Here is a 125,124-nt window from a genome sequence, read left to right as displayed (position 1 = left end):
AGAATCTCTACACATTGGGAAATGTCTTCATAGTCCAGTCTGGACCATTTATTTCCTGAAATATCAGCACTACTAAAAGTGGAGATAAACAAGAATACGAGTTAATGTAACTTTGCTCTTGCTGTCTTGCTATCTCTGTTTCTATACGTGCTTCTACCACAAACAAATCTGCTATGCAGCACACTGGTTAACCCCCCATCAGGCTGACATCTGGAGCAGGCCAGGGAGGAGCTATGGCAAGTGAGTCACAGTGGGTAGATGAAGGGGTGGAAAAGCAAGCAGAGAGCAATAATAGAGGTGGGACATGAAGACAACCATGGCAAATGATTATAAGGAAAGGAAGGTGGTGATCTCTCTTTAATAACAGCATGAGAAACAAAGGAGTACCAAAAAAACAGAATCCATACAATGCAGTTTACTGCCTGTAGACATAAATGCCACATCATATTTATGGTCAATTTCCATCACATCTACAGGCAAGCTGCTCCTGTAGCTTTCCTTCAGAGTGGCTGTGTGTAGCACACATCTCCTCACAACTGGATTCAGCTTAGAAGCTTTCAGCAAATGTAGGGGAAAATGAGCAAGAGCAACATGGGCTTTGCAAAAAGCTCTCCATTGTACCTACTGAGGGTACTGCTACTTGAAGAAGTGTGGCCCAGAGATCCCAACACAGAACAGGAGCATTTTCAGTTTCACTTTGGGTTATCATTTTCTGAGTTACTAAAGCTCCTTTCCTTGGATAAAGCGTTGGCCAGGTTTCAGAAGTCAGCTTCACTTCCAGCTTTGCCAAAGCTAAGCCAGTTCCTGCTGCTGCAAAGGAGTGCTATGGAGCAGCTCCTGTTGGTTGTGTCAGATATAAGCATTGAACTGGGCCCATTCAATGCTACTTGCCAAGGCAAGCAATCATGTAAGGCTGCTTGTAAACATTTGGATATGTCAGTATATATTTCCTGGAGAAACTGGCTGCCCTTGGCTTAGGTGGGTATATTGTTTGCTTGTTAAAAAACTGGCTAGATGGCCAGGCCAAAAGCGTTGTTATGAATGGAGTTAAATCTAGTTGGCAGCCATTCACGAGTGTTGTTATCCGTGGCTTAGTATTGGGGCCTATTCTATCTATTATTTTTTTTTATCAGTTATCTTGATAAGGGAATTGAGTGTACCCCCAGGAAGTTAGCAGATGACGCCAAGTTGGGCAGGAGTGCTGTTCTGCTTGAGGGTAAGAAGGCTTTGCAGAGGGATTTGGCTAGGCTGGATTGATGGCCTTCATCCAATTGTATGGCATTCCCTAAGGCTAAATGCTGGTTCCTGCACTTGGGTCATAACAACCTAATGCAGCAATATAGCTTTGGGGAAGAGTGGCTGGAAAGTTGACCGATAGAAAAGGACCTGCAGTGTGTTGTCAATAGCCACCTGAATATGAACCAGCAGTGTGCCCAGGTGGCCAAGAAGGCCAATTACATTCCGGCCTGCATCAGAAATGGTGTGGCAAGCGGGACTAGGGAAGTAATTGTCCCCCTGTATGTGGCACTGGTGAGACCACACTTCATGCACTGTGTTCAGTTTTGGGTACCTACCTACAAGAAAGATATTGAGTTGCTGGAATGGGTTCAGAGAAGAGCAACAGAACTGGTGAAGGGACTAGGAAACAAGACACATAAGGAGCAGCTGAGGGAACTGGTGCTGTTTAGTCTGGAGAAAAGTAGGGTGAAAGGAAACCTCATTGCTCTCTGCAGCTACCTGAAGGGAGGGAGGAGTGTGTCAATCTCTTTTCTCAGGTAACTAGTGATAGGACATGAGGAAATGGCCTCAAGTTGCACCAGGGGAGGTTTAGATTGGATTTCAGGAATAATTTCTTCGTGGAAGGGATGGTTCAGCATTGGAAAAGGCTGCCCAGGGAAGTGGTGGAGTCCCCATCCTGAGAAGTATTTAAGAGACGTGTGGATGTGACACTTCAGGACAGGGTTTATTGATGGGACTTTGTAGTGTTAGGTTAATGGTTGGACTTGATGATCTTGAGGGTCCTTTCCAACCTAAATGATCCCATGCTTCTATAGGAGAAGGCACACATAGAAGGGACAAGATGGTCCTAATATTGGACAATGCAGTATGGCACAGCATCTAGATGGTCATCAAAGAGGGGATGATTAGGAACACCTGTAGATGAACCTGAACATGTATTCACTCAAGGTGTAGTTACTGCTTTCCCAAGAGGACTTGTTAGTATTAGCAAGATGTAAAATACTACGGAATTCTTCATAAAGGCATGCTGTGCCTAGCTGCAAGGCACTTCCAGGCAGATGAACATTTAGCGCCTCGAATATATAAATACCCTTGTTATATAACAAGGTTTGAGTTATGTTTTTTACAGCCTTGGTGAAAATCGATCACAGCTCAGTCTCTCAGCGAATATCATTGCAGAAGTGAAATGACTCTCTCAAACGGCTGCCAAATCTTCCCATGCATAAGAGTTAGCATTCACTCTTTTTGTCCTCAGTCCTTGCATTCAGCAAGGAGGGCTTATCCAACAGAAATTTCAAGCCTTAACTTTTGCTCTGAAGAGCCCAGGAGCACTGCTGGAATCCAACAGTCCTTTCCTAAGCACAAACCCTTTACTACGCTCCGTCTTAAACAGGCAATATTAACACTTCTCCATGTAGTTGTTCAGAAAGGAATGTGGCTTTTTTGTTGCTGTTGTCTTGTTTTTTTCACATTGACATATAGCTCCCACAACTAATCCTAAAATGCTTGCTAAAACCATAAACTATACACGTTACAGAGATTAGAGCTGAACAAATATTTCACTATAAATCATTTATTCAATAAGTTTCATATGTTTATTTTTTTTCTTCTATTTATGAACTGTCTGCAAACTGAAAGCCAAATTCCCAGATTCATTCATTAGCCAAAATTGCCCATGAATTTCTCCTGCAGATAGTTTTTTGCCCTGCAGGCCATTCATGGACAGTTTGTTATGAATAGCCTCAATTCAATGCTTGGTTGGTTTAGCTGCAGCAGTCATGTGGACATGCCTCTGTTCTGAATGAAAATTCACTTTCAAATATAAACTGATATTCACAGTGAATTTCTCCCTCTGCTCTCTCATTCCTGGGAGGAATCAGCCCATACAATCCAACTGGGTGAATTAAGCTGCCCACACCAGCACAATGGGCTAGAAAGAGAAGAAAGCAATGCCCAGCTGAAACTCTTCTATATTAAGGCAGGATGGGAATACTCCACTGGGTGGATGTCAAGTGTCAGTGCTTATGTCCTCACTCTTCTCTAAAGGGTGGCCACTGGACATAAACGGGAAGGTGGACACAGCTACAGTGCTGCATCTCTTCGTATAGCACAAGGATATCTGTTCTGCTGTTACTGAAAAAAGATGGATACCTTCTCCTTGCTCATTATTCTCATAGCTAAGTAACATGGGTGAGTTCTGATTCACAGCCAGACCTAGCTCTCTCTCATCAACCTGCTTTCCAGAGGGTTAATCCATGCAGCATGTTGCCAGGGTGTATATAAGCATCCCTCCCCTCTCTAGAGAGGAAAGTAGATGAAGTAGAATATAATGCATTGTAAACACTAGTTAAAAGTTTGAGTTACCGTTGAACACGCCTGCAGGCTTCTCTCGTCCTGTTATCTGTCTTCAGCAGATGTTCCTCACATCAGATCACTGTGTTGCAGTCCCTGCTGCTGCCAGTACTGCCAAATCCAGCTGCTACTCACACAGTGGCTCTGAACAGCCGCTGAGTTGCACCTGCTGGTCCCTGCCCATTCCAGCTTCCCCATCAGCAGAAAGCCAGGCCCAAAACACCCTGAAAATCTCATGCAAGTAACAACAGGGGCTCTGTGTAACTTCCAGCACCATTCCTGTGCCCTTAGGATGAGATTTCGCAGACTTAAGTGACATTACTAAATGTAATGGCTTGTTTTCTTCTTTCAGGGCTTTTAATTGCTCCATATAGTCATTTCATGACAGAGATGTAAATCCTATGTCCTTCTCAGTTGAGACTTGAGATAAATTCATCAGAAGAGAATAATAAATTTCCCCAGTTGGAGAAATGTTGACTTTATATTTAGAGACTCAAAGCCAAAAGAAACCAAGAAAAGTGATGGGGAGAAGGAGGAAAAAGAAAAATATACCCAAATGCAGTAAACAACTGCCAAACCTGAAAGCTTTTCATTTTGTAATGAAAAAATATTTCTATTCATTCCCATGAAGAGAAGACATCTGCTCTGCAAATATTTCACAGAAATTTCATATGAACTTTTTACCAACTGTATTTTTTTGACAATTTTGAAGGAGGTATAGTACAAGGTGAATAATAGTTATACATGTCTCCAAACTGCCATTTGAAAGAACTTTGTAGCCCTATCACAAGAAAATCAAAGCCCCCAGAATGTATGCACGATAACAAAAACCTTCCTTAGACCTATATTACCTTGAGCTTTCACCATAAAACATGTTAGGCTTCAGTCTATTCAAAGCACTGCTGTCATTATGCTCTCCAACATCTTCTGCTCAAAACATCTTCAAGCCCTTTCTTCACCATTTCTCTGCTATCTGTGGGCTATTTGAAGTGTTTTGCCCTCATCTTGACAACTCATCTTTCACCCACTTCTCTGCACCTGTTTCTTCACTCAGCTTTTGAGTAGCACCTTTGCTGAAGCTTCCTGCATGGTCACTCTTTACTTCTTCCAAAAGGGTCCTGTGGCCAAAGCTGCACCTGTGAACCCTTCTCTAAAGCTGTGTTTTATGTTCACCAAGTCTCTCTCTTCACAAGATGTGGTTTCTAAGGGTCTTCTCTCAGAAGTCTGCAAGCATTCCTCTGCTCCTCCAAACACACATGCACCACTGAATATGAAACTATAAAGGCACACATGAAATATGCCTGCTCATTCATCTTACTGTCAGTTTTCTTCAGGAGAGTAGGCTCTAAACTCCTTGGAACAACCACCATGGCCTTTTTCTATCTTTAAGAGTCCCTACCACTTTTATCATGATAAGAAACAAACACACACACACACACAAATAAAAAAACAGCCAAGAGAAAAACTAAGCAGTATTTCACATAGGATGGAGATGAAACCCCCTTTTGGTTTGCAGCAGCAGCTGTTCAACAGTGAACAGCAAAGCTGCATCACAGCAGGGAAGAATGAGAGGGAAAATCCTGTAGCTGGTTAAAACTACTTCTGTAGGAATTTGTAGAATTTATAGTAATTTACCTTCCTAGCTGTAGAATTTAATCAAATTTCTGTTTTGTTTTGTTTTGTTTTGTTTTTTTTTTCACTCGCTGGGACACCTTGGGGGGGGCAGGGGGCATAGCTGTAATTCTTACCAAAGCCAAATTAAAATAACATGCAAACAAAAGATGGTGTTTTTAATAACTTGGAATAAGTTGTGCATTCACTCAAAATCACAGTGCTTCTCTTCTCATATTGCCTGCTGCCACGCAAGCCTTGTAGCAGCTCAGCACAGCCCCTCACCCAGGCAGGCTGTTCTTCCTGAAAAAGGAACTGCATCTGCCACTCAGTCTCCTTCACTCTTCCCAGGAAACCCAAAGGGTTTTTCTTCTCTGAATATTGGCTGTCAAAGACAAAAAGGTTGTACCCAAGGTTATATGAATGAAGGGTGCAGGTCCTTCATACATAGCAAAGGAATGAGGGAAGGGAAGGGAAGGGAAGGGAAGGGAAGGGAAGGGAAGGGAAGGGAAGGGAAGGGAAGGGAAGGGAAGGGAAGGGAAGGGAAGGGAAGGGAAGGGAAGGGAAGGGAAGGGAAGGGAAGGGAAGGGAAGGGAAGGGAAGGGAAGGGAAGGGAAGGGAAGGGAAGGGAAGGGAAGGGAAGGGAGTGCCTTGCTTGCAACTCTCTTACTTGATTTTATATTTTTCCTTCTCACCCTTTCCTTTGGAGCTACGTAAAACTCTAAGAGCAGGGAGAGATTTAGCTTAAATTAGGTTTACAAATAGCCCAGTGAATAGGGAAATGAGCTGCATATGCTGCATGTTAAAGTGTCAGAGCCACGCAGTCCGATGCGACTGGGATTTGGAAAGACGCCGGGTCCTGAAGATGAGGTGCAAAACGCTGTCAGTCAGGAGGAGGATGCTGGAAGGTTTCTTCCCAAGCGCTTGCTGCTGCTGCCCCCCGACGGTCCCTCCTAGCAAGCTGCCTGCCCGCAGCCGGGCCACCCGTGCCCCAAGCCGGGCTGGGAGGTGCTGAGGGGCTGCGGGGTGCCCCAGGGACCTGCAGCCGGGATAGGGGAAACGGGGGTGCGCAGAGGTGACCCTGAAAGAAAGCAGCGTTTTTAAAGGCTTTACGTGCAGTTATGGTCTGGAGGAAAAAAAAAAAAATCTATTAAAAATGACGACTCCGTGCTTTCTATTTATTCCCTGTCACTGAGATTTATTTTCTGTCCAAATAAGGTTTTGTTGGTGGTGGTATTTTTTTTCCCCCAAACCACGGCTGCTGCAGGCTCCATCTGGCAACTGAACATCAAGCCCTCGTTTTGATACCTTGCAATAAGGGTGTTGACAGTTGAAGCTGCTGCCTTTGCAGACCCAGAGCCTGAAGTCCTCCATTCACAGCACGTGCACGGTATCGCGGCTAGCTTCTCCCAAAAACTGGCTCTTACCAGTTCACCTCACACTCTTAGTCTAGGAGCAACCCTCTGCACAAACCCATAAGGGCAGCCAGTCTTTGTGGCCCACCTGACCTCCTTGCTAAGCAAAGAAGGGCTGGCTGTTTTCATTACTCCTGTCTTTGCTATCCTTGAAGAATGACATACAACTCGAAGGCTGTTTATCTCTCCATTTACACCTCTCTAGAGGAGGGGTGGGGAGATCTGGATGTATATTCTCATGATTTGGGATATCAGGGGGTTGTTTTTTCATGCAGAAGCTCTGCACCTTGGAGGCAGGGCAAAAACACAGAGACAGGTTGCTGCCTATTACATGAGGCACCATTTTCCCATAGAACTTGCTGCCATAACCATGGATTTATAAGTGAGCGGACAAGACCAAGGCAAAACGGAGAGGGAAACAAGAGAAAAAAAAAAAAAAAAAAAAAAAAGACCCCTCCAAAGCAAATACCAAGGGCAGGAGTAGCTTGTGGAGGAGATGTGGGTGGAGGAGGGGAAGAGATGGAGTAAGCCAGAGGGACCTAGGTCTGAGAACAGGAGGCTGAGGGAGTAGGACACCGTGCCTTTGGGCTTGTCTTGAAAAGACAGCCACCTTGGGGATGAGGCATATGAGGAGGGACAGCACAGAGGAAGGTGCAGCTGCCTCTGACTGTGCAGTGGCTGTCACTCTGCAAAGGAACTATATTCAACATGAAGGCTCCCAGCAACTTCTCGACAAACAGCTGTTTTCACCAGCTCGCCTCCAAACACCCTCCTTGATCACAAGTAAGCAGCCCGCTGGGAAGCTGGAAATGCTGCAGATGTCCTGACAGGAGAGGCCCAGACAACAGGCCTGGTGCTTCTGCCTGGTATCCCAAAAGAAAGCTGAGCCACCACACAGCAAGGACAGGGTAATGACACCAGTTTACAGAGAAGAGTGGCTTTCATGCCAGCCCACAGAGCCGCAGTGCTCCTTCAGTCAGCAGGGCAAGTCTTAATTTTTTTTTTTTTTTTTTTCCAATTAACAAAAATGTTTGTCTTTCCATCCAGGTCTGAGGAGAGCTCTGGGAGTTAACTGGGAGCCCTCAGCTCTCAGCCATATCTGGGAGTGGGGAGACTGCTAGCCAGGTGTACACAAACCATGGCTCTGCCTATGGAAATAATACACAGCTCTCCTGTGCTTAGGAAACAACCTCAGGGATGGAGTTTGCTTGATGCTGGATGAAACCAGTCCCTGATAGCTTTCCTGTCCACAGGAGGAAGCCAACATTGTTTGCCAAAGGTGACTGGAAGTGAATTAAATCCCTCCTTGTATCTCTTAAGAGCTAATTTTAGTGTGACTGGTCACCTGCTTCAAAGAGTTGCAACTCCAACAGAGAAAATCCTAGACTCTAGTTACAAGTAAATAGATAAGAAAGACAGAGACCAGTATATTCTCTGCAGCATGTGGCAGAGTTAACTCCCAGGGCTGGCAAGGTGCATACTAAGAATGATGTAGATCTTCCTTCAGAAATAAAACTCTTATAGGCACTCAGTCAGAAACAATATTGGAAGCATTCCTTATCTCCATGCCTAGCTGGACTGTGGACTCTAGGAGCAGAGGACTTTAAGAGCAGGTTAACTGTCTTTCAGCAAGGGATTAAATACAGCTGAATTTCTTAGGTCAGTGTGTGTGTGTGTAGATTAGATCATTTTTTGAAGCCCATCTCAAGCTTGTTCTTTATGATCATATCAATTTTCCAGGAGGGGAAAAAAAAAAAAGTTTCAGAGACACCAAGAAAATGTTTTCATTCTCACATGCCTACGTTCAGATTAACCAACAGGTCTGTCCTTGACATGCACTCCAAGCACACAGCTGTGGACCCCAAGTTTGTTGGGCCATGCAGCAAGCTGAGAGTGAAGCCCAGCTCTGACTAGTACCATAGCAGCACATTTGCTGGATCACAAGCGCCCAGTGTATTTATCTTCATTTAATGTGCTTTTTTTTCTATCCTCTTGAGTAATTTCCTTCCCTTAACAGATATAAATCACATACCTACAGAGTAAAGAATTATTTAAAGAACATTTATATTTAAACTCAAAAAGGAGCTTGAACTTAACTCCGTAGTGGCTGAGAAGTGATTGGCTGGTGAATATAACTTGGCTGAAGACTCCTCCACCATATGAAGATGCTTTATGGTTTTAACACCAGCTGGCCTACAAACCAGCGTTCAGCACAGCAGGGTTCTACTGTGGATGAATACTTGCTGCAATTTAATTTAATGCTGCCTTCTTCCATTCCAGCTGAATTGAACTACACTGCTCTCAACCCCAAATACACACGTGCACACATCAGGCTCTGCCCCAAGTTAACTCAATCTGTTTAACAACTCCATTTCATTGAATTCCATCCTCAGGTGGACACAAGGTAGCAGCAGTTTTTCAGTAGTTCTCTAAGCCACCTGAGGATTTAATTTTGTTCCTGCTCCTACTGCTGCTGAAGATGGATGGAGGGAGGGAAGGGCATGGACATGCAGGAGGGAAGCCATTCCAGTGAGTTCCATGGACTCAAACAGCTACAGGTGTTAAAGGTAATCTGTTAGTAGGAAAAGGGACACTCTTCCTGCTTAGTAAGTACAGCTTAAAAGAAGAAACACCACCAGGAGCTTTTTTTAAATGAACAATAAAAAGGTACTAAAAGACAGGAATACATTGAGAGGAATCATAGTGACCATTTTCTAAACAACCTAGTAGCTGTTCTCTCCAAACTTGTATAATAGTAGCATTTGTGTAAGAGCTGTTCTCTCTGTGTTTCACTCTAACAAGCAGTGGGCTCGCAACAGCTCTGAGTAAAGCAGGTCTAATGCTGAGACTGAAATTTATGGTAGCTAAAATATGATGCAAAGATGCATGGCCGTTACATCTACAAGTAAGACAGTCACTGATAACTTCCAAATCCCTTTGTAATATAAAACAAAACTCCCCAGCCTAAAAATCTTCCGAGGCCAACAAAAATAATTTAAAACTAACAGAGACGGATGTGATCAATTTCAATGCAAACCTTGAACTCCCTGCTCAGAAATATGACAGAGCTGTCAGGCACTGCAGCTCCCTCCCAGCCAGTGTCCAGGAAACTTCGTGTCAGTTGAAAGAAAGGTTAAACCTACTGTATATCTGGTGTGTGCTGGGGACAGATGGGAGCACAATGTTTATAGCAAAGCTCAGTTGATAAGCTACCAGAGGATCCTCATGGGCTGTATGCTCTTGACTTGACCGACAAGAACAGAAATGAGGGCATGACCCCAAAATCCTGATTATAAGCTGCATCTCAAAGGCAAACAACATTTGTTGAGAAGCTGGTTTTAGAACTGTAGTTGGGTCCACTTCATGGACCAGCTTTTGGTAAATGCAGATGTGGAGCCAAGCTGTGATTTCTGATATTCCAGGAGCCCATCAGCAGAGTCTGGAGATGACTCTGTGTAATGTGAAATGCTTTGGAATCTCGGACACATCCAAAATCTCTTTGTCTTGTTTAGTCTTCCTTATCTTCCTATCCATACATATAATCACCTTGCCTTCTGAACAAAAGCCTCACCAGACTTGCCTGAGGAAGTACTTGCTCTCAAATCATTCCCCACACGTTTGAGTAGCAGACCATCATAGCAAGAGGAGCTGGGAAGCTAAAGGCAGGGCATGGTGAAAACCATTTACTTCTGGAACACAGAGAAATCACTGAAGCATCCTCACCATTGTATAATAGACACAATGGTATGGAGGGCAGATGCTAAGTAACACTCACTGGGAAGAAAAAAAGATGAGGTTTTCATGCTTCACTCATAGAGTGAAGCAGGTTCTTTGCAGGACCACAAGGAAAAGAAACCAAGCTACAAGTTAATAAGGAGATCAACTTTGGTGCAGACAAGCTGGAAAGTGTGCAACAGGAGCCCATGTAGTTCTTCATCCCTCCAGAGGATGTCATCGTAGAGCCACCAAAAAAAAAAAGGCTAGCGTCGTGACCCAAATCTACAGAGGGAGTAAATGCCTCGTGTTCAGCTGCTCCCGGACAATAACCCCAAACCTCCCTATTTACTTTCCCAGAAGGAACCAGCTTTCCTTAGGCCAAACTGTGCCTTGTGAAGGCCAGGAAGAGCAGTGAAGCCCATTGCTATTTGAGAGATGTGCAACAGGTTAGCCTGGAAAACAAGTGGGATGCTTGCTCTGGATGGCCAGGCTGAACTCACATCTGAAGTGTTCACACACTTTAAGGATGTACCTGTGTTCAGCCTCGTTTGTTGTCCTTGAGCATGAATGGGTGTGTGGAGAATGCATCCACAAACAAGGAAGACAAGCAAGGAAACTCATGAACACTGAGACTGTGTTCAGAGACAGCAGGAACAAACTATTTTGCAGCCATTGAGCAAGCACAGACAGGAAAGAACTGGTGGGGGTCTGTGTGTTCACCCTGCTCACCCATGTCTATGCTTTATGTCACAAAAAGGCAGCCTTTGGTTTGTGTATATTTGTCCCAGCAGCAAATCACAGTCAAAAGGAAGAAGTACTGATGATGTTCATGGCACATTTCTGTAATACTTTCTATCCCTAATGATGCATCTTAACTTTGAGAGTTTAACGCAACACTGGCTTCTCTACAGAGCTAATTCAAGCCTCTGCTCCCTTTGGTCCTTCTTGTGGGACACAGGGACACGCAAACCTTCTCCACAAGCCTCAGTCTAAGATGACAGGAGAGGATCAGGAGTGGAAATGCTGTGCCAGTGGTGCAGAGCACTAAAAAGTCTCCAGGCTACTGAGCAATCTTAGAAACCGCCACAGCTTCAAGTCCTGCTGCTGCAACCCAATCACGCTCCCTTTCCCATGTCTCAAATGCCCACATGACCTAGTGATTGCTACACTTGGCTTGCTGAAGGGCTTTGAGACCCTAAGAGAAAAATAACTACTGAGAGAAATCCTGCAGTTATTGATAGTACCCAGGAAGCTGGAAGCCAGGCTGTGCAGCTTAGCCCCTCTGCCAAACACAGCGGGTTTAAATATAGGTGAGCGAAACGGCAGAGCTTCTGGGCTTTACTGTATCAAGCCCTTCAGCCAGTGTTTCTCTGCGTGTACCATGCCAGTTTTGCCATTAGAGTGTATCAACAGGAAGCAAGTCATTATCCCCTTCCCAAATATGATTTAGTAAGTCCAAATCCAAGAGCTGACCCAGACCACATCCAGTGCTTAAGAATTGCTTGCCAGCCATCCATGCAAGCTGTATCTTAATCTCCTCTCTTCTTTGCTGCTATTTGTTTCTTTTTTTTTTCTTTTATTTTCTTTCTTTAACATGGATAGATTAAATTTCCTGCCAACCCACTTTCTCATTCAAATATGTTACAGAGGAAGTCGGAGGAAGGAGGAAATCATGAACAAACGACTAGCAGAAAATGGCATTAGGAAACTTAGTAAGCGTCTGGTCCTTATCCATGGACGCCGTCCCATTCCTGTACATAAGCAGTGCTCTCTAAAGCAAGGGAGCCTCTACCGCAGGGAAATGAAAAGTGCTTTATTAGCAGTTGCTGTCACAGAAACTCATCAAAGAAAATTTGCAAGAGTCCTTGATTTGAGAAAACACAAGGCTACCAAGTTTCTGCTCCCCAAAGAATAGTATTCCCCCCTCCATGCTCAAAGCTCTTGGCAGTTATTATCTCTCACTCCTCCCTCCATGGCTGAGCAAGTGACCTGATGAAACCTTTCTCTGTGCTGCCCGCCAGCCAGCAACAAGAGCTCTGGGCTAGTGCCAGGCTCAGGAAACATCCTGCATGCACTTCTCTTGCTGAGGAGGTCACAGAGCTGGTAATTCTCAGAAACATCCTCCCGGCGCTTGCAATGCATAGAGACAAGCATGAAGAAAGCAGTCTGAAATAAAGAGTGATAGCCTTTCACTCCCCTTGCTTTCAAAGCTTTCTTTGTCCCTGATGTTCACCCTCTCCCATCTGAGGAGAGGCACAGCTCAGTGACCCTTTCACAGCACTCCTGCAACATTCCTGCTTCTCATCAGCACGTCTTGCCTTACTCACAAGAGCAGAGTCATTAATGAGGGCAAAACAAGGGAACCTCCTACTCTGCTAGCATCAGGAGAACAAGCTGCAGGACGACCAACGGTACTTAAAAAAAGCCCAGAGAGAAGGGCAAGGCATCAGTCATCAAGGCATATCACAACAGCTCTGCTCGAGACCTCAATTTAATAGAATCCATACAAGTTAATAGGAGTACCTACTGGGTTTGCTCTGAAGTCAACAGGTACAAGGGATCCGCTTTCCCAGTTTTCCCTGCTCTCTGTCTTAGAAATGCTCAAAACCTTTTTAGCAGAATCTGCTGAACCATTTTGGGTGTACTTGGGTGTTGGAACATATATGCACACCTTTCCACCTGTTCATGAACTAGCAATACTGGGAAAATTCCTGTCAGAGGGAAGACAGAATGGTTCTTGAACTAGAGGAAGATGGGATACAAAATGTTAACTCCCAGGAGAAATCTACTCATTTCCAAAAATTTAACTCTGTGTTGGATGAAGTCTAGAATTTACCATGAAAATTTCCCCAGTATCTTTTATTTTTTTGAGGGGGTGGAAGAGGATCAAAACATTTCAGTTTGATTTCCTTTGCCCAGTACCAAATGAAGCACCTAATTACCTCAGTCCTGGCTGTCATCTGAGGCTACCCTGATGTGAGGTGTTCTTCATGAGGACCTAAACTGGGATATAAGGAGGCTTGATCTCCTGAGCATCCAAGGTCCTCACAGGGTAGCCACGCAATCTTGGAGTGGACACCATCTGGCAGACTGTCTTCTACTGGAAACCTGTAGAAGTGAGTGTTTTGGAAAGAGTTTGCTGAAGTGCATACATCTGGGCAATTTATTTATTTATTTTTTAGTTCAGAGGAATCAGCAGATCCAAGTCCAAAAACTGTGCAAGTTAAAAAATAAAAATAAAAAATACAAAATCCTGTTTGTCTCCAGACAAGGTTTCCCAGATTTTTGAAACTGAATTCTCATCCCCACCAACTTCTAAAAATGTGTCTACTGCTGAAGCGTAAGACATACTCTTGTGGCTATACTCTGCCTCACCAATCAGAAGTATAGCTGTTCCTTTTTCTAAAACACATTTCCTACTAATAGTCTTTGATGGTAAGTGATCTGACTGATGGGTATTGACATTCAAGGTAACATCTGTTGCACCCACTGTGGGGGACAATCCCCACCACACAGCTGTAATTGAAGGCAGCCAGAAAACTCAGTTTTGAATTCCACTTATAACTATAATAAGCCTTTTTTTTTTTTTTTTTAATGATAAATAATCACTCACTATCAAGACCTCTAACTGGTATTATTTTTAGCTAGATATTTGTCCTACAGCAATGCATCACTAGATACAATTTACAGGCTAAAACACCAGCACACTAGGTGCTGCACAAACATAGTAAACTATCCTGTGTCTTGGGAAATTCTGCTCTAGATCAAGAGGCAGAGATGTGCAGGAGAATGATGTAAAGGGCAAGTCAGTGGCAAGGAATGGGTAGTATAGCAGAATACTGACAGGACTATCATGGGAATAAAATGCAAAGATACTATTAATGTCACATCAAGGCTGCGCAATCAAAAGATGAAAAATGTAAAGATTAAGATTCCTCCAGCAACTTTCCCAAAATGGCAATGCAGTCATCTCATCTACCATAAAGCCTATAGATGAAAATGCATTCACAAGCATATTTTAACTAGTCGAAAAATACCTTGGAATGAGAACACAGTATGTGTGCAGCAGTGCTGAATTAGCATCGCTGCTGGATCTGTAGTTTTTTGTTTTTAATAATCATTCTCAGAATACCTGGAGGTTGGAGGGTTGGGGGGGAGGGGGGGGATAGAGAAGAAGCAGGTAAAATGAAACAGAGAAAAAAATGCAAAAACTTTGGACAGACATTAGGCAGGTCTAACTAATAAAAACCTTCTGCTAGCTGCTGTTGATAGGGAGAGGTGTGTTCTTCCCAGTGCCCTGAAGTGTGTATGTTCAGGCACTGAAATTTCCTATGCTCTGTCTAGGGTGCTCAGAACTTTAGTTAAATTACTGACAGTTTCCCCCATCAAATATATTTAGACACCCAAGAAAGTAACTGAGGGCTTTCCCAGTGACTGCTTTAGATTTTGTATCAGGGTTGAACATGGCATGTTTCAGACCAGAAAACAAACACATGAGGAAATTCAGGCATTTTTAAACAAAATATTTCCCCACATCACTCAAAGCAGCATGAAGGATTCCCACCCACCCCCAAATGACAAAAAATAAAAATAAAACTCACCTTTGCCTAGAGAAGCAGAGATCCTGCAAGCTTGGGAAACTGTACCTTCAAGGGCAATGTGTCAGAGTATTATGAATGAGCAAAACAAGCCTATAGTACCCGGGTGCACTACCAAAACGGCTGGCCTAATAAGATTCAGGTCTTGGTTGCATGGTCGCTGCTTACTGACAGCCATATCAAGGCTGAGTATTAACAGCCAAATTCATTGTAGTTACAGAATTAATAGGAAAAAAAATGCAGCAGCAGGCATTAAAAAGTCCTTTTTTATATGAATAAAGTTTTATTGAATTTTAGACAATTAGAAAGAACAAAGAAAGAGGAGCAAACAGTCTTATGGAGGGTAGGAACCAGAAGAGCTTTCTCACTGGAGGAGGGGGCCTGCTGAGGGCAGTGTTCCTGTAAATGCCACGCAGGGGTTGTTTCAAAAGCGGAAAGAGTGTGTCTGGGCTTTTCTTTGATTGCATTGTGTGTTTTTTTTTCCTCCCACACTGGGGTTTCAAAAGCCACTCTTCTCCCCCACTATCAATCCAACCACCCAGCAGCAAAGAGAGCAGACAGACAGGAATGAGGACTGCTCTGGTGAACCATGTGTATGTGCACACAACCACCTGTCTGCACCACTGCACTCATTCTGGACAGAGTTGTGCAGGAGGGGGGAAGAAAGGGAGGCTGTATATTTTCTTTTTTTTTTTTTTTTTCCTTTTTTATTTTTGTTTTAAGCAAAGAAGGCACAAAATCTCAGCCAAGCTTCAAACCAAGTGCTGCCCAAGAACCCCCAACCTCCTCAAAGGAACTGCGTCTATGTGGGAGACAAAAATCTCACCTCTTCCCCTCCTTCCACAGAGGCTGTGCTTGCTTTTGAACAGTACAGGCAAAAGGCCCTGCCCAAGGTATATGCACTGCTAGGGAAAGTGAAGCTGAGCCGGGATAGGGAAAGGGGGACAAGGAAGTCTCTTGGCTTAAACAGACCCTTTCCCAGTGTGAGCTACAGAAAGTTGCCTGTAATTGCCCACATTGCTTTTCCAAGAGCAGTTCTTGGAAGGTCTCTGGTACTTTTGGAGGTGACCACTGCCTTTACATGTGCAAGGCTTGGTGTTATATAGGAGGGCAAGTACTCTGAGCCAGGGCTCTCTCACAGGAGAGAGTCCAAACCCTTGGTCCAGTCCTCCAATAGCACCAGGTCCCTTGAGCGGTTTCGACCCTTGGCTTTGATTAAGGCTATTTAGTTGCAATAGAAAAAGTAAAAGGACAGGTGCCAGCCCCAGCCACCTCCTTGACTGTGAGGAGATGGGAGAGCCACCAGCAGGTGCCACAAGTACCAGTGCGGGAAGTAAGTGAGGCAGAGAGACAGCATGGGGGCTTCCACAGGGTAACTCCCTCCCTTGAGCCCCTGCTTTTGCTCTATCTAAGGAAAGGGATTTAGAAACAAATCCTGCCAACCTCAGCATCTGGGAAGTTTGTGTGTGTGTGCGCAAGAGGGAATGAAAACCGTAGTGCGAGGTTGTGTGAGGGCCCCAAACACAACAGGTGCCCTGTCATGCACAGCCTGATAAGGAAAACCCACCATGCAAACACCTCAGCTGTGGGGTTTGAATCCCCTTGCCCTCAGCCTGAGCAGCCCAGGTGCAGGAGACTCCTCTCAGGGCCTGTCTGCTGCTCTGCCATGCTCAAAAATAACAATAATAAAAATAATTAAGAAAAAATAATTTAAAAAAGCCACAAGCCAGCAGCAATGCGCCCTTTCTCTCCACAGAGCTTTTCAGAAGCAGACACCCAGATGGCAACACTCTCTGCATCCATGAAGAGGGCTCTGGTGGTGACTGAAAAACGCTCGGTCGTTTGTGTGTGTGTGTCAGAGGTGAGGGGAAAAATAGCAAAAATAAAATAAATAAAGAGAAATGCTCTCTGGCCTGCGCCCTTGCCCAGCCTTCCCCTTGGCCTGGCTGGCAGCTGTGCCTCCACCTCAGCCAGTGCATCCTCACGTCCATCCCTGTCCCACCACCTTCCTCGTCCAGCAGTAGGGCTGGCAAAGCAGGGAGGGAGCCATAGCCTCCACGACAAGGCATACCCTGCCTGCGCACCCCTCCCTGCCCCACACAGGCTGTTGTCCTCTTGGAAATAAAACAGCAACAACAACAGAAAAAAAAATATATATATAATCTCCCCAAACCTCCCTGAAAGACCCAAATGAACAGAAATGCCCCCCCAACAAAACAAACTGGAAACAAAAGCAAAATCCCCCCCTCCCAAGGCTGGGCTGGGAGGGGGTCCTGGCTGGGGCCCAGCAGCCAGGGAGGGTCCCCTGGTGCCCCCACGGCCTTGGCACATCTGTGGCGTCCATGGTGGAGCCCCGAGAGCTGGGGGGCATCGCAGCACGGCCGGGGCTGTCCCACCGGCTGGCAGCGGCCTCAGGAGGCCCACCCCGGCTGCCTCGCTGCCTTTCAGGAAGGAGTAGGGTCTCTCGGCCATGTCTCTGTCTCTCTGGTACACAAGGCCCTTGCTCAGCTCATGGGTGCCGGCATGCCCCTACACAAGGGAGCCAGCCCGGCTCTGGGCAGGCACCATGACAGGAACGGCCCCGATCCGCTCCAGCGTGGCCTGGCTGACGGCGTAGGAGCGGGTCTGCGGAAGCCGAGGCTTCCTGCTGACGGAGCCATTGCTCCGGGCCACCTCCTGTGGGGACGGCGCTGTGCTGGCCGTCACCACCAGCGTCTTAGGGGCAGCCGGGGAGGGGTGGCCGCCGTTGGCGTAGACAGGGCGAGCACTCGTGCTCCCTGAGCGGGAGAAGGGGGGCTGGCGGGCGTCGTTGCTGTTGCTGAAGCGGGTGAAGGAGTCTGTGGCATGGTTGGCCTTGGGGTCATTCCAGTAGCGGCTGTTGTAGGTGTTGGAGGAGGTGAGGGTGTCGTTCTCCGATGAGGATGCGTCAGCATGGAATGTCTTGGCAGCGGAGGAGCATTTGGGTGGCAGGTCATCCTCCCTGGGAAGAAGAGGGCATGAGGGTCCATGTAGAATGATGCTCTGTTTCCCCTATGTCCCCCCCCAACCGTCTCCACTGGGGGCAATGCCATCAATTCAAGGTGAAAGACAGCACCAACATGAACTGGCATCACTCTTCAGCCTGTTCACTCATCCCTCTTTGCAGGACCCACCTCTGTGCACATTAACTGCTCTGTGTGCCCACCACTGAGGGTAACAACCCACATTTATGTTTGTGGGGGGCAAAGCCAGTAGTTGTCAGAACCACTGGTGCTACACAGCCAGTCAGCATGAATGCACTTGTACAATCAACAAAGTTGATCCTCAGGGGAGCTTCGAGATGCTGCCAGAGGGAAACACTGTGGCTATAACACCAGAGAACATCACAGCTGTACCTACAGAGTTCTTCAGCTATCACTATCTGATACTGTGGGTTAGGATGCCCACCACATACACAGTCACTCTCCTATGGTGCTAACAGTGCCAAGGTGAAGTTTCCAATAACGGTAATTTGGAAAGCAAAATCTGTAGTTACCATTCTACATTTGCTCCCTACATTTTCTGAGCAGATACAAAGACCTTCCCGTGGCCCAGGTGAACACACCTAGGATTAGTAAAAGCAGGATTTCTGCTTGCCTTCCTGCCAGCTGCTGCTTTTGCTGGGTGATCAGAGATTCCCTGCCACCGGTTTTCCCTGGCCCCTACCTTATCTCATTGGGAATCTCTTCTTCTTCTTCCTCTTTGTGTTTATTTTTCCAGTAAAACAGTGCTATGGCCACCAACACAATGCAGACAACAAGCACGACAGCACCTGTGGCCACTGCTCCAGCAATCAGGCCGATGCTCCAGGGGTGGGCTGTGGGGAGAAGTGAACAGAGAATGGAGAATAAATCAGGGCTGGGCTGTGGCCATCTGCGAATATTTGAAGCTATGTGGCTTGGAAGGGGGAAAGGCAATGTCCCCATTCCAGAGTAAAATGATCTTCTGATAGAGAGGCACACGGTGGCTCACAGCAAACATGGTTACACGCATTACTGTCACAAGACAGAAGCAGCTGACCAAGCCTCCTTTGGCAAAATACTTACGTGCAATGACTTGTAGGTCCAGAAGGCAAGTGCTGGTTCCAATGGCATTTGAAGCCACACATTGGTAAAGACCTGAGGACACAGTGCTGATATTTCGGAGAGTGACAGTGCCCTGGACTTGGTCTAGTTAGAGAGAAAAGAAGGATTTAAATCCCCCCGCCCCGGGCTTGAGGAAAACCATGAAAAGGCAAATCCAGCAAATAGAGAATTGATGTGTGAGACTCTTAAGAGATAAATAAATTAGGAAATAACCTTGAGAAGGAAGCATTGTGCACACACGCACAAGATTAGGTCTTAAGGAGCTTACACTAGATGTTTCTTTTTCTTCTTACAGATGAATTTCTGCAAATGAAAGCTTGGGTCTCATATCATTTTGTGAGAGAAGGGAGAAAAGAAGAGATGTGCAATTACCTATACCCAGATCTACCTTCTAAATTCAGTCCTGCCTCTCAGCAACTCTGCTTTCCCATCCGTGGGCTTCCTAACCCCTGCCCTTGCATTTTTTCTCATTCTGGAACTACCTGAAACTAAAATTTTTGTGTATTCTTAAAATACAGCAAGACAAAAGGCAAAAGTACTGCTAACTATTTGGTCAGGACACAGGCTAAGAAACCCCATGGATAGGACTTGTGGCTGGGCAATACCCAGTCTGGTCAGGGCCTTCCTTTTACACACACCTAAAAGGCGGCTCCAGCCTAACATATCAGAGCACAGTGATCTCAGTGTGACAAGATGGCAGGATTTTCAGGGGATAATTCTGCCTCTCTTCTCCCAGTTTTCCATCTATGAGCCTTGCATTTGGTTTAAAACTTAGGTGAATTGGCAGATGAAATCTCCAGCCACATGCAAACGTCTGGCAACCTTATTCTCTGTCTCTTGTTTGACCAGACCCTTGTTCCTTAATGGTACAGAACTAATGTTCCTCAAAGTAAGACGAAAATTTAAATGGCCACTGATGGATACCTAGTCCAAAACACTCCAAGCACTCCAGGAATCTTCGTTCCAAACAAGTGACCATGCAAGTGATGGCAGCCACTCAAAGAGCTGTGTCATCTTGGGCAGCTCAGACAAAGGAAAGCCCAGGCTGCCACCTTGGAAATAAGAGGATAATCAACAGAATGAGCACCTTGTGTGGCAGTTGGGGGCAACTTGGGAACATTGTCCAGTTTCTCCCAGAGGTATGTTGGCCGGGGGATGCCTTCTTCCGAGCTGCAGGTCAGTGTGATATCGCTGCCCACGTCCAGGGACCCCTGGATTCTGCAAAGCGGGGCAGAAGGAGGAACTACAAGAGAAGAGGGGAAAGTGACAGAAGATCAGGAAACATGACCAAACAGTGGAGTACAGGCTCTTTCTGGACACGCACTGCAGGGAAAAGCAAGGATATTGGCATGAGCTGATAGGGGACAAGAATCAGACAAAGCCCAGAAAGGAGGTAGCAGACAGGAACCCTTTAAGGTTTGAGGGGTGACAATTCACAAAGATTCCTGACTAGCCAGTCCATCAAGGTACCAGACAACTGCTTTCCCAGGACCCACTACTTGTAGAGCCCTACCTAGAGGAAAAAAAAAGGACGAACATTTCTGTGTTTGAGACAGCAAAGGTAGCAACAACTAACAGGGCTGCATAAAGAATATACTGTGGTTGGATTTTGTTTTCATAGCCTTATAATGGCACAAGCTCTGTAGTATTTAACATCATAGGGAGCATCCAGTACTAATTCCTTTCTTGAAAAGGAAGCAAAGATCTAAAAGTCCGTTCTCTTCTCTTGTCACTATGCACAAAACTCTTACAGTCCCCTTAGCTCTCAAAGACACGCACATGCTTTATTCATGCTTCTTTGCAACTCCGCATCACAAGCCTGCCACAAAAGCTTTTTCTCTACCATATTTTAAAACTCTCTTATACACATCTGCATTTGAGGGTATGTGTCCTACAAACTCCCACAGTCCTCAGAACCCAACCCATCCCTCACTACAGTGTGTCCATGGGCTCCAATGCACACACCACCATATTTTTATGCTATAAGAACCATCACACACAGAGGATTCCTGTGCCCCAATTTTTCCCCTTTCCCCTGTAATCCCAATACACACACCCAAGACGGTCAGTCCAATGACTCCAATATTCCTGCTGCCTCGGTCAGGAAGATTGTTGACCAAACACTGGTACGTGCCAGTGTCTGATAGCTGTGTGTTGTTGATGAAGATGGAGGCACTGGTGGTTGGCATTGTCACAGCAAACCCCACTCGCCCATAGAACTGGGGTGCACCACCAAAGATCTGACCCCCTTGGTAAAGAATAACCTGGAAAAGAAAGGAAGAATCAAATAACACTCTGCAGAGGCTGAACAAGGAGGGAGAACAGCGAGTAAAACATGGACTCTGAAAGCTGCAAGGACCATTTCCTAAAGGATCTCTGAATAAGCAAACATCAATATACAACAGTAGACCCAGAAAGACTGATCCTAGGAGAAGTGTTTTCTCTAAAGGAAGAACACAGTCAGTGGCCTGTTTTATGTCATCAAAAATGTTTACAAAAGCAAATGGACCAGATAATACCCAAGTCTTCTGGCATAGCTGGATGGGTAGTACCACTCCGTTTCATGTAACAGTCATTACCCATCCAGACAGGATTGATGTAGAGAGGCAGAGACTCTGCAGGTCAGTAAGTACTTTGCTGGAAGGCATGCGCCTGGTGGACAGTATCATTTTGGGTGTCAGCCAGTAATGCCCTGCCATGATTTGAAACTGCTCACTGGTGATCACTAGGATACACTGAATAACAGGCAATGCAACTCAAGTCTGTGCAGCCTCTACCAATCCAACAGCTTTTATAGCAGTCTGTACTCAGACCAAGTCCCTGAGGAGCAAGTTCTCTCCAGTGCAGGATACTGAATCACACAACTGAACAGCAAATGTGACAGTGACAGCGTGACCCAAGATAGGCTCATTTCAGAGCAATGAGTTTCTTCTCCTCTTAGTATATGGACAAACCCAGGCCAGCAGCTCACAGGTTATGATTCTTGTGCCCAACATAATAGGTTTGCTATTGTTTGTAAGAATGGCCTTGCAAAAACAACAGGCAATGAAAAAGAGGGAAAATGAGTCTATGGGATTTTGTTACAGAGATTTCACAGGTTTAAGCCTGCAGCTGCTTCCAGATCCTTCATATCCCAAAGCCAGTGCACCAAAACCTGGATTATCTTGCCTGTGCCCTTTTGAACACACATACCACCAGAAGTACAAGGCAGCCATACTGTAACACATACATCTGACCTGATTGCGCATCCAGCCAAGGACACAACGAACACAAACAATTTCCAAAGCTTTGAATAAATCAGATTCATCTAAGATCTGCAGATCATGTTCAGCAATGAAGAGAGTGCTCTGGGGCAACCAGAGTCTCAGCATTGTAAATAAACTACATTCAGATCAGTGTCAAGAGGGTAAGGAAAGCTCCAAAGAAATACGTGCTCCAGTGAGAAAGGACTTACCTGTTCAGGCTGGTTGGCATTAGAAAGAGGAGTGACCATCCAGATGACATTAAGGTTAGTGAGAGCAGCATTAGTGGTGAAGGTGCAGGGCAATACTGCTGTCTGGCCTCGGGCAACCTGGATACTCCCTGAACTGACTGACACCTCCAGAGGACACACCATACCTAGAAAGAAAAGAACACCCAGTTTAAGTATTTCACAAGAAGGACTCCCAGTTTGAACATTTCAGGTGGCACCCTGCACAGGCAGGTCATGACAGCAGTGTCCAGTAGTTACACAGCAATCCCTTACCAATTATGTGAAGCTAAAGAATTATATTTGTCCCTCAACAGATCAGGCTGCTCTCATGCAGACCTCTTCCAGAAGCAAATGCAGATAGGCCATCCTTTCAAGCGAGAACACTCTCATTTCAGAGCCTCTGAAAACATCAGGCTTCGTTTTGGCAACAGGGAAAGAGTTGTAAAAGCAGCCAAGCTGTGTTTAAGAGATAATGAAATATGTATTCAATCCCATCAATCTTAATGATACCTGACATCACTGAAACTGAAGAGGAAACTGCAGTCTAAAAGGCTTCACCAAGGGGTAAGAAGAGAGAACACATTATTTAAAAGTAGAAACACAAATCTCCCCCTACTTATCCTCCTTGTGAAGTCCAGAATGAACAGAAACGCTTTAGTGCTATTTTTAATTGAAAGGGTTAAAAATCTAAGTCTTTTCCAGGCCGGGTATTTCTTCCTAGCTGGTGAAAAATGGCTACTCAGAAAAAAAAAAAAAAAAAAAAAAAAAAAAAAAAAAAAAAAAAAGAAAAAGAAGATCTGATCCAATCTTATATATTTCCCAACATTTCCACCATTCACTTCTTTGCATTCCATACAAGCTGGATAGGGCACAAAGTCTGACAAGTCCCAGCTTCCCAGTGCAGCAGCTCAAAGCTGCAGTGTTTAGACTGCAAGTCACACAGGGAAATATCTCCTTTCCTACTGCCAAAATCTTGTCAAATAAAACTAACCAAGGAGTCACCAGCACTGTTTTGAGTAGCACTAAAATTCTTTAAAACACTTTCTTGCACAAAATCAAAACGTTGACTCTAGACATCTCCCTACATGCCAGCTCACTATCTTCCTTCTCAATGCATGTAGGAGGCTGCTGGAGGAGATGCTAAGAAGTTTTCAAGCCCCAAGGCAATATCAGAATATTGCTAACACCGGGATGTAGTCTGAGGGCTACCCTATTCTCTTGCTGACTTCAGGAAGAGCTGCTGGCAAAGTTTTCATTTCACCTTTGCTAAAGGTGAAATGCTCCTTGAAAAAGAATATGGTTCCAGCTGAAATCTGAAGAAATCGAACAGGCTAGTTTCTGAGAAAAAGCTAAGTGTTCACTCACATGTGTGTCTGTTGGGATCCTTCTCAGCCTGCCTAGTGGAGAAATGGGGCACTCAGAGCCTAGAAGCACTGAGCTTCAGATTCTGTAAATCCAAAGTTAGCAGCACCTGAACAGGCTGCGATGAGTTCCTGACTTTGGACTGAGTGCTCTGGAGACGCAATACACAGGGATCTTGCAAATCCTCAGCAACCTCCTCTAGACTTCCCAACTCCCTTCCTTCCTCCCTGACTGCTACCCCTAAAGCTTCAGGTAGTTCTGGGAGAAATGCCTCAAAATAGAACCAGACAAAATGACAACTTAACTCTCTCAGAGTGAAATTCATGAATTTCTTACTTGGCAGAAAACAAAACAAAAGTCTGACTTTCTTCACAGGCTTGGAACATGTTTAAAAATGTGGAACATTTTGGAAAATCCTAGGGAAATGGTTTGGCTCTGGTTTTAAAATCTGAAAGAATTAGGTGCTTGGGACACAGAACAGCTGGTGAAAGCTTAATCCATCAATCTCCTATGAAAGGCTGTCAGCAGCAAGTGGAAGTAAATAATTTGAAGGGCCAGTAATAAGCATGACCTTTATTACAAGGCATCTGCCTTCCAGTTGCTTCTGTGGTCAACAGTTTGGACTACTCCTGAGCTCCTTATGGCAAGCCAGGCAGTTGCAATAGCCCAAAGACCAGAAACGAGGTATCTCTTACTGAACACAACTTTGACAAGAGATCTTCTTCTCTTCAAGCCTACCTTGGCATGACTACTCTTCAAGACCTATCACCATCCACGTGCTAAACAGTGTGCAGGGAGACACAGTAATTTGGACATTTATTGGATTATACTCCCTAACATGGAGCTGAAAACTCTTCTGCCATCTTCAGTGTAGTTTTTATGAGATGCTCCCCATGACAGGAAAACCTGCCCCCAGCTTATCATCTGATTTGGAATAGCAAAGTATGTTCTTCAGCCCTATTCCTCCATTTTCCTCTCCAAGAAATACCTATATGTTCAAGTTCTTGTAATTCAGGAAAATTAGTACTTAAGCGTGAGTATTCACTAATTTTCTGGAAAAGTTTGTTTTTGCAAATTTGGCTTGGTTTCATCAATCATTCAATCACCAAGATGATGTGATTTTCATACCTAATCACCCTCCCACCACGCCAAATATTTGCTATTAGTTGATTGTAAACATCCTGCAGAATAATAAAAATAATTAAATAGAGCATGCATAATTTCCTCGCTGTAAAAATAATTCAAGAATTTGAGAATATCCCAATTTGTTTATGAAGCATTTCAAAACAGAAAGCAAGCATGTATTATCCCCTTTTCTCTTCCAGTGATCCACTGTCACCCTGTAGCAGCCTTCAGAACCCATAATCTTCCTCCCTGCTCCCCCTTTTCAAAGCACTGCAGCATTCAGATTAAACTGAATGACACGGAGTTGTTTCTGTGAGGGGGAAAACTAAGGAATAGATGCGGTTTCTGTCCATTTCTCTTGCCAAGGGAACTGCTCTGAACCTGTGCTTGCAAGACAAGCAACCTCCTGACACCACACTGTCCTGTCTCTGCCTTGTTGAAGCACTTGGGCAAGGCAGCTCCTTAGGCTTGCCTGTGCCTCATGCATCCCAGGGCCTGTCAGCTGCTCTTTGGCCCAGGATGCACAGGAGGCAGGCAGCACTTCAAGACAAGGACTCACTTTGTTAAGCTAAGTGGCACCTGCAGGGCTACAGCTGGGGAAAACACATACGATCACTTCTGACAAGTAAGCTTAACCAAGGTGACAGGGGAGGCAGGAGACCAAACGCAGGCAAAGTCCTCCTCCACCAGCATAAACAGGGAGGTGTGCTAACACAGCACTGGGGCCAGGGAGAGGCATTATTACAGTGCAGCTCCTCTCCCAGGGAGCCAGCTGAAAGAGAAAGGATCAAACCCTCTTCAGGGGCTTCAATGTCTGTCTTAGACTACTAGGAAATGTAATGTGGTTACACATGCACTTGTCTGTCTACGACATCCTTCCACGCCAGTACTCATGGCCCAAAGCACAGGTGGCTGCACACAAAGACACACACACATCAGCCACTGTGCCCAGGAAGACACCTAGGAGGAAAACTGAACCAAACATTACTTATTTAAACATTTCGTACTTAGGAGTTGCAAAAAATGTGGCTTTGCATTAATGTAAAACGAAGGAGCCAGGGGAGAGAGGGAGGAAGAGATTTCAAATTTAGCATAAGTATTGGGATAAGGGTTTTTCAATGCAGCCTAAGGAATGAAAGCCTAAATTCCCTTGTGCAGATGTAAATGCAAATATAGATATATGCACAAACATACAGCCCAGCCCAGTAAGTCAAATTACACATAAGAGGTGAGAAAAATCAAGCAAAAAAAATGTTGTAAAAGGTCTCCTTTTGACAAGGTACATAATCCTGATCTTTTCTAAGCATTCAGAGAAGTTTAATAACTTATAAGAGGCAGCAAGAATCAATCACCACCAAATCTTTTTTCTACTAGAGCTGAATTATGATGGCCATTACACCTTCTCCTGTATGTGCAATCTCTTCCTTACTTGGTAATTAAGCATCCCCATAAGCCACATGCCTGGAGGTAGAGGAGGGTACATACACCACTGTCAGCAGGAGGAGTGGGCCCTTCCTGTACATAGGACACTTTGATCTTAGCTTGATTCTGCACACAGCTTTCTCCTTTGATCCCGATGCTCCGAGCTCCCATCACTAATTAGAACAGATGCTCCATTTTTGTGTCCCCTATCTATCAGGGAACCAGCCAGCAGAACAATGTTTTGGCTGCAGAGCCTCTTTTAGAGTGTCTCCATTTTCCCATGACCAAATAATTACTCTGGCAACAGATCACTTCAATTTCATTTTTGATGGGGTACTATTGCTTTTCCGAGAAGCACACTTCACTACCTCCCCAGCACGTAATTCGTGTTGGTAGTTCATGCAGCATGACAAGCCCGTAGGGCCCACAACCAGCATTTTCCTCCCTGCTGGGTATGAGGAGGAGACAGATGCCACCACATTTGCTACCTCCCCTTGAAGGTTTGCAGCCAGAGAGGCTGCAGAATATACCAGACACAGCAAAGATCAAAGACATGGGCACGTCTCAGCACTTTGACTCATACTAAGAGGAATGAAAATGTTCCCAGCTCCCAGTCATTGCCACACCTCCCTGCCAGAGATCACCAGCAGGACCAGCAAATCAACTCAGCTGACAGCCCAGTGAGCAAAAGGAGAACTTCCATCATCACCACTTCACATCGAGAGGCCAGTCTGTAACATCAACAGCTGATGCACCACCACCAGTCAATATCACCTTGATGGTAGGTGGTCACAGACCATGGGGGCCTCAGAGGCTGTCCCTACCAAAAGCACCATGGTTATGCTGTTGAAGCTGTCACCTTCCCCTTTACTTCGTGATCATCCCCAGTATTTATTTTAAGACTTTTGACTTCCCAGGACCACAGGGAAAAAAGAAAAAATAACAATAATAATAAAAAAAAAAGGTTTCTTTGGAAGGTTATTAATTCCATGAAATCAAGCTCTTGCCCTGCCTTGCCTTCTGGAGGACTCTTTCTGCTTTGAAAGTGTCCTCAAGAACTGTTGGCAAGTCAGCAGCATTTGGCACCTGCTAGCAGTGACCTCCTGAGAGTCAGCAGCAGAAGAGGCTGGGCTAGCATGACTTTGCAAACACAGAGGCCAGGGTACAGGTTCACTCCACAGTGCTGGCAAGCCAGGGAAGCAAATGGCCAGGGAAGAAAGAAGTGAGGGAGGTGTGAAAGGGATGAAAAAAACCCAAACCCTCAGCTTCATGCGTTCAGCATCTCCATATCTCCAGGGAAAATATGCAGAAATATGTGTGGCTGGGGAGGGAATGAGAATAGAGCTTCAAGCTGTATCAGCTTGCATCCAAAAAATGCAGGGAAAGGCTCCCCCTGTCCCAGCGCAATTAGCGATCCTGTTGCCATGTGCTGGGGAAGATGCCTTTGGCAGTATGACATTTTGGGTCCCTCGTTAGAGAGGCAAAGATGAGGTCACTCAAAAGTTTCAAGAGCAGGGTAGGAGCAGTGTTCGGTCTGGCGACTGCAGGCAACAGAAGGAGAAACTGCAGAGCAGTCTCTTTCCTGAGATGAAAGGAAAACACAAGTCACCGTGCCTTTGGCCTGCCTCACGTCTCTGAGTTTGGGACCAAAGTTGCCCTCTGTGCTGAAGAAACATCTCCCACCCCAGATGAGCTGAGGTACATTGCTGACTCAACTCACAGAGCAATGCAGCAAAACCCCAGCCCAGGAAGGTGTGACGCACTGCTGGAGAAGTCGGTAACAGATGCTGGGAGAACTTCTGTCGTAGGACCTTGTGCAGCAACCATTCCAAAGCCCCTGAAGGGGTCTGACTCACAGTTTCAAGTGCTAATGACATTGAAGGGCAACAAAGAAACTAAAGAGACATTTCCCCTGCTGACAATCCCTTCTATCCTGTGAGGGAGCAATTACATTGCTTGGAATTGATCTCTGGAAAGGAAGTGGTGATCCTTCCCAAGCTGAAAATGTTGTTTCAGCTCCAGAAGACTCACCAGGACTGGAAAAGGGCACTGAAGTGCTAGCCTAGAGCATCAGCGATAATACAAAGGGAAGAAGATGGATGCTTACGGTGAGCCCAGAACATTCACAGCATCCAAATGGGCTTCTCAACAACAACACTGATTGTGCCCATTCTCACTAGGGGCAGAGCATACCCCTGTCATTCCACATGTGACACACTTGCTAGCTCAGAGTCCATCTAACCAAAAGCAGTATTTACCCAGGCTGGTGTCTGGAGACAGCTTGCAATAGACCAGATGAAGGACATCATAGTACAGCTCCTCCTCAAGACGTGATCAATACCCCCTAAGCCACTCTCAATGGTAGTTTGTCAAATTTATTCTTTAAAGACCCAGATGCTGTAATGTACAGCATGGTTTAGTAGTCAAGTCCAGCACTCTGCAGCCCCCGCGGTCTTGTAACAACCAGGTCTCTCACCAGTGGTGCTTCTGGGTCCTGTCCTTCCATCACTGCAACACAGCCATGCAATACACACGGCCAGCCTTGTCCTTCCCTCTCCCTGTCTAGCTCTTTCCCCATATTCTTTACTATCCCCATCGTGGTGATGGACAAATATATAGCTCAGAGCTAAAAGGCGAAGTTGTAGTCAGCCAAGGTTTGGCCATACTGTTCTCTGAAACAGCTGCATCAGACTTGGAATATCTCAGCCACTGGACTAAGAATTTATTGGAACTAAAAAAAAAAAAAAAAAAAGGAAAACTCACATTGTTAGAGCAAAACCTCTGTAACACAGGTGTTAAATCTATACAAACACTAACATTTACTCAGGTCTATACAGTGTTACTCTCTCTGCTAAATGGAGGTCAAAAGCCAAGTAAACCTCTAAGCACTTTTATCCCTGAAGAAATCAGACACAACTGGTGGTATCTAACATCCTCTCTCCAGCACAAAACCTTCCAAGTAAACAGACACATTTTACGCCAGTAAGAGTAATCTTGGGCTTGCTGCTCAGCTGGTAGGATATGTGGGCTAGCAGACACTAATCCAGGGAGAAATCACAGTGTCAGGGTCTTGAACTGGAGCCCTGCAGTGCTTCTCGCTGAGCACTCTGCCAGCTGATTGCAGACATTGGCTACCTGTAAATCTGTGCTGATACGCTGACCCTGCTCCCTTATCATTTATAATCTCATCCGTACTAGACAAAAAGATAGCAGTGAGACTTGCTGCTGACCCACTCTGCTCTGGTCTCAGCTGTTGGCCTTGCAAATGGCCATCCCTACCACCACTGCCATCTCCCTTTTCAAAACAGGTCTTTCTCTGAAGGCCAGCTGGAAGGGGGATTTCAAACAGCTGTCTGATTGAGATAACATGGAGTACATCTCCCTGTCTCTGACCTCGCCAACCTGCAGCCATAGGGAAGATGAAAGTTGGACAAAAAAAGGGCAGGAAAGCTTTCAGCTATGCATACTTCAAGAATGGTGTCATTTCACTCCCATGTCCTTGTCAGAGGAGCTGGACTAGCTTTTAAGGGGGAGAAAAGGATCTCTCTTAACACATGCAACTGAAAATCACTGAGGAATTTGACTCCTTCCTTATTTCTGCCACAGACTCCCTGGGTCTTGGCGAGCAAGTCACTGCTCCAGGTGTCTTCAGAGAGCCTCTTTTAGCATGAGATCCTCATTTGTACAGGTTTAGACCTCCAGGAATGGATTTGCTGAACTGCTAAGCATTCAAACCTGCTAGGGAAATCAAAAACCTTTGTGTTCTCCATGTAGCAGGGACTGCATTATGCTTAGCTCTGTGTAACCTCAGTGATGCTCTTCCAACAGTTCTTAGTCCTTGTGCTTAATTAGTCACAGACTTGAAATGCAAAAGTGGCTTTCAAATTGTGAGAAGAGCACGGTGCTAGAGCAGCTTGCTAACAAATAAGGTGAAAACAGGAACAAATTTGTTTTAGAGGTGCCCAGGTGATAGCCAAGTCAGGAGCCAAAGTGGTCCTTTCCAATTCTGGGCTCCAGCTATGCTCCCAGCACTGCCTTTCCTTCTGCATCTCCATCCAGCCTGTCTGGAGCTGCTGGGAGAGGCATCTTCTGCTAGCTGGGATGGTCGTCCTGCATTTCTGCTGCAAGGGTTGCAGTACACATGCAAGTTATCCATGAAAACAAACAAACAAAAACAATAACAACAAAAATAACCACCACCAAAAAAGCTCTGCATTATATTATAGCAAGATTATAAAAATCGGAAGAGACATTGATAGGAACAAAAATAACATCTACAATGACATTAGCTAGGATAAAACTAATCAATTGCTGTGCTCTGGGGCATGCGTTAATCCCTTCTCTGTGGTATAGTGTTGCACAATTAGGTACATTATGGAAGGTTTAACACCTCCCTCCAATGCATGCGGCATTGGCCGAAAACAGACTGCTGCGATCTGAGCTGGCAGTCCTTGAATTCACAGCGTTTGCAGAAGACTCAAGGAGCAGCTGTGCTACTGAGGTTAGGGAATTTTTTGTGTTAGCAGATGAACAAGACCAGAGAGGACCCAGAGAGGATAAGAAACTTGGTCAAGTGATCATTCATTGCTCCCCTGACGAGAGGGGAGGGGCAGGAAAGCCTAATTCAGCCCAGTCTGTGGGACATTTGGTGCCAATTTCGCCCATCCCTGGCTGTGCCCAGCACTGAAGACATCTATGATTCTTCTCCAAACCCACGACTAACAAACACGGTCCCTCCTCCTTCACCCCTAGACCTGTGATGGATCAGCTCTGGGGAATCCTGTTGCATTAATTTAGGACGTTACCATCCCCTGCTGTTTGCCTTGCCACTCAGAACAAGGTTATTGCCCAAAAAGCAGTGAAAGCAGAAAGGAAGTTGTGCTCCCATCTCATAGCCAAGCATTAATTAGCATAATCTGCTGAGGAAGGTGTAAGGACGGGACAGCTTGCGTTGCTGTGAGAGGAAAAAGCTGCGTTGCAGATGCACTCTCCTGTGCTGCTGACTGCTACAATGGAGGCAGCATCCAATGGTATAGGATGTCTAGGGATAGGAACATTTTAAATGAGCATTTTAAATGGCCACGGCCAGTTACTCAATGAACTGTCTAGCTGCAGTGACTTAGGAAAAAAAATGTCAAAAGTCCATGTAAGCACATCTGAGGTGGCAAACCCTGGTTGAGTTCACAGAGAACCTGCAACAGCAGCTGTGCGCTGCAGTCCTTCCCATTCAGCTAGCTCAGATGCCAACATAAGCCTTCCACGTCCCTCATCTTCACTATCTCACTGCTTGTCACAGCACCTGGGAAAGAGAATTTTACAGTAAAGGCTTGCATCTATGCTTCCTAAAATGGAGAAAAGGCACCGAGATGACTGAGAGCACTGAAGACATAACCAGGCTTCATCTGGAAGCTGGTTGCAAAACCTCACAGGAGCCAGCACTTAACATTTGGGAAGCACTGCCACGGCCAGTCACCATACCGAAATCGCCCCCTAAGCATCCCTGTGGATATCGGCACAACACCTGCGGCCAGCTGAGCCCACAGCATGCAAAGCACAGGGTGAGCGAGGCTGCATGGGATGAGACAAGAACTGTACGAAACTTGCTTACCCCAGAGCACGAGTCTAATTACAGCTCTTCCCTAAAAGCAAAAATAGCCTTGAGTCCCCCCCTCCCCATCCCTTTTCCCTGCTAATATTCTCCCAGCGCAGCCCAGTCAGCAGAGATGTGTCGCGCTGTGGATCGGTGCCAAGTGCTGGCAACAGCACGTGACATTGCTGACACAGCAAAGTGGCCTCCTTCGGGAGAAGGTATCCACCGGTGCCTCTGCAAGAGAAATGTATCTGCTTTGGAGGCAGGGGAACAGAGAGTCAGGGCTAGGAAGCTGAAATTAAAACAGGTCGGAGAAGCGCCGCTAAGACACTCGCTCCTATTTTCTGTTTGCCGAGCCATAAAATATACATTAACGGCCCAGCAGCTTTGTAAATGATTTATGGTCAAAAGAATAAATTTCTTCCCCTTCTCCCAGTTAAGAAAAAAAAAAAAAAAAAAGGCAGCACAATGATGAACTGCTTAATAAGGGAAAACAACTTGAGGTTTGAATATGCTCAATGGTATGCCGAGTGGTAAGGACAGAGCCCATAATGAAAGAGATTAAGGCCCAGTGAGGGGAGCTGGCCCAGGGAAAGACAGGATGGATGGGTGGGCAGGCTGGAAAACGTGACTTGTGTGCGGTGGGGAAAGGCAGGAGCGCAGGGTGCAGCTGCATAGGAAAAGAGGTGGGGAAGGGAGGGATGGAGAACTGGCTCATCAGTGACTTTTAACACTGCTCATAAATACCTCCTATAATACATAGAGCTTTTCTATCTTCTCCCCTCCACCTCCTGCCACAGTAACAGGGGAAATGCCATGGAAATACAGACTGCAAATTCTGAGCAACTTTTTCACCTACCCTGACACAACCACCATTAGGTCTAACTCCAGTGCAGGTACTCCCAAGCTACAGTTCAACTGCTTTTACCAAAGCACCAAGAGCTGTGTCCATCCTCCCCCAAAAGGAGGAAGAACTGATAAAATGATAAAGCAGCAAGGTAACAGGAACACGCTGCATCCACCCACCCAAATGTTGATGTGCTCCACCAAAGACAGGAGCCTACCAAGCACACAGGAGTATTCATATGATGCAAAGCCACTGAGACCATGGCAGGGCTTGGGTCAGCAACGAGGGCTCCAAGGAGATAGAGCTTCTAAGTGAGAGAGCTTTCCTGCAGCCCAAGGAGGAAAGTGAAAGCTGAGGTGGATCATTTGGAGAGGCACAAGGGCAGCCCCAGAAGGGAGATGTTGAGAGAGAGGGAAGCAGGACTGTATTGGGAACATGGGAGCTGGCATTGCGGTTAAGCAAGTGCAGAAGACAATGAATGGTGAGGTCTGGGGGTAGGAAACAAATCCCCAAGAAATGTCTCCACATCTCAGAGCCAAATACATGGGGCCTCTCATCCTGTTGAGTACACAAGTTTTGCAAGTGACAGGACACCCAGCAGACATGCTTTGGTGTTCACTGTGCCTATGAGCTCCCCTAAATTTTTTCCTGCTCCATGACTTTGTTGCGAGTCCTTCTTCAATTGTCCTGATGTTCGCGTAGCCAGCACAGTACCAACACAGAGCTGGGGCTGCTCAGGCAGACACTGACACCCAGGCTGGTTGGTATGTCATAGCAATTCCACTAAAGGCAGTTGAGTCACTGGAAATACACTTAATGCTTAAAAATCAAGCACATGTTTAAGTATCTTGTCAAATCAGGGCTTAAAGGTCTAGTCACATTTGCATCCATTTTGATAACAAAACTCCTGTGGCCCACTGGTAGGAGAGAGAGCCTTTAAGTGACAACACACACAGTCACAGTACAACTTCTGTCTCATACCTGATTCTAAAAATGAGCCTGATATAGGCAGGAAAGCAACATTTTCAGTCTCCAAAAGCAGTTAGACTGAAACCAGCTTTCATGAGAATGGTCAAAGACGTAAAACTTCCATATCTTAAACTTTATTAATCCCAAACTACTTTGGAAATAAAATTATTAAAAACAAACAAATAGAAAATAAAAAAAAAAAGGCATTTTTCATTTAAATTGAAAAGAAAATAAAAAACAAATTTGTCTTCTGATCTGGCAAATGTCAGGTCAGTAATTGAATGTTTCAGATTATGAGATGAGCTGTCTGAAAGAGGTTGTAAAAGGACAATCTTCCACTGGGAAAAGAGTTTTCATTAAAATCAAAATAGGTTGTAAGAATATCAACTTTGATGACATTTTCAGTGAGTGAAGACAAAATGAATTGCTTCGACTTTCCCATTTAATTACGGCAATATTGGCACGCTTCGATTCAATAAGGTAAAAACACTTTATTTCAATCCACTTAAACTTTTTCCACATATTTAGATATAATATAAATTCTCACTTCATATTATTTTATTCACTGTACAGTACAGTACACACACAGTACACAGTACAGTGTTATGCACACATATGCAGTAACTATGGCTTTCCATGTGAACTGAATCTCTCACCAGTGCAGATGTCCCCTGATTTCTGTTCCATCCATTAAAACCATGTGCTCTCACTCTGATGCGAGACAAAACAGGGAGGACAAACTGGGATATCCCTGGAATAGATGACTTTTTTTTTTTTTTTTTTTACCAGCTTTAGCTACAAACAGCTATTTCTCTGTCTTCACAAAGGAACACCAGGAGCTGTGGATGCTTCTATGTGAAGTCTGGTGCCAATGTTGCTTAAGTGCCAGTGGATATTGGAAACAGGACCAATAGATAAAAGTGTGCATGGCCTTATTAAAAAACAAATCTACTGTCTTTCTTTTCCAGTGCAGCAAGTTTCAGTGGTCACTCTAATGTACGCTAGCAGGTAAGGCACTGGGGCAATTCAGAGAGCCTCCATTTTGCAGTGAGGACAACCGAGATGGAGAGAGGTTGTAACTCACCTCAACCCCACGCTGCAGGTCAATGGAGAGACACGAATAGGACTTTGTTGCCTGATTCATGGGTCTTGCTCTGCCTATTAACCATGCTCTCCAGCGCCGTGCCAAGTATTAGTATTGATTTCAAATTAACACCCACATTTCTTATCACGGAGGGAAAAAATAGCCAGGAAGGTTCACTACGTTCAGCTCTGCTGGAGTCCTACAGGATGGTAAGAGCAAACAAGGGGGCTTTGCTGCAAAGAAGTCCAGGCTGGGCTCACACTCAGCACCACTCTCAAAGGAGTGCCAGATGCTCACAGAATGCCTCAAACCTCTTACAGAGGTTATCAAAAAACGCAGAGCACTATCATAATGTGATTGAAACTCAGAAAAGCGGTTTTCACTGAATGCAGGTGCTGCAGTTACCATACATGACCACATGCCTTCCCCCTTACCACCTTCTTTTCTGTTGCCAGGTGTTGAGAGTCAAACCTGGGTGACCAAACCCCACAGTGCAGTCTGATTTAATGCTTGTCCAATCTTCTTCCCCTTACCTTGATGTCCTAAATTCTCCTTTACAGGAGCTGCTAACTTTTGCAAACATAAAGCTGCTACAGGCTTCCCTTGTCTTTTAGAGTTACAGTCTCAGGAAAACACTTTGCACATTTCCCCTCCATAACAGATGCAAGGAGCTGCTTATGCCCAAGCAGCAAAGTACACAACTGCTCTGAACTAAGAAAGATTTTTTTTTCCTGCACAGCTGGCTCAGTTTTTCAGACAGATGTTGTCACTCCTGCCGCATCTAAGAGCGCACAACGCAACATTAATATGAAAAAGCCCAATTGGACACTGTTTTAACAATGAGTTGAAGATTCCCCAAGCACAGCCTGGATGCTGGGTTTTCCCTTTTCTTTGCTTCTTTTTGCTTTATTGCACCCCAAGGGGGAGGGTGGGGGAGCAAAATAAAGCAAAATCCTAAGAAGCCACTGAAGCAAGTCTTAGCCTTTTGGGGGTAAATTCCCTTTTTGAAATTCAAAACACACATGTTAATCTTTAATGTTAAACCCCGGATTAAAAATTCATTCACAAATCTCATCGTTTGGAACACTTACAAGTCCATTGCATTATTAAAAGCTCAGATCAGTGGTACTCCGCATAACGAAGTCTCTCCGAATGCTTTCCTTTCTCTGGCAGCCAGGAACAGGTACTCACTGCTGTCCCCGCTTATCCTTTCAGCTAAAAGAAGCCTTTTTGTGGTTCCCAAGAGCTGGAAAAGACTCATGCTGGGCACCTCCATGTCCAGTTTCAAGGTATGCCGTTCACCCTGTGGTCCTGGGAAGCAAATCCTGTGCTGATGAGACACTTCAAAATGGTGTTCACCTGTTTCACAGAGGTTAGCAGTGATGCTAGGGCACAGCTTGACTCCACCTGCCCAGCAGTGCTTTTTTGAAACCAGGCACCCACAGGCATCAAAAATGTTGCTCCCTCAACCTTCCTCCAAGCATCTTGGCAACACCTGGGAAGGACCAGCACCAAATCCTGCAGGTCAGCCCTGATGCTGAGTTTGCTGGTGCTTGCAAACACCCCCAGTTTTAAACCAGCAATGTGGGGTGCACAGCCATCACCATCATCTCCAAGGAAAGAAGCATCTGTGCAAGACACAGCTTGGGCTGCCACAGCTCACTGGTGCTTCTCTGCCTTTTCCAAAAGGACTCACCAAACTATTTTGCATCGTGGAAGGAAGAATCATTCCCAAACTGTGGCATGCCTCTTGCTACAGAGGTTCTCACCTAGAAACACATAGCACTAGGCAAAGAACTCAATTACCTTTTTGTACTCCCTTCTTGTTTGCCTTACGGCAAGAGAGAGGGCACTAAGGGCTTAGGCTACCTGTATAGAGGTCCTGGGGTTTTATAAGTTGTTTCTCTGATTGATTGTTTTGCAGTCCCTTTCTCTGTTATGAGCTGCAGGCTTAAAATGCTGCAGGAGGCTGAGAAGTAGGTTTCTATCTCTAGACTATGTGGTACCATGTCATTTACTTCAAGGGGTAAAATTATCTGTTTAAGAAACATTTTTGTGATGTGAAAAGGTACCGTATGAGACTGGATGAGCTGTATCACGTCATGCAATGGACAACCCCAATGTCATCAGACTATGCAGAAGCGATGCAATCTTTTTACCTAGTTTGCCAACAGGGAGGAAAAAGAAAAAACAACACACAGAGAAGAGATTAAACTTGTACAAATCACACTTATCTCTCCCTTGTTTATCATAACTTTTCCTACCATATTTGCTAATGGCAATAATAATAATCTCTGCAGAAGAATTATGCTTGGGCTTCTTGCCCAGATTCCCTTCTTGTTCACCAGGCAGGGAAGTCATTTTATTACTTGGTGACACCAAAACTTTGCAGGAGGGACCCCATTAAGATAAGTTTTGACAGCTTGCTATGGAAGATGCTGGTAGCAAAAAGAAGAGGGATGGAGGAGAGCCTTTAACTTGGGAGAGACAAAAAGCAGTAAATCCCCATTATATTTGCCAAGAGGGGAAAGCAAAGAAAGCAGCAATTATGAATGAACACGCAATGCAGCAGTCCTGCTCACAACATGGGTGTGTTTTCCCAGGAAAGGCAAGGAGCAATAAGGCCAGGTGACAAGGAGTCTCCCCAGGTGACTTGCTCATGCTTGTGCAGAGGTGGAAGCGAACCCTCACTCTCCAGAGCCCTGCTCTGTAGGTCACGTTCCAGCTCATCCCCTCCCTCTATAAATTCAGTCTTCTACTTTTAAACTCATGTGCCCATCAAGTCAGATTACAATTAAGACTCTGCAAATATGGCAAAATATATTCATGAACATCTGTTTGAATAATGAGCCTGAATTTGCTTCGACAGTGTTTGCCCGACCTGGTTTCCTTGCCTTCTGTGAGCGCTCAGACCAGCATCCCCTGCTCGAAGACACAACTGCATGAGGGAAAGGCTGCTGCAAAACACTCGTGGAAGCACGGAGATTACTTCAGCTGCTGGCAGACTCCATAAAAAGCAGCTAAAAAAGTCAGAAAGCAAAACATCCACTGCACCAAAGCCTGGTCTACCAATGAAGGCTCTAGATGTGGGTTTGAATGTTGGGCCTGTGGGGAGGAGATCTGCTGGTGTCCTTGCTTTTCCACATGGCACATCCAGCTGCAGAGCTCCCTCACCTCACTCGTGTTTCTGTGCTACTTGGGCACCCAGTGGTGCTAACTCCTAAAAGAGAAGCTCAGAAGATGTATTTTGAGGCTGCCACAGGCATGTCATTTATGTTCGCAATAAACACAGACCACAGGGAGGGGATTCAGCTCTCACAACAAGGAGGTGTTGCAGGAGGCTGTACTCTACTGAAGTTGGCACAAAGCACTGCCCATCTAGAGGTTATCTTCAGCAAAGGAACAGCTTTTTGTAACTGCTTGCCCAACTGTCATTACTGTAGGACCTACTAATATGCATCTCTGCGCTCATGTCACAAAATATTAAAGTCTCTTCCAAACTCTAGGAAGCAGAAGATGCAGCAGGGGAGGAGGCACTTCTGCTAGGCTGGAAGACAGCATCACTTCAGACAGCACATGCAGCAATAATGCATAAGCACAAAGGACAGACGAAAAGAACACAGCCGCTTCCAGGTAATGGAAGTCTAACAAATGAAAACAAGCTTCCATTAGTCTGTTGGCATGAACATCACTGGCTGGGAGTAATTAAATGGGCTTGGTACATACTTTTTGATCAAGAAGAAGGGTGTTGTTGTTTCCATACCCACACTGAACCTGAAACAAGGACTAGCAGTTCAGGACTTCCCTAGCAGAGAGAGAAGAGCCTTGGGCATCCAGTTACCTATCCCCTTTCCTTCAGCCCTCTCACTGACCCTCAAAAATCTCTCCAGTGCTGATGCTGCCAGCAAGACCCAAGAAGAGGTGTTTTTCTGGGGCATGGTTGTGCCCAGCACCATGACAGTGCAGCTAACCAGGGCTGTAAGAAGTGCAAGAGGCTGAGGAGGGGAAAATCATATCCCCAGGTTGAAGGGCATCACATACATCTTCATTCCCAGGGTCCCGCATTCACTTTGTGGGACATACCTCCAGCCCTGCACTGTGGAAGTGTGTGGAGGAGGGTGGCAGCACAAAGGCTCTCTGCCATGAGAGCACCTTCCTCCCCCACGCAATGGAGTTGGGGTGCTCACTGGAGCTGACAAGGCCATGCAGAACCCATTCAGTGTTTTGCATCCTCCGAGAAGTGAAAAACAGGAGGTGGCAGTGTGGTTTTTCCCCCCTGCTTTCTGGATGCTTGGGTTTCTGACAGGTTTCTCTGCGAGGGGCTACCCAAAAGCTCCACAGAGCTAGAGTGTCAAATGCTAACACTCAGTGCTTAATTTGTGGTGCAAATCCTGTCAAACTCAATTGCGTCTCTTTGCCCCTCCAAGGCATCCCAGGCCCCCTCCACTTCTGCAGGGGGGGGCGAGGCTTTGAGGAACGGCTGAGTGTGAAAGGCAGGATGCACAGCGTATGCTCCAGCACCAGTCATGCCCCTCTCCTCCCTCCTCCCATCCACTGTCTGCACGCAGAGCGGCCAGCAGGGAACACACGTTCATTAATTAAGATTTCTGGAGTATTTGAACACTCCACACATCATCATGCCAGGAGAAGAGTGATGGCATGAGCATCCGAGCAAGAACTGTTTGGGTTAAGGGACAAGGGAGATGGGGACAGAGGTGCTGCTGGCTGGCTGGGAAGCATCCCAAAAGCACAGAACCCTCCATAGGGATTTACTATACTCATTTGTACCAAACACAAAGGTACCAAAGGAGAAGGAGCCTTATAACAGTTGGGATCAGGCAGGGTTGAGTGGGAGCCCATAAAACACATCCCCCTGTGATAGGAGAAAGTCATCATGGTGGAAAAAGGAAAGTAGAGAACGAGATAGAAATAATTCAAAGGAAAAGAAGCAGAAGAATACAGAAAGCAAAATTCCAAAATATAACTACAGCATGCGTTTAATTTACATGTTAAAAACATTTCTCTTTATCCCACCAATTCTTTTTTTTTAGCCCAAAAAAAAAAAAAAAAATCACTGCAGGATCTCAGACTACTTTTCTAGCTACAACAGCAGCAAAGCTCTGAAAGACACTGCTCAGGGGAGTGCATCTACCTGAGGCACTGCCTTTTCCTGCAAGGCTCCTTTTCTACCTTCCATGCAAATACCAGCACTTATGGCTATTTATGTTCTCAGGAAAGCAGCAGCCTGGGAGGAGGCAAACTATAAGAGAGGAACACAAAAAAATATAGGGATGAAGAGGAAAATGAGCAGAAAAGCAGATAGCAGTTTTTCCAGCACTAAATTTAGATGAAAAAGCAATAGAAATGGTTTCCTTTCTTTACCTTCCCTGCATTTTTCCCCATCCTTTTTCTTATAGTGAAAACTGAAACCAACGTCAAAAGAAATTAAAAATCACCTGTCCCACTTCTTTCTGCTACCCTGGCCATTTTCCATGGGAAGAAGGAAGTGAAAAAAAGAACATAATGAGCACTTCTGTGAAAAAGATTTTTGGACTAAAAAAAAGCCATTTTTCATCAACACATACAGCTGAAAGAAAAACTCAGACCAGCTCTGCACAACATACTGGAGACATAGGCTAACCCCAAACGCACAATTGTTTGTTTGTCCTCAGCAAAAGGAAAATCCAGCCCCAGCATGAGTGCATGTGTCTATACCAGGATTAATCAGGCTAGCATGGCTAAAACCAGCAGGGACACCATGCTGGAAAGGACACTGCATACTTTCCTGACAGCAGCTCACAGCAAGACCTGTGCTACCATGTCCTCCCTCTGCCCCTTACTCTTGCTGAAAAGAGTGGAAGCAGCAATGCCATCACACCCTCCTTTGCCCGGGCAAACAAATCCCCAAAATGCAGAGATTCAATGCTACAAGCTCATCCAGCAGGTAGCACAGCCCCTGCTCCTGGCCAGGAGCAATAGAGCAGCTGACGTACACAGGGCTGCTGTCAAAGGCACACATCTCTGTGAGGTTTATTGGCTCTCTACCTCCTGTTTTCTGGGAGGCAGCCAAGATGCAGGAATTTGTGAGCTTGCTAGCTCAGCATTTCTGCCTTGCTGGCATGACGTCTGCCTTCTGAGAAGTCTTGTGTCCACTTGTTGGTTGCAGGGCCGATGTCCAACCCCAGGTCTTGTGAAGCTATTGTATCATGGCTTACCTTACGGTATGGATCACGGGATCAGAACCCCAAATTTGTTAGGGAAAGAAGCCCGTACATGAAAAGGATCTACACATTCTCAAATAGCTGAGTGCATCTGTTTCTGCTATACATTTAGCATGTAGATGCATACAGAAGATGCATAAAGCATGTACAGGGAAATGGCACTGTTTCCTCTGGATCTTCATAGTAGATCAAGGGGAACAGAGGCTGGTTCTCAGTCTTCCTAAAGCATGGTGGTCCAGCAAGAGGGAGCAGAGGAGATGTGGCACAAGGACACATCTTCACGTGGAAGAGAAGATTTCATGGAGGAACCTCTGGCCAAATTGCTTTTCAATTCCCATTTGGGGCAAGTACTGCTGCACCTCCAGGCAGCAGCACTGCATTTCCCTCATGCCACCTACTAACCTCCTTCCCACCCAACTCCCCCAAATATTTTTGCATTAAAAACTCTTACACACCCCAATTTTTCTCCTAGCCAGCCTTTACTTCACCCATGAAAGCACAAAAAGAAACTGAGCTCTGATATCTTCCTCTTTATCCCCATCCTTTTCTCAGCACAAGATGAAGAGTAATGACCTGAACCAACCCCAGCTTAAGACAATGGGTGTCTGGGTATTGACTTCAATGGAATTTGGATTAATATGGGATTGCAAAATCTCCAAAATGAATGCAACTGTAATGCTGTTAAAACAATGGCTCAAAGGTCAGATGTTCCTGAAGTTAAAGGTTTCCCTTGAAATTAAGTAAGCCGTGTTGCACATCCTGCATTGACTCTGATTATACCTTTGTAACAGAAAATGAAAGAGAATGCTGCATATCTGAGGACAAAACCCAGGAATATATAACATCACGTGTGCAAAGCAAATGTTATGAGTATAAAGATGAAGCTATTCACCTCTTTCGTTTTTCCCCAGCTGGTACCGATATCTTGTACACTGCAATGCTTTTTGTTCTTGTGCTTTTCTTGAAAAATTAATAAAGAAAAAATGTTAGAAGAAGACAGCACATGTAGAACAAATACTCCTCTGACAACAGTTATTCTACAACAACATAACTCAGAGAGCAGCAAACCTGGCCTCAACCTCAGCTCCATGCACTTTTCAGCCTCCTTTTAAATTCACCAAAGGCCAGGCAGGAAAATAGCAAGGTGTTGAGGAATATGCCATTAACAGCATTATTAGTGACCCCTTCTCTCAGAGCTCTCTCCCCATACAGGTAATGTCTTTGTGCATATGATTATCCCAACTGCACAAAAAAAAAAAAAAAAAAGACTGAACCTGTCTCCAGTTCTAATCAGCACACCCACTAAATTGAGATTTCTGACAATGATTACAGTTGCCCATTTTTAGATTAGAAATGTTATCCAGAAACCAAGTACCCCACTTCATACTGAAGGCAGTGAGGGGTGGTAGCTTGGAGTAGTTCTTTCTCCAGCTCTGGTGATGATGCCATGATAATGCCACCTCTCAGCCTGGTACCACAGCTTGTTCTGCAGCCTCTTGTGGTCTTGGGGGGAGATGCATAAAGTCTTGAGAGGAAGCAGGCAGCCACTGTTTCCACTACTTGCCCATGTTTTAGGAACTGCACATTTTTCCCAGCACTTTCCAGGGAAATCCTGGCTACATTCAGTTTGGCTTAGGCACAAGGCTATATTTAGGGATGCAAATAAACAGCTGAAGGTCCATTTTTAATTTTCATTTAGATCTAGGATTTATATTTTGTTTGTTAATTTTGCTTTAATCTCCTTGTGCTTCATTACTCCCTGACTTTCACAGCAGGGGAGAAGAGGGACACATGGAGGAGGGCGAGGAATAGGACCCAATGGGAGCAGCGATGAGTAAGGTACTGAAAGAGGGAAGAGAGTGAGGGGGAAAGAGTATTGTTGACAGCATCTGATCCTCCGATTAATGTATTTCTAAGCAGATTAACCGAATCCCAACTGCTCTGTGCCAGGTTTCTTCCTAAGCTCCTCTCTCCCCCATGTAAACAAAGAGACATTTCCTCTGAGCAAACATCCAGCATGCTGACCAGAGCTCTGGCAGTACCCCTGCCAGGCAACACGGGGCACAAGAGAAGAAAGGGGGGAGTTGTGGGTCGATGGAGACCCATGGAAGCTCTTCATTTTGAAGCACAGTTTGTGCTTTCTTCCACCTCCTCAGGGATTAGCTTGACTCCTGACTTGTCCATCTTCAGGAAGCGTGGAAGGATGGGGGTGATGTAGGATGATGAAGAGGCAATGGTGCTATTCTGGTCCAAAAGGCATATGGGAACTTGTAACCCTGTTACACTTTGCTTATCCACAGCTACTCTCCATGGCACCCACACAGAGAGGAGGGAGAAGAAACCTGGGGATGCTCTCACCCACAAGAGGTGGTGTGAACCACTGAACACAACTGACCTCCTCCTGCCCTGCTCCACCAACACCTTTACACCGACTCCATACGAGAAAGAAACATTGCTGTTTCAACCCAGGTTGTTGGAGTATTTCACAGTCACTAACTGGCCAAACTCCCACAACCCTACATCACTGTCCCTGTTTTATAGAAACTTTTAAAGTAACTGAGCAGAAAATAGACTTTCCCAAGATCACAGGGCAGGTCGGTGGGAGAGCCACTTTCTAGATTACATCTTTGTAGGTCACAAGATTTAAGCATCTTTCTAGGTCATGAGATCAGCCTTGGCTGAATAGGTCTTCTCTAATGAGACTCCAAATTTAGCCTCCAAGTTTATGACTCTAGACCTTGTGAAGAAAACCCTCTGTTGGTCCATCTCCAGCTTTGCTCCCTGGGGGTGTGTGCACCATCCCTGCAAGCAACAGCCGTAGTGGTCACAGGACACTCCTGCCTGTCTGCCACACCACTGAAGCCTTGAAGCACAGCATCATTGACAACCCATCTTTGAGGAGAGCTTGGAAGGCTGGGAAGACCTCCTGTCCCCTCTCCCCCATTACAGCTCCTTATTTTGTCAGTGCAGATTTCTTTTTGGCACCCTGCCTTCATCTGAGCAAGAAGTGGCTGAAACACTCACAGACACGCACCCCCACACACCTCCTTTGACAGAGATGAACTACCCAGAAAATGGGCAGATTTTCTTCGTCTCCTACCAGGGAAGGAAAGGAGCTCTCATAATGAACATCCAACACAGCACAGCGGATGAAACCGCTCAGAAAGAACAGGATTTGCCATTTGCTCAGCTGCCCATCCCGCCCTGCTCAAGTCACAGTGAGAGCTTTAAAAATTAAGTCAGAGACCCACTAGAACTAAAATGCTGGCTTTGCCACACAGTGACTATTCCTAATATAAATTCTCCCTGAGAAGGCCCCACCACACGCAACTTTTAAATGAAACACTTCAGATCTTATTGTACTGTACAGCACGGTGTTTTCCTACTGATGCCTTTTCATTAAGAAAACCATAAGAAAAGTTCTGTGCTGCAAATGGAAGGGGAGATTGTGACTAAACAAGAATATACAGAGTCAATTAAGGCTGTAGGGAAAAGATAAGGGCAAGGGGAAAAAAAGCAAATGAATTTATGTTGCCCAAGGCACTGAAGGGAATAAGAAGGGATTTACAAATTCATCAGGAGGAAAAGAAGCACCAGAAAGAAGGTAGGTTCATTAATAAATGAGGATGAGGATGAAATTAACAGTTAAGCAATGGCTGAGCAGCTTTTTTAAATCTGTCCTTAGACAGAAGAATAAAGAAAGGAAGTTTTGTCTAGAAAAGGGGGGAGGAGGAAGGAGAAGGGGAGCAGAAACAAGAAGAACTTGAAGAACGACATGTCTACAAACCAAATAAAGCTAGCAACACCATCAAACTTAATCCAGAAGAGACAGAGACATTTTTGAGAAGTCTTTTTCACTTCAGCAGAACTATTACAGGGTTGAATGTTAAGCAATCTATATATATAAGCACATGCATAAATGTATGCAAGATCAGGAGCCTAATTTGTTACGGCAAACCATTGACAAACGTATTATCCCAGTGACAAATAATCTGACAATTTACATTGAGCTGAGGAGGTTCCACAAAACCAACCAAAAAGCAAACATAATAAAGATTTTCAATAAGGAATAGAGTTGGCAATGTTTAATTCGAAGTCGATATCTATCCCTAGTGAAATAATGAAACAAATAGGGAGTCATTAAGAATCTAAAGAATATAACCACTTGCAATACACAAACAAAAATCTTTTGCTTTTTAATACACATGCATAACTAGCACCCAGAGGGGAGGCAGTAAGAGCAGCACCTTCAGGATTTAAATGAGTTGATATTACCTCACTGCATCAGTTCAGCCAGAACAAACAATCCACAGATCCAAAAAATGGCCAGAGGTACCAAAAGAAAATGCACTTATTTGGACTGGTCTTATTAAACCAGTGTCAAAGGAAGCCAACACTTATTGTCCATTATGTTTGCAGCTGATGCCCTACATAGAAATTGCAGATGTAACAAAAGAAAAAGAAACAGGCCCTTGCCAAACAAGTCCCTTAAAATTAAGCATGTGTGGGCAATAGTCTGAAAGTTAAAGCAGGGAGTAGCATGAGTGAGAAAGGGGATGATTTAATCTAGACCCAACCAAAACAGAAAAATGCAGGTAATGATCCTAGAGAGCAATGGTCCAAAAGATGCATATTCAGCAGGAAGGAGAAAGCCCAGAAGCTGTATTGTACTCTGAGATTAGAGAAAATAGCAAATAAAAAATCTTGATGTGTTTTATCAGCAAAACAGACTTCTGCAGTTTTGGGTAGTGAAGAGAGGGGTATCTTGCAACAACAGAGGGAAGAAGGAAGGAGCTTTAGCACCATTTCATTACAACTATCCCAAGGTTTCAATTTTGTTCAAGCCATCAGGTTTTCCTCAGCAGAGATAAGAGAAAAGAAGAGATTGAGGAGAGGAGAAGACTAAGAATTAGATCTGGAAGAATTTGGGAGGAAGACCAAGAAGGGTTAAATGTGCACAGCTGACTAAGAAACAATCCCAAGGAAGTAAAGTATAAAACAAACTTGATCCATATGAGTACCGCAGAGTGGGAGGAGGTAATAACGAGTGAGGAGTTAAAATATTAAACTGGAAAAAAAATATTAAAAAATTGACTTCATACCAGGAAATAAATTGACCATTCTAATTTGCACTGATGTAAAATAAGAAGTAACCCAAAGGAAAGAAGGGGCACAGGTGCTGTGAGTGCACCCAGCAAGAGCATTTTGGAGATCCTTTCCCTCTCTCCCAATCTTTAAACTGCCTGAGATTCCAGGTCCCAAGGCATTCTTGGTTGCACTGGCTCATCCCTTCCTTTTAGGAAAAGCAGAGGTTTTGCCCAGTATATGAGTGTTGGGCAGAATTCAAGCCCCTGCTGAGGCAAAGAGCCTTGCTGGGTATTCCAGCAGCTTTGGCTCACCTCACGCCTGTTGGCAACATACATAGTTATGTAAAAGAGATACTAAGGCTCTAAAACCAGTAGTCATTACGGTTATTAATACAGTGACACACAAATCCATAATAAAGACCTTGTGTCCCTAGGGAGGTCATGTTCCCAGATGCCTGCTGACCACATGGAGAGCTAGGAGAGGGGCACAGCTTCCAAATTCCTCTAAGCGCTACTACGCTGCATAAACAGACCTGACCTCTTCTCCTGGATGATGATGAAAACAAGCTTCAGGTAGTCCCCCCAGAGCTTTAAATCCATGGAGAGATATCCTCAGGGTCCTATATATTTTTTCAGAGACAAATCAAACCCCAGAGGACCTTCACTTAAGCTGCTGCAAAATGCCTGTGTTACTGCAGGCAGGGGGAAGGACAGAGATGAGTACTCGAAAGCACCACAGCTTGGTGGTAACTCATTTGACAAATTTGGCTGCTCGTTAGTCAGGATGAAGGACTGCTGTGTTACAGGCTTTCTCCGTCTTTGTCCACTTACTGAAATAAATAGGTATAACCTGTCCAAGAGGTGTCTGCTGGAGGTTAGCGCACTTAATATCCTTATTATACTCATTCCTCATTTTCTGATGGCTAAATCCTGGCTTGCCCTGCCTTCATACGCTGTAGACCCCAGCACATGGGATGCATATGTGCATTCCTCTCCATGTAATTCGGGCAGGGCCAGAAGCAGCGCAGCGTTAATTGCTCCTGGGTCACCCAGTGGCTGCAATACTCAGCTGCACCCCACAGCCCCGGAGAAGCAAGCTCAGCTGTTGGTGGGCTAGGACTGAAGGAAGACCTGCCTTCCTCTCAGTGCCTGGCAGAAGCACTTCAAGCACTGCAATGCTTTTATCCAGCAAGCACAGAAATGCCTATACAGCTCGCTTGCCCCACCCAGAGGCATTTTGCTCGCTGCTGTGCAAATACCAAAGTTTTGCAGCCCCCAAGTGCTGCAGGAGACAGGGGCAGATAACAGCCAGGTCACTGAATTAAACCCAAGAAGCGGCAATGACAGCAGCGAGGGAATCCTACAGACCTTGACAATTATCAGGTTCAGGCCCTCTGGTGCCTTTCTTCGGTCGCTCGGAGTTGTGGAATTGATCTGGAAACCACTTTATTAATGTTCTTTCTCTTCCTCCCCTTCTCCCCAAGCAGTATCATCATTTATTAATTTATGATTAAATGAATTATTGATTCTTGCTGCACCTGCAGTATTCGCCGTTGTCCTTCTCCCCCTGAGACAGCTTTGACTGATGTGAGAATGGCAAGATGGCAGGGAGACAGCAAAAGAGAGAGGAGAGGCTCACTGCAGAGTAGGGCCTCAGACACGTGTGCTCCCACCAAAGTGCTGGGCTGCAAGGGAAGGATGCAACGCACCAGGGCACAGCCATGGGACCACCTTCTCAGAGGGCCGTGGAGGTAAAAGAAAGTGCAAAGCCAAATTGCTCCCGATAAGGATGGAATGAGTAGCAGAACTATTCATAGGCATTCAGCATGTGGGAAGGTATTAAAAAAAGAAGGAAAAAAAAAAATCTGACCCAGAGAAGAAGCTTTAGTTTTTATTCAGAAAAGTCAGGCTGCAGTTCTTTGAATACTTCACTGAAAAAAAAACCTTCCAGGCTTTTGGCTTTTGCCTTGCAATTACAATCAACAGATAGTGATTATTTCACAGGCTGGGGCATCTGGTCAGCTCCTAGCCAAACATAAATAAAAGACCTTTGCATGATTTTATCGGGTATGCTGGTCCAGAGACAAAAATGAGCTTGGGAGTAAAAGAAAAAAAAAGGTAAAAGACATTTAAAGTTCCCTGTTTTGGATGATGTTCCCTGTTTTCTCTTTTGAAGAGAAAAGGATGGAAGGTGGGGGGAGAGAGGGTATGACTGAAGGGAATACAAGCAGGATCTTTACAGAAATGTGCCCCTTGCATAGATGATCACTGCTCAGCACTCAAAAAAGCGATGGCAATTTCTGAGCCAGAATCTCCCTGTCATGAATTAAACCCATCAATTAAATCCAAACCTGACTCTTATCTGGGCCGCAAAGCCCAGGAAAACCCTCGCTATTCCTTATAGCATCTTTCCCCCAAGCATCGTCATGTGCTTCTACCTAAAAACCAAGGCAAGTTTTACTACATTCAAGACAGAAATGCATCAAGATACTGTTCCTGCTTTGCATCAATCGTGAAAAAGGAGAACAAGGCCACTACTGGGAAACATTCTCTCCTGAGAGCCTCCCTGGCCCGAAGAGCTGCAATACTCACCTTGAACTGACTGCATAGAAAATGCAGTCCTGATTTTGGTCCTTCCTGCAGTCTTCATAACCCCATAAATCACTGTCCACCCCTACACCAAGCAGTATATGCTGGCTTTGTATGCATGACCACTGCCCATCAAGAGGATGAACCCACAACACTCAGGGAAGATCTAAAGGCAGCAAAGTCCTCCTTTAGGGAAGTGCCTTGGATGATGTGCACAGAAGTTTCAGAGTCCTCATCATTACTTTGCACAATGGGATGATGGCTGAAAATCAGCAAGGCACTCAGCCAAGGAGCAATTTTGTAAGGAAAACACAGCAAACTCTTTCTGCTCCTGCCTTACACATGCCTCTGGGTTACTGAGCCATCATCCACTAAATTAAGAGCCTGTCCTGTCCCAAAGTCACAGCCAATTGTGACTCTATAAGCCAGCACCATGGGGTGTGCCCGGGCTGTCTTGACCTCTCCAGCAGCTTGCGCAGTGTCCTAATCCACCACTTGCCAAGGCATGAGCTCTGCTTTCAGGAGCAGCACGAGGAGATAGATGAGGATCTCCTCCAGGTCTCCCACTATCACAGCTCACGTCGTGACATGCCGCTGAATGGTTTCCGACTCCCTCCTGGGGAGAACTGCCGGAATTTGGCCATTTCATTACATGCTCGGCAGGACTCCACGAGAGAGTGGAATTAGCTGCCCGATCACTAGCTGAGGAGGGAGAGGGACACCCTCCAGCACAATTTATATCAAAAGGCAATGGCAAAACAGGGCCCGAGGTGGGGAAGGGGTATGGACATATGATGTAGGAGTGAATTCTATGCAAAGGACACACATAAGCTGTGGGATGAAGGAAGGGAATTACATTACACTCCACACAGAGAGGGAACAAGCTTGGCTCAGAAATAAAAGAGCAGCACGCTACCCCACTGCCTCCTATTAAACTGATGAACTACATGGCTGTGCCCAGAGCTTCTCACGATAAAAAGGTTCATTTCCTTAGAGAAGAAGGCTTTGACCTTCTCGACCTTACTGGGCCTGCGTGCGCTTACCCATTTTAATTTCAGATTAGCATCTCACATTTTTGGTACCCAAGGGATTACTCTTTTCGCCTGTGCAGCAACTGCAGTTCATAAAAGTATCGGTTACCCTCCCCCTTGTTCGCAAAATCAAGGCAGATCTGACCAGATGGCACATGCTCCTGCGCTCTGTGTCAGGCTGCATTAATTCAGGGGAAATGAACTCTCCTCCAAAACTATATTTATTTCAGACACCGCCTTGCCCAGTTGCTGGGCTGTCCTCAGAAAGACCTAGAGCCAGCTTTTGTGTTTTTTTTTTTTTTTTCTTCTGTGTGCTTAGCAGGGAAATAAAGGATGGCAAAGGCCTTGTTGGAGGTCTCAGCCAAAGCTTGGTGCCTGGATGTGGGGTCCTCTGAGGTGAGCTGAAGCATGCACCCTCCTAGACAGAACTGATAGACAGCTAGGTTGTGGTATCCCATAGCAGACTCATGCCTGTCCACAGTGATCGATGTCCAATTTTTGAAGAAGGCTGCATTATGCTGCTGTGGTAGGATCAGAAATGGGCTTCCTGAATGCAACAAAGAAAGGCAAAAGCTGCTCTGAACTGGTAGAGGGTGCACAATTTAAATTCTTATCTAGATCCAGCTCTTTGTCAGGCCATATTTTGTGGGGTTTGGGCAAAGCATTTCACTTACTGATAGCTTTGGTCATGCTGCCTATTGATGGCCCATTTCCTCCTTAACCTTCTGCTGAATAATTGCTGGAGTCAGGATAATGTGCTGGAAAGAGAGTCTGATGGGGTAAGAAAATGCCTTTTTTCCTCCCTGTAAAATGTTATTTACCACCTTATATAGCACATGTAACAACACCTAAGTGCTATACTATAATTAGTAAAATCATGCAGAGAAACTGTTCATGTGGATAATGATACTTTGCGTCCTCCCATGTGGGTAGTTTAAGGTTGAATTAATTCATGTTTGCCCAGCTTTGTGAGATCTGTGGAAGAAAGGCTATTGTTATGCAAATAATTATTAATAATGACTCCTCCTGTGCTGTTCCCCATTAAATGTGATCAATGTATAAGTAAAAGGGTATTTTTCTCCTTGCTGTGAGACAAACCATGTTCCACAAACAGACGCCTTCGTGTCCATGTAGTGGCAAAACAGGAGAACTGTGCAGTGAGGGTGTTTTTCTGAGACAGAGGGCTCAGTTTCTGGATCCTCCTTTCTGTGCTACAAGCAACATTTCTGACCCTGGAAGTCACTTGGACAAGCAGTCACACTGCCTACTCAAGGCAGCAAATTCAGACACAGCTCACAAGATCTCTACACGGAGGCAAGCCCATGCAGAGGGAAATTCAGACTGCCAAAAAACATGTAATTTGACCACAGGTGAACAATTTTCTTCATTTTACAGGCTGAAGCACAAATACCTATGACAATAAAGCAGATCCTAGAGGTATGAGTATACAAAAAAAAAAAAAAAAAAATAAAATCCTACAGTTAATAAGGACAAATATCTAACAAAGACACTTTTTAAGGACACCAGGGTCACAGTACAATTCAGACACGAAGGGTTCGGTATCACAACCTCAGTCCTTTGGAGCAGATATGCAAAACTGCTTCACAGCTGAAAGCTGTCAGAGTCCCTGAGATGTCTCCCACTGTGGATGAAGGCAGAACCATGCAGAGTAGGTAGGTAAGGAAATTTGTGTGAAATAAGGCTTCTCCCAAGGTTCAGGGTTTATCATGAGCCACACAGGGGTCATGACAATACTTGCAGGACTGTTGCATGACTGGGTGCCTCTGAACAAGTTCTAGGAATGCAGAGGAAGAGAAAACTAGCCGTTACCATAGCCTTTTTTTAGAACTTCATTAGCCCTGTGGTTCATAAAAAAAATAATTTTGTCCCTATGCTGTACAAGGCTGCTTGCAGCTAGGACACATCAGCATTACGGTGCTATTTCCACTTGGGAAACAGCTATCTGTGCAGCAGCTCTGATGCAGCCTAAGCCCTCCTGCACACTTGCTTCAGCAAGGAATTTCTAAAGCAGAAACACAGAGAAACAAGAATTAAATTACACCTTTGGCTCCAAAGGCAGTAGCTTACATGCACAGGGCTCCTGAATGGGGCAGGCTCTGATAGAGGTTAATGGTGTCCCTTCAGGCAGCCACCTTCCATCACCAAACATCATTTCTGCAGGGCTCCCACTGCACCAAAGCTCACAGAGGCCTTAGGCAAGACACAAGGTAGTAAGGCTGGAGATGGGCATCTTCAGCAGCTACAGATGCTAAAGAGTCTGCAGCCAGAACCTAGCTCTGGGGTGGGGGGGTTGAGGGCCACAAGAGACAGAGATGGTGCCTGCTTATCTCCTTGTAGTTCTGCAGATGCAGTCCAGGTAAGCATCAAGGAAAATGGATTTGTGCCATGTAAGTGAGCAGGTCTGAGGTGATGGCACTGCTGGAACTGATGTGGCAAAAAGAAAGTCCTTCTTCTCCAACATATTTCTCTGCTACCCTGCTTGCACAGTGGCTGTGATTAATAGACGCCAACCGTGCCACAGACGGCCCAGTGTTCAGATGTGTGCCCTTCCCCGAGGCCCCTGGAAGAATGCACATGTGTGTGTTTGCATGAGAAATACGGCTAGTCCCGCTGCTTGCGTAGGCCTGCAGATCATCAGTCACCAGTCCAGGGCACAAACACATGCAGACGTCCACCCACAATTGTCCCAAACCTTCAGGAAACTGACCAAGGTATTGTAGAGGAAGGATGCTGGGGTAGCTCCCAGGAAGAAATGCGTGTGTCCTAAGCCCTGTAGAGCAGGGAGCCGATGTCTGAGGACTCCCTAATGATCTCAGCAAGCTGTTAATAAATGTGCTAGAACAAGACTTTTCAAAATGTGGCAATTTAACCTAAGAAAGCTCTTACTTTCTGTGTCTATTCTAGCTGAGGGAAAGTCAGATCCCTGGGTAAGGTTTCCAGCCACTGGGAATGATGGCTTCATGTTCTGATACACAGGAACTCCTTCAGTGTTAACCCCACTTTCAGCTTCCCAAGGCAAATAAACAGCATTAAATAGGGTGGGCAGTAAAGACGTGTATTACCAACATTTCAGGAAGGTGTTTCAGCTGTTCATTTACACATGGATTTTTATTTCTTTCTGAACAGTTTCCTTTACTCTGTTTCCCCAAAAAGTTTGTGTCACTGGGGTATGCTGCAGTAGATCACAGCATAAAACATCTCTGATTACTGAGGACTTCTCCAAACAGGCTTCTCTAAAGTTTGGGGTCAGTCTTCAGAACTTCACATTCTCCTGTAGGAAGTGGAGATCACAGGGCACTTGTGTCAAGGATGAAATTACACACTTCACTCATAAGAGAGAGGCAGCAATATTTTTATTGATATAATGTAGAGATCTAACAAAGTTTAATAATAAATAACACAGCAACTTAACAAAATTCGAGATGGCAAGGAACCCTTGATTATTTACTGCACAGAGGACAGGGTAGGTCAGACACATCAGGGAGACGCCCCTGTTGGGTCACGAGGTTCAGAGTGGACCCCCTTGCTTTCTAAACTCCTTGAACTGAAGAGGTAAGGAGCCCAGGCATGTCTGAATCCACTCCTAGTTCCAGACAGTGAAATGGGAGGCTGGCATGGGAAAGAACACAAGGATGATAAGTCCAGGCAGGTGACAAAAATTGGAGTTTCACCTTTTTTTTTTTTTTTTTTTTTTCTCTTGGACCCACTTGCCTAGAGCAGCAGAGAGTATATTTTCTTCATTGGCAATTAATGTTTGATTTTTTCAAATGGCAGCAAAGAAGTCATAACTGGGATGCAGCCAGCCTACAGATAAATCTCAAGGTTTTCAGTTTATCATCCCAGGCAAAGATGCCATTAATGATCATGCATCACGCTGGTAAATCACAGAAATGATGCAATTGCCAGGGTCACAACAGGACAGCTGCTTTCTCAGTATTCTGGCTAAACTTCTTTCAAAGAGAAATAAAACATTTCCTAAGCAACAGTACATCTGAAGCCTGATTCCCTATAATTTCTCAGGTGCCCAGACACCCAGCTGAACTCCACCCTGCAGTCATTACAGAACCTCAAAGCTCTTTTCCACCCCATCTCCAACTGCCATGAGTTCCCTGCCTTTCTGTAACAAATTGCTCATGAATGACCAATCCCTGGTGATTTTTTTGTCTGTTCTTGCTCTTCTTGTAAGAAGGGTCTCTTCTACAGAGGCCTGTTTTGCCACTGGAGTGCCTGTGCTACATGGAGCCTCCCAGGCTGCTGCTGCTGGTTTTGGTGGTAGGGAAGAGGTGTGCATATGCTGCTTCCATCAGGGCACAGCCCAAACAGAAAGACTCGAGAAGCAGAGCAGCAGGCTCTTTCTTGGATGTGGTTAGCTGTCTGATTGCTCTCTTGTAAGACTGGCCCTCGGGGACAGCCGTGACATATGACAATGGATCAAACATTGCAAGTGGTCCCTAAGCAGGGACTTCCTTAGGATCTAGTACAACTTTCGTGTTGTAGGTAACATAGCAGCAGCAGCAGGAGAAGAAACACTAATTACATGACTTATGAGCCCTGAAAAGAACAGGCAAGAGGTGAAACAAAATCCCCCCTTGCAGACCTGGGTTGCCTCCCTCCACATTGGCAGTGCTGCTCGGAGACCACTCACTGAGGGGAGAACTGGGATCAGCTCAGAAATTTCCCAAGCCATGTCTTGCTGTGCTGCCAAGCCATAAGAAATGCTGATATATTGTGCTGTAGCAGTGGCACAGCCAAGAGAAGGAAACACGTTCACAGATTTCACATTCCCTAGACCTGGTGAGGAAAAACACCTCTGCTTTCTGCAAGTTTTGATGGAAAGGGGGAAAAACTAAAACATCCCCTGCTAGCCCAACCATGGAGAAGATTACACTGCAGCCCAGTTACAGTGCACGCCAGAAATGCAGGACTTATCTGTCTGGCGAGATGCTTTTCCAAGTGAGGAATGTGCAATTTCTCTTATTTACAGCAAGGCTCCGCAATCCCTCCCTGCTCTACCAGCTGCAAGACGCACGGCCAGCACAAGAAAGCCATTTCAGGATCGCCCCTTTCACAGAAAAGATGCTGCAGGTAAATCATACACTCATGAGCAACCCCAACCAGCAGGACACCACGGTATGATTAACCCACCCGTTTCATAGGCTGTTAAACTGAGAGGCAAAGCCTTGACCTGGCCTGCCATGCAGCCCCACAGACAACAAATGACCCAGGTGGGAGTAGCAGCTCTCCCTACCCTCTCAAAAGGCACACGGATGGGCAGGAATAAAGAAATCTCATCTGCTTTCTTGCTGCTCTGCAAGATATCTGCAAGCCTGCAAGATATCTGCAGGCTTGTGATGTGCTCTTGGCACTCGTGCCAGCCCGCCACGTACACCATTGATCATGGACTGGGCTTCACGGGATGCCTCCTGCTTGTTTGCTAATGATTATTATTTTTTTAAAAACAGTAAGAGATGGGGGGGGAAGGAAGGGCAAGGGAGCCCGGAGTGAAGGCTGCCTCTGTGCTCAGTCTCTATGGAAATAATCCACAATGCTAATACGTCCTAAAATGGTAATAAAGCCTGTGTTCTCTTATGTAATCCCATAGTAAGAAAGAGCTCTGTCGGCTTGCCTGACAAATGATATCTCTGTAACCTTGGAGGGGATTATTACTAAAAAACAGGGTGGAAAAACAAAGCGACGTAGACACACACACACAAATCTGACGGATGCAGCAAAAGGACAAACAGCTCCAGGAGGGCTCCCAGGTACTGGCCCTGTACTGTTATGTCTCTGCCACCTACCAGGGAGAGGATCTCCTGGCAAAGCAGCAGCCCTGTCCCGGCTCCTCCTCTGCTCACATTCCCCTCCGCACCAGGAGCAGGGAGGAGGCAGGTTTTTCCCTCTTCCCTCCCTCCTTCCCCCAAAATGAGCATTCAAAGCCCCAGCAGGCAGCTGGCCAAATCCAGTTTGCCTGCGTCACTGATGCACGTGGATCCACATCTGTCCTGCCCAGTGGTGATGGAGCCAGGGTTACGTGCATCCCCGGGGAGGATTCATGCCCCCAAATGCATCGAGCTGTGTGGCAGCAAGGCAGGGATCACACTTTTTTTGGGCTGAATGGCACGCTGAGGTTGCACAGTTTGTCTCAGAGGTACAGGGAGACAGGCTGAGGGAGCAGGGGGGTTGGATACTGGGGTACACCAATTTTGGAGCTGTCTGGCCACGTTTGGTTGGCGAGCCATAAACCAAAGGCAGGCAGCCCTTTGCTCTTGTGGCACCGCCAGATGAAAGGCATGCTTCAAAAGGTAAACTACAGCATATATCCATGCAGGTAGTCCATTCACCACCTCCTTGTAGCTCTCTTTTCCCCCCTAGACCGTGCCCCTCAGTGGGAATGGAGAGGGATCCACCAGATCACTCTGGAAACCCATCACAAAACAAAAATTGCTTGAATAAATGTTCCCGTCCTCCTATAGACGGGCCAGCCCTGAGCACCCTCCTCCAGGACGTGGCAACTGGATGGTGAGGAGGCTGACCCAGGAAGCAACTCGTGATAATGTCAGTGCCGAGCTCTTATCTCGGTGCCAGCAAAGCACGGTGACTGCTCCAGCATCTCTTTCCCACAGATGAAAGCATGGGAACGTTTAACGAAGCATCAGAAAACTTTCTTGGGAACGAGAGATGACATCAGACGGGTTTCTATGCCTGATTGAACATTCACCCTTTCATGATGGGCTGCGCTCAAGAGGCTTTTAATGTTTTCTCAGACAGCAGGAGATGAATGAATAGGGAATGTCAAGTCAGAGAATATTCCTGAAGGCAGGAGAATGCCAAGTCTGAAGAAAAATTAGCCCGAAAACACTTAAGAAGATGTTATCATGACACTTAAAAGAAATGCTGAAGGGGGAACAGCCTCTACCAGTCAGGGCAGACAGCTGTAGTCCGTGCTGAACTCATGCAATGTGACTGCCTGGAGAATGAAGGGTTACAATCATTATTCACACCAGTCACATTTTTTTTAATTAATAACCTCGTAATTGGTATTGACTTAAACCAACTGATGACAGTCTTATGATAAGCCATTTCCAGCCAAGCTTTCTACCCAATTGCCCTCAGGTCAGGAAAACAGTGAACTCCATTATCGGGCACCAGCTTTCTGCCCCACACCAGTCTCCTTCGTGTGCCACGGAGAGAGGTCGCCCTACCGAGGGATGCAGCAGCCACCCACCTCCACGGCTGCCTGCTGCCACCAGGGCTGTGCTGGGGGCTGGCATCAGGGAGAGCAGCACTTTCTGATGCGGTGATCTCCCCCTGGGGAGATAAAACCAAAAAGGGGAGCCCGCTGTCAGGGCCACCAGAGCCCTTGTGCACCTCCCCGTGCGACCGCGGTGAAGGAAGCAGAGGTTAATTCACCTGCAGGCTGCAGAACAAGCAGATCTCGCTCCTCTCCTCAGACACAGGCTCAAGCAAAGGAGTTCTCCCCCTCCCCTCCCGATCTGCAGGCCGTGGTAATTCTGGACATCTCTGACATAACTGCAGCACGCAACTTGAGCATGCCTCTCCGAAGCACGGGGGAAGGAAAAAGGGCAGCGCTGACAAAGGGCAGCGCTGCCTCCACCGCAGCTCACGCCAGGCCTCCCCTCAGAGAGGCTGCAGCTGAAAAGAAGGACCCGGGGCAACATTCCTGGCCTAAAACAAGGCAAATTTCAGGAGGGGGTTACCTCCGGAAAGAAAAACACAACATGGGTACAGAAGCCATCCAGCTGCCCCTGCATAAGGCTCTCCTCAGCAGTGCACGAATACACCAAAGGGATGGAGAGGTGAAACTATGGGGCCTGGGGTCTGGACATCCCACCTCCCATCAATGCTCTGGGCCCCCAAAAAGCCCCCCAAAGCCTCTACCTGGCGCCCAGGGGGGCTTCAGGGCCGGCAGCCTCCAGTACCAGCGCGCAGCATTAGAGGGCAGTGCGCTGCCTTGCAAACCAGCAGCCTGCGCCCCCCCGGGGCATCCCCTGCCCAAGCCCCCCTCCGGGGCCGCTGCGGTGAGCCCTGACCCCCCTCCTTTCCCTCGCAGGACGGCAGCCGGGAAATTCTGCAGGGGCTGCGTTTTAATTAGAAAATGCCCGGTTTTAATTAAATAAATGCAAAGCTGAGTGATGCAATCAGGAGAATTGCCCGCGCTCTTTTCTTTTGCAATTCAATTTATTTTCTGCTGTCCCCACGCTTTTGGTTTTCATATGCCAAAGAGTTTTGCATTGATCACTCGGAGCTGCAATGCAGAATTTGCCAGGGACAGGGCTGGAAGCTCTGGCTGGTGACTAAAGGGCAGCTGGAACTTGCTCACAGCTGGGGACGCATCAGAGGCAGCCTGCGTCTGCAGCAGAGGAACTGATTTTTCAGATATTTGAGCATCGAAGTTGCCCCTGACCTTAAGCAGAGTTCAGCAATGCTCCTGAAAATCAGGTGCAAAGGAAGAGAAGCAGAAAATACACTGTCCCATCTCAAACTAGGGTAAGCAAGCGAGTAACCATGCACACGTGTACACGCAAGTGCACACAAACTGACAGGGCAACTTCATTCTGCAGCCCTGCAAACACTTCATTGATTTCCCGAGCACACAAATGTTAATTTTAAGGTTCCAGAAACCAAAATTACAAAACAAAAACAAGATTTTTGCTTTCAAAAGCCAGTTCTGGTTGCTAAGTGACTATAATATATTTCTCTATCACATCATTTTAAAAACCCACGCACTAAGAGCAAGGAAATTGCTGGGTTAGGACATCAGGAATGTGCCCCAGCAAAATGATGAATTTTGCATATGTATTTGTACTACAGTAGCACTCAAAAACCCCAGAGAGCCATTGTCTTTGGTAATGTTAAGAGTAAAAGACAGTTCAGTGGAGGTATTAGACACTCTGAAATGGGGCACAACAAGTTGGTGTAAGAAGCTGTAGCAGAGACCTGGAAAAAAAAATAACAGAAGGCAAGGAAGCAGTTCTAACAAAACTGAAAAGAAAACCCAACATTAACAGAAGAAACTGTAAAGGATGATAACTATGGCCAGAGCAGGTGATTTAAGCTGTGATAAACTATGTTTGAATGGAGAAATTGTGTGCGCGTGCACGGTGAACAGCATGAAAGGTAAAAGCATGAATCAGGGGCTGCAGCAAGAAAGTTTTAAAACTAAGGACAGAAATTTGAGAGAACAGGAGGACACCAGACAAGCATCCTGCAGAAAAAGAGCACAGTGAGGGTACAGACATACAGTCATAGATGCAAATCCGAAGGAAAATAATCTGCAACTTGGATAGACTGCAGGGAAGATACAGCGAGAGCTGAACCTATTGGTTAAAGCAGCACAATCAGCAATAGCTGCAAGACAGCAGACACCAGCTCTGATTATTGTAGCAATATATGCAAAAATGCTCCAGCTGAGAGGATATGATTCCTCTCTGCTTTATCAAGCATCACATAATAAAAAGTATGAAATTACTTTACTTGCTTTCCCTAATAACTCTGAAATTCTTTAAAAGGACTACTGATTTTATATCCGAAATACTATTTTACCCAAATGCTTGTCCATAAGACTTATCATCAGTGAATAAATTCATTAGCTGACTATGATTGTGAATAGTCTTTCTGCTTGCTGAGTCTCAGGAATGCTGGCAGCACTGTCTGGCATAAAGTCTGCATACAGCTATAACAAACCCCGTTGTTTTGTAAATACCCTTTTATTCATGAAATGGTGCTATGTTTTCCTGTTTCCCCTACATCCCTCGCAAACAGGAATTTCACATGCCGTGCCAAGCAGGGAACAAAGACAAGCAGGCACAGATATTGTGCCATGGACTGCAGAGTATCCACATGCAGGGTATACGCCTGGGAAAAAGACTTGGGCTGGGCCATCAGGACTCTCTAGCTATGTACAGATGTGGTGCCTGGGGTCTTCTCCAAGCCAGAGGACCACAGCAGTGCTGGGACCCAGGACTCTGAACCAAGAACAATTACCCACTAAATATCCACAACATTATCTTTTCACAGATAATGCAAAAGGCAAAATGACAAAACTTGATTGATAATGAAATTAGAGAGGTGGACTTGCTTCTGTGCCAAAAAGAGATGATTACTGTCTATATATACGACACTTACATCACTCATAGTGAGCACATTCTGAGTTTGTGTGGGTGTGCATCTCAGTAGTTTGTCACCCACGCAGCTCCTGAATGTGCTGGTCAGAAAATTTAACAGAGAGGAGATACCTCCAAGGTTTAGGCTTCTGTAAGTTTTGTGACATTGAGGGGATGATGAAATCTGTGTTATGACAAACTGCTGTAGCAGCTCACCGGAGAGCTGCCCGGTTTCTCCTGCCAGTCAATCATCTCACACAGATCCCAGACACCTTTTCACCTGGTCAAAGCAAATAAGAAGCAGAGGAGAAAATGAAAGGTATTTCCAAAGGTCACGTGAGACATACATGTAGGTTGAGTGGTATGGGCTGAGGGGGACACAGAAGGCTTGGCAAGGCATGGGGCCCCTGAACATTGTTGGGACTCTACAGATGCTGTGGTACTCAATTTTAGGGATGTCAGAGGAAGACAGTAGCACTGCAGGAGTGCTGGCAGTGTAGGACAGGAACCCACAGGCAGCCAAGTTCCCAAATGATCTTTTCTTTGTCTGTCAGAGAGTGAAAATACCATTTTCTTTAAGGCCTATAAAAGAGGGGGATGCCATCATCACACACAAGCACTTTTCAGGTGTACCTGCACAACTCACACTGAAGTTAGCTACACAAACAGGTGCAGCAGTGTCTTCATTCACCCAATAAGCACAGAGAAATCAGGGCAAACCCAAGCTGGCTGCATGTGCTTTTCACATCCCTGCTTCTTGCCCTGTCTGTGAGGTCACAAAGTCTCTTGCCTCTGTTTCCAAAATGAGCTTCTGTACACCAGGGGCTTATAAAGTGTGCTAAAGAGCACTTTGCGTATGAATGATGCCTGGTCATTATCTGTAGAGATATTCATAACAACCGAATGTCTACAAGCAGCCTCTCTAACATGCATTACAGCCTAGCAGATAAGCCAGGCCATCTGTGACTGAGGCTTTGCTCATCCCAAACTTCCCATATCCTCAGACAAGACACTTCTCCATGGTTATCCATGCAAAAAAAAAAAACAAAAAACAACACAACAGATCTGTAACCACTTCCTCGCCACCAAGGAGGCACAGCAGTGGGGAATTCAGAAGGAGGAGTAGTTTAAGGTTAATAGATGAACCTCTCTATGCTCTTTCAGTGCTACTACTTCCAATCTTGAATGGCCACGTATTATCTCTGTAAAATAATGACTCATGTAGCCCCGCAGGTCCCTTCACCATCCTTTCCTGCTCCCATCTTGCAGCTCCTTCCAGCAATTGGTCCCCCCTGGTACCATGCAGCTCCCTGCCAGCAATTTCCAAGCGTCTCTGGCATGCCGTGGGCTCAGAGCAGTAACCAAACACGGCTCCTCAGAATAGACATGCTCCCCCCGCTGCTCCAACCCCCTGCGTCTTCGGTAACCCTACCCCAATAGAGCAGGGGCTGGGGGTCAGTAAAACAGGAGAGGCTCAAGACTCCAGGGATTAACTCTAGCCACCAGGCACAACTGCTGCCCGGGTCCGTCTTCCCGCCCCATCCCCAAATCTTCCTAACAGGTGGAAAAGGAGGGGGTGGCCAGTGGCCCCACAAGAATCTCTGCAGGCATGCCTAAGGGCTGGATATAGCCAGGTACGGCCAGAGGACCCTCACAGAGGGGCGAAGATGGCAAGCCAAATAAAGGCATGGAATTCAGCACCCAAGGGGAGATAAAAATACACGGCCCCCTCCCCTGCCCTGAGCAGAAGGAAGGTCTGAGAAAGCTCGCTGTCCAATGCAGCCAACTTCACTCTGCCCTTCCCAAAAGGTTCCAAAAGATACAGGAAGGAAAGACACAAATGTGTAATCATGTCAAGATCTCCAGGAGCTCTTTAGCGGTGTGGGCATTGCTCTGGATGAACATGAGCAAGCCTGGTAGATGGAAAGGTTTCTCAGACAGACATAGCTGGAAAAGGAGCCACTGTCCCCAAATATCCTGCCTCAGACACTGGGCAAATCCCTTGACCAAGCAGTGGGTGAGCAGGGAGGGAAGATATGGGAGAAACACAGGAAAAAAAGGCAGCAACTCCTGGTTGTGCAAGGTTTGGAGTGGGAGGAGTTGGGAGGCTGGGGGGGAACACAAGGGAGGGATAGGTCTCAGACAAAACAAAAAAGAAGCAACAGCCACTAGACAGAAAACAGACTCCATTTTTCTGCACTGCTGAACTGAGGCATTTAGTCTTTTATGAGGCCAATGATGTACTGGGGAAAAAAAAAAAAAAAAAAAAAAAAAAAAAAATGAAACGCACCCTCTGCCTGAGCAGACGAGGCTTTTCTAGTGCAGACCACAGGAGAACGAATTGCAGGGCTGCCTACGTACGTCTCTGACAGCATGGCGCATCGCTGTGATGAGCAAGGCTTGCAGCATGGGCAGGATGGTAGCACAGAAGGCAAGGCAGTGGGGCTACAGGGGTGATGAGACTGGTGGAAGGAGCGGTCTGGTGGGCTGCAGCCCTCAATCCAGGAGCCTCGGGGTGCTCAAACTCAGATTTTGGCTTTGGTGCTTCCCTAGGTATGCCCTCACACCACAGCCCTGATCAGCATCCAGGGTTTCATCTCCTCTGTGAGAGGCAGCGCTTACTTGTGCTTGCAGCTTTCTTGACCCAGCTGCTCTGCATTACTGTGGGATGGACCATTGATGCAGAAACCTGATGAGATCATGAAAAGCAAGCAGGCAAACAAAAACAACACAATAGCAAAAAAAAAAAAAAAAAAAAAAAAGGAACCCAAAACAAACAAATAAATAATAAAAAGCTTTAAAGTTACAAGGAGGTAACTCTAGATATAATGTTTGCAACGTACCAGGCTAAGCAGAGCAAGGGAGCTGCTCCACAATTCAGCGGCCAGTACAGGTCTAATATCACGGAAAGCTCTTTCATATGTGTAATAGAGTCATCAAGAAATACAGGTTAACAGCAGAAGAATAAAGTGCACAAATGTAGTGGGGAAAAAAAAAAAAAAAAAGCCTGCAGAAAGCTGAAGCAGCACAATCAAGGTGTCACCAGAGCAGTGACACATGAGACACATAGGAAGAGATATGCATGGTTCTCTAGAATAAGGTATACCTTTAGGTAGGGCTATTCAGGATAAATAAATAAATAAAAAGTCTTTGCTAATGTGGCAATAAATGCAATCAATAAAGATTGCTAGCGCAATCAAGCTGTCTAGAGAAACCGATACTTACAGATACTTGCAGGATTCATTAAATACCTGGAGAACAAGAAATTTTAGGGCCTGGACGGAGCTTGGGACTGCCTTGGTTTGGAAAAAGACTCCCCTTTTCACAGACAGCTTTACTGGAAGTGGGATTATGCCTCTATTTCACCAGTTACTCTTCATAAGCAGCATTTCTCCCTCTCCCCAGACCACTTGAAGCTTCACTTTTTACAAAGCCCAGGCACTAGTGGGATCCAGACACTGACATGCTGATAGGGGCCAGCAGTCCTGTCCCTTGTATGCAAGTTTTTAGCAAATTAAATGCAACGTGAATCACACGCTCAGGGCTGTGGTGTCTGTATTAGCTGCTTTTACATAAAACCCACTTTAATTCAGCTCTGTCCTGAGCTCCCCTCTCCCTGTAATGACTTTACAAGGTGTCTCTGAAGCAGAGGAGCTGCCAGGAAGCTGCAGCAGCTAAGCATGAGACAACAGGGCTCTTCAACAGGCCATGTCCTGTAAAAAGGTCTGCAGAAATGCAGGATTTCAGGCCAGGAAAAATTCAAAGCCCTCAAGCTATGTATCAGGAAGCTGAAAGACTGCATTCTTCATCCTCAGCAGTTACAAAAACGTGTAGGAGACTCGGCAGCAATCTCCAGCTAAGATGCTGACTGATGACCTGGAATGGGGACAAAGCCACCTGAGAAATCACCCAGAGCACGATCCCCAACGTGCAGCCATCCCTCAGCTGCTGTTGTCTCGGGAAACCCATCATTTGGGATGAATATGCTTTGCTCCCTGTACTGTGGGAAATCTCCACAGCAGGTATTGATTTATGCAAGGTTTTGCTGAAGCTTTCTGCAGTGAAATCCTGCTCGGCAAGAGCTGTACAGGTGCCGTCCTCGGGTGATTGCTGTGAAGGCTGCCCATTCATCTGATTTCCGAGTTATGTAATCTCGGGAGGGAAATAGGGCTGGTTGGTCTGATTGTTTGTTTTTGCTTTAATAGAAGCCATGTAATCACTTTAGGTTTAAGCTCCGGTTCAAATCGGACTATTTTTACATTTCAGGCTTGATCTCTCTGGAAAGAGGATGAGTCCTTTTGCCCGGCTTACAAAGAGCGAGCTGTGATAAAGCAGTGACTGCTGGAGAACGACGCAGGGAGCAGCCTGTCCCCCCTAATCTGGACCTTTGGAGCTCGCTCACAGGTTGCTCACCCCAGAGCTCCCAGCTGGAGATCCCTGGGAGCTACTGGTGCAGCCTGAACCATGTGCCCTGGACAAACCTTGAATTTTATTTCCCAGTTTTAGCTGTCTTGCACCTGTGCATCCCACTGTCATCTCCCCTGCAGTAATTAATTCTGTAGTTCATCCCAGGTTTAGAGCTCACCAGATTGTTCAGCATTTCTGTCCTTAAAACCCGGCAGCCCTTGCTTTCATGATACTTCCCTTGACGCTGGCTGTCACAGCGTATGCTACCTACTATTTAAACATCGAGGTGCTAAGTTTCAGCCAAAGAGACCAACAAAAGGTTTGCACAATTCAACAAATAATACCTTCCCACCCTCAGGTCCAGCTTTGTGTGCAGACCAAGTGCTAGCCATCTGGAATAAAGCAGATTTCCCAACCACATTATGCTTGTTCCTCGCTACCACTCCATTTCTCCCCATTTGCGACAGAGACATCCATCTGCTGAAGACAGTTCACACTTCAGAGGTGCTTAGGCCTTGGTGTGACCCACCACAGAAACGAGATCTTTGTGTAGACCTTCCCCAAAGTTCAGTGTTTACCAACTGATTTATTGCCCCAGGCCCCATCAGTGGCTGGTTTTGCTCCTTGACACACGATTTGGATTTCACTCAAGCACCTCTTCTCAGGCAGAAATGCCCATCATGTTGGCAGCAGGATTAAAATGGCATGTAAGCCAGCCAGGGTGAAAATGTCCCCATTAATTTTTCATCTTTCCTCGGGCAACTCTGCCTATAGATCTACACAGGTAGCAAGGCAGCTGTGTCAACTAAAACTGTTAGCTCGTCTTCCTCCTGTGTCCCCAGGGTGCTGCTGGCACAGCAGTGGAAGGCAGCAGCCCTTTTTGAGTTCAGGGAGGTCCAGGCACTCACTGAAGCAGAGGACACGTCCCCATGGACTGAACGTGTGACTCTTTCCACAGCACCACCATGAGCAGCCAGGCCAAGGGCAGCTGCCCTTCAGCAGGGCCCAAGGAGGTCAGACCATGCTGGGGAATCCCATCTCCACAAATAGGCATCTCAACAGGAGATGCCAAGGCAGTGAGACTGAAATCCTCTCTGTTCTGCCCCAAAGCTCTTAAATGACAGCAGCAAGGATGATCCCACCTCCAAGTTCACAGAGCTTCTTCACTCCAGCCAATACTCAGTCTCCTTTTCTCTGACGTCTCGTTTCCCTTTAGTCCTCCCCAAACAGGGAGACACCAAAAGGGATGTCAGAATCAATCGTCTTTGTAACCACGAGGAACATGTGGCCCCCCTTCCCTAGCAGCCCTGATGCAGCCAGGCTTCCCACTGGCTCTGCTCCCACTTTCTCCAAGCTTGGGCAGGCAAAAGCCTATAACAAAGCAAGGAGACTTTCATGAGAAAAAATAAAATGCTTCTCCAGGTCCCGGGATAAAAGCACAGCCCCTTACATGCTGTCAGAGACACAGGCTTTCAAAGCTGAGGGCTAGACCACTGGTGGCCATTAGAGATGTTATGGACTTTTATTTTTTTATGAGATTAAAAGTGATAAACCCAGTGTCATGGCTAAATTCCAGCACAGGTGATTACATGTTCCCTATCTTAATCCCTCCACCTCCACAGGTCTGACTGAGTGGAGTAATATCGAGCCAATACTTGCTCAATATCTTGCATGCATTTTACAGAAAAGTAAAATCAGCAATCTTGGAGAAGACTCTGCTCAGAGGTATTTGAAGCCAAAGAGACTTTCACATGAGCATGTAAGTCCAAAAAAAAAAAAAAAAAAAAAAAGGTTTTAACTCTCTACCAGGCAGATAGATGCCTTCTTAAAAAGCCAGTGAAGAATTTAGAGACCTGCATGGATTTGATTGCATGCCTGATCATACATCCTATTGCTGTATATCCAGCTTCAGCATATTGCTAAGGACTCAGCCTTTCAACGCATGCTGCTCGTAAGGGCCCATTACCACATAAGTACTGGACTTGACCAGATGGCAGGAAGATTTTTGCATTTTCTCATCATACAGTTACTGATGGCTCTGCACCATCATCATAATAGCTTTGTCCTCAAGCTGTATAGCTATAATTGTATTTTATTTTTGTATTTCTTTGCAACTTGGTGCTATGCAGAGCACTCAAAATGGCTGCTTTTGTTTCATACAGGACCCTTCCCCCCACACTGGCCAGCTATAATTTCTATTGTGAAAACATGTTTGTCTTTTTTGATGTTTGTTTACCTTTTTTTATTCTATTTTCTTTGACATACATTTTTAATTAGATGCACTGTGCTTTCATTGCCTGCGAACACATTCATTTAGAAAGCGCAGTGTTCACTATTGCTGCAAATCTCTGTTGTGTGCTTAAAAGGTCAAGTCTATTTCTTGCAATAACCTTCATCTGGCCAGGTTATCAGCCATACATCACAGACAAGACGATCCCTAGAGATCATCACTTGTATTCAAATTGTAGTAAAATATTTGTCTTTTGGTGATGAGGATTTATAAACGTGAGAGGTAATGGTATCACACCATCATAATTACAATTATTTTTTACTTTTTGATAGAATATGACTTTCGCAAGGGATGATCTTCCTTCTGGACCCATAGTCCACATGGAATCTCTGGAAATTTTGTTCTATGTGTTGCTGTTAGCTGGCACACACTGCCAAGCCCCTGAGCCTCCCAGCCTCCTAGGGGTAGCAGGTTGGAGGTGCTCTCTCTATCTGTCTCAGAACAGCTTACACCAACAGCCCTCGAGCTGTTGCTCTCGAGCAGCTCTGACTCTAAACCTCATGCATTTATTACCTCCTCAGGTGTACAACAGTTGGACACCTGCCTCAAGCCAAGTAACTGAGCCACTTCCAAGGTAAGCCAGGCTCTCCTCAACGCTGCTTCAGCACCGTAATTAATTCACCAGCCTTCCTCTTTCCCCTCCTGGTGCCAGGTCAGCAAATCCACTGTTATGCCAGTTACTAAAACTGTATCTTGCTCTCCCTGGCAGTTCATCAATTTTATTGGCGTGAATCTGTCTTCCCCAGCCATCCCTCTGAAGTAAACGTATGGTAGAACAAAGAGCTGAAAGCATGCAGGACGGACAGAGCAGAAAGCTTGCATGATGCATGGGGCAGGAAGCTGGCAGGGAGACACAGAGGCTGTGCACCAGGTGGAAAAGAAAGCACGCATGAGCAGAGCAGAGATACCAATATCACCCGTACCCAGCCATGGGATTGCTCCTCTGGGATCAGGGGTGTGCAACATTGGCATTGCCTGACCCAGACAAGCACACAACCCAAGGCTGGTTTTCAGCTGGTCTCCATGATGTCCCTCAAAGCAGTTCCTTTTTGCAGCTAGGCTCTTCTGTTTTCTGGGATGACAAGGGAAGCCTACTGTGAAACACTGTGAAATAAGATGCATCCAGGCTGCCTGTGAGGTATCAGGTACGAGAAGCACTCCTGCACAATGGAAAACAAGTTGCTAAAATAAAGATATCAGCTCTCCAGCTGTGTAACCAGGGGTCCTCACTGTGAAGGCACATGTATACCAGCCTTCTCTGCTTTCAAAACACTCCTCAGATTTCATTGCCATCTCAAAGCTGATTATATTTACCCTCCAGGTACTGTCTGCATTGTATTTTAATAATCTGCCCACCTGTTATTATTTTCTCTCCCAAATCTGTCAGTCTTCAGCAGTGCTGTAATTTAACTCTAGCTGAAGGCTGCTTGGGTTTGGATGACAATGTTTTCTCTATTAGTACATGCCAAAGACAAAGCTGAAGCTCATCAAATGATAAACGATCATAACCGCCTTTCACTCTCTGAGATTTATTTAGATCACAATGCAGGGGGAAAAATGCATTTGGTGGTCACAGCCCCATTATAAATGAAAGCCAATTCCCAGTCACAACACAAACAGAAGGTCAGGGTGGCCTGTTAGTGAGGAACAAGGTCTAGGGCAGATGTGCCTGTGCTGGGATGGGCAGGATGCAGCACTGTGTGATCAAGGAGATGTGCCAGGATGAGCACCTGGATCAGGATGCCCCATCACATACAGCTCTGGAGGTTTTCATTCACTGCATCTATGGAATGTCCATGCTGACCCTTTGACCAGTGTCCACCATTGCTCAGTAACCACAGGGTAACTAGTGGAGAGGACCAGAAATGAATAACCAACATACTGCATGGAGGAGCCAGGAGAGATTTTATCGTGGTCCAGCATGGTCCTTCAACAGTATGGGTGTCTTGAGGTGAAAGACCAAAATCAGCCCCATGCCCTACAAAGAGAACCTCCCAAATATCCCAGATGATCATTAGATTAGGCATTAGGAAGAAATTCTTCACTCAAAAGGTGGTGAGGCCCTGGCACAGGCTGCCCAGAGAAGCTGTGGATGCCCCATCCTTGGAGGTGTTCAAGGCCAGGCTGGATGGGGCTTTGGGCAACCTAGTCTGATGGGGGGGGAAGTGTCTGTGCCATGGCAGGGGGTTGGAATTAGATGGTCTTTAAGGCCTCTTCCAATCTGAGCCATTCTGTGATTCTATGATCTAAGGAAGAATAACTTCCAGTTCCCAAATCAGGTGGTCCCTGTAACACTGGTGCAGACCCAGCAGCCTCAAGGTGCCTCAAAGGTCTTTTGTTTTGAGCTACTGCTTCTCTTCCAGAGGATGGCGAAAATCATGACCAGCTGCTGTTTTTCTGGCAGTATGGTAAAAGGGGAAGAGAGAGATAATCAACACAAGGTCTTATGTGTATCCATGGTGCCCAGGCTATATTAAACAAGAGGGCTACCTCTTGCCCTGTTATACCAAAGTAAATCCAATCCTGGTGAAAATAATAATAATAAACTAACTAAAAATAATAACAATAAAAAAGAATATAAGCATATCAAATGTAAATATATATGAGAAGATGGTGATAAGGAAAAACTCTTCCCGTACTTAGTGGGTGACCATCTGAAAAAGTTTTTCCTCTTGAAAAATTAAGAGAACTCTAAAACAAGCCCATTCTCTAAAGCCAAAGCTTTGTTGTCCAGAAAATGCACATTCAAGCTGGCTTTTCTGTGCAGGCCTACATGCCAGCACAGATCCCTTGGTGAGCATCTCTTTCAACTGTGCAACGTGACATTTTACATACCCAGCAATACCAATCAAGATCTGTAGCAGCTCTTCCCTGAGAGGAAACCAGAGGGGGGAAAAAAATAAAAATGTTTCATTGCAATAAAATAATTCTGATCTGGCCTGGGGTTATATTATGATGGGGCTTCACTCCCTGGTATGCTTCCAGACGTTTCCATTTCCTCACTGCCACTTCCTCTTGGATAAGTTCTCCTGCACTCTCTGTGCAGCTGTCAAGTCCAACCGAGGTGCCAGGAGACTGACAGCTGCTCACACCACTGCCCTGCCCTGCAACACAACCCTCCTGCCCACCACCGCACCACAGCCAGCGTGACACCTCCAGACAGCCTGACACCGACCACCCGTGCTGCAAGGCAGCAAACATCACACTTTCTGGTCAATACGTATCAGTTCTGAATTAGTCCATGCAGCTCTACTCGAAAGAAAGATCCCTTCATTTCCTCAAGCCACAAGATATCAAATTTTGGATGTCTTAGTCAGCATCCTGCTACAGTCCCTGATTTTCTGCATTCTCCCATGGGCCAACATGATCTGCCTGTAGGGAGGAGAAGCTCCTAGATGCAGGATTTTCCTCCCTAGTGGTGTCAAGAACAATTTTCAGGACAAAAACTTCTCTCACTTAGCTGGTGCCGTTACCTCCCTTGAAAGACAAGGATGCAGCCCTTTGCTGGTAATTTCTGAGGTGCCAGCAGCTGTCAGCTCCTAGCAGAGAAGCAGAACATAACAGTTCAAAGGAACTTGCTATTATTCTGTCAGTTAAAATGTCTGTGTGGATGCTAAAGCATCTCAGGCTGGTGCAGCTTGACTGCTCTCCTCTCAGTCTTGTTAGGAGCTCAGTTTATTATATGTTTTGCTATTGCTAGGCTGAGTTCATTTCGGGGCCTCTTAATTACAATGCAGCCTGCTTCGGAAATAAAACCTGCAAGCGCTCCCAGAGCAGAGAATTAAACTGGGCAAGCTAAAAACAACATCAGAGGCAGACCTTGCGCGGTAAAGGTCTCCAATTTACAGCCAGGCAGGTTACTGCAGGGGCAGCGGAGCGGAGTCACTCCGTGTTAGGATGATGGAGAAGGGGAGCAGCCGCCCCAGGTAGGAGCAGCCAGCACGTGGGCACCACGTCCCAGCACTCGCCCTGCTGATGCCTCGCCCACAGCCCTGGGACATCTGGTGCAAAAAACAGAAATGTATTCGGGGAGGTGTCGTGTGGGTCAGGGAGAAACAAGCGGGAGAAAAGATGAGGTATGAGGTGAGGAATTTGTGTGCATTATTCCCACAGGCGGCTGTAGGAAAATGGTAAATGCATTATGTTTTGGAGATTAATGAGGTGAGATTCTTGCAACGGGAACCCATTCTAGTCAATCTTCTCTGCCAGAAAATAACTCTGCAAGCTCTCTGGCAAAATATGCAGGCAGCATAGACAGTGTAAGTGTATAGAGGGGATTGACTGTAGATAGGGAGCAGTCCCCAGCAATATACAGGCAGGCTTAATATTGGGGTGGATGGTATATTTTTCACTAATAAGAAGGCCCAACAAATCCTCCCCACACCTTACCAAAGTGATGTAATGACTGATGCCCCCCCCCCACACACAGTCTGAGAGCAGGCAGATTTAACAGTGACAGTTTGGGGTAAAACATCACTGGAAAGGGCAACACTTGCAACTCATCTCCAACGGAACATCACAAGAACATCATGAACATCATGAACATGATCAAGAACATCATGAACACGAACATCACTGGCAATGCTCGTTTAGTCATTTAAAAATAAATAAAAAATGAGAAGAGGACAGAAGATGTGTGTGGGCTCATGCAGTCCAGCCCTGGCTGTGCAGAATAATTTAATTCTGTGGGGATCTTTCCTCCAACATTTTCCTATTTGCCCCAAACAGTGATATTCTTACCACTGTCACTCATAAGCCAGACCAAAAATTATGTCCATTAAAAGCTTTTCTTGATATTCCACCTGAATTTCTTTCCCTGAGCTTTATCACATCACTCCTAGTCAGATACCTACCACTAACCTTACGAGTGGCTCCTCTCCCTGACGTTCACACCCTTCAAATTGCAGAAAGACAGCTAGGCTTCCCCTTTTAATCACCAATTACCAACAATAAAGACACTTAGTTGCTTTAATCTTTGTTCATACCTGGGCTCCCCTCCAGCACCCTCATCGGTGGTGTTACTCTTTGAACACCTTCTGACTCGCCTGCCTCTGTGACAGAGACAGCTGGAGCTGAGCACCGAGGTTCGGGTGGGATCTGACCAAAGCTGCAGGCTAATTTCATCATTAGCAAGATTAGGTGTCTCTGGCAGGAGGCGTGTGTTTGTTCACTTGTGTGTTGGTCCGCTTGCACGTCTCACTGCTCATGACACGGCTGTCCTCAAGCTGCCTGCAGATTCCTGCTCCCGATATCATTTGTTCGTTTTATTTAACCAGGGGATTAAAAGCTTTTGGGGCGGTAATTACAGTGATTGTTTGAGTGCCGGCTCTGAAGCCTGAAAGCATGCCAGCCATCCTCCAGCCCTGCGTGCCACTGGCAGGGAAGTGCCCGCAGGCATGGGCCAGACCCTTGGTCCCACTCTTAAAGCCTCTGCAAACCATCTCCCCCATGGCAAAATGAGCACAGAGCAAGCTTGTGTGGCTCAGTGCTGTGGCCACAGGTGGGAGAGCTTTGTGGGATGTGGACAGGTACTAAAGACATTGTCTTGCTGTCACTGGCCTTAACTACAATGACCCCCTGTTCACACATTTGATAACACTTTCCACACACACAGCCTGCATCCAGGGCAGGAGAGCCAGCGATGCTCTGAAGTGGCAACAGCAAACTGTTACTCTCAAGGAAAAAGCAGCGTAAATCCACCCACATGAGAATATAAAGTCACAAAGCCACCACACGTATGTAAAGTCATATCAGTTCTGGCATAGTAAACCCAAATTAAAAGCATATCTGGAGATGTATGGAGATGATGGAGATGACAGCATCAAATGATAGCTGGCTGCTGAATGGCTTGTACCCAGAGCACAGGCTGGGAAGTGTCCTGCAGGAGAATATCACCTGTGGTAGTCTTCTTCACTACGGCCAGTGGGCAGAAATGCAAGAACATCGTATATTTTCCATTTGTTAGCTTTCTGACTACGTTCCAGGAACAAATTTCCATAAAGCGGAGCTAATGATTCTTGCCTGGTTTGAGACGCAGAGCTGAAAAGCCCTCCACGTAAGGAGCAGGCAGTATTAATAATATATTAGACTCCACTGCAATACCTTTCTCATAGCTGAGAACATATGTGACCCTGCACAAGCTTCATCATCTCTCCTCTCTGTGCCTTGGAGGCTTCAGGCTAATTTCAAACTTTGAGAGCCTTCCCCTCCACTCACTTCGGTGTCTGCTGTTACTAGAGAGCAGCCTGAATTTCGCCACACCACCTGAGTGGTAGATAAGTAAAAATTGCCTCAGCCATAGAGGAGAAATCTAGGTTAATTATGTTGATAACTTAACCCTGGGGCTAATCTCTAGCCCATTAAGGTGAGCAGATGGCCAGCTCATGGCAGGGGAGAGGAAGAGGGGACGGAGCAGCTCCCATTCACACGGTGCAGGACCAGGTAGGTCCCCCAGACGCTGGGCATTCCCAGCCTGCTCCTTTCACCTGTAGTTGGTTTCTCTTTGCCCTCACTGCTGGCAAAGCAATCCAGAAAGGGAAGCACAGAGCCATCAGGAGATAAACAAAAGGCTACACAAGGTGGTTTGCTTTTTAGTTTGTTTCTGATTCAAGCAAGAAGTTCACTGACACTGACTAAAACCAGGGAGGGGTAGGGCACTTAGAGATGGGGTCTTGCAGGCTGGCTTACCTGAAATGAAAAAGGACAGTGACACTTCATCTATCTATTAGCAGCATTCCTATTTCTTCAGTATAGACGCAGGGATGCCAGGAACTGCTCCTAAGAGCTCCCTGGCTTCCACTGAAATTGCAGAGTCTTCATCTCTTCTCCTCTGCAGAAGCAACAAATCCCGAGAGGAGAATAGGATGAAGATAAGTGTGTGTGCAAACTACCCATGGTGTACAGAAAGGGCTCTCTGAACTACCCATTTTAGACATCATTTCCTAGAGCAAAGCTGTCCCACCCCAACCTAATCCTCCAGCTGTAACAAGTGGTTTCCCGAACAGTGGCAGCCTGTAGACCAGTCACTAGGACAGCAAAGGTGTCCACAGGGGAATATTAAGCCTTACAAAGAAGCAGGCATCAGGAGCTCCAGACTGACCATTATTTCTAAGAGTACATTTCAGAACTAATGGTCACATTGCAATGCTGCCTTGTGACATTCAAGATCCCGCTGTGAACTCATCACCGAATCAAACCACAACGTAACTGCCGAGTCACCATGCTGAGACCAACGTGCAACCATACATTAAACAATGATATCTGAAGGAGACGGGACCAGCTGGTGCACTTTAGAGCCATCACACTTATTCAGGGGACAGCCCGAGCAGCCTTGCCTTAAACGTGCTGTAGGTAAACTGTACTCTGGGAAAAGCAGGGGTTAGAGTAAGAAGATGCTATCAGTGAAACCACAGATACATTTTCCTGGTGCTCTGCAGGCAGAAGCAAGCCCTGGCCATGATAAGGCTGCATAGCTGTGGTTGGTGTGCTGAGATGCAAGGTGCACCAGCTCATACCAAGCGCTGCACTGATTTCAAAGCGCTGGCTTGCATCCACCAGCTTGGAGGGCGGTCAAGGGAGCTTACTTCTGCCTGCAGCACATCATGCAGACATAGCGCACCTCAACTGCCTGCAAGTCCATGAATGCCCTTCCCTTCTTTCCTTTTTTCCTCTGTTCCCTTACTGTAGAGCAGATTCTTTCGGGAGGTGGCGATGGATGACACCAAGTGACAACTAATCACCACTAAGACACAGACACACAAAGAGGGATGCTTAAACCAAAAAAAAACAAAAAAGAAAAAAAAAAAACAAAACAAAAAAAAAAACACTGCTTCCCTGAGGAGACTTGCACATGGTTTTCACCTCCCAGAAGCACACTGCAGGCATTCATCCTTACCATGCTGTGCCTCGTGAGAGCGTAAACAAAAATGCATCCTTCTGACAGACAAATCACTGTTACTGCAAGACCCCATTTCACTGGTGAGACCTGCTCCCTCCTGCGTGCCCAGTCACTCAGCTCTGCTCATCCAGATACATGGTAATGGTCCACAGCCAACAGAGCTGCATGGTGGCAAAGGCTCTCCTCCTCTGGTTTGAATTTCAGTGTTAATAAAACCCTTCTTAAAATAATACCTATAAAATAATACCTATAACAGGCTTCTCACATCGTACTGCTCTCAGGAGCTCCGTGCTATGGCACATTTCACCCCATGAGCACTTCTGTGGGGAGGCAAGTGTCATACCCTGACATGCTTAAGCCACAGGTCCCTAAATCTTCTTCCAGGAGCCACTGTGAAGCACCAAGCAAAAGCTAGCAGCATTCACTCTGCCCAGACTGGCATTATCAGCAGTGGGGTGAGAGCAGGAAAGACAACTCAAAGTCCCAAATATACTGGTACCACAAAGGCAAGGAGGCTGCACCACATGCCAAGCAGTTCTGTTGCAGCTCTACACCGAGCCTTGCCACCCGGTTGTATCTCCCCTGTGGAAAGATTGCCATGAGCTCTTGAAAAAAGGGGGAAGATGCCTTAAGTAGCAAGGAAACATCTAACAGTGGTAGGCATGTCACAGCGACAACGTGGATGCTGGAGGCAGATGGTGTGTGGGAAGGAAGCAATTTGTCTCCCTCCTGAAAAAAAATTCATTTTGCAGAAAGGCACAGAAAAGATCAACTCCTCCTTCACTTCCAGGGAGTCAGACTGATAACAAGCAATGGCAGGGCCCAGATCTTCTTCCACCTGCACAACACCATTGAGCATCTTGCTTGGCAAGACAAGGCCAGAGGAGAAACAAGAGTTTGTGCTCCCTGTGCTGGTTCTACCCGGCCCCGGGTGCCTTCCTCTACACAAGACACAAATGTCAAGACACAAAGCAGAAATCCAGCTCTACCGCCACAGGATGCCCACGTTTCAGCAAGGCTCTCCTCTCCCAGGCCACTTGAAGGAGGAGCCCTGCTTTGGCTTCCAGCCAGCTCTGCCCAGTGATAATTTCTAATCCAGCATCCGAGGGATTACAGCAAGTTAGAGGAGACAGATGGCGGCACAAAGGCGGAGAAGTCTTATTGCTTGGCTGCAGCCTGCACTTCCTGAGGCTGTAGCTGGGATTTCGGAGAGCTCCACCCTCTGCACGAGCCCCTGATCATCGGGGATGCCATGGGTTTCTGCTCGCCCTGCCCTCACCCAGCATTGCCTGGAGAAGGGTGACCACCACGGGCCACCCCATGCTGGCTTTGCTCCAAGGGGGGCTGCAAGAGGGGGATGCTTTTCATTTTTGCAGTGGTTTGGTGAAAATTTATGAACGTACAAGTTCTTTAAATCTGCTCCTTGTTAGACATGTTGGAAATATTAGGTCTCTGCTTCCTGATTTTTGCCAAAGGCATCACGAGTGAGCTCATAAAACAGCAACGTCACACGGAACAAAACTGAAGCCTGAGCCAGGACACTGGGAGAACCATTGAAAACTTACTCTCTGGTTTATGTTAACACTTACTTAGAGAAGTTGCCTGACAAATGCTTGTGAGAAAACCTCTTTTTCAGCAAGCCAATGCAATTTTCAGATGAGGATGAAGAACCTTCACAATACACCTTTCCAGTCTTCCCAGAAGCCCTCCAGCAAAGCCTGCAAGACTGCATCCTGATGTTTCTCACATTAAGAGCAAACAGAAAAAAAGAAAGATACAAAGCCAAAACCTACTCCAGGGGATTGCAGACACCTCTGGATAATGGCACAATCATCAGGAGCAGCACAGCAACCTGCAATGGATCAGTGAAATGAGCAGAAGTGTGACAAAAGGAACATCTCTGCTTCTAATGGCAGTACATTTTTCTTTTTTCTGGGACATCTTTAAAATAAGGCAAAGTGAACAAACCTGAGTCACAGCACTTGGCTTGCTCCAGGCTGTGCAGACCTTGGCAAAACCCATCCTTTTCCTACCCCATAGTCTCATCCGCAGCCAAACAAGGACGTCCCTTCTCAGAAACATAGTTAAGATCTGCAGATGAAAGTGTATTTTTTCAGATTCAGTGTGAGGAGGAACAAGAGGTACTCCCTAATTTTGCACTGGTGTGGCCAGAGCACAGGTTGCCCTTTCTGCCCTCTCCCTGACCTTGTCAGTCCCATCTAGGACTGGGATGGGACAAGCTTCTTGCACAGCCCCAGGCATTTGCATGCATCCACGCCATTGATTTAAATAAATAAATGAATTAAATAAACAAAACTCTATAGAGCCCATACAACAAAACCCTCAAAAAAAAAAAAAAAAGGAAGAAACACACAAAACAGACACAAAGCTCAGTGGACCAAACCCAAAGTGGGAGTGCTTTGTACCTCCATCTTCTGCTTCAATGGAACGTGCTGCGGGCATTGTGTACAACAGAGGCATTGTTGCACACCAGTTACTCTCTCTCTGGGAGCTATGGAGGCTGTGGGAATAATGAGGCAATTATTCCTATTATTCCCAGCTATGGTGGGAACTAGGTCGCTTTTGTCCCGTGCTCTGGATGGTACCAGCTCTGGCTGTTTTATTCCACAGCACAGACACAACTGTGGAGGTTCCTGGGATGTTTCCACAGGGGCCATGCCTGGTTACACATTTGGGGGCACAGAGACAGCAGCAAAGGGCGGAGAGAAGGGTGGTGGGACAGGCAAGACAAAAAATCCTCCTGGATGTCTTTTATTGCAGGACAATCCCCTCTGGGGCAAAGGGTCACCCCAGCCTGACACAAATATGTGGAGGTGAGGGATGCAGTCAGCATCTCAGGCACTTCTTTTTGGTCCCTTCCAGCATCTCAGGCACCTCCATCAGCATCTTTCTGGCACTCTGGTGGAGGGCAGGGCTCCCTGGTTCCTCCACTGAGGAAAATTGCAGCCTACTGAGAGCCCTGCGAGTCCCTTCTCCCCCCAAAACCCACTCTGTGCCCTACTTGGGCGAGGATCAGCGGGAAGTGCAGACAGCAGATGGGAGGGAATTAAACTCAGATTGAGGAGGGACGCTGGCCCCCCAGAATTGAGACTTATTCCTGGCAACACGAGGCTGAAAAGCACTTAGATATTGGCAGTCCTTGTTAATTCACCAGTGGGTATTATCCAAGCTCGTTACAAGATTGATGTTCACTGTGGTGCAGTCATTAATAGCTACCCGTGGCACGTGGCCTGGATGGGGACACACAATCTAGTAGCCAGAAGTTGTTTCTCTTGATCATTTTGCTGATCCCTTGGCCTGAGTGTAATGATCAGATTAGAAGGCTTTCCTTTTTTTTTTCCCCTTCTTCTTCTTAAGCTAGATTCACACTTCTGTGGGCTGCTTCTCATCACAGCCAGGAGTACTAATTAGAGCAGATGAGAACCTGTGTGACCTGCTGTGGTGTGGAAAAGGCATCAACAGCTCCAGAGAAGAAGATCAGGAGCTGTAGGAGCAACATCTCCAGCAGGAGGCTTGAACCAGGAGCTTGACAAACCAACCATCCTACCTTGATGGCCCTACACATGCAGTGGTCCTGGCAGCTGCCTGGCTGTTTGCAGACCATTGCTGTTATTTCCCTGTTCCTCACCACCTCAACCTCTGGCTCCGGAGAGCAGCCGGCTGAGAAGCCACCAGCAGCATGGGGATGAGCACCAGGCTGCTGGTTATCGTGGGGCCACACACAATGGTTTCATTCACAGAGGTGGTGCCTGCGCCTTGCTGGAGCTATTTCAGCTGGGAAACAAAAAGCCATTTTTTCCCCCCTTGTTTTCTGATGGCTGCCACGCACATCACAGTGACACAGGCAGCAGCACGTGGCAGCCGCGACACCCGTGCACCGTACCAGCAGCAATGGGTAAAAAACTCAAAACTGGCTGAAGACTCAAAACTGGCCCTTGCTTTGTAGTGTCACCAATGGGGACACAATTATAAACCATCCAGGGAAAACCACCAAAACCCTCTGCCACCCAGGTCTGTAGCAGTGTTAGCCGTGCAAAGCTGGGCTGCTGCCTTTCCCCGGCATAAGCCTCCCTGCATATTTCAAAAGGAGATCGTTGTTTTCTTGTGGGTGATACATTTCAGAACATTATATTTGAAGTACAGATAGGAAGGATATGTTTAACCAGATCTTTTTATTCCCTCTCTCATCCATGTGTCCACACTTGGCGTGTCCGCTCGCTGCTGCCCCATGGTTGGCTCTGAGCAGGTGATGCATGTGATGCTTGCCTTTCAGCTGCCTCTGTCACCCTGGAGGCTTGCTTCTTAGCCCAGATTATCAACAAATTTATTTATTGTTTTATTCTCCAACTGCTGTAATTCAGAACTAAATGAGGTGAGCAAAAAGACTCAAGTGGGAGCAGTGCTTGGGGCTGTGCTGAACAAAGGGGTGGCAAGGAGGGACAGTCTGATCCTCACCATGGACCACCTGTACCCAAACTGTCCTCAGATAAATTGCATCGCATCACTTGGAAGAAAGGGCCAAAAGGGACCACCAGGGTCACCAAATCCAGCACATTGCAATCACTGGCAGTGAGAAGTCTCACAAAAAGTCACTTCACCCTCCCCTCGATGCCCTCTGCCCCTAACAGGGGAAGACCCAAACCTGTAACTGCAGAGTGCTGAGGGACAGAGGAGAGCAGGTGGAGAGTGCCACAAATGCCCCGCAAGCCTCTGCTGTGGGTTTTCACCATAGGGAGCAATTCACAAGGCAAAAATACATAGAAACATGAATGGAGCTTGCTCCAAAGTACAGGGGAGGGGAAATAAACAACCAGATTACAGCAGATGCTGCTGCGCTGCTCAAAGGAAGAAATGCCCTTCATGACCCTGCAGTTGACCAACAGGCAGTCTGAAACATGAGATCAAAGCACACGCAAGAAAGGGTGAGGTTATGTGTCACGTCCAGGTAAACTGAGAAAGCCCAGGAGGAAATCCCTCCAGGGATCCCAGCACCCAGGCTGGGAAATCCTTTCATCCCCAGTTGGTGCTGGCTTTCATTTAACCGTGGCTCTGGTTTCCAAGACACCTAGTGCAAATGTCAGAGTGAGATGAATTGCAGGTACTGCTTATTCCAAAAACCTGCCTAGGATTTATACTGGCCACTCATCTTCATGCTGGATCCAAATCCAATACTCCTCCTGTTGCCAACACTGGAACAAGAAAAAGGTTTTACTTAGCGAGAAGACAGGAAAAAGAAACCACAATAAATCACGTGCCACTGCTGTACATCTCCGGCAGAGCTCTCACCATCCCCACCACGGCACAGAGGAACAAGGGCAGTGGGATGGAGGGGGAAAAGAGAATCTCTGGTTTAATTTTGCAGTGTTGAATGTTGGTGTAGCAGGAAAAATGCTTTGTTCCAATGCAGCAGCTGCTGCTCCACAGGCCAGAGGGAGCAACAAGGAGAAAACCATGGTGGCCAAGCCAATGGGCAATGACCATGCTCAACCTAGGCCCTGGCTTTGTCACCAGGCTTAACTCAGCATCTGTAGTGCCCCGTGATGACAAGCACTGGCTAAAGCAATGCAAAGTCCCACAAACACTGTTTTCTGGCAGCACTTGCCTGCTGTTTTGCTTCATTTAAAAACAAAGGCTCACCACACACAGCAAAAAGACAGAGCATTAGCCCAGTCCAGCACCCAGGCAGCAAAAGTCCCGTTCCCAAGCTGATGATGGTTTTAGTGACTCCAGCTTATGGTTTAGCCAGGTAAATGCAGAAGTCTTTCATACCAGAGAGCACCTTATCCACAGACAGCCTTCCTGCTCCTCCAGAGAACATGCCCCTACTGTGCAAAACATTACGGCTTGAAATGATGGGATAGCTGCCTTAAGCACAGGCACACATCAGAAGCAGCATCAGCCCACAGCAGGGGCTAACCAGCACTTGGGGGAGCCATGGCAGTGTCCAGAGGCAGGATCTCATTTTACCCCTGGAAGAACAGAGCATCTCTCGTTGCCACCAGGGATGCCCAGGGGATTAGCCTGCAGCTAGTGAGCTGAGCTGTAACCAGTAACTAAGACGCACAGCGACATTCCTGCTTTGTGGTCTTTTACTGGCTCAGAGAGAGAGAGATCTTAAACTTTACACCGCCTGCTCCCCCCCTCCAAACACTCAAGGAATCCCTGACTTGTTTCAAACAGGGCTGGAACTGGCCCATGATGTGCAAAGCTATAGGAGCGAAGCAAAGCATGCCACTTCAGTGCTGCCAGGCTAAAGAAGGATCCGGCAAGGGCACTGTGTAGTAACAGCATCAAGAAAAAACAGAGAGCCTCAAATCCTATCCAAAACACGCCGTTTGGGCTAAACAGTCCTTTCTGATTATAAACAGTCAGGTGTCAGAGCCCAGGCACCACAACCCAGCCACAGAGCAGGCACCAGAGCCAGAGGTGGAGGCAAAGAGCAGGAACTATTTCAGGTGACACGACCCCATCCTCGCCAAATAGGATTGCCGGGCACAATCCGATCGGCTGAGGTGTGTCACAGCACTGAAAATAGCTCTGTACTCTTGCCCTCTTAGCTGGTAAATAGCTTTCAGCCCCCAAAAGTGCTGAAGTGCTGTTCGTCGCTGGAAACAGCTTGCACAAAAGTGAGATGGCTTGGGGAGGGGGGGGGGGACCTGGGCTCCTTTTGAAGTGCTGCTGCTGCGTATTTGGGTGAAAAGGACACCCTGAAACGAGCCATTAGACAGGAAAAGGAAACTCAAGAAATGAGCTTGAAGTTGCAAACCACTTAAAAGTTTTGTCTGTGATGCTTTATACGGGCACATCTCAAATGCACAAAGCCTGCTTCGCTAATGTGGAACTGGGAACATAAGAGGCAGCATGGGACAGGATCTGCTAGGACACAGTCTGTCTGCATCATATAATCCCTTTCACAGACAGATCAAGACAATTATCAGAGACTGCATGGGTGTTTTGCTCCCATTACTCTGCTTGGAAGTCTGTTCCCAAATTTCCTTGACCTAAGGGCTTGAAATTTCACTTTAATTCCCAGATGAATTGATTACAACCGAGCCTGTTCTGCCAGCACCTTCCCCTAGCATAAAAAGCCCTTACACTATCACAATGCTTACCCACTGACATATTTACAGAGCACTCTCATACTCCCCCTACCTTTTTACCTGGGCAAAATGGTCCAAGCTCCCTAACCTGCTGCCACAGGACAAGCTCTCCATTGTCTCATTGTCCTGATGAGACACAAGTGCACCTCTCCCTCAGCAAGATCATCTCAGATCACCTGCTTCTGCCCAAAGGAGGAGACAAGACTTATTTTTATTTATTTTAAAACCAAAACTTTCTCCCTTGGTGCTTTGGTCACCTGATTTTTCAGTGGCAACCCTTTTGTCCTCTCTGAGCCCAGGGAGCTGCTTCCTTTGAGCACTCTCTGCTCTCAGGACAGCCCCACACACAGCCCATCAGTTGCCTGTCCCCACTATGATCATTGGGATTATGGGAGGGAGGTGGTGATGCTAGAACAATTTAATTTCTGGCACAGCAGAGTCAAAGAGGAATGCTATTCCTTGCTGTCAGCACACAGCAAAAGAAAAGTGTGCACACAGAAATACTGAACAGGAGCCTTTGTCCCACCAAACTCACCAGGATGGAGCAGTGTGTGGAGCTTTCTCCTTTGTCGTGACCCTGCTCTGCCTAGCACTTACAGGGCACGCTTGGTGCTCACTCCCCCCTGCTCTGTTTCCATTAGCATGGGATGATGCAACCAGAATTTTGCTGCAATTCACGGAGGAATGCTGCTGTCCAAACTGATGAAACAGCAATTCAGCAGAGGATGCAGGAGGCACTTTAGAGAAGTGGCAGTGACACCAGACAAGCTTTCACCACATTTATCAAAGTGCCTGCAGATTCCATTTCAAGGAGGTAGCAACACTTATAAATAATGAGCAGCGCTCTTCTACATCTAGAGCATTTTAATAAATAAAAATGTAAAAAAGAAGCCTAAACGGCACAGTCAGTTCTGTTTCTGCAACCTTTTTGGCCTTCCAAGAATATATATCAATGATTTTCTCCTGTGCAATCCCTGAAAGCACAGCTCTCCCTGGGCGATGCCCCTTTAGTACCAATATGATTTTTCGCATACGGAGGCCGTGCTACTACATTACTGCTGAGAAATGTGGAGCTCTGTGTTAGAGCACGTAGGTACGCATGTGCATGCATGTGATTTCACTCACCAGCTGCTTGCTCAGCCTTCAGGCACAGCATAAAGCAGCACACCCCTTCCCCGCACAATGCAACTTTCTGCACACTCTTTCTTCCAATTACTAGTGTTTCTGAGGATCCGTTTCCTGCTTCATCACCCAAGTTTAAGTGTTCATGAAGGATAACCCAGAAAAAAAAAAAAAAAAAAAAAAAAAACATTTCCTGAGTCTGAGCTCAGCCAATGTCCTGCTCTGCAGCATCCTGGCTGCTTTGTCTATAAGCCACTATAAAAGCAGAGATGACAAAAACCTCAGTGATCATTTAAAGTGGGATTGGAGGACAATGTGAAGCCCACTCACAGCATCAAAGCAGCCTTTCCAATACCACATTCCCCAGTGCACCATTAAATACAGCCTGACCCAGTAGGACAGCAGGCACACAATACACATATACAGGAGCACCAGCACATGCATGCTGCCCGAATCACGTCCCACACCACAAGGATGCTCTGCCAGAGCACTCATATCTTTGGAGTTCCTGCATCCTGTGGCCAGGCTCAAGCAAGACACTCCACTACTACTATTTCATTTACTGAGCCTTCACAGGTTTTGGGGAGCAAAGTCAGGATGGCTCAGTCCCTGTCCCACACCCCACAGTGCCTGCCCCTTCACACCAAACTTGAACATCCACCGCGTGGCACAGTAAGCATGCCCTCTCTGCTACTGTGATATTATCTTTGCAGCCTGCTGTTAATTATTCGTGCAGCCCTGGCTCTCCAAGCTGCAGCAGTGGCTGCTGCCACAGCATTCTCTCTGCAAGAGACAGGATGGTGCCACAAGGAGGGATATAGCTTCTAGCAGAATAATGTACCCTGCTGATGAGCACTGAGAAGGGCCAGTCTCCCCTCTCATATAAAAGCAGCACAAGCCAGGAGCCAGCCCATGCAGACGCTGACATAAATATAAATGCATCTGCCATACCACTGAGAACCCACCTCACTTTCCCAGGCTGTTCAGACAAACTTATCCAAATCTAAAACAATGGGGTATGCTGACATGCTAACAAATCCCCTAACAAAACCATAACAACAGGGGAAAAATTAGTTAGATGCAAGTATCATAAAGACAAAAATAGAAGGAAAAAAAAAGAAATAACTTGAGTTCACCTGCCCAAGTATCATTCTGCAGCTGAAGAGTCTGCTCTTCTTGGGAAGGGTTTCCTGTCTTAGCGAACGTGTCCTGCTGAATTAGGTGGAGATGCCAGTGTAGGGATGCTTCTTTTCCAGCAGGGGTAGTGCATTCTCAAAGTCTTGAGAACGCAAACTGCAGCTGTCAGAGAAAACACTGAACTGTTTCCAGGACCATATTTATAGCTGGGTTTAGAGGGTGTTTATTCTGTATTTAGAGCTCCTGTTGTCGGTGTGGTTTGTTTGTTTTTTTCAGGTGAACCCTATATTTCCTTTTACTTAATTGTGAGTCATCCAGGTGATAACCATGTGCAGATTGATTAATGAAATTGAAATGCAACAAGCTGAACTATTATCACGATCTCACAGCTAAATACTCCTAATCTGGAAATTAAATGCTAGAGGTTTTCATAGTAACATTATCTCAGCATTTTGCATGCCCAACAAAACCAGCAAAATGGTTGTTGGAGAAAACTCAAAGAAGTATTCACACTGAAAATGCAATCTTCTCCAAGTGCAATAAAGACAAAATAACATTTCCCAAATGTCACAATTTAGCAAACCTATTCATCTGAGACATGAATGTTACAGAACCAAAAGCATCCGTATTTTTATTTCCCACAACTTCTGCTATTGTCATGGCTCAATCTTTTATTACCAGTTATGTATAGCTGGAGCTGCCCAGCTTAAACAAGCCTCACTGACACAGACTGTAAGGGGGAGTGCAGGGTCTAAAAACAATGATCTTGTAAAGGAGATTCCCTCCTGTAGTTTATGCACTCCACAGACGCACTAACATTTTGCAGAAAATCTGTTGGTTGTGGTAAAACTTGCCAAAAGTTTTCATACTGAAAATCATCCCAGGAGCCTAAGAATTCCAGCGGGATTCAGCAACTCATTTTCCTCTGGGCCCCTTGTGTTTCATAAATTGCTAATATTAATATAGGGATAGATCCTGCAGGGCTCTGAGCACCCATAGCACTCCCTAGACATGTCCACAGCTATCATAGCTCCGGTGAAGTGTTCAGCATAGTAGTCCACCAGCTTTTATGGCCTTGAAGAGCACTGAGTACTCAGCTTCCTCAAAGTGTCACTTGAGTGTTTTCCTAAAACACTGCTTTGTGAACATTTTTAATTCAGCTTGCTTTCCATTCCTTTTGTCTTCCTTGTGGCAAAGAAGGGCTCTTCTCATAAAGGAAGTATGACTCTGGCTTTCCACATACTTTAATGCTGACCCTACCGTGTGACAAATAACCCCTCTCAAAAGACCATAATAAAGCCACCATTCTTCACAACTCCACAGCACCTTCTTCTTTTCAGAACACAGCGATACCACTCCATCATAAAGATGCACATACTCAGAACATTGCCAGATAAACAACTGGAAATCCCCTCCTTTAGGCTGGAAACATACCGGGAGATGCCATCTCAGTAATAAAACCTTTCAGTTAGTCACGGGTGTATGAAAATTGGGAGTAATGAGATTTCCAGTTCTGGTAGGGGCAGCCAAAGGTCTGCTAGCAAGAAGAGAAAACATCCTGCAGCTATGCCACCAGGCTGGGAAGGTGACTTAGTATCTCTCCCAGGTACGGCCAACAACTTGCTCAGGGTCTCCACAAATTGTTTATAGTCAGGTGCCAGGAATATTTCTGTGTCTGATTGCTGATGAAATCACCTGGATGCCAGGATAGCAGCTAGGAGCTTCTGTATCTCTATAGGTCTCTTCCCTACTCTCCCTTCCGCCCTTTTACCCATCTGTAAGGCACTCCTTGTCAGGTTGCTCACAAAAGCCTGGATAAAACCTCCACAGAAAACCATTTATTTATTTATTTATTTATTTATTTATTTATTTATTTATTTATTTAGGCCCAGCAAAGGAATTTGCAGGAAGAGGAAGGCACAACGAAGCACTGATCTTTAGTGCATTGTGGTGCACTCACCTGGCAGGCAGCAGCCTCAGCTGGCCAGGATCTGAATGTCCTTCAAGGTGCTCAGGAGATGGAGCAGCTGCGACATCAGGAAAGGCTGTCACACAACATGCTGGGCTGGGTTTCTTCCCCACTCCTTCCCTCCTTCACCCGATGGTCATGGGGGATGACCAGAGGCTGCCAGCACCAAAGCACCACCTCCTGTTGACCTCAACAGGCCATGGCCTTGGGCACTGGTATGGACAGGCAACCACAGCAGCTGGTCCTACCCCCAGAGCTGACTCCACAGCATGAGCGTTAGTGCCAACCACCCTGGCTGGCACTGAGCACACCAAACCCCACAGCCTGGGAAGAGGAAACATCATATCTCCAGTGCTTCTATAGGCAGTAGAGGAATGGTCACCCATCTGCTCCGGGCCTTCACCACCTACCTGCACAAGCCCCATACTGTCTTCGAGGCCACCCTCCCACCTAGAGTCTTCAACCCCTCTGCTTCCACCACCAGAGACCTTCTCTGATGCTGATGGTGGAAGCAGAGGGGGTGAAGGCAAGGTGTCCAGGCCCCCAAACATCCTCCACCATTTGCTGCAAAGATATATAGTTCACTTGAATTAATGTCTCCATTAGATAGAGGAGAACAGGACTACAAGAGCTCAGTGAAATTAAAAAGCATTGAGTAAAAACGAAAAAAAAAAAAAAAAGGGGGGGAGTGAAAGAGGTATAGTTAAATTAAACTTTAAGAAGTGACCAGAAGCAATCATTTACTTTCCTTATTAGCAATTTACCCATATTAACAGAAGAGGAAGGTTTCTCCCCCTCATCCCCTGTGAACTAGTGATTTAACACATTGTGCCCAGTTTCAGTGGGCTTTGTCTGCTGCCAGCCCTGGCATGGGTCTGCCTGGCCTCGTCACCATCCCCGTGCTCCAGCTGGCTCCTCCTGCAGCAGCAGAGAGGGAAGCCTGCTCTGCTCCTGCCCCTTCTGCGCCTTCTTTACAGAATTTAAAGGTCACCCATGTGACACTGTTTTCCTTCTACCCATAGAGTAAAAAATAGTGTCAGGAATGTGGCACAGCTCTGCCACCGACCCGAGGTGTCGGTGTGAATTCAGGAGGCAGGAGCCCTCAGCACGATCCACATCCACCCCCGTGCATGCACCTAGGCATCATCCAAGCCCTTGGCAAAAGACCCCATCTCATCTCCCACCCATTGCTGCCACTCCAGTTCTACTTATCCCTCCCTTTTGTATCACCTCGGAAATGACAAATCCCAGTGAGGGGCACAGAGCTGAGAAAAAGGACTAGCAAAGCACACCCGGCAGAAAGAGAAGAGGAAAAAGAGGTGCAGAAAGTCTGGTAAAGATGAAGGAGGAATGTGATGTGGCGTGAGAGGGAGAGAAAACCTGGGAAAACATGAAAATGAAGGGGAGAGGGAAAGCAAAGCAGCTTTCCTCCCTCAGACCCAGGGCAGCATCCCCACGCGCTTGGCGGCTTGAAAACTGTGCACTATCAGAGGCGGGGGAGCATGCTGAAAGGGGCCGACGTGCCACACGGAAACCAGCTGCAAGCTACAGGAGCCTGAGCTACAGCACAAAGCCCCAGGCACAGACAGGCTGGGGCTGCTTAAAATGAGTGGCATGCTGCCCAGGGCCTGGAGCCTGGCCGCCAGAAATGCGGCCTCAGCCCCCCGTGAGCCCCCTGGTGCCCCATTTTTTGGCAGAGGGGCTGACAAAGTGCCATTGAGGGCAGCCGGGACGTCAAGGCTGGCTGAACATCCCGTCTGCAAACAGTGGGCGCCTTGTTCACCGGCTGGGACTGTGGGGAAGCCTCTGCAGAAGGCTATTGAAATGGAAATGGGGCCTTGCACCCAGTGAGGAGGAACATGGGCTCGGCCCCAACAAGAAGGGTGTGGGAGGCCTCAGAGAGGGAGAAGGATAGGGAAGAGGGGGACGGAGGAGGAGGAGGAAGGGACATGCTTCAGCAAGCACATTGCACAAGTGGATGCAATGCTGGAATAGGGCAGCCAGGAGACCCCTTTGTGGGGGTAAAGGGAATCTAGTGAGGGTGAGGCTCCCGGCCTAACTTCTTGGCCACCCTGCCCCATGAGAAGCAAATTCAGTAATTATGGACATCACCTGGCCATCCAGCCCTGTAAGAAGTGTATTCAGTAATGCTGGGCATCTAGCATATGCATGGAAGTCAACACAGATCCCAAAAGCAAATCTTAAACATGGCCAAGCAGAGTTCACAATGCACGTGGAGAAATAACAGCCCCAGGAAATAAGGCCCACAGAATCACAGACTGGTTTGGGTTAGAAGGGACCTTAAAGACCATCTAGTTCTACCCCCCCTGCCACGGACAGGGACACCTCCACCAGACCAGGTTGCCCAAAGCCCCATCCAGCCTGGATGCACCAGGGATTGAGCACCTCCAGGGATGGGGCATCCACAGCTTCACTAGACAACCTGTGCCAGTGCCTCACCACCCTCTGAGTAAAGAATTTCTTCCTAATGCCTAATCTAAACCTACCCTTTTTTAGTGCAAAGCCATTCCCCCTTGTCCTATCCCTACACCCCCTGACAAAGAGTCTCTCCTCAGCTTTCCTGTATACCCCATTTAGATATTGGAAGGCTGCTACAAGGTCTCTCAGAGCTTTCTCTTTTCCAGGCTGGACAACCCCAACTCTCTCAGCCTGTCTTCATAAGAGAAGTGTTCCAGCCCCTTGATCATCCTCACAGCCCTCCTCTGCACTTGCTCCAACAGCTCCTTCTTGTCCTTCTTGTGCTGGGGGCCCCAGAGCTGAATGCAGCACTCCAGATGGGGTCTCACAAGGGCAGAGCAGAGGGGGAGAATCAGCTCCCTCAACCAGCTGCCCACTGTGCTTTTGATGTAGCCCAGGATATGGTTGGTTTTCTGGGCTGCAAGTGCACATTGCTGGCTCATGTTGAGCTTCTCATCAACACCCCCAGATCCTTCTCCTCAGAGCTGCTCTCAATGGCATGTAGCAGGCCTGGGGCAGAGATGTGTTGATAACCCTGTGCAACAGTAATTGTTTTCACGTCCTAAAAAAACTCTCTCTCTTCTTCAAACACCAAAACCTGTGAATCCATCCCTTCTTTCTCACTTTTTTTTTTTTTTTTTTTTCCTCTGTGTTGGGGTGGAACAAGGGGAGAGGATGGGGGAAATCTCATGTAATGAACTAGCACAGATTACTGATGCTAACACGCCTTTCCAGGCTGAAAGTAAGCACAGTGGCTCTTCACACAAGCCAACTGAGCAAGCAATACAGCAAAGGAATAAATCAAGACAAACCCTCAGTAAATTAAACCTGAATTAAATTAATTAAGAGGAGACATTATGACTTCAATCACAGGAAATTCTACAAGCCGACCTGTGGCTTTAATTTCACAGCTGTGCTTGTGCTACCCTGTGGTGCCATCAGTCTAAATTAATTCTAGGTACTCACCCAATGGCCCAGGAGATGGCAGCTGTCCTACGGAGCCCAACTACTGAGGTTCAGATCTCTCTCCTCATCCTAGTCTTTGTCCTGGAGCAGTCTTGGTTGGATGGGGAAACCACCTTTCCCCAGTCTCCATGTCTTGAAGTGACCACCAGACCATGCACAGGGCACAATAGAAACAGGAACCCATGAGAGGGGTAAAATGCATCTCCGTATTTCCAAGGACTCAGGCAAGAGACTCAAATTCCTCTTAAAAGAGCATACACGTGATAGCCCTTTCACACGCACTTTCTCTATGCAGGAATCTGGGAAAAGACAGAACCTAAAAATGACCTTTAGTTTGCACATTCCTTTCTCAGGCAGGAACAAAAAAATAAAAAATTAAAAAGGTTTTTATTCATCTTTGGTGTTGTAATGGGATAACAGGGAGGCAGTTTCAGAGTAATTTGCTGGGAGTTACTCCAAAGTTTAATTATTGCAGGACAAGATCACATGCCACAAGAAAAAAAGAAAAAAAAAAAAAAAGAAAGAAAAAAAAGAAATGCTACGTTGCACTCTGCTCTTTAATTGGGCTTGTCAGGAGTCCCTCGTGCCATCCACAGGAAAGATATTCAAAAGGGAAAAGTAAAAAGTAAGAATGAAAGGCACAATGAAACCACTGCATGCATGCATCCCCTGCTTACCTTCACCCTTGAAAGTACTTGCACCCAAGATCTCCTATTGCCTCTGTTTCTTAACTGCCTAATAGAAAATAGAAAGAAACTTTCTTCCCCAGAATGTAAGAAAGTCCTTCCCTAAACCATTAAGATAAAGCAAAAAGTGCCACACACACAGACACAGCAGAAATACATCTTTCCAAGGCTCATCGAAGTGAGAAGGAGACCACTTTAATTAAAAAGCTCTACTTCCACATCGGGAAAGATTAATGTGTTCTGCAGAGCCATGAAGCCTCTCTCCAGATGTGTATCATCCCCATGCATTAAGAGCCGCTGTTTGTGGGTCCCTCACAGCATTTGTCCCTGCCATACTTTCAACAGTGACCCCCATACAGCTAAAACACATCGAGACTGGAGGGCAACGAGGGGAGGATGCACTCCCGTTGCCATTGATTTCTGTAGGAGAAGGTGACTCTCCAGACAATGCCTGGTGCCTAGTTTAACCTTTATACTGTTTTTGATCTCTTCACAATGCATGGTTTAAAAAAATTATTTACTCTCCATTCACAATTGATTTGAAAATGATTCACTCTTTACTCCCAATCCCTTGGTGAATGATTTAAGGGAAAAAAGAAAAATCCCTCTGAGAGAGACTGCTTGCACCAGCAGTTGGCTGTGACTGATAACCTTGATCACAGGGTGCTAGGTCTTGACATAATCGGAGAGCAACAGACTGTGAAAGCTAAACAGAAAATTTTCTTGTTTGCTCCCAGGAATGCCCATGAAGTGAGCGTCCATCTCCCACTCACACAGCTGAACTTGCCAGTACAAGGACGTATGAGCAACAAGGCAGGCAAGGACAGCCTGAACAAGGTCTTATGTGCAAAAGTCTGCTAAGCAACTGTAGGTCAGGGACATAATTTCAGGGAATAGGAGTCATTTCCATGTGATTCACACTAATCTTTCCATGATTTTGAGAGCATAAGGAAAGGTATCTTGATCTTACTAGGGGCTCTAGGTATCATCTTAATCAGGACCTAACATCTTCAGCACCTGCTTTGGGACCACATCTGGGAGCTTTGGTCAACCTCCCAAAAAAGTGTGGGGTATTTAGCCTAATTATGCTGTCAGGAGCCTTGCTGTCTGGCCTGGCAAAAATATGGGTTAGAGAGCTTCCAGGGAATACAGATCACACCTGGGCAAGAGACCATTTTGGCTTTAGCTTCCACTCTTCCGAATAAAAACAAAAACAGGGAAGAGTGTTAATGCCCAAAGAGTATCTCTTAGTCACTGCCAAGGAAAGCAGCTTCCCCACCTCCTTCGGTGGCTTCTCTTCCCCAGATGCTGGGGACAGAGGCTAGAAGTGCTGGTAGCACATCGTTTGTGAACTCTCCCACTGTCTGTTTTTGGCCAGACTTTCTGCTGGAGACCCCAGGTGAAATTCCTCCACTTGGGTAATAAACACATGCTGCCCATCATGTGCTGCTCCTGGGAAATTCAGCGCCTATCCCTTTTGCACCCACCCACATCCTCATATTCTCAATATCACTTGAAGCCATTTTCTTTACACTAGAGTGCTCTGTCTCCTTCTCCTTCCCATTTTTCATCCTGAAGGAGGGAACAGACTCTTCCCATACTGCCAGTGACTATGATGAAATGCTTGTATCACAGCAGTCCTGGGAAGTGACACATGTTTTGCTGGATGGTCCCTGCACCAAAGCTCTTCTCCTGCTAATCGGCATACCAGCAAGCCTCAAACAAGCAATAAATGACCACCAGACCAGTGAGTGCTCAGCATAAAACAGACAGAAGAATTTTCAGGAATATAATATTTCTGCAGAAAAAAGAGGAAAGATACAATCTGCTTTGCAGAGGTTTAAACTTTCAGGATTTTTAAAATCCATTGCTATTTATTGTTACAAATATAAAAACTAATAATAGCTATTAGATTATTGTTATGTTAATTCATCTCCTTTTTAACCCTTGTTGTGCTAGTTCCTGCCTTCACCAAGGTGGTTTAAAGGCACACTGTTGAGTCACCCAGATGTCAGCACAGTTCAGGTATTTAACCCAGATGTGCCAGAAAAGCAACAGTATCAGATGCCATATCCACGAGAATTGAAGATGTAATATAAATACAAATCACATACTTTTGTTTGTTGCTGCTTCTTTCAACCTCCAGGACAGACAGACATGGAGCAGGTATTTGACTGTGTTTCACTGACTTGACACTAAATGGGTGACTGCAGCTTTGATTTGGGACATACCTTCAAGCCCCAGCCAGGAGACAGAATCGCCAAGTCCCTTTTGGATTTCTTAGGGTGCTCAATGCTGTAGCATCCCACACCCTTCATAAGCAAATCCTTGCATTTTTCCAGCTCCTCCTGGATGGGGTGCTGGGCTGCTTGCACCAGCCAGTCGCAGACTCATCCTACCCATCTCCTCCAAGCCTCAAGTCCTAGGCAGTCTGCTCTGACTGTCCCCTCTTGAGCAGGGGTTGGACTAGACAATCTCCAGAGCTCCCTGCCCACCTCAGTGCTTTTCCTTTGTTTCTGTGACCTCTCTCATCAGCATTTACTCTCATTGAGTCCCAGTCTCCATCCGGTCCCATCTGGCCCTTCTTCCTCCCATACAATTGTGGTCAGGGGTTTTGTTGACCCTGCCTGCTGAGAATGAGACTGAGAAGATGAAATGATAACTAAAATTATCAGCCATCCTTAAAAAGAAGCAGCACAACCAGCCTCCTTGATTGCAGTATTATTATTATTTTTAAATCCCAAAATACTGTTATCTTCTGCAGAGATGATCCATCCAGGTGGCAGATTAACCACGCTGCTTATGCAGATATTCGGTGGTGGTTCCCGTCAGGGTTACCGCAGGTCTGGCTCCATACAGCACGACGGAGGCTCACTAAGCTGCTGCTAGAGACAGATTGAGTGGCTGCAAGCTGGAGTGAGGCAGCTCTGCCAAGCAGCAGCATGCAGAGCCAGCCTGGTGCGCCTGCACCCCTCAGCTGCTCATCAGGAGCACTCAAGTGCACAGTGCAGGGATGCTTGAGTGACCCCACGCTGTGCCGGCCAGGTGCCATACGTCCTATCATGAATCTGAATGACTAAAGCCTGCCAAAGCTTGTCTCCTTCAGAGATAATTAGGTGTCTCTACACTGGGATCCCTCGTTTGCAGGTTCTGGGAGAGCTTATTCAGAGTCCTAAGGCATGCATGGCAGGCAGCTCAGGTCAGGTGTGGCATCCAGGCTATCAAGTCCTCCCCTGGAGCAGTCTACAGGCAACACCATGCAGAGAGGCCTTGCAAACATGAGCTTGGCCCCATCAGGACTTGCTGTGGGTGGAACAACCCCCACCATGCAAAACCCACGCTGTTTACAGGGAGAGCCTCCAGATGCACTTGCTTCTGCTGTATGGCTCATTATCTATAGCATCTGGGTGCTTCAAGGAACAGACAGCACTGATTTACATGACCCCAGGGTGACAAGAGAATGTACTCTACCCTGAAGAGACCAGGAGTAACACTTCTCCACACAGCAGTCCTCAGGATATCACCAGCTTCATCCTTCTGCCCTAAGGCAGGATTCCCTACAGCCTTGCCACTGAACCTGTCCTTTAGAGCCCTTCTTCCACGGTGGAAACTCCACACCTTTCCCAGCCAGCCTCCTCCAATGGCACACAAGCAAAATGAGCCCTGGGAGCAGCAGCCCAGGGAGAACAGCAGCCCTATGGAGAACAGCCCATAAGATAAAGAATCCCTTCGCAGAGTCTCTGAAATCTTGTTCATGGTCTATTGGTATATCTGCACTGATACTAGTGTAGATACATCAGTGGAGTACAACAGACCCTTGTACATAATGACAAGGGAAAAAGATTGCAGTTCTGCTTGGTTGGGCCCCAGGTCAGGCCCGTTCCGCTGCAAACCTTTATCCTCACTGTGTATCTTATGCCATGGCTGTGGCAGTAATAATAATATAGTACTAGCATAATGTTTTTCCCTGACAGCATCCTCAGGAGTGAGCTACTGTCATTACCTCCTAGAGGTGGGGAGAGCAAGGCCCAGTAACCAACAGGGCAGGGATGAGAAACATGGCCTCAAGCTCTCTCCACAATCCTTCTTCAAGCAGTGCCTCCTCCTGCCCTTACCTGCTTCCTGCTCCCATGGCCAGTGAGGAAATAAAACCTTAGGAACAATTATGAAATTCAGCCCCAAGACAAGAAAAAGCAAAAGAAGGGTAACCCAGAAGATGAATGGAAAGCACAGTATGCATGTAGGTGCTGTGTTTCCCCGCCTGAAACCAACCCCCTTAGTTGAGTTGCCCTACCCAAGCCCTCAGTACAGCAAAAGAATTCCCCAAATAATACAGAAGTCTGCCTTCCTACTGTGTTAGTGGTGTCAGCCACAGCAGGACAAAAAGGACAACGGCATCCAGGCACAGCCAGACAGCTGCTATTAGTCGTCTCCTCAGTCTCTCCAAAAGCTGCATAAAAATGCAGAGAGGGGACAGGACAAATCAGACACTACATCCTCTCATCCAGAGAGTCAGCATGCTTGTGCAATGGTAACCAAAATGATCAACAGTCAGCATGCTTGTGCAATGGTAACCAAAATCACAGAATCACAGAGTGGCTGAGATTGGGAAGCACCCCTGGAAGTCATCTGGTCCAACCCCCCTGCAGGCTCACCTAGAGCAGGCTGCCCACAGCCAGGTCCAGGTGGCTTTTGAAAATCTTCAGGGATGGAGACTCCACAAACTCTCTGGGAAACCTGTGTCAAGACTCCATCACCCACACAGTAATGAAGCACTCCCTCCAGTTATTTCGTAAAATCCATCTCAAGCCTCCTCTTCTCCATGTTGAACAGTCCCAGCTCCCCCAGCCTCTCCTCTTAGGAGAGGTGCTCCAGGCCCTTGATTATCTTGGTCACATTCTGGACTCTTTCCTGTATGTCTAGGTGTCTCTTGTACTGGGTTTGGGGCAGAAAAATAGGTGTGAACTGCCCCTTAAAGTACTGCTGCCTCATCCACCCAAACCATCTGCAGGAGGATGCGAGGATGCACCATTCCTATCCATTTTCCTTGGTGCTTATTTACTCTGTGTGTCTGCATAGCCACAGACAGGATTTGAAATAAGCCTGCTCGTGCACTCAGACGTGTTTCCCCCCCTCAGCCCCACTGGGAGGGCAGCTTCAGCCCCCATTGGTCCCTGCACTTCCCATGGGAGAAGCGTGAGTGGGCAGGGAGGGGGAAGAGTCGTGAGCAGAAGCCGTGATCTGACTCTGTCAGCAGATGACTTCTATTTGCACTCGTTAGCACTGCCCTAGCGTGTGCTAACACCACCCCCTCGGGTAATTCAAATTTACAAAATAAAATAGAGGAGAAGAAGAAGAGGAGAAAAAAAAAAAAAGCCCATATTTCTATATTTAGGAGGTTAGGATAATCGGGGTGGAAGAGCCCATCTGTTTGACGTTCACTCCAGCTGCTGCGGATGCGGAAATTTGTCTATTTTCTTTCCTTTTGCCTGTTTCATCTTGTCCTGGCTGACTGCTACAGCCACCCAGAGAGCCTACTGCATGGCCATGGCCAGTTGGACCTAAAACTGAACACCATCCCTTAGGAGTCACTGTGCAACCCATCAGCACAACTAGCATCCTTCTCAAGGGAGGGTAAAACAGTTAATAATTATTATTATTGTTATTATTTTATTGTTACTATTAACAAACACCTGTTCATAACACTGAAAAGAGGGCAACACAGAGAGGCAGAAGACAAGACGTATCTTAGCCCTCCATAAAGGTCAGTTTTAGGAAGGCAGCCTCTTCTCTACCACATCCTCATTTTAGGAGATTTCATATAAAGCTGAATTTCTCTGGGATGCCAACTTGCTTCAGTGGCACTAGCCACATGGAGACATGGCCATATTTCTTTTCTAGCCAGCCCTATTTGCCATTTTCATCCCAAGACACTCTGAAAGTGAGCCCAAGCTAAATTTGGAAGTGTGCTTTGATCTCCCACCTTCCTGAGCTGATCAGGATCTGGTCCCAAAATAAAAAAGGTACAATGGCCTCCAGCAGTCTCTTGATGCTGTTCCTGTCATAAATATGAGTGCCCACAACCCTTATAGGATATAGCATCACTGCCCCTGTACACCTAGCACAGTGCTATTAATTTTGCTGCTAAAGGCATCCACATAGTGTGCAAGGATCTGTGGCACACCACTGGGACCATTTGCTGTTTATTTGGTATAGGCGATTGCTTTTTAATTTTACAATATGCATCGCTCGGGTTATTAAAGGTGCCAGGGATGAGAGGTAAGCCTGGATAAACCATATGCAATTAATGTGCTAAAAGCCCTACAAAGATTAGAGAAGAGTGCTGGTGCAAAATTCAGAATTTCACCACCTGCTTTTCCTTGCAGGGCCCTCCATAGCCATTGAGCTGGGGCTATACAACAGGTCTTGTAGGAGGAAGGCAGGGAGCACAGGCTAATAAATAGGAATACAGATGGGGAAATGTGCCAGTTGAGAGACTGCCCAGTCCTCCCTGCAGCACACATTGCTAGTGTTCTTCTCTTCTGCCCTGCAAATGCTCCCTCCCCTTCCCAGCTACCCAGAGCTGAAGCTGTCCCATTGATTTCCTGGGGTGCAAGACTAAAACTTAAGCCATCGCCTAAGGGACAATAAGTTTGTCCACAGGCCCAAAAACTTTCCCTCAGAAACAATCCTCCTTTCATATACGTATTGTAAGTCTCTTGCATACAAGGAGTCGATGGACAGCGATGACCACTTTTTGTAGGCTTGACCTTGTGATATATCAGGTTTGGGTTTTGGTACGAAGGATGGATTAGTTGCATTTTTGATTAAGCCCACTGACTAAGCACAAGAAACAACATCATATTTCTTTAAGTCTATGCTCCAAAGAGCTCATTTTAGCTCTTGCAAGTCAGCAGGAACAGTCGCCCTTCCTTGCCCCAAAGTCACTGTCTAGCCATGCGGCTGCCTCCCACACATCACCTATCACCCAGAGATGGCTTTTTGTTTTCCCAGCTTCCCAGACCACATAGATCTGAGCCATCTGTGGTCTTCTGCTAGCTACTCTGCTCAAGATGGCCATTGGCATCATGACCCACAAAGAGCTGTTTCCTTGAGAAGCAAGGCCCCAACACCCACGCCTCCCCAATAACTTTTAAGCCCAGTGGCCAATGCTCACTGACTCTGACAGAGGAGTAAAGTCCTCCAAGACATTACTTTTAATTCCATAAATTGAGATATTTGCTGCCATGGGAAAGACTGGGCCCTACTCAACCCTCTATTAGATGTGAGAAACCCCACACAGGTCAGCCTGAAAGCACAAACAGGAAGGAAATGAGGTCTCAGCAGACTGTGAACCCCCCCAAAAAAATTATTATTTAAGCATGCTTTTTCAGTCAGGCCAACAAAACAATACCTGTGCTATAGAGCTAAAAAGTATATCACATACCTTCAGATGCTTCTTTTCCACAATATATAGCCTCCAAAAGATGCATGGAAAAATGTAGACCTTTCCTGATTTATATTCTTATGACAGCCCTTAAAGATTGTAATGTAGCTCATAGCTATTCCTCACAGACCTGGAGAAAGTTCTCTTTTCTGTGAGGGTCACTTTTTGTCAAGTATTATATAACATTTCCTAATTAATTTCTTGAGAGAGACGATAAGCCTATAGAAGCACATAGAAAGCATTCTGAAATGTGAGAAATCTTAAATGATGAAGAAATAAAGATTTAAGTAAAAATAACAGCTGCTTTTCTCAATTTTTCATATTATTTTCCCTGGTGTTTAACAAAAAGCACAGACTAGCATGTGGAAAACTTCAGGTGAACTGTCTTGTATTCGATTAAATCAGGAATACTGCAAGCCTGTGCAATATTTATATTCTCACTTCTCTCCACCATCCAAAAGACATAACTGCAGACAAGGAAACAAAATAGTAACAGCAAAAAGGAAACACAACAAAAAAAGTCTCTCATATGGTCACTCTCATGAAAGTTAATTTTGCTTGGGTCTATATATTTGGACCCTAATTCAGAAAACCACTTAAACATATGCTGAAGTTCATGATTTACCACTCTACCACTTACGTGTCCACTCAAGAATATGCCTGAAGTCAAGCATACGCACAGCACTCTGCTGGCTGTGGACCCTACATCTTTCTGTTCATTTCTGCAACTATTCTAATTTTGTGACATGAATGCCCAAGTAAGTAATACATCCCAAGCAATTTTAGCACATGCTGGCAAAAACGAAGTTTGAACCTGATTATCCACATCAATAATCTGACTAACCACTAAAAAGTGATAAGAAATATTTCATTTCTTTCACAAACAGCTGAATTCTAACCGTTATTTACAAGATGTCATACCAGTGAAATACTATGGCATGAACTTTTGCTCTGGGTCAGTGCCAAGCAACCAAACCTGGAGCTGAAATATTGCTCTGCCCCGAAAGAAAACAGGAGAAACTCTGCTCATGAGTATGTGGAACATCAGATATTATTTGTAGAAGCTATTCAGTAAGTAATTTCAAATAAGTAAAATGGGGAGAAACCACAGGATGTTCACAAACAATTTGCAAACAGAAATGGAAGAAGAATTCATTAAATAAATTATTGGCTATAAATTATTCACCTACCTCTAATCTAACTACCACTTAGACTATAAAATTCATGCCATAAAAGATACAGGATACATAACAAGGCATCGTTAACTTATGCATTTCCCAGCGCTGTTTCATTTTGACTGTCCAGTTATATTATTGCATTAAGACAGCCTTTTGTCTCTAATATACTTTGAGCGTAATACATTTTTGCTTTAAAAGCTGAGCTAAGGAGACCTGGTCTGATTTTAGATTGTGGTTTGATCTTGAGCTGCAAGGCTGAATAACTCCTCAAGTATGAGAGAAAGATCCAAGCTGACCTCTGAGAAAGACCCAAACTAATGGAAACCTTGCACAGTTGGATAATTTAATGAGATTTCCATCATTTGGGCTCACTTCATATAAATTCACAGTGGAGAGCAGATCACTGGGCTTCACAGGTGCTGCCTGAGCTTCCTTATCTTCCACATGAAGGGAAGAGATCCCTTTCATTTGACATAGAGGATGGAGACACGAACCATGAGGCATTGTAACAGGCATTCCAGTAAGAGGCATAAAATACAGCCTGAGATTATTTTTAGCCGTAGAAAAGAAACCCAGGAGGGTTTCCCACTGATAGCCAAGGATGAAGACAGTTTTTTTCATCTTGTTTTTGTCACGACTTGTTCTAAGTGACAGTCATACTCTGCTACTCATTTGGTCTTTCAGCAGTTGTTTTGGTATTTTTCTTTAATACCATATTTGTTTACCTTTAATTAAGCTGGCGATGATTGTCATTAAATTTCAATGTTTGTGGGAAACTGGATGCAAACTGTGGTTATTCGGCTCTGGAGGAAGAGAGTGAAAAAGGGTTCCTACAGCTGTCAAAATAACCTCCTGGTTGCCTCCGAAGCCAACGCGACCGCTGCTGCTGGCAACGTGCTGCAGTTAAACATCACACCTCATCATCCACGCGCGATTTCTCCTTTGACATGCCAGCAAAGTTGGTCCTGCACCCCTTCATCACCCTGCACTGACTCATAGTGGGCTCAGCCCCTGGCCCAGTGGATGTCAGGGGCGTTTTTATCAAGTCCTGGCACAGCACGTGGTATTTCCTAGAGGTGCTTTGAAAAACCTTCAGCACGGGGCAAGAGAGGCCAGGGCACAGCCTCCACTCACCTTGAGGACTTCTTGAGGACTCCGTCTCCTGACCCGCAGACCTTACAAGCTCAATAAGCTTTGCCATTGTACTCACTACATCAAACAACGGGAGGATAACTATGGCACTGCTGACATGAGAAATCATGGGGATGCTTCCTTTTCTGGTTTATTTCCAACTTAAATTCATGTCAGCGAGGCTTTTTAAAAGGAACCTGAGGGAATTGCGTGCTCAATTCCCATAGGTATTTCAGAAAATCCGAGCTGTAACAGGCATAGCTCTATTTTTTTTTGCCATTTCCATAGTGAAACTACATCACGTGTAGAGAGTGGATAAGAAGGAAGGGCTGGATTTGGCCAGATGGAGACTGCAGTTCCCTGGAGCAATGCAGTTAACCTTCAAAATGCCAGGAGACCAGCTCCACTCTTTGGTCTGCAGCAGAGCCCTGGCTAGCACACCTCCACCACTCATGACGAAGCCCACCCAGGAATACGAAGCCAAGGCAGGCCAGTCCTGCAGCACACCATCCTGAGCCTCTCGAGCCAACCCTGTGTGCTAAACTGTCCTCTCCCCAGTGTCCCCAGGGCCACCTCTCTGGACATCCCGTGCATATCCTTCTGCCAATGACTCAATCAGCAGGAAGGCATCGTGCTCCTATGGAGAAAGCACAGGGCCAGCATCAGGGGATGCAGGATCTGACCCACAGGAGACCTGCATGACCTTTGGTGAGGTGCTTTCCACCTCGGTGCCTCAGTTATCCCACGGAGTGTCTGGTGATCCAGACAATGTCTAATTCAGCAGAGAGGAAGGTTATACAAAGATGAGCATTAAAAATGTGGGTGGGTGGAATGCAATGCAGCTATGAAAGATTCGGAAAAAATATGTGGGCCTCCTTCTTCGTGCTCTTCATATCCTTCTACAAAGTAGTTATTCAAAGCAAAAATAATATACCCTTCCTACAAAGGCGGCATTCAGCAGGCATGCATATATTTAGATCGCTGTGCAAACAATTACCGACTTTTGTCCGAGGCAGGAGAATGGTACCCTGTGCTGCAGAGGGGGGATGGACAAAGACATCCCAAGGCAGCCTGCAGCGAGGAATAGGCCAGGAGATGGATCTCAGGGGCAGATTCAGCCTTGGTGTAAGAAACCTGGTAGTAAATAAATGGCAAAGCTCTCACAAGCCTGATCTGGAGGTCCATCAGGTGCTGGATGCTTACAGGACACGCTCTCATCTTTCTGCATGTCAAATGCTTCCCTTCTACCCCTCCAGACAAACAAACAGGAGGACACTGCAGCAGAAGCAGCTCTCAGGAAGGACAGCACAAAACACCACTCCAACCATTTCTGCAGCAATTTTCGCTTGCCATACTGCCTCCCTTGTGTGGCTGAGGGTGCCACACGTGCCTTTTCCTTGCCCATGCGATATTTGTCAGAAGTATTTGTCACTTTTCCCCGACCCCCAACACGTGCTTTCCACCCTTTCCACCAACACACAGCATTGCACAGAGCATGGAGACAGCAGCAGAGACCTATTTGGTGGCAGGAGGGAACAGAGCCCACATCTCCCAGTCCCCAGTGCTCACAGAGAAAACACTGAAATGGAAAGGAAAAAAAAAAAAAAAAAAAGAATAAAGGAAGAGCTCCCCCCCACACCAGTGCCTGGCTTCTCCCTTACATGCACAGCATCACTGCTGCCGAATTGCAGCCTCGGGGAAGGGAAGAAAGAGGCCCAAAAGGCAGCCAGGAAACCCACCGTCCATTGGCTTCCCTCCACGCCAGGCGAGCGGGCTCCTTCTGCTGCAGTGACTTGGCAAGCACACCTCACTCTGACTCAGCACCTCGCTGGCCGGCACCTCCTGTCAATTAGTCCCACAAAATGCTGACTCCGGAAGGGCTATCTGTGATGGGGACAGTGGGATCAGCATCCCCCTTCAGCTGCAGCAGCCCCTTCTGCTGCCCCCTGCCCCGGCTCGGGGCTGGAGCGAGGGGGGTGCAAGAGGGATGGGGAGCGGGGAGGGTAGGGGAAACCTGCCTGTGTTGTACCTGTTTTATGGGTAAAAGGAGAGATGCTGATGGTGTGGCAGCTGAAATGCAGTCTTACAGGGGAAAAATAAAAAAAAAATAAAAAATAAAGCCAGTGGGAACAGGGATAAGAGTGGAAGGAGATGAGACTACGGAAAAAAAAAAAAAAAAAAGCAATGCAAAAGTTAGCAAGCTAGCACAGAGCTCCCTCCATAGAAGCAGCAAAGTGCAGCCATGCAGCTGAGAGGCACGAGCCCACGCTTTGCATCCGAGGCACAGGCAGCATGGGAGGGGAAGGCACTGACTGTGGATGAGCCCCTTAATAGGGGCCCGGGGCACGCCAGCTGTCCAGGGCAGGAGGAAGGGCTGCCCTTGACAAGCCAAGGACGTGGCGGTTCTGCAGGCAGACTGGGGCTATGCTGTCCCTCTGCCAAGTAGCCAAGGTCCTCCCAACCTCTCCCAGCTCTCAACATACGGCCGGAAAGCTAAGCGGGCATGCAGCCTAGCAGCTCCACAACCGATGGAGATGTCAAACCCCGTCAGACAGCAAAGCTCAGGCACTCACTCAGCTATGGAAACAGCCCAGCTCTTCAGGTGGGATGCCACAGTTCCCTAGGACATGATGCAACAACTGCTTTATACAGTGCAGGAAATGGCCAAAATAGCCACACTAGCCAATGGCTAAAATGTCCAGCATGTCTCTTAGTCTATGGTCCTGCAGCTGCAGAATTCATCAAAGAGTAATGTCACCACCTGGGCAAAAGGACAGACATTAAATTGCAAGGTGAGTAACACACAGATCCCATCTACACAACCATGGCTGAAGGGGGAGAAAAGTTACCTAAAGATCAAATCTTGCTGTAGCAATTCTGAATTTACTGAGCAGGAAGCAGATATCTACTGCACGGTGTGGAGGGAAAGGAAAGAAACAACAAAGTCAAAGAAATACACCACTAAAAGAGTGACTTTAGCAACACGTGTAGGAATTAACTAAATGTCACAGCAAGCCACAATTTTGCAACGTCTTAAAGAGCAGTAGGATGGGGAACAGCCAGTCCCAGGGCACTTAGAGGCTAAAGCCCCTAAAAGTACACAGCAGGAGACGAAGCAGCTCAATCTCCACGCGCAGGCACTTGCACCCCTTCAACCCACTGACATTTCGGAAGGAAAAGCACAGGACTAAGTGATTAATTCTCGGTCCCTTCAAAGAATGACAGCTAAACTGCTCTGGGCAGGAGGCAGGCTCAGCGCCAGACCTATTCCTTGCTCACCCGTGCCCCCCATGCTGGTGGTGGGGGGCTGAGCCCTGAGCTGCTGCCCCATCGCCCAGAGCCAGACTCCCCCCTGAGCCTGCCCTGTCCCCGATTACAAGGGATTACCCCCAGGTCTCCGACAGGGTGGGTTTAATCTATTCCTTAATATGTGGAAGAGAGCCGGCGAGCTGGCAAAGTGATTAGGGCTGGCTGAGATGAAAGAAGATTGGGAGAGACTTCCATGGGATCCGACAAAGCTAGGCAAGTGGGCAGCGTAGTGCCAGATGAAATTCGGCATTATCCAGCGGGCAGTAATAGAAACTTGGGAGAATAATCTGAACTGCTCGTCCACCACGGGGCTCTAATTCAACTGTAATCACTTGAGCAAAATATCTTGGTATCTCTGTGAACGGCTCAGAGAAAACATCTGTTCAACAGACAAGGGTGGTCAAAAAGCAAGCAAGCCGGTAGGATGGCTAAGGGCTGAGGCAGAAAAGGATGCTGGAAGCATTAAAATGCCTCCGTGAACACTGGCAGCACACCCTCAACTGGAATTGCTGGGGTTGCTTCTGGATGGCACACCTGGAAACACAGAAGGGACAGAAAGGTTTCATCATTCACCAGTAAATAATACTTACTGGTCTAGCACTTTTAAAACTGGGCCAATTTAATCTGGAGAGAAGTAAGGTTAAAAAAAATATATCAAAAGCATATGAAGAAGTGAAACAGGTGCTTCTACTCATTTTTATTTTTGAAAGAACGATGAAAGGATGCACAATACAACCAAGGAGCAGGGAATGTGACCAGGCATGAGGAAGTAATTACAATTTTCCTTTCCTTTTTTTTTTTTTTCCTCACTTACTCCAAGCACAACACATAATTAACTACCAGGAATGATTAGCATTTGTTATCAGTAAAGTCAAGAGCTCAGAAAAGTCACAGAGGCGTGAACACTTCTAAGGCTACTGGGAACGTCCACAGGTATGTCAGGTAGAATGAAGAGAGAGAAAAAAAAAAAAAAAGAAAAAAAAAAGGAATAGAAAAACACTCAGCAGCACTACACCTTAATGCTCCCAGGCATTAGCCAACTTCTAATTAATGAGGATTAGGAAGTAATCTCCCCAGTGGGCATGCAGAGAGCATGTACCAGCCCACTTACTCCTGGCAAAGGCCGCTAATAGCTGCCAGGCAGGGGAAGAGCTGGATCTCCATCACCTACCCACAGCCCGTGCCCCTCAGGTGGCTGAGGTCTGGGTGCCCAGCGGGACCCCACACCAGCCTCCACACCAGCCATAGGGGCTGCAAGGTGGGGCTCACTTACCCCGGCTTGACCCCGCTCCTGGTAAAGGGGCAGGTTTGGGGTCTCTTGTTTTGTATGTGGAGGGGTTACAGGAGAAGGGATGGGCATTTTAGTCACACCTGGTACCAACTGCTCGCCAGGGGGGTTCCTTCATCCCTCTTGGAAGCATCCAGTGTTGGCCATGGCTCCGCAGGCCAGAGGTGCAACCTGACCCACAGCTGCTTAGAGCTGTTTGCAGAAATGCACCGCAGACTATAAATGCTCACCCCCTGAAATTACATTCCTGGCTTCTGCATCTTGAAGAAAACTGAAGTCTGGATGTAACTGAGCGGCATTCAGACATCGGCTTTCTGCTGCTGATGCTTGTGAAATACAATCTGGCTCACGTTCCTGTAGCTGGGTTGACTCGTGAAGATGTGAGAAAAAAAAATAAAAATACGCATAAGCTTTTATCCCTAAATAAGAGATCCAATCCTGCTAATACAGAAATTACACTTGAAAGTAATTTCACGCAGATATGCAAACGCACAAGTGCTGCTGTGCAGCCAGGAGGAGAACTGTGACTCCATGCATGCACAAGTAACAGGAGGATGAACGTGATCCTGTCCTGATCAGCAAGAGGGCTGGATTTCTTAAATACAAAATTGTCTAATTTCATACTCATATTCTGCTTTTTTTTTTTTTTTTTTTTGGTGCAAATAGTATTCTGCAGTGTGATGGATAAGAGAAGGACACAGGCAAGGCCATGTACTTGCATGCAATTTTTGCATACACGTGCTAAGATGGCAAAAACAATGGACAGGAACTGTGCATAAATGCCATCAGTTGCTACAAGTTGGATTTCATCACTGTTGTTATTAAATGCCCTGCAGAAATGAAAAAATAGGAGTAATTTTAGCTTTTACTGTATTTACTTCCACTAAACCAAACCTTATCAGACTTGGGATGCTTTGTAAAATCAAAATGGTGTTTCAAAAGAAAATTGGAGAAAAGTTGTCAGAAATATATAAATATCCACCTCAAGCCTTTTTGGGGTGAAAAAAAAAAGACTTTTCACATCAAAATACCTTTTACTTAGTGTATTTTATTTTATTTTTTTTTTTGTATTATAATAATACAGTTCCATGGAGAAACAGAACATTTGTCCTTAGCCCAGCTCTATCAGCAAAAACAAACAAAAAAAAGGCAGAAGCCAGAATGGACACACGTGACCTCCAAAACCAAAGAGACGACAACAGATACAGGGGAAAATGCAGTTTACTGTGCATAATTAGTAATAGTGTTCTCTCCTTCTGATGCATGAAACATTTGTGAGAGGAAAGTGGGGTGGTATATGACTAGGAGCCCTGTAATTGTGACTTCTCTGAAAGAGAGAGGGGCAGATGTCCTGGAAGACAGCAAGCAAATCATTTCATCTCTGTACGCTTCAGCTTTTCCAAGCCATAAATCAAGCTGACTGCACTAACAAAGTAAGTTTGGGGACTCTCAATTAGTTAATGTTCATAAATGACTGTGCAAACACAAGGTAGTATCAACAAGGGAACTGTCTTTGTTACACTGCTGTCTGTTAAACAACCAGGAGGTAAATTTCTCCCTGAACATTTACAAAGGGAAGGCAGCATTAGTGCTCCACAAGGAGAAAACTACAAAGAACAGACTTTCAGAGCATGCACTTCTCCTTGAAATAAACTGTGTTAAAAGCACTTTACTTAAAAAGCACAATGATAGTAGCATCCTGCTAAATATAGATGACTCACCACAGTTTAATAGTGAACATCCCTGAAGAGTGCCATTACAGCAGTGCTTAACCTGCTGCATAAAATTAAGCATTCTCCTGTGCTTACAGTTTGGACCAAGACACTCAAGTCCACCAGCATCCACTGACCTTCAGTGGGTCACGAAGCCTCTCTGAGCCTCACTTTCTCCTTGCCTATTGCTGGTATCACAACACAAACTCATCTCCCCAGTGGAGGCAGGAAAAAATGATTTCTAAGTTTCTTAATGAGTTGTTTATACCATACTTTGTGTACCCGTAATACTGGTGAGCAGCTAAATATAGCTGTTCTTGAGACACTTCGAGATCCTCAGAGAACGGAATCTTGCAGAATAAAATTGCATTTTAGGCAATACTGAAGGAAGAGAGATAACACACACACACACACACAAAAAAAAAAAAAGTTTCCAAAATAAGGGTAAAATAATGCCTACGTTAGAGACACAAGAGGTATTTAATGCATCTATGCCTACCACTGGGGACCAAGGTCAGGTTGTGAGCAAAATGATTTATCTACACGTCACAAAACCACACAGCTTGACACAAATGGCAATCTGTTCCAAAAATGCATAAGCGTGGAAGAGCAAGGGACGGCCACGGTCCTCTCTTGCTGGGGCTGTGGACCTGGCGCTGGGTTGGGAAGAATATGTGAGCTAGCAATAGGGTGCTGCACGGCCAGAGCTTCAACACATAGCTAAAACTCAATGATAAACTCAATGTGGCAGGAGGTTGACTTTAAGTGAGGACCAGAAATACCAGCCTGTGTGAAAAGTTGCAGACCAGCTGTTGTATGGATGCGTTGCTGCTGGGCTCAAACACACACACACACACACACACACACACACACACACGCTGATGGACAAGATTCAGCTGCAATGGACTGTAGCACACTGACATCCAACCTGTTGCAATACAGTGTCACAGGATCTAAACACCAAGAGGCTTTAAAAAAAAAAAAAAAAAAAAGTTGGTGCTGCAGTTTAGCTGTACCCGATGTGTGATTTCTAGCACATCTGAAAATTTGCAGCCTGCTATTTCTGGTGATGTAGCGGGATTGATTTGCAATCACAGGTTCGGTTTCAAAGCTCTAAACAGAATTCCCTCCCATCTTTCCATAAACTTCCCTAGGGAGCTTGAAAAGTATTATTTGCACTGAAGTTATTATGTTAATAATGCTTTAGAGGGAAAACAAAGACACTGCCCCTGCCCCAGCAGCATTAAAGATGGATATTATAAGCCCAATGAAAGCAGTCATCTAGCTCCAGTTAAAAAGAAACATTGCTATTTTACAAATTACAAAACAACGTAAGAAAATGGGGCTATAACACTTGATCGACAAAGTCTGATTGCATTTTATTGTAGGCATAAAGTGTGAGAATGACAAAATGACCTCCAGGGACCTTCTTTCCCAGCCACTTTTCATTTGTTTGCCATTGAGCATTTCTTCTGATTATACACTCTTCTGGTTCCTGACCCTTTAACTTTTAAACCTTTCACCTGTCATTCAGGTATCACTTTGTACATGATCCCATCATACCTTTTTTCTCTATCCTCAGAACCAATCTAGAGTCTCAGAAAGGAAAATCTCTCTTCCTAACCAGGCTTGGCAACTCAGACCAGAAATACACATACTGACCTTCCACAAATGTTGTTTAGAAAAAACTCTGCCAATTTTATTTGGGCTTGCACAGTGCATGTCTGTTGCTTATACCTTATCAGGATTTTCTTTTCAAAATCAAGAACCACAAAAAATATAACCATATTTGTAACATGCTGGGTAATACAGAAATAGCTACGTGCCATGGTTATTTTCATCCACCACCATCTTCTAAAGACTTTTGCTAAGACAAAACTTAAAAGCAAACCTGAGACACAGGTGGTTCATTCAGGTCATTTTAAGCCTTAAAGAGAAGTGCAAGGCAAAAAAAAAAAAAAAAAAAAAAAAAGCATTACACTATTGCAGGTAACTATTTTATGTACGGGTGTGTTTCTGTGCTTAGTTGTCTCTATTGTCATTGTCCCCACGTGCCCTCCACCAAAAAAAGAAAACCAAATATTGAGTCAATCTTTTTTTCTAAAGAGAAAATCAAATGCCCCTGTAGTTTTAACCTCGGATCTGGTTACTCTTTGATTTTTTTTTTTTGCAGGGATAGCACATCAACAGTAACACTGCATCGCTTACATGCCTATAACTGCAGTAGCAACAGTAACTTTTTAGGCAGTTACACTTTCACAACGCCTGCAAATAAAGAACTGTGGCACTGAGGACCTGAAAATGAAACTCACTGAGCACACTTTCCAAACCTAGAAAAGCATAAAAAGTAATCAAGCAGCATGAAGTGTGAAACAGCTGAGATTATTTGCTTCAATTAAAAGCTAATAAACTCCTTTTTCCTCTTCGAAGTCAGCAGGCAAAGTTTCCAGTTAATGCATGCAACTCCTAAATGTTTTCAGCGGATGGGACTCTGGGTGCCAGCTTTTGGGGCTGAGGCATTTGTGGAAAGTCCACCTTTTCCAGCACCAGGCTTGCTTCTTGGTGGGTCCTGTCCGGAGGGGAATGGCCTGCTGTGCCTCTGTGCAGGGCGCTCAGAGCCAGGCACGGCTACCAAAGCTGCAGGCTCCATCCATCCTGATCCAAACTTCCAGAAAGTTTTGCGAAGACCTTGCTGAGACATCTCTGGTGCTCTTGCGGGAGATTCCATCATGCCTGGCTGTTCTCTTGTTCTCCTGGGGATCTCTTGCAGCAGGGTGCCTGCTTCGCCAGCCACAGAGGTGGCCAGCAGCACCTGGCTGTCTTGGTGGAGCTGTGCCCTGCTCACTGCTGGGCTGTCCTCCGCCAAATTACTTAGCAGACCTCTGCACGAATGAGCAGACCTTAAGAAAATTACTTTACAAACCTCTGTAAAACATAAGCGAGTAGGCCTGCCCTAAAGTTTGACATTACTTGAAAGAAGGCATCGCTGTCTGATCAACAGATGAGCCTGGAGGCTTTACACTTTGCAGGTTCTTCCTTCACCCTCACTGCAGCACCTCTGGGTGCTCTCCAGGGATGCACCAAGTGATGCGAGTGCCATCCTTCACAGGCGGTGTGCTCCCTCTCCCCACAGAGGACCGGGCTATGCACCTTGCTTTGCAAGGGCTTGTCAGGGAGGGAGGGGATGGAGAGGTCCGGGTCTTTCCACATCCCCAGAGATGGGGATGAGCTCAAGAAGCCGGCTGAGCGCTTGGGAGGAGGAGGCAACGGAGGCTGGAGTAGGGTCCTCGGGGGGGTCCCCAACCCCGAGGGGTGCTCGGTTCCCCAGGGGCCGCGGAGGGCCCCGGGGCTTCCCGTCGGCATCTCGGCAGAAAGTTCCCCGCTGCCTCGGGGCCTGGAGGATAGCCCGGAGTTTCCCACCCAGGTGAGCTTGCAACGGGGCCAGGCCCTGCCAAGCGAACCTCTGCGAAGCCCAGACACTTTGGGGCAAGTTTCCCGGGCGGGTAAAACACAAATAACCAACGGTGCGAGCAAAATAAATAAATTTCAAAAATGCTGCAGGGGAGGCGAGTGGAGCAGCAGCGCTCGTTCCTTCCCTGCCTGCCTGCCTGCAGCGCGCTCCTCGCCGCAGTCCCGAGCATCCCCGGCGGGACCTCCACCCTAAGTACCCCCCCTTGGGCTCCGGGTACCACCGGGTCCCGGACACCAACCGGGCACCTCCGGGTGCCGGTAACCCTCCCGCATCCCCAGCGGTGCCGAGCTTCTCTCCCCGGCCGCTACCCGCGGGCAGAAGCAGCAGCAAGCACTCACTCACCTCGCAGCGCCAGGAGCGCGGCCAGGGCGGCCGGCACCCACCGCCCGCCGCCGGGCCGCCGCCGAGTCATGCCGGGCCGGGCCGGGCCGAGCCGGGCCGGGCCGGGGGCTCCCTCCTCCGGGCAGGGTGGGCGTCCAACCCCGCCGCCCCCCGCCGCAGGTGCAGCCGCCGCCGCCGCCCGCTCGCCGCCCGCCCGCCCGCTCGCCGTCCCGGGACCGCCCCGCTCGCCGCCCAGGCTCCGCCGTGTCCCCGGCCCCGGGGACAGCACCAGGCCGGCCCGAGAGCGCAGCCTGGCGGCCCCGCGACGCCCCCGCAGCCGCCCGGGGGCTGCGGTTCTCAGAGCCGAGCCGCGCCGAGCCGCCCGCAGAGCATCCCGCAGCCCCCCGGCTGCGCTCCGGGCACCCACGGGTTTTGGGAACGCCACCTTCCCCGGGGGAGGGAACTGGGGGTGTTTGGTCTGGGGAAGAGGAGGCTCCGGGGAGACCGTACTGCTCTCTGCAAGTACCTGGAAGGAAGGTGTGGGGAGCTGGGGTTGGTCTCTTCTCACAGGTAACTAGTGATAGGACCAGAGGGAATGGCCTCAAGTAGCACCAGGGGAGGTTCAGGTTGGCAATGAGGGGACATTTCTGCTCAGAAAGAGCAGTCAGGCACTGGGACGGGTTGCCCAGGGAGGTGGTGGAGTCACCGTCCCTGGGGGTGTTCAAGGAAAGGTTGGACGTGGTGCTTGGAGACATGGTCTAATGGGTGACATTGGCACTATTGGTGATTGCTTGGACCAGATGATCTTGGAGGTCTTCTCCAACCTTCATGATTCTATGATCACTAGTGCTTCTCCGCCCCAGGACCTACATGGAAAAAGATGGTAGAAGCACACAGCTGATGATTTGGGATGGTCTTTGTGGAACCAGGCACTGCCACAACACCCAGCATGAATGCTGCTGGCTTGTTGTTTAAAGGTGTGGGGCACCCCAGCTCCACTGCTCAAGAGAGTGGGGGGCACAAGCGTCCAGGACCCCTAAAAATGGGACCAACTTATTTCCGAAGGGAACGAGACAGCTGTTGGAGTTGGAGCCAAGTATCACTGTGTAACACAAGAATCACCAGGAAGCTGTGTCATCCAGGGTCACGAGCTTAAGTAATTGCAGTCCTCGAGGCTACATGGAAAATCAGTCAATCAAAACCCAGCATCCAAGACATCAAGTATGCACGTAGAGGGTGGGAAAGGAGGAAAGAAGCCCTTTAGAAATTGATGGCAGTCATCCGGGGAAAGAATCAAGGCAGAGAGCTTGCACAGATGAGCTCCTTGTGCATGCCCAGCTCCCTGTCCAAGTCTCACCATGTTAGTTTTGCTTTCCAAAAATAAGCAGTGTGGTTAGGAAAATCCTCCAAGAATTCAGCGCAGCATATGACTGTTTCATTCCACTACCCCATCAAAGCATAATCCTGCAGCCTTTACATCCTGCAGGGATGCTAAGTCCACTTCATGCAGCTTCTCCCTACCTCCTTCCCAGCCAGGGGCCCCGCAAGCAATCCCACATCCAGCCTACCCTACTGCCCACGTTTCTCTCTCCTCATTTTCCCCCAAAGCTGCATTTATTAATTTGTTTATTTGTTTATTTATTTATTTATTTATTTATTTTATGTGGCTGCACTCTGACTGAGAAGAGGGGAGCTGCACCTGGGAGTGACTATGACAAGCAAAAGCATACAGGGTAAGCAGAGCAGAAATGACTACAAGCAACAGGAAAAAGAGAAGGTGGTGGTTGTGGAAATAAATGAGTGGGAAACTGGTTACCATCTAACTGGCCTGGGTTAAGTTCTGCCTTGCCAAGCATCAAGCTTTGGCACACTTTTACCAGAGGACTAGGTAAAAATGTCACTCCAGCAGCCCAGATCTACTGATTTTCTTGGTTCCAGGAGGAAAAACAAAAACAATAGCTGACCGACTGTCCTCACCAGACAGTAAAGCCCCTGCTGACTCCCATGTGTGCTGGGATTTCATGCAACGAGGGCTGGTACCATGCGTCGAGAAGGCACTGCATGGTGACTCAGGAGATGGAGCCACTGCCTCTTTTCAGCTCTGCCAGGTGCCTGCTGTGTGTCCTCAGGCATCAAACCTGACCATGTGGACAGTCTCATAGGCTCAGCATCCTTGCAAAATGCCCTCTGTGGCAGCCCTGCCACAGGCAGCAGGGCTGAGAGAGAGTTTTGCTCCATTAAGGCAGCAACATAAAAGCCAGCTCTTGGCAAAGGTCAGGCAGCTGAGGCACAGCACTTGGGAAGAGCAAAGGAGAGTTGCAGCCCAGGTGTTTCCCCTGCTCTCTGTCAATACAGGGCCTGAAGATACCTCAGAGTCCCTCAGACTAGTTTTCTTTCCTTAGATGACCTATTTTTAACTTAGAAAGAGCATTTAGGAACATGTTGTTCTTATTGATCAGCAGTGGCACCAGGAGACCACCATCCTCGTGGGTACATACAGCAACCACCTGGAGGAAGGCAAGGGGTACGTCTGTGCTCCTAACTACAACAAGAGCCCATTAAGGCTTCTTGTCAAACATAATCCTTCAACAAAATTAAAAGAAAAAAGTGCACAGTGCATTGGGCACAGTGGCTTGCTGCTACACTCACTCCTTCAGATAACTTCAACAGATTAAAAGATGCAAAGATAAATCAAGCAAAAAGAGGAAAAACTGCATACTCTCCCTAGGAGTGCCGCACTGCTTTCCTGATCTGCCAAGACTTGGAAGCTTTCTTGACCTAATGGAAATAAGTGTGGTTTTGAGTATAAGGACACACTGCATTTGGCAAATGCCACCCCAGCTCGCCTTGGACTGCTCCTTGTACCCTGCTGTGCATCAGCTGGCAGGTAAACAGCCAAGATCAGCTCACCCTGCACAGTGGCTGAATTAATGTACTTCCTAAAGAGCACAGCGAACATAATGTTAATCAAGAGCCTGGTGGTCAGAGGAAGCTTTTCTGCCCAGAATGGACCCAAATGACTCCCTTCTGATTCAAGCTGGTAGGAGCAGGGAGTATTTTCATCACCTTCAGGGGCTGGTCACCGCAACAGATACTGTGTCATACCTGCATAACACAGTGACACAGCAAGTGACTTTAGCTGCTTCTTGCTGCAACTGAAAGAACAATCTGCTGCAGAAGGATGGAGCAGCCCCAGGGAATAATAGTCTTCAGATGCACCAGTCAGTCCTCTCACCCTGGGCCCCACTCCACCTTGCCGCTACTTCCAAAAATAGCCTGCAGACTGTACAGAAAGGACGTGGGCAATGCGAAATTGTTCCTGGAACTCTGAATTTCTACTTGGGTTGCCCTTGAGTTTGCTCCAAAATATTAGGCTTATGCCAACCATTTATTTAGTGAGTGCAGCATACCCCAGCTGGTTGGATGCTAGAGCTATGAGTGGACATATTCGCTGCTCCAGCGGTCTGATTTCCCATCAGTGAGTGTAGACCAGTTCCTTGGCATGATAGAACAGCATTTTGTGGACAGAGGAGACAAGTTTGCAATACCCCAAGCATCAGATGCTGGCCAGTGACCACTACAAGGCTCAGGTGTTTCACATCACTCATGAGAACAGGCATGGGATCCTTGCACTGAGTGGCCAAGATATTTGCCAAGGCTTTACATGCTAGGCTGGGCAAGGACACAGAGAGACAAATGAAACCACTCCCACCTGCCTTTTCTTTTGAAAGAATTATGATAAGTAATGCAATTCTCATGTCTCAGGGAAAAACATTGTCCTGAAACCAATTTGAAAAGGATTTTGTCTTTTTTTTTTTTTTTTCCAAGAAGTTTTTTTTTCCTCTTTTTCTTTTCCCCTAACATGGCTCCATGAAGCCCCAGTGGGGATACAGTTGGGTTCAAGATCTCTGTTAGGTGCCAAGTCTTACATCACCTTTGTTATCTCCCAGCTTGTTATTGGGTTATCTATTGTCAGATTGGAATTTATTGAAGGTGACATTGCTTATAAATTGATCAAAATCAGCTTCAGTGAAGTGTCCTTCCAAGCTATAAAGAGATGGATAAAATTTACTCAGTTGATCATTAATAACTTCAGAGTCTCTGGAATTGGTTATCTCATTTTGACAGAGGAAATGGAGTTTGCAGATTGAACTGTTTTAATCCTATCTGAAAAGAAATATGACAGACCTTCAGAGATACACCCAATTAACTATCTCCATACCTTTTCAATAAAACAAAATAAAACAAAAACCTAGATTTATTTAGGTGAACATCTGTGTTTATACAAGACTGATGTCACTAACCAGAAGAAAAACCAGAAATACTCTTGTTAACTCCTCTGTCCCTGCAGGTTTTTTTTTTTCCCCTGGCCTCAGAGTTAGTTACATTGAAATATTACTGTCCCAAGTACAAAAGTTTGTTTCTCAAAAGCCTGTGCACTGGAATTAGCAGGAGCAGTAGGTATGTACTGTCTTGCCATCATTTGTCCTCTGCCTACAGTCAGGTGCAACCCAGTCCATTGCACCACCAACAAAGGCTTTCTGGCAAGAGCTGCCCATGTTTTCAGCGACAGTCAGGGCATCTTCATCCCTGCCTCGGTGATGACCTGATGATGTGTCAGCCACCTGGCAAGACCTCTGAGTAAAACCAGCCCCAAAATAACAGACAAATTACCGCGCCCCTTAACTGCCAGATGGTACAAGATATGTCCGTGGAAACCTGGTGGGTTAGGCATACTTTCAAACTTCTTGGTGCTCTTCCTTAGCATCATGGCCAATAGGTGCATCTGCTTCCCCTCACCACTTAGGTTTCTGACCACCCTGGAGAATTCCAACGTGATTTGAGTCAAGCCAGAATCTTTTCCTGTCTCTCTGTCTTTTCTACATCTTCTGAGTTTTCCCTGGCTGCTCCCACAGCAGAAGCAAGCCTCATCTGCAACGTCTCCTCCCTTCCTGCCCAGAGACCCCCTGCACTTCAGCATACACCTACAAAGCTAAAGCTTGTCATCCAGCATATTGAAATCCTTCATTTCCCTCTTGTGCCTCTCCTCCATACCTGGTCCATGCAGACATATTTGCGACAAATTGCTCCCCAAGGCTTCAATTAAATAATTTCTCTGGATGTGTTTTTTTTTGCTGTGGTTAACAACTGCCCGTTGTACCTTGTCAGATACATTCTGCAACCCCTGTTAGCAAATGGTGGATTCTGCATCCTCATAAAAGCATTTCATAATACTGCCATTTACATAATAACTTTCTAAATTGTACATCGACAGACTTCCCCAAATCATTACAGTAGGTGAATTAAATCTTCCACTAAACACCAGCAAATGGTGGTAATGACAAGTCTTCTAAGTAGCACACCCCATAAAGCTCAGAAAATGAAAATCAATCACTCTTCCTTTTTTTTTTCCAGAACTGCTGAAAGAATTTATTACACACAGCTGTGACGGAAAATAAATAGATGGCGAAACTGAGAAGAAATACACTGAAGTTAGGACTCATGTGGACGTACTCCTGCCGTTGCGATACAAAGTGGGTCTCAGAGAATTTTGCAGAGTAGAAGTGCTGCTGTAGCTGTGATGGTCTCAAGATATGTGAGCCACAATAACTTCTGCAGAGAAGCAATAACTTTTACTAGACTGGCTGATGTAGCTGGAAAATAGCAACATGCTTTTGGGCACATTGACCTGAAGAAGGGCTTGCATGCCTGAAAACTCATCTGTTTTTTCCCTGTTGCATCCACTGGTCTAATAAAAGATATTGCAGCTTCCTACTGTTCTTAACTGCTTGATGTTTGTTGGCAGCTAGTAACCATACAAAATTTATTTTCAGCCCCTTAACTTGCTTTTTCTTGTATGGGGAGTAAAAATGAATGAAGAGACCTGGGAAATGAGAGGCTGAAATGTCTGTGCCAATGAATTTATAGCCACTTTTCTTAATCCTGGGATTGCTAACAGGGCTTTTGATAAATTGTATTTTAATAACGTACTGTATTAGAAGTTACTTTTACAAGTCACCTAGAAAAGCCAGAGTTATGCAAGAAAATGGTAAAAACACAGGAATGTACAGGACTGTCTGGAGAACATGGGGCAGATTTCTATGTCCTGCAAATGGTGATTTTGACAAGCCCACAGAACAATGCAGGTATCTCTGTAGCACCCTTACCACCTCTCTTGATTCAAGAGGGTTGCTTGGCTGAGGGAGTCCAATATTGCCTACACTATTCTGCAGCTGAGCTGTTGTACCAAGGTATGAGATAGCTCGGATATTTGGTATCCACAGTGCAAACTATCCATAGATGAAAGAGGTGGTCCATGCAGCAACAAGGGGTTATGTATTATTAGTCTAAAGGTCAATTTGAGCAGGGTTCCCCTGGTGGAATGAGTTTTCCATGTATAAAGCATGATGCTACTTATTAACATCATACCAAAGTCCCTGATAAATTCTGGGGAACATGCACCTCACCCCTGTCTGTCATTGCTTCCCTGCGAAAAGTGCTTAGGATCTTGATTGAGGGTCTGCCACAATCCTTCAACACATCCCAAGGGCTTCTGTTCAGAAGTGACATAAGAATAAAACAATGTAAGAATAAAACAGACACTTACACTTCTACACAACCTGTTAGCTAACATCTCTAGTTGCTTGTGCTCTGCTGCAGACTACTGAAGCCTCTCCTTGTGGCAACATTTGCTGCGGTGCAGGGGAGCTGCCCTGAACCCATGCCAGCTAATCTTCCTTTCACCTGTTCTGGAAGGAGTCTAAGCCACCCTGTAAATCACTGCTGAGAGGAATGCAAATTTCCAAGCTATTATTGACAGCGTTGCCTGCCGTTGCTTAGTGTTAGCCATGGGCCACGTGGTATTTGTCAGAGTGCATGGTGCCTGAGGAGTAAAGAGTGTCTTAGATGCGAATGAATTTAGCTCTGTTGAACGTACTGCTTTGGCACATCAAGTCTGTTATGCGGGGCAGGGTGTGCATAATTCACATTAGCCTGGGCCAGGAAGGGTTTGTTTCACGGCAAAGGGAGATGGAGAGCAGTCTTTCCTTAGAGACTTGACTGTGCTCACGGCGTAATAGGACTGCTGACAGGTGGGTCTATCAGGCCAGAGTTTAGGACAGAGAAGGAAGTGTTAGGGCTGACTTAAGGACAGCAGGAAGGAGTAAGCTCAGCCCTCAGCAGAACCTGGAGCCAAAGTCTCCTAAGGTCCTGTACCAAGAGCTGCTTTCATTGAGCAATAGCTCCATCTCTAACACAAGGCAGATTTTCATCTCCCAGCACACCCACACAAAGATGGAAGGTGAATTTACAAAACATGTTCACCAATGCTCTTTTAAATGCCAGTTTAGGGATTATAATGCCGGGGTCCACCTTATTTAGCTACCACGGGGCAAAGCATTGCCTCCCCGTATTGCATGAGGGCTTTTAAAGGAGTTGGCTTAAAGCAAGGTCTGTAAGCACCCTTCTCATGCTTAGATGAACGGCTCAGACACTGTAGTCCCAAGCAAAGAGAGTGTTAACTGCTAGGAGGTTTTGTTGCTGAATCTACTCCCAACCAATTTTTGCTTCCCTTTATGTACATAGTGAGACATTTTCTTCTCCCTCCATTGCACAAAACCATCATTATAGCTGGCAATTACAGCACCAACACTGAAAACTCAGCAGGCTCACAGAGTGTAGCGTCCTCTCGGTCTGAAGCACGTTTTCTCCAGGTCAGTGCAGGAATGCGGCTAAAGTCCTGCTATTATGCCTTCATCTGTGAACGTAGGACTTGGGTCTCCAGAGCGGAGATGTCAGCCTGGCACCTTCCCTCTCTGCTGCATTCATTTAGCACTGTTTAAAAAATGTATGCTTAAAAAGCAAAGTTTGGTTGTTTAAGTGCAAGGGAAAGTCTCTTAATTAGCACTCAAATCAAAAGAAGGGGTGAAATGAAGGAAAAGCATAAAGTGATTTAACATTTTCAAGTGAATTTCCTGGCCCTTCCACCCCCCTCCCTCCATCTCCTTTTTTTTTTTTTTTTTTTGCTGAAACTACCGAGACGACAGCCCCTTTGGACCAGTTTGGACTGAAGAGTGCTGTCTGTAAAGCACTACACGGGGACTGCCAGTTCATTTCATCCTGACTGCACTGATTTATACTAGTGCCCGGTCAAGGATTAAACCCTCCATCAAATTTTAACAGCCCCTTGTCCCTTTAACAGTCCGATTTTGAGCAGGAACCCTTCTTAGACCCTGGATGTCTCTATGGTAACACAACAAGATCGTTTTGTTCTATCTCACCGCATTGTGTGCATATTGAAAAGCACAGTTAAGATATTTTGAAGTGGAGAGTCCAGATCAGCCAATTCTGAAGCCTCGCAAGAAAAATGATTATGCAAATTAAACTCCTAAAGGTGAATGGAAATGAATGCTTTCAACAACAATACGGGTACAGTATGAGAAATGAGAGCAGCGGTCTCAGCGAGGTGCCTCGCTCAGCAGCACAAAACCCACTACACCACTCGCCTCACTTTTTTTTTTGCTTATCTTTGCAAAATGGTCTGAGACAGAATGGGTCACACTGGCAAAAGCATTTCTCGGTTTTGGGGCTGGCATTCCAGCACAGCAGAGACTGAGCGCAGCCACTGCATGCAGAAGGAGAGTCTCGGGGATCTTAACAGTGTTCCTCTCACATTAAAAAATAAATAAATAAATAAAAATAAAGATGGAAAAGGACAGATGCAGCAAGTAGAGCCCTGAGCTCAGGGACAGACTAATAGAGACAGTAATTTAAAAGTTTGCTTGCCCCCACCTTTGGGAAAACTGCATCTCACATACTTTCCTCGTGCTGTCTGACTTGCAGTTGGTGGCTGTCTGTGGTATTTCTCACTTGCTGGTTTCTCCAGAAAACATCCCAAAAGGATCTTAGTCTAGCGGGATACTGCACATTAGGAGGGCAGGAGAACACGCTTCATACTGGAGGGCACAAAGCGGAGACAGAGGAAGTTCTTACCCCTTCCAGTCATTGTTCCTTTTCTATTTTTTTCATAGCTATCATCCACCTGCCGACTGCCATTGTTGCATTCAAATTCTCATTACAGACAATATGGAAATGAGACTTATATATAAATCCAATAATTTATTACCAGTGTAATTGAAATCTTAACAGTCTAATCAAAGAAAAAATATATGCCCAGACCTCATTATTGCAGGGGGAAAAGAAAAAAAAAAAAGTAAAGAAGGAATAATATTACCTGGAAAAAGTCTAAGTGATAATACATTTAAACTTACTTTACACAATATTCCTGGCAAACACCCTCCCTTTCGTTTTGCAGGGCAGAGTACGATGCTAGTACGTTCTTTCCCCTCCTTCTAAGGTCCATATGGAGAGGTTTTTACACATTTTCTAGCAATGTTTTACACCTTACTCCTTCTTCCTTGGTCTGCAAGTCCACACTGCATCCAAATTTACTACACATAGAGAGTTTTATGCATGTTGGATTTCGTTCTGATTTATTTTTGATAACCTTAAGACTGCTTTTGCCCATCTCTGAGGTTCACATTTCTTTGTCTCACCTCTAGTGAGTTGCTTACAGACCTAGGATGTCCAGTGTTATCCTGCACCCTCTGTCTTATCACCCCATTCTTATTCTCCTCTGCTCTGCATTCTCTGCTCCCTCTTTCAAGGTCTGTGTTATCACACCGTGCCTGGATTTCTCTGTACTGTATCAGGAGCAGGGCATATATGACCTCTAAACAAAGCTATCCTTTTGAAAATTGGGAGCTCCCAAAAGATAAGAGGTAGCAGCAGTTGGGTAGCTGGTCAGGGACAACATGTTCTTTTGGGGGGACACGTAGTCCTTCATATAGGACTGGAGAACTAAGGAATTCTCCAGACTTTCTGGAAATGGATTGGAGTTGTCAGTTTGGTAGCACAGATTCAACTCCATTTAGCTAAATTAAGCCCTTAATAATAAATTCACTTTTTTCTTCATCTGTGTGTTCTTCAAAGGCATGCACTCGACCAACCTATGGGGGGCCTCATTACCAGTAGCCCCTTGGGGTGAAACTGGAAAATGAATATGAAATAAATCTGAGAAGTCCTAGTTACTGCTCCCAGTATCATTTGCTGCGTCCAAATACGTCTAAAACTGGAGCTTTTACATAGGCCAGATGCAAGTGCTTCAACTGAATTTTTAGCAAAAGTGTTTTTACTCATATTGCATCTTTTTGTGGAGTGATTTTAGTCCTAGTGCTTCTCAAATAAAGAAGGGATTTGAAAGTGTTTTTTTTTTTTCTCCTTAAAGCTTTGAATTTAAAAAATGTTGCCTATAAGGTGACTAAGTTGAGAAAAAAATAATAATAAAAAGTAACTTTTTAAAAACACTTCTTACTGCAAAAATAATTAGCAAATTCACAATTTCAGCAGGGTCAACATTCACTTCAGACTAGATTGCTCAGGGCTTTGACCAATCAGTTCTTCAAAACCCCCAAGGACACAGACTTCACAACCTCTCTGGGAAACCTGTTCCAGACATTAATTACCTTCAGTAAAAAGCTTTTTCCACCTTCTTGATGACCTCCATGGATGCATGGAAAGATGGCTCTTTGGTCCTCCAATCCCATTCTTCTCCAGGCTGAAGAAGCCCAGGCCCCTCACCTTCTCCGCATTTGCATGTGGTAGTGAATCAAAAGGTTTAAATTGAATTTAAGTGCTGTTGCAGTGATATGTTTTAGTCATCAGATAATCAGAGCAAGTTTATACTGATACAGGGCATGCTAACCAAACTGAAGTTGTCTCGGAGTGGTATATGAACTAACACAGTTTTAAAAAAAATAAAATGTACACAGGGCAGGCAAGGTCTAAGTGGCTTTCCTGGACATACACTGAAAGATGATGCAGACATTACTGCCTGGGCACTGGGTTTACACTTCTACAAAGGGTTGCATTTGGACTTCTCACATTGACTCCTGAGCCTGCCTCTAGAGGCTCAGGGCAGCTTTTTATGAAGTATCCTCCCCCACCCATTCATCTCCCAGTTTAACATGCCACAAATTTCTTCTGCGTATAGAAATGTTATCAGCTCCAGTTACCAGGGATACTATGTTCTATAATGGTTTCAAAGCGGTGTCATCTCCAAGGATGAATCCTTCTCCTGAACAAGAACAAGGCAGCTGGCTTTCTCTAGGAAAAGAAAGGTGAAGAGCTACAAACCACATTTTTCAGAAGTGTTTCATAAATCGGACATTGATGTTGTGAAGAGACAGGAGCACAATCTGTGTCTTAGCTGTACCAGCAGGATCACAGGGCCACAGAGCAGACCTTGATCCTCTCACCCAAACAACACTGACTGTTAATTCTTTCCTTCTTACCCCCATTCCTCATTGCTCACACGTTGCTAGTAAAACCAGAGGACTGTGCAATGGTGCATTCATGTCTTTGGAGTCAAACTTTCAAACCTTCCACAGTGAATTAAACAACGGCAGCAAGTAACATGCAACCAAGGGCCAGAATATGCCTTGGCCTGCAGCCCAATAAACGAATCCTTAAGGATCTGGCGTCTCACTTCCACACAAATATAGCACTGCAGTCTTCTCTGCTCATTACCAATCCAGCCCGAAATACTGGGGAAGACTACAGGAAAACAGACACTTGGCAGAGACGTGAAGTTATTTCCCTGCATGGTGATTTATGCAGCGATACTTCCTAAATCGCTAACACGGGGAGTACAAGCTGTGCAGCGAACAGTAGCCCCAAGGCGTGACACGGAGGTGCTCGGTGGAGCTCCTACAGCAGCCTTGCAGGTCCTACAGACAGACAGGTATAACAGTGAGGTCTTCATTGCAGTGACAGCAACGTGGGGGCTTGGACTAAAATCCACTTAGCAATATTTATTTATTTTGAAGGGGGAAGGTGTTGCTGCCCCCAAGTGCAAAGGGACAGCAGTTTATTCTAATCCTGCTTTCCCTGCGTGCTTTCATTAGGCTGCTAAATGTGGACACATTGCAAAGGCAGCTAACGTCCCCACAGGACGCAGGAGCTCCAGCCTAGCTAGTTTTCTTCATCTCCTCGGTCATGCCTGTAATGAGGCACGGTGACCTGTTTCTGACTGGGACAGACTGTTTGCTTTTCAGGCAAAAATCACCTTTTCCATAGTCCTGTGTTACAGTTTCAGTCCACCAGAAGGCAGAAATGCACACATTGCTCAAAGCAAAACATCAACATCTGGTGACACTGGCACCCCAAAAATCACATCACCTACAGCATAACCAGAAATCAACCTTTGCAGTTCTCCATCTGCCCTCTTAAAAAGCCTTCCTCTGCTCATTTTTTCCTAGAACCAAGCTTGGCCTCCATGAGGAGAGGGAATGGTTACAAAGACAGAAACGGAGGCATTTATGGAAATGAATGTCATGAATTTATTAAGCAATTTATGTCATGAATTCATTAAGCATTAAAGTTTCAGAAGTCCACTATTTCATTAGTGAGCAGCACTGTTTTCCAGAATGGTCTCAGCGTTTCTCAGGTGCTCTCTCTTTCATTGTATCTTTATTTCTGATTGTGCAGCACCAAGCATGCTGGGCCTGAAATTCAGGTGTAGTACTCCTCGTCTTTACAGCCACAGAAATAAAGAATGTGATATGCCTAATTGGAGGTGTTATCCAGGCTATAAATTATACAATCCTGTCAAAACTGAATTAATCATGTACCTTTCACCAGCTCAGCTGTACTCTACCCATTAATCCATCTTCACTGAGATCTATTCTAGTGTTACAAACAACTCATCAGTTTCAAAGGCATTTCTCCCCAAACCATCCCTACTCAGGACAGACGAGATTCAGATTCAGCCTTGGGTTAGTGGTGCTTTTCTAGGCATTAAAACCCTGTACAACAAAAACTCTCTCATCTTTAATGCCTGATGGTCATGAAGGGATAGAAACGGGAGGTTAATGCTATTAGAGAAGGGCAATTCCCAGCCACACAAAGGGGACACGTCCTGAAAAGACTCAAGATTTTAATGCTATGACATTTTTGTGCATAGAAATGCATTTGAGTCATTTTTAATGGTTGCACAGATAATTTCCCTTTGAGTTCTCCACAGCTGGATTCATTGAAATGGAGGCAACTGCGTTCACAGTGGTAGTATTGTAGTTGTGAAGGCTTTAGGCTGTAGATGAGACAAAGTTTGAAGGGAAAGGAATTATTTTTTATTAGATCAGCTAAGAGATGGAAAAATCACACAATCTTTTGGGCACACAAAGCCTTCTTTAAGATTAAAAAAAAAAAAAAAAAAAAAAAAAAACTCTGGGTTTGAACACTAGGGAGCAAGGGAGTGGAGAATTGTTCCAATAAGCCTTTTAAGATTGCTAAAATATTCCTTCTTTTTTTTTTTTTTTTTTTCTTCCCGCAAAAACTATTAGTTGGCATGTGATGGGGTAAAGAGTCATCAGGGCTACTTTAGGATGAGTCACATAAGTGAGTTACACTTCAGGACTCATGAAGAACAACTCCACCCCAACTCATTACAAGAAAAACTTATCTGGTACACAACTTACCCGCATACATACATCGGAGTACACAAATGGCTTTCCCTCTCCAGCTGAAACTAAGCATCAGCAGGTCGCTTTCAGCTAAGAGAACAAGTGGTTATTCCCAAAGGACACATTTTTTGCTGTAGTTCAGTTGACTTGGGTGTTTTTGGGGGAGAGCTGTTTCTAAAAAAAAAATAAATAAATAAATGCAACAAATGCAAACATGAAGAGAAGTGTTATACATTGAGGAAGGCAGAAGAGAAGCTGAAGTAAAAGAATGTCACAGATCCAATTGCCAGTCCTAATTTTTACAGTGATTGGGAAGTACATAACAGACATGGTTCCATGTTTCTCCAAAAGAGGGCAAGCTCAGCTCTCCAGAACCCATTGTGAGAAGAAACAGAGTTGCTTCTAGAGGACAGTAATGGCAGGAAGAAAAAAAAACACTAGTTACAGAAATCATGTACCTTTAGGTGGGGAAGGCAATAAGACTTAACTTGGAAAGATCATGTATTAAATATATCCTCAGTCAGCCTGAGACAAAAGTTTTTTGGCCTTTTCCACATGTAAGGTATAAGCACTCCCTGCTAAACTGGCATTTCTTGGGCTCTGCAGAGTGCTTACACTCAGAAGAAGGAAGAAAAAAACTCTCATTCAATATGACATTTGAGTTGAATTGAACACTAAGACACGCAAAGGCTCTGGCAAAAAGTCACTCACCTTTGTGCTCCAGGCACTGCACAGTATTTTCAGGCTGATTGGGAAAATACTACCCCAGTATGGGGCTCAGAAAGGTCTGCAGCTACCCACCAGTGAGTATCATATATACACAGTGAAATGAAGCAAAGTAGAAACCCCATAAGCTAAACCAGAGAGAATACCCTTGCCCACCTCTTCCCAAAGCAGACAGTGCTGGGTAGCTTCTCTGGGCTGGAGCTGCAGCAGGACCTTACCCCAGGAACTAACTTTTTTTTTTTCTTTTTTTTTTTCCCCTGTTATTTAAGCAGGTCCATTGACACTAGAGATGACCCAACCCAATTTCACAGTTGGCCCCATTTGTATAATAGCAACCATTGGTAAAGCTGCAAAGGAAGACTTTCGAGGTTCTATTGCCTGCCTCTATTAACAGCATTTCCTCATTTAGCTCTCACAAGTTTCCTAGCAACACCCTTGCATGCACATTAACACATATATTAGATCTTGCAGAGACACCTGTGGAAGAATCAGCTATGGTGAAGGGCTGGAAAACTTTGCTTTTATGTTGACTTTGAGGGGAAATCAATTTGCTTCAAGAAGCAAAACTCTTCGAGAGAGCAAAGACTACCCACACACTAACGAGACATTTGTAAAACCATGGAGCTCTCTTAGTGAAGGGGCAACCTGTTGCATGCGATTTCATTATTGGCAGCTGCTAGGTAAGAAGGCAGTGGGTTATCCTTTCCCTGCAGCTTTCAAAGAAGGCAGCTGTCAATACACAGAATAAAGCTCTGAATAACACATAAAGAAGCCCAAGAAGGTAGACAGTCAGACAGTGGACACAGGAGCAATAACTCATCTCTACAAAACCTGTGTCTCTCTAATGTCTGTCTGCTTGGGTAAACTGGATGCTATCCTTTTTTTCTCACCACCTGAGGCAGTGTCTTTCTTGCCTAAACCACCTAGTGGATTTGTTCACTGTCCCCAGTACTGCCTTGGTGAACCCA

At 46.1% G+C, this 125,124-nt stretch overlaps 1 protein-coding gene and 1 long non-coding RNA gene across 7 annotated transcripts; both read right to left on the bottom strand.

Moving 5' to 3' along the window:
- Nucleotides 1-15,611: 15,611 nt before the first annotated feature.
- Nucleotides 15,612-110,149, bottom strand: IGSF11 (immunoglobulin superfamily member 11). 6 transcript variants are annotated; one of them, XM_027449616.3, is made up of 7 exons: nucleotides 109,932-110,145; nucleotides 22,490-22,653; nucleotides 21,092-21,299; nucleotides 20,123-20,278; nucleotides 18,997-19,119; nucleotides 18,617-18,767; nucleotides 15,612-17,912 (listed from the first exon to the last, which is right to left on the bottom strand). In XM_027449616.3, exons 1-7 carry the CDS (start codon nucleotides 109,999-110,001, stop codon nucleotides 17,462-17,464), a joined length of 1,323 nt encoding a protein of 440 aa, XP_027305417.1. In that variant the 5' UTR covers nucleotides 110,002-110,145; the 3' UTR covers nucleotides 15,612-17,461. The 6 variants fall into 6 exon arrangements, with proteins under 6 accessions (XP_027305417.1, XP_021126400.4, XP_027305419.1 ...); XM_021270725.4 differs by lacking the exon at nucleotides 109,932-110,145 and adding an exon at nucleotides 46,748-46,913; XM_027449618.3 differs by lacking the exon at nucleotides 109,932-110,145 and adding an exon at nucleotides 46,753-46,903.
- Nucleotides 110,150-122,284: 12,135 nt separating this feature from the next.
- Nucleotides 122,285-124,537, bottom strand: LOC106016327 (uncharacterized). Its single transcript, XR_001188948.5, has 3 exons — nucleotides 124,313-124,537; nucleotides 123,446-123,604; nucleotides 122,285-123,057 (listed from the first exon to the last, which is right to left on the bottom strand). It is a non-coding gene; the product is annotated as an uncharacterized lncRNA (long non-coding RNA).
- Nucleotides 124,538-125,124: the final 587 nt, after the last annotated feature.

The sequence above is a fragment of the Anas platyrhynchos genome, chromosome 1 (assembly GCF_047663525.1).
Source record: "Anas platyrhynchos isolate ZD024472 breed Pekin duck chromosome 1, IASCAAS_PekinDuck_T2T, whole genome shotgun sequence".
Lineage (NCBI taxonomy): Eukaryota > Metazoa > Chordata > Aves > Anseriformes > Anatidae > Anas > Anas platyrhynchos.
This window is presented reverse-complemented; position numbering and strand designations above follow the sequence as displayed.

Coding starts and splice junctions, on each gene's coding strand:
- IGSF11 (XM_027449616.3), bottom strand. CDS start 110,001: ATGACTCGGCGGCGGCCCGGCGGCGGGCGGTGGGTGCCGGCCGCCCTG. Junction 19,120..20,122: donor GCCCCCAACTGCCACACAAG/GTGCTCATTCTG, acceptor CTCTCTAACTAG/ACCAAGTCCAGGGCACTGTC. Junction 17,913..18,616: donor GAGATTCCCAATGAGATAAG/GTAGGGGCCAGG, acceptor TCTTCTTCCCAG/GGAGGATGACCTGCCACCCA.